Source organism: Tamandua tetradactyla, chromosome 6 (genome assembly GCF_023851605.1).
Source record: "Tamandua tetradactyla isolate mTamTet1 chromosome 6, mTamTet1.pri, whole genome shotgun sequence".
Lineage (NCBI taxonomy): Eukaryota > Metazoa > Chordata > Mammalia > Pilosa > Myrmecophagidae > Tamandua > Tamandua tetradactyla.
The window spans coordinates 17,412,580-17,554,825 of NC_135332.1; the positions used below are offsets into that span (position 1 = coordinate 17,412,580).

Sequence of the window (142,246 nt, forward strand, 5' to 3'; positions counted from 1 at the left end):
AAGCACTGCCTTGAAGGAAGGTAGGCGAGTGCTCATCAGCTGGGAACCAGGAAAGACTGCACTCCAGTTCCCAGACACATCAGGATGACAGGCTTCCTTTCCTATCTGAGCAGTCCTGAGACACCTCTCCCCACTCCCTCCCAAGTGTCGCCTTGTGGTCAGAAGGTCTGAAAGGCCGCGTGGCATTCAGAGCAAGAGGAGACACTGTGACTCTTGGAATTAAGGGGCAAAGGGAACGTTTAAGTCATAAGTTAAACTAAAAAAGGCCCTGATAACATGTCTTTGAAGGACATCCCAGTATTTGTCTAGGGGAGTGAAATATTAAGGATCTCTTTGTTGGCTGAGGTCTTTTAATTTCTAGAACATGTGCATAAAGTTCTACTGAGTATGGGGATGCCGATTTCCTTCTCAAGGTTCAGAGAGGTTTAGGGATGAGCTCAAAGCTGCACAGCTGGTGGACAGCAGAGCTGGAAACGAGACCCAAGTTCCTTGCCCTTTCCAGTCAGCGTGATTGACCATACACATGTTTTGGAAGGATTATTCCAGCTGTGCTTAGAACAGACCGGGTTGGGTGCAGGTGGGACGGCCATCGAGGTGGTGAGTGCAAGAGGCCAGATGAGAGGGACAAGGGAGGGAGCCAGAGTAGAGATGAAGGAAGCAAAAGTCATCCCCTGTCTCCAGACAGGCCCCCAGTTTTCCTCTCCTTCTATGTTCCGGATTTACCCACCCCACCTGGGCCTCCAGGAGGCCAAGTCAGGAGGGAGTCAGTCCAGGTGGCTTGAAGTTGAGGGGTTTTCTGGGGGAAAACTGAGAGCTGGGTGGGCAGGTGCAGCTGAAATTGATGATACAGAGTCGCCACCTAGTGGTGATAGGTGATACTGAACCGAGGCACCTGCCGGGCAGCTCACGGGTGAGAGGAGTCTGCCGGGAGGTTAGGGCAGAAGCGGTGGATAGCACAATCCCAAAGCCATGCAGCTCTTCTGCCAGCCACCCCGCTTCCTCCCCGGACACCTGTGACCGTCTACCGGGAGGTTCATGAGCTATGAGACCACGGATGCCCTGAAAGCAGCTGCCACCCTTGGGAAACACTGGCGTGTCCCGAGGCCGATGCGGGGCGGACTCCCTGTGCCTGGGAAACTTTCCAGCTCCGTCTCCTTCTGGGGTAGCCCTGAAATCCCCACCTCCCCCCAGCAGCCTCCCCCTCCCACGTGGTGTGCTCACCCCTTATCAGCCCTGGGTCATCCTGGACTAGCCCAAGGCTTGTGCCTCCCACTGGCCTTCAGGAGTGAATGGAAAATGTGATCCAGAGTCCCCGACACCTCCCCGCTCTAGCTGGGCTCACCTGCAGATCACGGGGCAGTTCCCTGAGTCTCTGCGCTCGGCATCTTCAGAGTGGAGTCTCGGACGACTCCACCTTGGGGTCGCCCCAAGGCCGTTGCAGTGTGGAGGAAGGGCACCGGTTTGGGAGGTACACAAATGATCCAGCATTGCCAGCTCACCACTAAATACTGTGTGACGTAGGCAGCCTCCCTGACCTTGGGGCGCTGAGGCCTGCCTGAGAAGACACGCCGCCCAGAAGCCAGGAACAAAGAGATGGACTTGGTGCTATAAGAAAACAAACTTCTGTGCCAACAAAAGGCGCTACAAAGTTAAAAGTCAAGTAAATAGGGGAAAATTCTGGGTATGTATGTAACCAACTAAGGAGCAATATCTAGAAACTAAAAAAGATCTCCTAACATCAATTTCTAAAAATTACATATTCATCCAATAGAAAATTGGACCAAGGTGGAGAGCAGATAATGCACAGAAGAAATAAGCAAAAAGTGGCCTGTGAGCATATGAGACCATGCTCAACTTGCTAATAGTTAGAGAAATGCGAGTTCAGACTATGAATTCGGTCCTCAGGTTCTAACCAGCAGGCACTATGCAAGGAACTCGGGCTCCCTGGGGAAACGGCTGGCCCAGGTCTGGGTGGGAGAAGCGGAGCCCAGGACATCTTGTTGTAGGCAGAAAGCAAAGAGGCTTTTAAAGATTAATGGGGTCATGAGCAAAGGACAGAGGAAGCCGCTGGAAGGCACTCCCACTGGGTGAATTGTAAGAAACCCAGATTCCAAAAGAAAAATACTGAAATATTTTGTATTTATGAAAATCCATTTTGTTCCTAAGAAACTCAAAAAGGGAAATCCAGAGAAACTCTTGAAACCCTGAAACCCCCGGAGGCATTTTTTAACCTATGCCTTATTTTGCAAAATGACAAATAGAAAGAATCAAGCATTTCTCCTACCTTTCCAGTAGGATATTGGTCAGGGTAACCAAATAGTCCTAACTGAGGAAGGAAAGCTCTACAGAAAAATGCCAGCAATAGTTGGCATACAATAGTTACTTATGGCTGCGTAACAAGTTACTCCAAATCTTTACTGCTTACAACAGCATTTATTTATTTATCATCTCACAGTTTCTGTGGGTCAGGAATCCAGGCCCTCAGGTTCAGGGTCTCTCCCAAGGTTAAAGGCCAGGTGTTGGCCGAGGCCACGGATCCCAGGGCTCAGGTGGAGAAGGACCCCTTTCCCTTTCCAAGTCCAGATGCGTGGTTGGTGGCAGGGTTCCATGCCCACTGGCCAGGGGCAGGGACGGCTTCAGGGGTGGCGACCTGCCCTCACAGTGCCCCTGGCTCTGAAGGGTCCCATGCTGGTTTAATGCTCTCCTGTTGCTGTCTTAAAGGTCTTCATGATCTTGTCCTTGAACTTCCGTTTTGTCAGTGAAGTCCAGTGGAACGATGGGGGTTGCACATGGGCCGAGGAGACGATAGATGCACAAGTGTGCCAGACTCTTCACAAAAAGCTTTCAAGGTGCCCCCTAAGCACAGAATTCTGGGGGACCCACATTATATGGGAGCTCAGCAAGATTCACGTACAAAGTGAGCATGTTAAGGAATCCACGGCTTCATAGGATGTGGGCGTATCAAGAAGTAAAATAAAAACAGTTGAGTCAGTTTGCACAGCTACTGACCTGCTAAGGGTGAAAGCACCTGTGCCTGTAGCGCTGTGAAACACAGGTGTGTGATTTTTGGTGGTTCCGCATATGAGTTAAATGCTTTCACATTTGCATTTTTTAAATTGGCGTTGCATAATATAAAGGTGGGCAGTGAGCTGCTAGCTTTCCCTGCGAAAGCTCACAGTACAACAGCTGACTTCGATCTAAGAACCAAGTGACAGAGCCAGAGAAGACTTAATCCCAGACGTTTCATCATTTTGCCCGATTGTATTTGTTAGAAGCAAATGGCCAGAGCCATGTGCGAAGTGAAAGAAGCCAGACGCAAAAGGCCACACGTATCGTGTGATCCCATTTATATGAAATATCCAGAGTAGGGAAATCCATAGTGACAGAGAGGAAATTGGTAGTTGCCGGGGGTGGGGGTGGGGGCGGCGGAGGGGATGACAAGGAGAAAGACTTAAACGGATACAGGGTTTTGTTTGGGGGTCATGAAAATGTTTGGGAACTAGACAGAGGTGGTGGTTACACATTGTGAATGTACTAAATACCACTGAACCGCTCACCTTAAAACGTTGACTGGTTTGTTATGTGAACTTTATCTTAATAGAAAAGACAAAGAATCACTAGGGCCAGCCCAGGCTCAAGGGAAAGGGATTCCACCTGGGCAGGTTCACACCAGGATGGGGGGCTGAGTGGGGTCGTCTCAGAAGCTACTAGCAGTGGCGGGAATAATAAAATCAGAAAACTGTCATTGCATCACGGGGTCAGGTCTGTGTTGGGACCGCAGGTGAGTGGTAGATGGGGACATCGACATATGTTTGGTGCCAAAGCGACGCCATACGGATTCCTTCCTGGTTGCCCGCAGAGAATCGGGCTGCCGGCGTCCTAGCCTGGGTTGAGTACTCGCTAATCAGGGTCCGAGGGGATGTGCAGAAAGTAACTGCCACAACTCTGTGTGTGCACGCGTGTGTGTGAGTGTATAATTGCACATTCGGTTGCATGGAAAAAGGATCAGAAAAGCACACGCATAAATTCCTCTGTTTGCTTCTTGGGGGGGGTGAGATGGGGAGCTGGTGAACACCGCTGGCAGGCTGCACTGTACAGGCCACCCCACCACCCTGACCCCTTCTTGAGAGGCTGACCTATCACCTGTGGGGGCCGCGGTGCCCCTGTTCCCGGGCACTGCCCAGTCTGGCTCCTAGAGAGGGACCGTCCTGCTTCACTTGATATGCATTTATTTTACAAGAGTATACTAATATTTAATTACTATGTAATTAAGTTCATCCACATTAATATTAATTAAATTAATACATAATATTGTTTAAAAGGAAACCCTTGGTCTGTGTTCTCCCTGGGGGTCTGGACCTGAGCCTGCGCACCGCAGCCCAGCCGGCCTGGGGCCCTGACCCCCACGGGGCTCGCTGGGTGGGGGCTGGTCTCCACCAGGCTCTCGGGGAGGAGACTCTGGGTTCAGCAGAAGGAGGAAATGAGGCAGCCCAGGAGCCCGTGGAGCTCAGGGGTGGCCTGATGCCCTCCGTGGTAACGAGCTGAGGGACAGGGTGAGAGACGGTGAGTTGGAAGGATCTGGAAACGAAGCCTGGGTCTCCGGACTCCAGTCCGGGACTGCCTTGCCTCCGGCCCGGCCTGCACCCACCCACAGTCCCCGAAGGGAAACAGGATGGCCTCTTCCAAAGAGCTTTCCCTTCCCGAGGCTCCCGAAGGCCTCCCTAGGGTCCCTCCTGTGGCCGGACCCCACCCTGAGCCCCCCAAGCACTGGCCTCTCCTCCATCACCCGATCTTCTTCCAGGTGCTGGACCCCAGGACGTCAGTAAGTGTAGGGACAGGACCCCACTGGGCGGCTCGCCCGAGCTGCAGGGGCCTCCATCTTGCCTCAGCCTCAGGGCCACGTCCCCTTATTGCCCTCAGCCACCTCCCCATCTGCTCGTCCCTCTTTGGGCCTTGCAGGACGTGGAGGCTGTTGGAAGATTTGAGGAGGGGTGTCCGGAAGCTGCCTTGCTTGGCTGCCGTGGGGAGGCCCACCCCGGGGAGAGATGTGCAGTCCAGGGTCCGCGCAGCCCGTCTGCACATTCCTGCTCACCCTGGAGAAAGGCCTGGCCCCTGACCAGCTCCTGGGAGGTGACCACTCAGCCCTCGTAATGCCCACCTGGTAGGACAGTCTTGGTCTTCCTGGGCCCTGGGGGTCATTCCTGATGGCCTGTGCTACAGTGTCACTTATGGGGGCCCCTTGGGCCACACAGGACAAACTGGACCTCTGCAGGGGCTGGAGATTGAGTAAGGAAGGTCCCTATGGGGGACCCCCCAGTACAAACCCCGGACACCAAGCCCTGGGGGACTGTCCCCAATAGCAGCACTCTGATGCGTTGTCACACCTCGTGCTGGGAGAATTAAGCCCTGTCTGCACGACTCCACAGGGAGGGCAACTGGAAGCTTGTACCTGGTCTCTGCCTCGTGCCTGTGTGTGTGTGTGTGTGTGTGTGTGTGTGTCTGTGTGTCTGTGTGCGTGTGTGTGTTGATTTTAACCTTCTTCCTTTCGCCGTAATGAATCGTAATCCTGAGTCCAATGCTGTCTGGGCTCTGTGAGTCCTTTTAGTGAGTGGCTGACCAGGGTGAGCCTGGTGAGGCCAATGGCTTCCCTCCCAGCTCTATGTTCATTCAGCTTCTCTCTTCCAATGGCGGGGTGTCGGGGAGAGGGAGCTGGGACTTAGGGGCTAGCCTGGGGTTCTTGCATTGCCCGGAGGCCGTGGGTGAGCTGTTAGTGGAGCCCCAGCTTCTCAGTTGTGCCACGAGGTGCGTCTCTGAGTGGAGTCGGAGGAGAGAGAGCACACGGGGCGCTGTCTGCACCCTGGCCTTGCTCCACCTGAAACAACCCCACTGGCTGCACGTTTATTTCCTGGACTCTTCCTCCTTGGAGATGGAAGCTCCCAGGCTGGGCCGGCCTGTTGGCTTCAGCGCCCAGGTCAGCAGGGCCCAGCTCTTCTCGGGCTCAGTAAGAGGGAAGTACTCTAGGAGCCTGAGAAGCAGCAGGTCCCTTCTTCCTCCTTGTCCACGAGTGAGATGGGATGAAAAGCTGTGGCAACGGGAACTCTGAGTGTGACTGTCTTTGCAAATGTCATTAAGTGAAATCCCTCAGGATGAGACCATCCTGGATTATCCAGGTGGATCCTAAATCCAATATCAGGAGTCCCGAGAAAGGCAGAAGAGGAGGCGACCCCAGAGAAGAGGAAAGGGCCACATGAAGACAGGCAGAGGCTGGAGTGATGCAGCCACAAGCCAAGGGCACCTGGAGCCACCAGAAGCTGGAGGAGGCAGGAAAGGGGTCTGTCCTAGAGCCCCAAAGGGAGGACGGCCTTGCCCACACCTTGATTTTCGACTTCTAGTTTCTAGACAATGAAAGAATCCATTTCTGTTGTTTCAAGCCCCCCCCACCCCCACCCCGTGCATGGCACTTTCTTACTGAGCCCTGGAAACTAATACATTATTCAGGTTCCTCACGGATGGCAGCTGCAGCTGCTGCAGCGCGGCTCCCTCTAACAAGGGCTTCCCTTCTAACAAGCTCCAGCCCCTGCCTTCCGTCCTGCCCCATACAGCAGCCCCTGGTTTCAGTGCAATGGCCAGACCGGGCAGGAGTGTCCTGAAGAGCCCCAGCTCAGCCCCATGGGTGGGGCGCCTGCGCCCCCCTGTCCTTGGGGACCACTCCACTCGCTTCCAGTCTTTTGCCTCCACCCCAGTCAGTGTCAGTTTCTTTCCTTGCTCTTAATTCATTCAGTGACGGTTTCCCGCGCATCGTACATGGCCAGGTGGTTCTAGATGCTGAGGCTGGAGGAACAAGTGAGACAGGTTCCACTCTTCCTTTAAATGTTTGATATTTTGTGCATCCAGGATTTTTTGGCATTATTGCATGAAACTATTATTTCTCTGGATTCTCACATTTTGGGCGCCTCTTAAATGTTGCCCTCATCCCGCCCTGACAGCCGAGGCCCACATGGATCTCCTCGGGGGCTGACGTGCTGGTGGAGGCAGAGGGCAAACCAAAGTTGCAATGTGAGGTCATGGCCAGAGGCATGAGGAAAAATGAATCAGGACAAGGGAAGAAGGGCGAAGGTTCTCAGAGGAGGTGACCTTTGAGCCTAAGTGAGGGAGGGAGGGAGCCATGAGCCCATGTGGGGGGAAAGCATCTCAGGCAGAGGGAACAGCAAACGCAAAGGCACTGGGGCAGAGAGAAGGAGACAGCTGGAGGGGCAGGAGCTAGAGAGCATAGGGAGGCTTGGGGGAAATTGGTTGTGCTGGCCTAGTGGGACAAGATCTGATCACATGGTAAAAGCCTGTATAGTAAGGAAATTGGCTTCCAAAGAGAGGTCTGGCCTTCCTCCCAGCTCCCTGCAGGGCAACCTCTGGAATTTTCCAAGTGATGGGAGTGCCTTTGTTACTCATGGTGGGAGGGGGCCAGGGCCCAGACCACACTGAGAGTTTATGCAAACGAGGTGACTCAGAGGGGGGGGGTGGGGGTGGGGGGGGTGGGGGGGGCGGCCAGGCCTGAGAGACCAACCAGATGCGTCTGGGGTTGGGCTTTGAGCCCGGTCATATCAGCCCAGCCTCCGGCCAGCCTGGCTCTGACTTCATCATACGGCCAGTGAATCACCCCATTGCACCCCGCCAGTGCAGCCCCCATAAATACACTGCCACCTCTGTGGCTGGCCCCACACATTGACGTGCCAGGAGATGGTCACATCCTGCCTTAAGCACTCTGCTTCTGGCTCCTTCTGATTTGCATCCCGTTTGCTATAATAGAACTGCAATCATAAGTGTAGCCCTTTCCTGAGTTCTGACTTGTGCTAGTGAATTACTGAACCTCAGGGTAAGGTGGGAACCCCGGATTTGCAGCCAGTTGGTAGAAGTTAGGATGCCGCCGGGGACCCCCACCTGCGGCAAGCATTCAAAGGCAGGCAGTCTTGTGGGGACTTCAAGTGCCCTTCACTTGGGAACTTGGCCCAGTGCCCGGTGGTTCGAGTCAGGATGGCACTGCCTGCCGGTGACCCAGGTCAGTGCCCTTCCCCTGGCCGCACACTGGAGACCAGAATGCAGGAGGGCCAGGGCGGAAGCCGGATGCAGCGAGGAGGCTCTGCAGTCACCCGCCCAGGGAGACTCAAACTGGGGACTGGCCAGAAATCCCTGGGAACGAGGCAAGCACACATGTGCCAGCACTGAATCACCCTTGTGTGACCTGAACATAAGCCATTTCCTTGTGCAAACTTGAGGAGGCTGCTTCTTGCAGCCAAAGGGAGCCCATTAAAACCAACATGCCTGTAGGCCCCCATCTTAATATAAACACAACATCACGTATACATACATGCCGTGGGTAACGTGCGTGCACAGGGAAAGACAAAGTATTTTACATCAAAATTCCAACAGCGACGGTCTCTGCTAGGAGGGGGAACACGGGCGATTTTATTTCTTCTTTGCGTTTTTCTTTCCCTCCAAATTCCCTGCGATGGTAATACGTTGTTTTTGTAATCATACAAGAGCCCCAGGAATGCTCTTTTTAAAGCTACGGATAAACATTTAAAGCATTACACGAAATTGTAATGTGTACTAAAAGCATCTGGAAGATTGTGTGAGGGTGATAGGTTATGGATGAGATCATTTTCCCCTCCTTTGTAAATTTTCTGAAATGCAATTAATATGTATTTTTTTCATAACAAACTGTTTTTTCCCTGACATTCACACACTCTGTTTTTGGAGTTAGATCAGGTTAAGGACTCACTCAGGTTAAGGAGCCCCTTCCTCTGCGGGGGGGGGCCCCCCACCCCCTCCCCACATCTGCATTCCTCACCGCTGGTGCAGTAAAGGTCTGGGGAGGCCTGGGGGGTGGGTTCCTCAGGCCCCCAGATGGGCCTTTCCCCACAGACAGACCAAATGCACGCTGCCCTTGAACCAGGAGGCAGGTCACGTAGACATTCTCACTGCGACAGCGCAGGCACCTGGGGGCTCTCTGGGCAACCTGTGTGTCCATTCACCCACGGGAAGATGCAGGCTGCGACCCCTCCACGCACCTGCCAGGGCTACCCCGCACACTTGTTCAGGATGCCTGGGCCTCAAGAAACCTGGAGACGGAAAGTGCTCGGCCAGGCTGGCTGCCCTCCCTTGGCGTTTTCAGGGCACAACTCAAGTGCCACCCCCTATGCATTCCATCACTTTCCATAGTAAACTCACTGCTCACTCGGAGACTTTTCTTAGCTTCCCTCTTTCCCCAAACCTCCCACCCACCCCACACCCTCGGACTTCTCAGGCAACGACCTTGACTCATTCTTCACTGAGAAGCCAGCCTTGACTCATACTCCATTGAGAAGCTGTCGGCCTGGGATGCCCTCATTTGCCCTCCTTCTGCCTCCCCAGCCTGCAATAGAGCCCGCCCCCCCCTCTTCTTCCTGGGCATGTCCTTTAAGGCATCTTCAAATTTTTCTTTCTCAAGGACTTCCATCCTGCATGCCCCCTCCACTCCCTGCACCTCGTCCCTCCAGCCATCCTCCTCTCCTGACTACATCCTCCACTCCCTCCTGTTTGCCCTGCCCACCCCAGCCAGGCTTCCATCCCCTGCGGGCTCTGGGCCGGCCTGTCCCCAGCCCGCGGCACCACCTTGCCATCTGTCCTCACCAGTCAGGACCATGCAGTGGGGCCGACAAAGCTGGACACAGCTTCCTGGACATGCTGTCCTTGCAGCTCCCTGTTATCCTCTCACTCCCTGGTCCTCCTCCTCCTTCGCTGATGCCCCCTTCTCTGACCTCAGGCACCAAGGTTCTGGGCTCATCCTCGTCTCTTCCCACACTCTCTCCTCGGGGATCTCACCCCGTCCCAGATTTCGAGCCCAATGCAAACACCTCTGCTACATGGAAGGTGGAATATCCAGCATCTGTGGGACATAGTCATACAGAATATAACAAAACAGAACTCTCAGTTTGCTTCCTATCCAAACCTGCTTTTTCCTGGTTACTTCCCCCTTGGAAATGGTGACTCCAACCCCCGAGGTAAGCATACCTCAAACCCTGCAGTCAGACTCACCTGTCCTTTCTTTCACCCTATCGCATTCAATCCAAGAAATCACGTTGGACCAACCTCAGAAATAAAACTTTTGTGCATCAAAGGACACCATCAAGAACTTGAAAAGACAGCCCACAGAATGGGAGAAAAGATGTGCAAATCATGTATTGGGTAAGGGTTCAATACCCAGAATATATAAAGAACTCCTACCACTCAACCACAAGCAAACAAACAACCGCAGTAGAGAATGGGGAGAGGACTTGAACAGATATTTCTCCAGAGAAGAGAGACAAATTGCCAAAAAGTACATGAAAAGATGTGTGTCATGGGTCAGCAAGTAAGTGCAAAAGTAAACCACAATGAGATACCATCTCACACCCACTAGAATGCAGATAAATTTCTTTAAAAAAGGAATATAACCACTGTTGGTAAGGATGTGGAGAAATTGGAAACCTCAAGCATTGCCAGTAGGAATGTAAAACGGCACAGCCACTATAAAAACAGTTTGGTGTTTCCTCAAAAAGTTAAACATAGAATTACCATATAAGCTGGCCATCCCACTCTTAGGTATATCCCCAAAAGAACTGAAAACAGGAACTCAAACAGATTCTTGGTCGTCAATGTTCATAGTAACATTATTCAGAATAGCCAAAAGGTGGAAACAACCACCTGTCCACCAACAGATAAATGGATAGATAAGGTGTGGTTTATACACACAATGGAATATTATTCAGCCAATTAAAAGGAAAGGTGTTCTGATCCATACTGCCACATGGACGAAATTTGAAAACATCATGTGGAATGAAATAGGCGAGATACAAAAAGACAAATATTTTATACCTCCACTTTCATGGAATATCCAGAATAGGCAAATTCATAGAGACAAAGTAAATTAGAGGTAACCAGGGACTGGGGGGAGGGGGGAGAATGGGGAGTTATTACTTCATGGGTTCAGAATATCTTTTTTTTCTTTTCCCAGTATATCTTTTTTGGGTGATGAAAAAGTTCTAGAAACAGTTGTGATAGTTGCTCAGTACTGTGAATGTAATTGATGCATTGCATAGTAAACTTAAAAATGGTTAAAATGACAATTTTTACATTACACGTATATATTTAACACAGTACTAAAATAAAAAATAAAGCATCTGAATCTGTCATCTCTTGCCACCTCTGCTGCCATCCCCTAGTCCAAGTTGCAGCCTCTCTCACCTGCGCTGATGGTGGGCCCCTGACGGTCTCCCCACTGCCACATGGGTCCCCTCCAGCAAGCATCCACGCAACCCTCAGTCCTTTTAAAGAGGATGTCAGAGCGTGTCACCCCTCCTCTCAAAACTCTCCGAGAGGGGAGAGAGATCATGCAAATACACGCACGGTGCACCCAGGGGCAGACGTGCAGGGCTCAGTCGAGGCAGCCCTCCCAGCACGCGTGGAGTGTAGCTCGTTCAGGCGGGCTCGGGGAGGAAGATCCGGGCAGGGCAGGACGCAGAGCGGCCTTGAGAAGGGGCTGCCATGTCAGCAGTGGGAACGCTGAGGGGGAAAAGCCTGCTCCGGACTAGGGGTGAGCGAGGGAAGACCAGAAGCTGGCAAAGGTCAAATCTGTGATGGGCCGTGACAAACAGCTGGATTTGCCAGAGAAGAGCAGGACAGTACGCTGGTGCCAGATTGTGGAGCCCCCAGCGGGGGGACGATCTTTGGGAGGTAACCCGGAGCCACTGGAGGTTACGGACCAGGCACCGCTGTCCCTAACAGACTGAACAGCCAGCCTTTGGGAGTGGGGAGGGGCAGGCAGCAGGGCTTGCTGGATGGCTGCTGTGGAGCGGGGACTCTCATGACCTGAGGCTGGAACTGACAGGAAGTTGTCTGGATATGGACTCTGTCCTTTGCTGGGAAATACTGACACTAACCCTGGCGCTCTGCAGGGACAGAAGCCATGTTCTGTACCACGTGACCTGCCGCTTTGGCCATAGCGGGTTGGACGACAGGTGAGCACCTGACCCCAGGCAGCCAAAGGCCTCGAGCAAGCACCGTGTCCACCACCCAAACGGAGACAGATGGGGCCGAGCCATCTGCCCCGGAGCCTGGCGAGCTGGTTTTCAGTGGAGGGAGGAAGCGGGAGGCACAGGAACCCAGGACTGTGCCACACCCCGGCCGGCGGCCAGCAGCTTCCCAACCCCGCCACAGCTCCTGGGCAGCTGCTGACAGGCAGGCAGGTCACCAGTCCCAGGGGCCCGATCCCCTAATGTCCATGCATGCCCTGACCTGCACAGCACCCCTCACTCTGGGAGCCGGAAAAGCCCTCTGTTCCTGCCACCAAAAGCTCCTGACCCAGGGACTCCAATCTTAAAGTCGAATTCCCATCCTGGGGTGCTAAGTGCTTTTACCCAAGGGTCAAATAAACAACTGTGAAAACTGTCATCCCTGTTGGGTGCAAAACGGGGAACTTTCCCATGAGGTCAGAATGAGTGTTTTCTGGGTGGGGTCCCCCACACGGGATGCACTAGGACAGGAAGGGAGTGGGGGCGAGTCGAGTGAGATGCTTGTCTGGGGTGCAAAATTTAAGGAGGCACCAAAAATCCCCAGTAATCCAGACCTGTAAACTCAACACAGGGGGTGCAAGGGCAGCTCAGTGGTGGAATTCTCGCCTGCCGTGTGAGAGTCCCAATTTGATTCCCGGCCCATGCACCTCCCACAAAACAAACAAAAATACCAAAACAAAAACATCCAACAAATGGTGCTGCAATAAGGGGATACTCACATGGAAAAAGAATGAAACGTGACCCTTGCCATACAGCATGCAAAAAAACAAAAAACTAAACACAATGTTTAAAGAAATTGGGACTAAGACAAACAAAAATCCATGATGAACCAAAGAGCAAAATTGCAGACTGCTGCTGTTGTTGGTTGTAATGCCCCATCCCAACACCCACCCATGGCTGCCGTGTCTCCTCTGGGAGTTTATAAGGGTTGACAATTACCTGGGAAATTTGAATCTTTATATATAATCTTTAAAAGCCTTACTTAGGACTTTTATTAACTTTTCCCACTTGGTTCAAAACACGGGAGGCTATGCCTAGGTGTGTATGGGGACACACATGCTTTCCTTTTTGCCTCGGGCTCCGATCTGGCTCTGCCTGGCAGTGCTGTCCTCTGACCTGGTCTAAGACCAAATCTTCTGGAAGGAAAGCTTCAAGATTAAATAGGAACATAGGATGGACAAGACCTGGCGTTACGATGCGTGTGTCTCAAACAAGCTGGTTTCAAACTGTAGACCAAAGAGCTTCCAGGCGAGGCTGCAGGGGCGGCAGAAGCCCTGGGCTCAGTTGCTGCTGAAGTTGGAGGGTGGGGTAGGATTGGGGAGCAAGGGGACAGTTCAGTTGAGCCATGTCGGCTCAAGGTGACGTGGGGACAACTGAGACGAGGGGTGGGAGTTGGAAGAGAAGCCCGCTGCAGGTGTAGTCCGGAAGCGGTGCTCAGGAAAGGGAGAGAGAAGCGTGACGCGGCCGGCTTCAAGGGAGGGGGAAGGTGGGGTCCTCGGAGAGAAAAGAAGGCAGGGAGATGGGGGCCCGGCAGCATCTGGGCCGCCACACAGGCCGGGCAGAGGCGCCTCTCGCCACCAGCAGGGGCCGCTGCGGGGCCACCGCCAGGAGCGTGTTGCCGAGGCGGGCGCCTCAGCCTCCCGGCACCCCTGTTCCCGACGCCCCGTCGCTCACAGCCCAAGCACGCCGCAGGGAGCCGACCCAGTTGCTCAGCTCCCCGGCGAGAAGGCCCCCTCTGAGGTAGACGCAAAACAAGCCCCAGACACTGCTCCCCGGCCCCAGGCCCTGCCCAGCGTCACCCCTGCACCCCCAGCTCCAGGCAGCAGCTGGGGCCCTGGTCGGGGTGAGCCGCCAACGCCCAGTGTGCTGTCTCTAGGGGGTGGGCGGTGGGGAGAACCGCTCGCAAGGGTGCATTCCAGAATGATCCCAGTTTTGGCTGGGTCACACGGGGTGGAGCGAAATGAGAAGGTGGGGGGCTTTTCTCCTCAGACTATCCCCCACTTCCCGGCCCCGGACAGCATTGGGCGCCCAGACCCTTCCCCTCCAGATTCCGCAGGCCCCATGGTCCGTGTCCAGTTCTGGCTCGGCCTGAGCTCCTGGGGCCGGTAAGCTGCAGGACTTTGCAGCTCCCCTAGGTTATGTCTGCCTCCCTTTTCCTTGGCCCACCGCTTCCTGAGGTCACCCGTGCTCACCCACCTACCTCCTCTTTCCATCTCTGCTCCTCCTCTTCAGGACCCCTGGCCTCAGCTCAGTCCACCCTTCCTCCTCCTTCCATCTGTGGCTTCCGGATGGCCTAACACTCACTCTGTCCTCAGCACTGTGTGTCCTCCTTCTCCCAGTACCTGCCAGGTAAGGCAGCTCTCCTGTTCACGCCTATTTTAAGTCAGAGGTGATGGAGGCTCAGAGAGGTCGAGTAACTTGCCCAAGGTCACACAGCTGCTAAGTGACTGAAGCTGACTCGAGCCTGCTGCTCCATCTTTCCACTGCTGCCTCCTAGGAAACTCCTTGCCCACGCTGACCTCTCCACTCTGCTTTACTCTTTCTGTTCACACAGCTCGCTCTTGGCCCTGGGTACTTGGCTGGCTTTCTACGAGCTGAATGTATTTATTCTTTGGACATCTGTAGAGCACCTTGCTGTGCCAGGCCTGGGAGATGAAGGCACAGCCTGCATTCGAGGAGTTGACGGTCCGCAGACTTCCCCTGTGTGTCAGCTGACTCTTCCCAGGCTGCGGGAACCCTCCCAAGGGGCAGAGACTGTTTCCTGCTTCTCCTGCAGCCCCCCCAAAGGCAGTCACCTCCTGATTCCCTCCTTGGGAAGTTGCTGTTGCTGCTTGCTGCCTCTATCATGGGCTGGGGGCTGGGCAGGCCTGCTCAGCTGTGATGTGCAGGATGGAGAGCCTGGGAAGGGGGCTGGGAGCTGAGAGGCCAGAGAAGATGTCAGAGCTTTATAACTGATGAGAGCTGGCTTCCTCTCCCAAATCCTGGGGGCTGCTCTGCCACATGGGACGCGAGCTGCGGGGCTAGGACCCGGCTCTCCCCGTGGGGAATGTCCAGTGCTTGGGTCTCAAAGGGTGAGGCCCAGTCCTGGGCTCTCGCTCTATCACTACAGCTTGTGGGCCAGCAGGACCCTCCTTCCTGAAGATTTCTCCTGATTCCTTCCTCATTTGCCCTCTCCTTGCCAGGGAAGAGATTTCCAGAATCAAAGATTTAAAAGCCCCTTGACTTTTTAATAAGCACATGCCCCTGCCCCGAACCCCCCACCAAAGCCTGGCTTCTGGCCTCTGGGCCTGTGCTTCTGATTAAACAGGGGAGGGGTCCAGCGGAGACACAGGGGATGGGGTGCCTTGGGTGGTGAACTATCCAAAAACAAGGCCCGAGCCCAGAGCTCAAGAGGGGAGACAGAGGCGAGGGGCTGGCGGCAGGAAACGGGCCACACGGTGTACACGGATACAGGAAGAACAGGTCTGTTTAATGACAGCCGGGTCTCATTACAAACGTCAGAAACTACAAAAGGAGGCCAGGCAATTACACAGATGGCAGCACGAGGAAGGGCGGGAAGGGACACGAGCACAGGAGCCACAGCAGAAAAAACACATCATTGAGGATGATGCATGTGACCAAGGGGCACACATGGGGGCAGTGGGAGCCCAGCAAGCCTGACCCACATGGACAGCTGGGACTGCCAGCCAGGAGGCGGGTGTGGAAGGCAGGCCCCCAGCCCCCTGCCCCCGGCTCCAGGACCAGATCCAAGCCTATGTTCCTGCCATCCTGCTGATGGGCAGAACCCACCCAACCACGCCACCCGGGGCTGGCTCTGGGGCAAGGGCAGGTGGCATTGGCATTCGAGGCTTCTTTACTGCAGTCTCAGCCCCAGCTCAACTGTCCTGCCCAGAACTTCTGGAACCTTCCATCTACCCTTGCCCACTTCTGGTGCTTCTGAGCTACCAGAAGCAAACCTGCTACCCCAAGTCAGCACGCCAAATCCTTCTGGGGGGGAAATAAATCCTTTTTGCCTGAAAGTAGAAAGCAGGAGTGTGGGGAGCTGGGGTCAGAGGGACCAGGCAAGACTCTGCCAGCAGGTTGGGCCACCCCAACCCTGCCCATACAAGCTCAGACGCCCTCTGTGTTGAGGTGGGACCCCCACCTCGGCCAGGACATTCTGTCTTCTGCTCAGAAACAGGACCAGGGCCCCTCCCTGCCTCCCACGCAGATGGGCGTAACTGAGGCTTACCCATCCCTCGGGCCTTTGCAGACAAACATTATAGATATGTACGTGTGTGTATATATATATATTTATATATATTTATATATAGGTTGTATATAGAATATATCTGTATATACGGTAGATATGTGTGCATGGTACGCTAATAGGTGACGTTGAGACCTGCATGCTGCCTGGGCAGATAGAAATGAGGCCGACTTACTCCTGCAGTGACTGAGGGACGGTCCCCGCTCCCTGCCCGTTGCTCAGCTCGGTCTCCCTCTAACAGTGAGTAGAAAAGCTAAGAAGAGCGGCCGGGCTCTGCGGGGAGGGGGGTGCCACCCCCACCGGCCGGCCGGCCGAGCTGGGCTCTGCCTCCTGGCCCCCAGCCAGCCCCTCCCGCAGCGCCTGGGGTCTGCGGCCACCGCGGAGTCTCCTTCCGGGAAGACGGGTGGGGGATTCCTCCAGCGCGCGCGGCACCCCCGAAACGGAAGGTCACGTTGGGTCTTCAGAGCTCGGCCTTCTGCTCCAGGTGCCATCGGGGAGGGGGACAGGAGGGAGGGGGAGTCCTACGGACCTGAAGAGGGCAGTGTGGCCGGTGGGCTGTGGGCGAGACAGAACATGGAGGTAATAGGTTAAAGGCAATGAGTCCAGGGAAGCCGGGGAGCAGGGGTGTGGGGTCGGGGGGTGGCAAGGCAGGATGGGGGTCCTCTGCGCCTGAAACCCAGCACCGTGCAGCTGACAGGGCACCCGTACACCCAAGTTTAAGCTCCCTTCTGCCACGGACTGACCTCAGGCACGTCACTTGACCCATCTGAACCCCCTGATTCTTCTCCTACATGCCCATGACATCAGAGTGACATCAACCGTTCAAGGGTTCCACAAACTGCAAGGCACCACACCAACGTGTGCTCTCGCCACGGGCTCTGGAAGGCGGTGTGTGCACGGTTCGGCCTATGTCCCCTTCGGGCCACCCACACTCTCCTGCACACGCAATCCCTCTGCACACATCACCACGTCCCCGACCCCAAACTCCCGACCCCTCCACCCACACAAATGCACACACGCCCTTAAGCAGAGAGTTCAGTAAACAGTGGCGTCTGGCACATCCCTGCTCCCACCCTGATTGCAGAAGCTGGACCGATGCCTTCCAAAACCCTGTTCTTTAGCACACGGAGCCCATTTGGGTCCTAGCAGCAGGTTGGGACTGGAGGGTGGCTCTGGGGCCCTAGCGTGTCACGCCTTCCTGGGGGCCGGCAGAGGTGCAGGAGGGGTTTGAGGGGGTGAGGAACACCCCAAGCCAATGTGGCAGGGCTTGGGGGTAACCTAGACACTCTCCCTTCCATCCGGAGGACACAAAAACAAGGGCTGACGTTTTGGCGGTTTCCTGATGTTTGGGGTTTGGCGAAATCAAAGTCCCTGGGGTTCCGCGGGGGCAGGGAGGGGAGGGAAGGAGGCGTCTGTCGGGAAGCATCAGCCATGTGTTTCTGATTCACTGGGGTTTGCGCCTGGCCGGCTCTTTCTGTGGTGTCCAAACTATCTCTCGGCCCCTATAAAAAAAGCCTTTTTCTCTGAAAGCAGGAAGTCTTGTCTCCTGGCTGTAAACAGATGCTCTGGTGGCAGAGCCTTCCCTGGGGAGGCAGAGGCAGGGCAAACCCCCTCCTATCCTGGGGACCACTCCTTGGGCCCCCTGGCTGCTTCCATCAGCTCTCCAGACCCGGCCAGGGCCCCCCACCCAGGACAGGTAAACTCCGTCCGCTTCCCGTCCACCCCGGAGCTGGGGCAGGCCAGGGCCCAGCTGTGCACATCTGGAGCTGGGACTGGTTCCCGAGAAGTGGGCTCCACTCGCCTGGGGTAGTGCTGACGCAGGGGAAGGGAGCAGGGGCCCACTGGGTCAGCGGGGAGGTCGGGGGCCTGGCCTCCTAAGGCTGCCCTCAGGGGACTTCCTCTGCGAGCAGGAGGTCCGCAGTCTACCGGGCCAGGGCAGCCGGGGGAGGAGACGCTGCCTTTTCCATGGGAAACTGCTGGCTGACCCCTGGGTCCCATTCCCGCCTCCGCTCCTCTTTGCCTTCCGACTCTAGCCCCCGCCTCCGCCCCTCCATTCAGCCCGCCCTTGGGGCCCCGGGGAGGCCGGAGTGTTCCCAGCCGGCCTGATCTGGGGCCGCCCTCCCCCCAGGCTCCGCATCAGCTGCAGCCCCCCTGAGGCCGGCCGCCCTCCTCCATCCCAGCTCCCGGGGCCACGCAAGCCCCAGAACTGGGAGTGCAGCCTCTGGGCACAGGCGTGCATGCATGTGTGTGTGTGTGTGCATATGCGTGCATGGCCTTGGGCACGTGCACGTGTGTATGTGACTCTCGCAAACGCTGTGACTTTTCCGGGCTCAGGCCTTTATGGAGGCAAATGCAAACAAGCCCCAGCTAGTGGCACCCTGGGAAGGACTGGCCAGAGCCGGCCTGGGCAGCCTCTGTCTCATTGGTACCTCTGCCGGGGTGGGCGGGCAGCTGCAGCCTGGGGGTGCTTAGGGAAAGGTGAGCTCTGCTGTTGGGGTCGGGGCCTCGAGAGGGAGGTCCTCTCCTGTCTTGCCTGTTCTCATATGCATGGGACCCCTGGATCCGACCCCGCCCTGGCCTTCCTGATGCATTCCTGGCCCAGCCCGGGTGAGGTGGGAGCGGCAGGGGACAGGAGAGGACCCGCCTGCTCACATGACTGCGTTGGGGACCTGCTGCCCCCAGCCCACTTCCTTGTAGGCGGCCGTCACGTGGCTGTAGAGGAGGCTGCGCAGCTTGGACCAGGCTCGCTGCGTCTCGGGTGGGAAGTCGTTGGCAAATTCCTCGGCGACCACCTCCAAAATGATCCCGGAGAGGATCTGGGGGGGGGAGGGGAGGAGGGCAGAGGGAGCAAATGTCTGGGTGTCCCGCAGCACCCAGAGCCCCCCGACATTCCACCTGGCCTGCCTCCGGCCACAGGGGTCTCTCAGGGTCAGCCTGGCGGCTTCAGGAGCCACACACTCTCTGGACACGGGCTGCCCAGGCACAGCCCCGCGAAGGGCGGCCAGGAAGAGGCTGGCTGGGCCGGGGGTCCCCTCTGCGGCCCGGGGGAGCCCTCCCTGAGCCTGTAGGCTGCTGGGGCGAGCGGGCCCCAGGGACCCTGGCCCAGGCAGCGCCTACCCCGGGGCGCACCTTGAAGTACACGGGCTCCACCTCGTGCTTGAGGGCGTGGGCCCTGCCCACGAGGGCCAGCACCGAGGCCACCTTGTCGGGGTCGTGCAGGTTCTCCACCACCGTGTTGAGGGCACCCATGACCCGGCCGGCGTGCTTCCGCAGCTGGGGGCTCCGCTCCATCTCCAGGGGGTCCTCCATGTGCTTGAACTGGCTGAAGTACTGCTTGGCCGACGGGAAGTTCACAAAGAACCTGGCCGGAGGGAGAGAGGCAGGCGCTGGAGCAGGGGCAGCCTCGGACCTCTACCCTCAGAGACCCTGACCTGGCCAGGGCGGGGCGAGGGGGACAGGGGCAGGAGAGGCCGGAGCCACTCCCACCCCAATAATCGCCTTCACCGCGGTGTCGCAGCCGGCCCTCAAACACAGGCCTGTCTCTGGCCGCCCTGGCTTACGTGCAGCCCCCGCCCAGGTCCTGGCCATTTCTATCCACCAGACTTGCTCAGGCTGGCAGCTTCCTCTCCCTAAGCCTCTCCTGCCTTGCTCCTTGCCTCCTTTCCAAACCCTGCACACCCTTTAAAGGCCTGCTCCAGTCGCGGTCAGAGCGTGGGTTCTGCAATCACCAGCCAGGGTCACCCTGGACAAGTTAGTTTTCCTGGGTCTCAGTTTCCTCATCCGTAAAATGGGAATCATTGTCCTATCTTATGGGCTGAGGATTCAGTGAGACCCACGTGCAAAGTCCTCAGCACAGGCTCGAGACCTGGGGGTCTTATGATGAAGTTAGAGCCCTCCCTATGAGCCAAGGAAAGCCCAACTTGGGTGAAGGTCACTCGGCAGGAGGCAAGAAGTGAGACTCAGCCCTCCTTCTGCTTTCTCTGTGCTCTTTTCACTTTCACCCCCGTGTAAGAAATGTTGATTGGTTGACTTAAAGACTATAACTGATTTTTACCTGCCTTGTCTGGTTCCCTAAAAACTCTGTGTCCTTAAGTTCCTACCTCTCCAATGAGATCGCAAACTCCTTGGAGCAGGCACCACTTCTTCCTAGCTCTAGCCACTCCCTTCTCCAGTTAATCTTAACGTTATTTCCTTAAAATACCAAACATTTCAAGATTAGGTCACGCTCATGCTCAAAAACATTCAACAGCTCCCCAGCGTCTACCAGACAGAATTGAATCTTAACCTGAAATTCCAGGGTTCTTCTAAATTGTCCCATACCCACTTCTCAAACTTGTGCCACACCTCACGTCAGCTCTGCTCCAGCTCAAACAGCCTCACTTACTGCTACATACACATTCCTCGCGTGTGCCAGCTGTCCTTTCCACACGGTGGAATGCTTTCCCTACCCTGTCCCCAGTCAAAGACTCGCCTCTCCTGGAGTGCCAGGTGGGCCTAGGGCTACTGCTCTCCCCGGCAGCACACCAGTGCCACTCCGGAGCCTGCCATGCCACCTCTGACAGCTGCTTCTGTCGGTCTGCTGCCCATGCCCCGCTCTATCCTGCCACCTGGCCCAGGGCCTGCAGACTGAGGGGTAACATCGATGACACCAGCACCCCTCTCCTGTGACCAGAGAGAATCGACGATTTACCAAAGCAGCCCTTTCTTTGTTCAAGGACGGAGTCACAGATCTGAGAGTGGAGCAGATGCAGAGGGAGCATTGGCCCAGGCCACCCTGCCAGGAGACGAAGCTGCTACTGGCTGGGGAGTTTCGACAGTGTCCGGGGCACGGGCCACGAGGGACCCTGGGCAAACCACTTCCCAGCCTCCCCGTCTGCAAACGAGTGAGAGCAGTCCCTCTCACCTGCTACCTCACAGATGTGCCAGTGAGGAAACACAAGGCAGTGAACCTGAAAAGACATCGGATTTTTCTGGGGAAACATTGCAATGAGGGACAAACGTGAAAAACTCTATCTGGACTTCAGACTTTGGGGGTTTACAGTTGCTATAAAAAAAGATGGATTATATGTGTCTGCTGCATTACAATTTTTTGTAAAGCACCTCCACGTGTTACTTCATTTAATTGCCACAGTTTAGCAGGTATTAGATCTATTTTACTGTTGAGAAAAAAAGAGGGAACATTTCTTGCACACTTCCTATTTGATCTCATTGTTCCTTGCAGTCTTCTGCTGCAAGGTTGGTGCTTTGTCCCCACTTTATGGATTAGGAAATTGATGTCCAAGGTTTCTGGAGGAAATAGGTGGCAGGAAGGAGCCCAGGTGGCCCCTGCTTTGACAGCCTCCCTATAACTGCCTTAGGAGACTGGTGCACCTGGTTCCATGCCCAGGAGACCCAGGCCAGCCCCCTGCCTCCATCCCCAGAGCCAGCTACAGGGGCCTCTTCTGGGCCAGGACCTGGTGGCCACCTGCCCTGCTCTCCTTCACCCTGGTTTCTCTCCCCAGTGCCCCCATGTTTACTTCTGACCCTTCCAGCGGGGCTGTGCCAAGGGTAGGAGAGAAGCCTCAGCAGCCAGCCTTGGGGGAGTTCTCAGCTCCCAGAGGCATCTGGGCTTCCAAGAGAGCTTGAAATAGGCTTGTCTGAGAGTGAGGGGGAAGGTGCCAGAGTTACAACCGGGAGGGGGGGAGCCTTCGTAAAGCACAGGGGTTCCCGCGGTCTCCTCCCCACAGAGTGGAGGTGCGGGGTGGGCTGGGACCCAGGCTCCTCCACCACCACCCCCAACGGGCTGCTCAGCTCTGGAGGGTGGGGTGTGGAGGGGCGCTGGCCTGCCCCTTGCCCCAATGGCTGAGGGCAGAGGCACTGGCCCAGGTCAGCGAGGAGGGAGGGGGTGCGAGGGAAGGCCAGAGGCCAGCGTCTCAGGCGCAAAGAGGCCTCTTCCTGTGGATACCTGCTTTGGGCGGCAGGACCGACGGGCAGGGTATCTGCGCGGGGACCTTTGGGAGACCCCTTAATGCCGCCTGTCCCAACTGCCTGGGCAGAGCCAGGAGGGCAGCAGGAGGAAAGGGCGGCTGGTATAGGGCCTGGGCTGGCGGGAGGTGCCGAGAGGGACGGTTCTGGGCTGAGTTGTCCCGTGGGGCAGGGCTCTAATCAGCAGAGAACTATGGCCAAGTGAGGTGGGGTTGGGTGGTGGGCTTATCAGCGGGCCGGAGGTAATGATTTAAGAAACCCCGGCTATCTCAGCCTTCTCAGATTAACGGGGGGCTGTCTCTGAGCTCACTAGCAAACACCTCCCCCAGCCCAGGCCCGGCCCCCTCTCCGAGAGTCAGGACCAGGGAACTAGAAGGGGGTCTAGAGAGAGAAAGACAATCTTGCCAAGAGCCCCAACTGCCCAGAGCAAGCCCTGCCCTCAGTGTCTGGTTCCCTCATCGGCTCCCCTCAGGCCCCCCTGTCCCGCTCCTGGGGAGGTTCTGGGGAGCCCCGGGAGACGGTCCTGGCCACGCTGCTACACTGGAAATGACAGGGGTTGGGACTAATGCTCTCCAAGGTTCTTCTGATCTGTTGTTCTGTGGACCCTGCCTCGTTTCCAGCTCCAGGTGCACCCCGGGGCCTGGTGGGCCTCAGGTGCCTACACCCACCACTGGGGCTGCCGTCCTACTGGGTGCTGCATGGGTGCTGGCACCACAGATTGGCTGCTCTGAGTGTCGGATATGCTGCTCTGAGTGTCAGAAGACTCCAGGGTCTGAATCCCCCTTGCACCCTCCCCCAGCCCCTGGCTGCATTTCCGGGAGTCTGGCATGAGCTCCCTAAATAGCGGCCCCTTCCTTAGGGACCCTCCTCTAACTCATCAGAAGTGCTTCCTGCTCTTTTTCCTCCAAAATCAGCTCCCAAGTTTGGATCAGGGGAAGGCAGAGGGGAGAGAGAGTAGGGGGTCGGGGGACATACAGAGGGGCCAGACTGGCCAGGTCGGGGAAACAGGCATGCATGTGAGCTGTCTCTTCCTTAAGCAAGCAGTTGCCCATTTCTTTAAATAATAAGTCTGCCCTGCTCTGTCCCAGATTTGACAGCTTCTCTCTGCCAAGGACAAGGGCTCGAGGGCAGGCTGGGTCGGGGTCTCTCCCCCTGCACCCCCGGGGACTGGCGCATGTGGGAACAGGACATAGATTTGTACCTACAGTCATTCACTGTGAGGCTCAGTGACATTCAACCTAGGAATGGCGTGTGCGCCGGAGTGAAAGCGGGTGAGTGATGGAGTCACTCCGTGTTTGGGGGTCTTTGTGGGGAGTGACCCCTGAGTCCAAGACACAGCACTTCCACAGCCCCCAGGGAGGGTGTTTCCAGGTGGGGCCCTGTCTCCTGAAGCTTCTCCCTTTCCCTCCACCAAACTCTGCAGGGGCTGGGTCTAGGGCACTGGTTGCTCCTTCTCTGCCCTGCAGGGCCTGGGAGCTCCTTGCTGGCCCACTCCCTTTGGGCAGAAAGGGAACAGTTGGGAGAACTGGTCCTCATCCGTGTACTTCTCCTGGCCTCTGTTCCGGATCTTTGCCTTCCCTAAGGCTTTGAAGAGGGAAAGGGGCTGAGCTGGAGAGAGGCAGTTGCCCCTCTTTGCTGCCTCCCTGGCTGAGCCTCAGTCTTCCCATCTCTAGAATGGGGCGATTGAGGTGGAAGGGATGATAAAATGTGTGTCTGTAACAGCTTGGCGGGCGCGGGCTGAGTGTGGGTGGGAGAGGGGTCTCGGGCCCAGGGAGGAGTTTGGGGCCCGGGCGAGAAGGGGGTCGGCGGCTGCCTCGCCTCTGCGGCTGGTCCCCGCGCCCCGGCTCCGGGAAGGGCTCCAGGGCTTCACCGTCCGCCCTCGGCCGGCGCCCCCCGCTGCCTGCACCCCGGCCGGCCCTGGCCCGGCCCCCGTCCGAGCTGGGGAGGCGGCGCCGGAGCTCGGACCCGGGCCGAGCCCGCCCCTGCCCGGAGCCGCTGCCGCCCTCCCTCCCCCGGGCCCGGCCGGGGCGACACCTACCTCACCAGGATGGCCACCCCTACGTCCTCGCAGTTGGCATAGAGCCGGGCCCACGTCGCCTGCACCGCCTTCCTCTCCGCCTCGGACAGCTCCTCGCTGCGCTCCCTGCGCTCCGGCTCCATCTCGCCCGGCACTTTCTCCATGAGAAGCTCCGAGCCCGGCCCGGCTTCGCTCGGCGGCGGCGGGGCGCGAGGAGCCGGGGCCGGCTGCTTGCGCGGCGGGCGGGCGGGCCGGGGGAGAGCGCGCCGGAGGGAGGGAGCGTGTGTCCGTGCCTCTGCGCGCCGGGCGTGTGTGCGCGCGTGTGTGTGTGTATGTGTGTGTGTGCGCGCGCGTGTGTGTGTGTGTGTGCAGGGTATATGTGCGGGGGGCGGGGGACGCGGACGGGGGGCGGGGATGTGGTCTGCTGGAAAAATGTTTGAAAAAACAAATACGCCCCAAACCCCAGCCCCGCGTCGGTGAGCCAGTTCCGGCAAGGTGACGGCTGGGCGGGGTGGGGGCGCCGGGCGGGGCCGGGCCGGGTGGGTGTGGCCGGCCCGCCGTGGGGGGGGGGGGGGGGGTGTCTCGGCGAGCAGCCGGCGGTCACGCGGCGCGGGGCGGCGCTGTCGGCGGGTCTGGGGGCGATCGGCGCGGGCCCCCGCTGCGTGCGCCTCGGGGCGTGTGCGTGTGTGCCCCCTTCCCCCCTCGGGGAACCGATTCAAAGTCAGACGCTCCCGGGCGACTGCGGCCCGAGGGGGCGAACGCAAGCCCCAGCCGCCGCGGTCCCAGCTGGGGTCCCGCTAGCTCGCGGCCTCTCCCGGCACCTCCCGGAATTCCAGACCCCGGGATCTGCAGGATCTAGAACTTGGTGCTTCTCCCTGCCCGCCTCCCGCTGCGGGAATGGGGTGCGTCGGTCCGAACGTCGGCACACCTCCAACCTCGGGCGCCAGAGACCCGCGGCCTCGGGGCGCACACGCTGGGAAGAAGCCTCTGGGTGTCTTATTGATGACACAAGCAGGCCAGATAGAGGCGCTACCTCGAATTCTGGCCCCGACGCGGGAAAAGTCCAGAGAGGCGGCTGGTGCGGTACAGAGGAGGAGCCCGGGGTCAAGGAACCTGGGGGAAGGCCCAGGGTGCCGGAGGCTTCTCAGCTACCACGAAGCAAGACGGCTGAGGTGTGGTTGAGACCCGGCTAGAGGTGCGCATGGACCTCTGAGAGCCAGGGGGACCCCACTACTGGCCAGAGTCCAGACACCCCTGCGGTGTCAAACTGATGACACAGCACATATGGGATGTTTCTACTACTCTCTCCCTAAGGATCCCTGGTGACCTTTGTTCTCAAGGCTTTGTGTTCCGCTGCCTAACCACTGCAAATGGGGCTCTCCTCTGCAGCTTGCTTTATGTTTTTATTTTGAAAAATCGTAGTTCAAGGTAGAGAGCTGACAGAAGCAGCAGGGGCCTGCCTAGCCCTGCCCTGGCTCAGGCCCTTCCTGGAGCTCAGGGTTCCAGTAACTTGGTGGGAATCCTGGCTGGTTGGCCTCTGCCACAGCCTCCCCAAATGCCTTCTTCCGAGGAGCCCTGGAGGTGGGTGCAGGAGAGGGTGTGCTCGGCTTCTAACATCACTCTCAAATTCGCCACTTGCAAACCCTTGCCCTGTCCTCTGTGCCCTGCCAGCCTTCTGTCCCTTTGAGGCCTAATCTCCACGTTATGCCCAGATGCCAGCTGAGCTCCTTTGAGGGTTTCCTAAAGCAGGTGTACTGGTCTCTAAACTGGCTGCCCAAGAAGTTCCACTGGGATGTGGAAAGAAAGTAGAAGTCTTTCCCTCTATTTTTATCTCATCCGTTACAAACTGTGTGTATATTTTATGATGCAATGATGTATTTGCAGACTGGTAGAGTATATATTATTTAAAAAATTTATTATGGTAACATCTATACAACATAACATTTCCTGTTATACCCAGTTTCAAGTGTACATTTTAATGGTGTTAATTACATTCATGATGTTGTGTTACTGTCACCGCCACCCATTAACTTTTCCCTCACCCCAAACATCCATTAAGTAAAAACTTCTCCTGCCCTCTCCCCTGGCCCTTGGTAATTGCTAATCTTTCTGTTTCTATGAATTTGCTTATTCTAGATATTTCATATAAATGAAATCATGATATTTGTCCTCTTGTGTGTATGTGGCTTATTTCACTCAAAATGACATATTCAAGGTTCACCCATGTGGTGGCGTGGATCAGAACTTCACTAGATTATCTGATTTATAAGTGTCACGTTATGGGTGCACAGTTACGTTCTGCCTTTGAATGAGAAGTATATGATCAGAAAAGCTTTGAAATGGACTATCCAGAGGTTAAAATGGATGCCCCCCAAGCCAGACATCGTGGGCCCTTCGCTCTTTGCTTTCTCCTCTTCTGACTTCAGGTTCTCATTGTGCTCCTCTGTTCTCCGGCCCTCCTGGCGCCCCACACTGCGACATTACCACTCCCCCGCCACCCAACGCCCAGCGGCTGGAACACGGCGAGCTCGTGCCCATCTCTGGCTCTTGCAGATTCTTTGATCGCTCTCTCAGGACCATCCTTCCGTGCTCACCTGCAAATTCAGGGGCCTCTAGTTCTTCTTCAAATCTTTTCCTGATGCTTGCAAATCCCAACATGCTCTCCAGCTAAGCCACCCTATTGCAGGCATTTGTTTCATTTGTCTAGACTCTAAGGCCCAGGTCTTATTCATATTTGCATTCAGAATCGGTGCTCAGTGCCGAGGTTGATTTACCTGGCCTTGGACGAGACAGCCTGGGCCTGGTGAGGTTAATCAGTCTTCACAAGGGCGGGTCTGCTGTGACCCCACTAATCAGCTTGAGCCTCCTAATCCGTCACCAGCAGGAACCTCAGGACAGAATGCTGGTGAGAGGTGGCGGGGGCCATTTGGGCCCCTAGCCCTCGCCTTCTTCTCCAGACGAGGTTCTGGGCAGGGGGTGGGGCGAAGGGCCATGTGCACCACCCTCTTTCTGCTCAGCACCTTGGCCATGCTCTGGCGTCGCTGGTCTGCCAACCGGGTCCAACCGTGAGAGCCTGGCAGGGGCCCTGGGCTGGGGCAGGGGAGGAGCTTCTGGGCCTCTGGGGGGAGGTCGGGAGGGCATGTGTACCAAGTCCCCAAGAGGCTCACTCTCGGAGCAGGGGCATTTGGGGCTCTTCCAGGGTACGAAGCTGTGGTCTCCATGTGGCCAGGCCCCGAGGAGCAGGAGGACGGTCTGGACACCGCCTACAGCTCTTCCTTCATGTTCTCCCCTCCCACAGGGAGCCCAGCGGAGTGGACGGGGCAGCTAGGGGCAGCGGCTCGGAAAGAGACCTGCAGGCTTCGGGCAGGTGAGGCAGTGGAGAGTCAGGTGGGGGAGGGAGGTTCTGCCAAAGAAGCTGTTGCTGTCTGTGTCTGGGGGGTGCAACGCGTATGCACGTGTGTGCGTGTGCCCACACTACATGGTGGCCAGCAGGCATGTGTCCCCGTGCCCCAGGCACCTTGCTCCCTGTGTGCCTGCTTGGATGTCTGTTTTCTCAGATTGGGAGCTGGGAGCTCCCAGACCCCTCCCTTGGACCAAAGCTGCTCTGCCTGGCTAGTCTGAGTGCAGGACGGTCCCCAGGGGTACCTTTTGCTGGAAGGCGCAGGGGGAGTGGAGAGAGGGATGAGCAGAAGCAGCTCTGCATTGCTCTGCTTTCCTTTCCTTTCCCTTTCCTCCCCTCCTCCCCCTGCCCCCACCCAGCCTCAGCTCCTCTGCCTGAACCTCGGCAGGATTCGCTGTCCAGTCCCCAATAGAAGGCTCTGGAAGAGCATGACATCATCAGCATCGAGTGTCATTGGCTGGACAGCCCCTGCGGGCAGGATTCCGGCTCCCATGGCCGAAAGTTAACTCTTCCTTAGGCTGAGGGCATGTGGCCTTTCAGGGGTGAAGTTGGGGATCTCCCGGCTTATTTCTTCCCTGAGTAACCAGTGTCCTTTGATCAGAGGACACTGAAAAATCAACGGAAAGTTATGAAGTCCCTACTGTGCTCTGGGTGCTTGGGGACCCACCTAGTTTGGAAGACCTCTCACTGGGGTGACACTATCTCATGGGGAAGTGTCTGCTAGACCACTGACGCTGCCTGTCTTTTAATAAAATAAAAAGCAAAAGAATCCCAAGACCTTTGGGCTTAGGTGCCCATGGAAGGAGAGTCTCCCCATGGGAGTTCAGGCAGCTGGTCCAGCCGGCTTGACCTGCAAACACCTCAGGTCTCTTTCCGGGTGGGGGATGTGTCCTTTAGATGTGCGGAAACTAGTGAGCCTTTTGCTGTCTCGGCCATTTTCTGCCTCATCCTGGGACTCTTCCGGGTTCCACTCAATGGTCAGAAGGCCCAGTGGAAGCTACTGGGCACGTACAGGAAACTGAGAGGCATTTCTGGGATACCCTTTCTGTATTGAATGCAGCCTGAGAGTGTCTCGGTGTGACTCCTAATCAAATGGCTGACCCACGTGAAATGACTGCCACAGGGGGTCACAGAGAGGGGCACTGGAAGGCTGGCTGGTCCTCACTGGCTGAGTTTGGGCCTGGAGTTGGCCAACTGGCTCCCCTTTTACTAAGTGATGTTGGGCAAACTATGTAACCCTATTATTTATAGGTAAGATGGAGTTAGTAACAGAGTGGTCATGAGGACTTAATGGGCTCATCTTTGTAAGGCCTTGGCATGGAGTAACTGCTGAATGCATGTTTGCTGGTTATTTTATACTCAATACAGTGCTTTATTCATTCTCAGAGGTTGCTCATGTGTTAACTCACCCAGAAATCTGTGATCCTAGAAGTGGCAGGACATGTGCTCTGTCTCTTGTTAATGGCCGAGGAAACTGAGGGACAGGGAAATTTCAGTGACTTGCTCAAGGTCGTCCGTCATCTCCTTTGTGGCAGATGCGAGACTATGAATCGGGTCCCCAGCTTCCTGGTAGTGGGTCTCTACTACATGAAGTGGGTCTGGACTTCCTGCTGGGAGGATGGCCAGGACAAATCTGGGGGCCACCCAGCCAGGCCTGACCTCACGTGGTCTGGCCAGAAGGCAGGAGGCCACCTCTACCTGGAACACTTGGGCCCACGCCAAGGGGCCTCCTGCCAACGGTGGCTGCCACAGAGGAAGGGCTGGAGGCAGAGCTGGGAGGGAGATTTCTGTCCTCTGATTTTTGTCAGAAGCTCCAGCTGGTGGTTTTGGTGTCCCTGTCCCCTGCAGGCACAGAGGAAGAGGAGAGCCGGAAGACCGGGAGGTGCATACCCTTTGCTCCCCTGACTTTGTGCTTTTCTCTGTTCAGGGAGAAGGAGCCTGTGAAGTGAGCCTTCGCCTGATCAGGCAGAGCTCAGCCCCCTGGGACCAGGGTCAGCCGGCAGAGGCAGGTAGGCAGACCCGGGAGCCCTGGAGGGTAGTGAGCAGGGCTGAGGACCAGGAAGGAAGAAGCACTGGAGGGCTGGCAAGCCGGGAGCCGAGCAGGTCGTCTCCAGCTCTGCGGTCACTGGTGGGGGCTGAGTGCTGGTGGCTCCTGCTGTCAACACACACCTTGTGCCGTGAAGTTCCAAGCCAAGGGCAATGGTGTCCTGCCCAATCAGTTGCAGCCCTGGATGCATTCGTGGTCTTGCTGGAGGACCGAGGGCAGTGCTAGGGGACTTCTGGGAAGGCAGTTGTGCTCGGGGCTGGCCTCTGAAATACAAGCTCCGGTCTTGCAGCCTGGGAGCAAGTGCTGATCTGTTTTGGTTTTGTTTTCAGCTCAAGTCCTGGCTTGCCCCCTTCCCGGGAAGGATGCTGTGGTGGCAGAAGCAGTAGCAAGAGGGAGGATGCGGGAAAGTAGCCATGGAGAAAGTAGATGCCTCTCCGTCATCCCCAGGACCTGCCGTCTTCACGTCCCCCGGGGCCCTGGCTGCAGGGCTTCTGAGGCAAAGCCTGGCTGGGGCTGGCAAGAAAGAGATGCTCATTTCAGGAGGACCAACTCCTTCCCTCTCGGTTCCTGGAGGCCAGGAGAGAGGAGCTCACGGGTCCCCAGGACCGACTCTGGGGCAGCTCCAGCAGCCCAGGCTAGAGGCTCCAGCAAGTGGGGAGTGGGGAGCCTCCAGGACCAACTGATTGCTGACAGCCCACACTTCCTAATTTAGGGCTTCCCATTCATCCTCTAACTAAATCTGCACAATAACCCAAGGAGACTGGTAATAAATATCATTATCCACATTTTATAAACGAGGAAGCACAGAGAGAGGTTAAATAAGTGGCCAGCATGGCCTAGCGATGTTCACTCCTGGGCCCCAGAGCCCCTGCGCTCGGCTGCTGTAGCACGTGGGCCTCCCGCAACCGCCCGGAAAGGTGGCAGGGGCCCGGTGAGAGGCAGGGCTTGGGCCTGGCCCACTGCCTCTGCCAGCTCGAGAGCTCTTCTATTAAACCCCAGCCTGCCATCCAAGGCTGTGTGGTCTTCCGTTTGCCAGGGTGGCCTGTACCTCTCCCTGGTCCCCAGGGCTCTTCCCGTTGTGGGTTGCTTCACTGAAATGATCAATAAGACATGCCAGTTGGATCTGTGACATGTCTGGCTGCAGCTGGATAGAAGCAACCAACAGCTTGTCCTTGGAGCAGTTTTTCTGCGTGTGAGTGTGTATGTGTGTGCGTGTGTATGTGTGCCCACATTCCAAATGGGCAGCAGCATGCGGGAAGGGAAAAAACACGACACTTGTTTTTTGTCAATTTGCTGACTGCTCAGTACAGGCGGCTGCCTCCTCTGCCCCCGGCTGCTCTGCCGACTCCCTCTGGGCGCAGCCTGCCCCATCCTGAGCAGGGATCCAGGCAGGTTTCCGCTTCTGCTCCCTGGGATCTCGCAGCGCAGACCCTTCAGACAGCTGCTCCAGCCTGTCCCAGTCGTTCATCTTCCAAAGCGCAACCCCCCCCCCCATCTTCCGCACACGACTCTCTCTTCCCTCATTGCCTCTCTTTCCTAATCGTGTCCCCATCGCCCGCCCCGAGGATATGTCTCCTCCTGGCTGTCCCCTGCCCCTGCATTTGCAGGCAGCAGGAGACAGGAGTTCTCCAGACAGCAGCACCACAGCCGCCACTCCTGATCTGCAGGGCAGGAAGGAGAGTGAGCGAGTGGGGTGGCAGCAGAGGGAGCCCGCTCGGAAGCAAAGGGGGAGGAGGTGCTGACACTGGAGAGTGCTGGGTGGGGTGTGGGCAAGGGAGCCTGGGGGAGTCTCTGCCTGCAGAAGTAGGGCAGGCAGGAGGCAGGCGGAAGGGTCGCCTGAGGGCGGGGGCAGGAGTCCTGTGCTAGGAACGCACCCCTGACGCAGGGCCGGAGGCCATGGCCACCTGTCTCGGCTCTTGTCAGCCTGTCTTTCTCCTGGGAGGCATCAGATTTCCTGGTGACAGGACTGTCCGGCCGAGGGCCAGAAGGCACTGTTCCCGGACTGGAGTCTGTGTTCCCTGATTCTATCTTTGCATTTGGGCTCTGATCTACTTGCCATGTTCCTGTCACCTCATCTTTGCCTCTGTGCTCTGCCATTTCCAAGTTGCCCGTTTCCTGCCAGTTGGAGGAACTGGCAGGCCAAGGTCACTTAGCTGTAGCAGGGCTGGCCTACAGCCTTACACATCCACAAGGCTGCACCCCTTTTGGGTGCTGTTCTAAGAACCTGTTCGGAAGATGGCAGCTCCTCCAGAGACTTGTTTCAGATGGAGGGAGGGAGAGAGAGAGGAAGGGGATGCTGGAGCTGGGGGGATGCGGTTGCCTCGGAAGTGGCCTGGGACCTGGCAGCTGGGATGCCATGTGGGCTGGGAGGGAGGGGCTCTCTCCCCCAGGGAGCAGGCTGGCTTTGGTAGGAGCAGATTGTGTTTACACCTTCCCCACACACCCAGCCCACGCTCGCCTCTTATTCCCAGGGCCTCTCCCACCCCTGGGCTCTCAGCACGATCTGCACATTTGCAGATCCTCCTGCAAAAAGTTGCCTCCCTCATCCCAGAACTCCACTGCAGAAGGGCTGCCAGGGACCCAGGTGCCCCTGACTGGGCCCACTCTCCCAGCATGCGGCGATGGCGGGACCTGTAGGAGTTATTTAAATCCTGACAAGGACAATGTCCCCAGAGAGGCCTAGCCCTTCTCCCCTCCTCCCATTTCCTTGGAAAGGGCTCCTGCTTGGAAATGGGAGTAGGGATATTCAGGGGGTTAGCAGAGAAAGAGTTAAGGGCAACCAGAGAGCCAGAACTGAAGCCTCCTGGCTCCTGGTGGGAGATGCTGCTGCCATGAAATACCGGGGAAGGCTCTAGGAACAAGGAGTCCAGGCTCAGAGTGCCTGGGTTTGAAGCTCACTGCCTACCTTCATGGCCTCAGGAGGGCTACTGAACATCTGTGTGCCTTAGTTGCCTCACCTGTAAAACAGAGGCAGCAGCAGCTCGTATTTCACTGCGCGGTTGTCAGGGTTAGTGTAGAGAACACCGGGAAGGGGCTCAGCTTGTTCAGAGGGTTCACTCCACGTGCATGCGTCTGGCTAGCTACAAACAGTAAATTACTGGACAATGGTGATTTAGAAGTGCTGAAGAGCCCCCCATCCGCCCCCCATGGCCCTTCCTGCCTCCTGTCTCCACATCCACAACAGCTAAGAAAACAGAGGGTGGACTGCTTGTGGGGAGAAAGGAAGAAGGCAAGGGGCTCCCTCCTTGGACCCAACACCTAGAAAGGTTATACTAGAGCCCCCGCCATGGCCCCGCTCTGTGCCTAGAACGCTGTCCCAACCTCCACTGGGGCTCTGGGCCTGGACACTCCCGCCCCCACTGGCTCTGCTTCCCCCGTGACTCTCAGCTCATATGGGAGACAGAGGTGAATGCCCTTCTGCTTTTCCACCCTTCACCTGCATGCTAATCTCTCTGCTGGCGGGAGCCTGAGTGAAAAGGAAAAGGCTGCTCTGAGTGGCAAGGTGGCTGAGGGCAGTGACCAGGAGAGCAAGGTGCCAATGTCTGTTCTTCGGCATCTAAGAGCCAGGGTTGCTGCCAGTCTCTCGCAGAGATTGGAACATGACCAGAGAGCTAATGATGGGGCATGGAGATGGGGAGTGGGGAACAGGGGAGCAGCCAGAAACAGCTGCAGCAGCTGCTGCTGTCCTGCATCACCCGGGGTGCAGAGTAACCTCAGGGATCCCCACCCATCACAAACGTGTGGTGGTGAGAATGTGCGCACAGGTCGGCCCTGGGCAAGGGCATGGCAGGGGCCCCATCTAAGATGAGGAGGGCACAGCAGGGCACCCGATCTGAGAGGCGCGCAATGACACAAGGCTGGTGACCCCATGGGCTCCCAAGACCCCTCTAGGAGGGAGAAGCCCCAGACCTTGAGCTAGTGGGAAGTAATAATTTTTTGTGAGTTTGAAAAGAGAAGAACGGCAAAGTGGCTTACGCTGAGGTTTACATTAATATAGTGACAATGAGACTAATGAGGCTATTAATAAAGGCTAACATGCATCAAACACTTATAATGTGTAGGCACTGTGCCCAGCACTTTATTTACAAGCATTGTCTTACTTATGAGGCAGGAATGGTTGCTGCCCTCCTTCACACAGGAAAGGGTGCTTGCCAGAAGTGGGGTCACTTGCTCAAGGCTACTCACAGCTTGCACCCGGGAAACGGGCTGTTCTTGCAGGGAGGGCCTGGCTCTGAGAGGTGGGGGCAGTAGAGAAATCCCGGGGGCAACCCATCCTCAAAGAGCACATGGAATGAGAGCCAGTGCAGCTCAGGCCAAAGGAGCTCCTTTGCAGGGGCGCAGGTGACTGCCAGGGTGATTTTCCCCCTTCCCTTAGAAATATCTCGTTCAAGCAGACCCTGGGTCCCCAAAGGCCTGTCCCTGCCTGCCAGCTGAGGGGACATGGAGAGCTGCCTCTCAGGATGTGTCAGGCCCCTTCCAGGAGGGATCAGAAGCCACTGGCAGGGAGGCTGTGCTCCGTAGCAGCTGCCAGGCAGAGGCCGGAGAGGAAAGAGCTTGGGGAGGGAGGCTTCTTTGTATGTTTGTTCGCTTGTTTTTGTGGGGAGGTGGTGTGGGGCAGGGGGACCGAGGAGGTGGCTTGGAGAGGAATGCAGTGGCTTAAATTGGAAAGTAGTCCTTGTACCTAAGGGCTACAGACCCCCTCTATGGGGTGCCTGCGCCCCCTAGGGGGGATGAAGGCTGGGGGTGTCTGAGAAAATAAAGATTTGCTGACAGACTTGTAACTAGGAGCCCCAGAGGGATGGCCAGTCCTGACATGTGAACACACACACAACCGTTTAGTGTCATACTCAGAGGTAGAAGCCGTTTGAACTAAGCATTCAAAGAATTGAATTTACTCATTTGTTGTTTATTTAATGAGCACATCTTGAGAGCTCACAGTGCAGTCCCTGCCCTCAGTATAACAGAAACAGCCCAGTCCAGGCATCCCAGTCCTTTCAGCCCATCCACTGCAGGTCGATGACCTTCTTACCCTGTACCTCAGTTTCCCCATTGAACAAACATATGTTGATCCCACATGGGCTGACACTGAGGGTGTAGAGGACCAATGGCCATCTTCAGGAAGATGACTGTCTAGTAAAATGTAGGGGACAGACCAGATGAGCTCTCAGGGCCCCACAGATTCTCCCAATCAAAAGAGACCATCAACCTTCACACCTGTGGTCAACTGATTTTTGACAAGGCTGCCAAGTCCATTAATAGGAAAGAACAGTCTCTATAACAAATATGTGGGGAAAACTGTATATCCACATGCAGAAGAATGAAGATGGATCCCTACCTCACACCATATACAAAAAAACAACTCAAAATGAATCAAAAGACCTAAACCTATAAAGAACCAAAAGTCTAAAACCCCTAGAAGAAAACACAGGGAAACATCTTTAGGACCTTGTGTTAGGAAATGGTTTCTTAGACTTTAAACCAAAAGCATGAGCAAGTAAAGAAAAAACAAGTAAATGGGACTTCATCAAAATTTAAAACTTTTGTACATCAAAAGACTTTCTCATAAAAGTAAAAAGACACCCAATAGAATGGGAGAAAATATTTGGAAACCACATATCTGATAAGGGTTTACTATCCAAAAAATATAAAGAACAAGTCAACAGTAAAAAGACAACAATCCAGTTAGGAAATAGGCAAAAGATCTAAATAATCATTTCCCCAAAAAAGATATAGGAATGGCCAATAGGTACCTGAAAAGATGATCAACATCATTAGCCATTAGGAAAATGTAAATCACACCACTTCACACCCATTATAATGGCCTCTATTAAAAACCAGACATTACAATGTTGGAGAGGATGTGGTGAAATAGGAATACTTGTCCCTTGTAGGTGGGAATTTAAAGATGGTACAGCTACTGTGGAAAACATTTTGGTGATTCCTCAGAAAATACAGAATTACGATATGATTTGGCAACCCCTAGTCATATATCTCAAAGAATTTAAAGTAGGGACTTGAACAGATCTTTGCACACTGATGTTCACAGTGGTGTTATTCACAATTGTCAAAAGACGGAGCAACCAAAGTGTCTGTCAAACAGATGAATGCTTAAGCACAATGTGGTATACACATATACAGTGGAATATTATTTAACCATAAGAAGGAATGAAGTTCTGATACATGCAACAACATGTATGAACCTTGAAGACATCATGTTAAGTGAAATAAACCAGACACAAAAAAACAGCTATTGTATGATCTCACTGATATGAAATAATTAGAATATGCAAATTCATAGTCAGAAACTAGAATATAGGTTACCAGGGGCCAGGGGAGGGGGGTGGGTAGGGAATGGAGGGAATTAATGCATAATTGAGTTAAACAGACTTTCTGTTTGGGGTGATGGAAAAGTTCTGGTGTGGATGGTAGTAATGGTAGCACAACACTGTGAATGCAACACCACAGAATTATATACTTGATAGTGGTCAAAATGGGAAATTTTAGATTGTATATGCATTGTCAGAATAAAAATCTTTAAAACCATAGAACTGTTCAACACAAAGAGTGAATCCTAAAGTAACCTATGGAGTATGGCTAATAGTATAATTATAATAATACTGTCTTATTAATTGTAACAAAGGTACCACACTAATACAAAGTATTAATTATAGGGAAAACTGTGGTGAGGGGGAAGGTATATGGGAACTCGGTATTATCTGCATAAATTTTCTTGTAAACTTACAATTCTCTAATAAAAAAAATTAAAAATGCAAAAGACAAAAAAAGATAATAATGGACTGTATCTGGAGCTGCACAAAAATTCACCCACACAAGAAGCATTTAAGGAGCGGCTGTGTGCCAGGTGTTGTGGATACAAATACTGATTAAAACCCTCCTGACAACAAAGAACTAGAAAATTGGGCAAAATATAAGAAACAGACACTTGACAACAGGCAACACACCCGACAGCGACCCCTATGATGCCCCAGCTTCAGCCTGAGGCAAGTTCCCAGGTCTAGAGCAGGAACGGGGAAAGCCAGGCAGAGCACAGCGAGCCCGCTGAGCTACGGGCACAAGAACAGGGTTTAAGGCATGTGGTGGTTGTAAGGATGTGGACGCACAGATCAACGGAATCCAGAACAGATGCCACAAAGGTAATTCTATGGAGAAAGAACAGTCTTTTAAACAGGATGCAAATGTGCTAACTATAAAGGAAAAATGAATAAATTGGACTTAATCAAAATTAAACTTTGGCTCTTGGAAAGACTGGGAGAAAATATTTTCCGATATTTGTACTGGAAAATAAAAACAACTTTTACAATTCAATAAGGCAACCCAATTAAAAAGGGGGAAACATACACATAAACACACGGAAAGATCCTAAACATCCTACATTCCCGACGTCATCAGGGAAATGCAAACTAAAACCACAGTGAGATACCATTACATACTCACAAGAACGGTTAAAATTTAAAAGACTGACCATAAGAATTGAAGACAAGGACATGGACCAATTACAAGGACATACATTGCTGCTGGGAGTGGAAAGTATGACAACCATTTGGGAAACTAGGCAGTTTCTTAGAAAGTTAACCAAGAATAAGGGAAACATGTCCACAATAAACATTTGCACAAAAATATTCACAACTGCTTTGATAATAACATCTTCAAATTGGAAACTACCCAAATATCTGTCAACATATGAATGGATAAACAAATTGTGGCATATTCATACAACAGAATAATCCTCAGCAATGAAAAGGAATGAACTACTGATACAAGCAGCAACATGGGTTAATTGAGAAAAGCCAGACATAAAAGAGGAGCTACTGTATGAGTCCATTTATATGAAATTCTAGAGCAGGAAAACTAATCTATAGTGACAGGAAGCAGACGAGTGGTTGCCTAGGGCCAGGGCTGGCTATGGGAACTGACTGTAAAAGCGTCTGAAGGTGTTCTTTGGGGTGATGAAAATGTTCTGAATCTCCAATGGAGGTATGGTTACAGGGGTATGTGCATTTACTGAACAAATGAACTATACATTTAAAACGAATACATTTTATTGCATGTAAATTATACTGCAAATAAAGTTGGCTTAAAAATAAAAACACAAAACTAAGAATGAAGACCTGATCCTTGCCTCATCACCATCTAGTGGGGATGCCAAAGTACATCATCATGAAGCGGTGGGATGAGTACTAAAGAATTATGTTCAGAACAACAAGTGCTCCGATTTATCAAGTGCTCACCTCCTGGCAGGCAATATGCTGAGTGCTTTGCAGGCACCGTCTTAAAATCGGCCTATGAGGTTCAGATGGCCATCCTCCTCCTCACCTTACTGAGAAGAAAGTGAGACTTAGGGGTGGAGTGATTTGCCCAAGATTACTCAGCTAGAACCAGCACTGGCTGGGGCTTTAATCCAGTCAGTAGGACTGCAAAGCCTGTACTTAGCCGCCATTCCAGAAGGACACAGAGGAAAGAGCTCCAGGGATTTTCTTCAGCATTTCAGGTAAGACTTTGCAGAGCAAGTATATAAATGAGTTGGAATGCGCTAAGCAGAGAAGAGGCTGAGGGAAAGGCAGGTTCTGCAAAGGGAGTAACAACAGAGCACAGACTGTGCAAAGGCTATAAAATCGCAGTGGTTTCTGGGCATGGAGATGTGTCCAGGAAACCATACAAATCAACAGAATATTACATAGTCTTCATACTCATTTATTGTTATTTTTAAAAAAAATCCACTATTAATAATTTTACTAGCAGTATGCTCTGCAGAGCAGGTGTTGCTTTTCCTCCTGGACACACCAGTAAGCACACGGAAGTAATCCCCTACGAGCCCAAGGCCATCTATTCCATCCAAGTAGGGGACATGTTATCATCCTTCTCCTCCTTCAGAACATTAAAGTCATGTTCAATGACCCCAGATTTCTGCTGAACAGGAATTCACAATATTGAGAAATCTCAGGGAAATAAAAAATCCACTATACTTACATGATTTTTTTTTTAGCTGGGTAATTAAAATCACTGCAGTTAAGCAAAAACACATTCCATTCAGTGTATCTTTTCAGAAAATATAACACAGCGGTTAAGACCAGAGATTGGTAAACTGGATTGTCTTGAGTTCAGACCTTAAGGCTTCCTCTTACTAATTAATCTAACCTCTCTGTTCTTTGGGTTGCTCAGCTACAAAATGGGGGATAATGGCAGGGCTGGTGTGAGAATCAACTGCAGTAGTATATAAAAGGTGCTTAAAGCAGTCCCTGGTACCAAGTAAACACGTATATGTGTCAGGTGTTATTCTTTCAGAAACTGGGCCACATTGGTTCATTTTCTTTATTTTGCTGTGGTCTCGCACATACTTCCATGGAATTATTATTATTTTTTAAAAATTAAAAATACTTTTAAAAGGATTTAGAAAATGTCAATCATATCATTTAGGGTGATTTTGACTCTAAAATCGCTTAAATAAGGAGATTTCGTTTTAAAATCTCACTTTATTTCACTGAAACTAAGATCCCTTTGTTTATAAGATGCATCCCCAAATCAAGAAATGTTAAAATGTAAAATAATTGTCTTGAAATCCAAAGAAGTGGTCTGAAGGTAGGGGGTTTCTAGACTAGTTATTTTAGCAGCTCAACACCATGGTCAAGGACTCAAGTTCTTTCTTCTTCCCACTTCGCCATCAGACTTTTGGCTCTTGTTTTGAAGCAAGCCTCACAGATGTAAGATGGCTACAGCAGTCTCAAGCATCACATCTTCACCATGTCCCAAAGCCAGAAGAAAGGCCGTTCCTTTCTTGGCCTCTTTTTAAAACTAACAATTTTTTCCCAAAGTTCTCTAGCCAGAATTGCATCACAGTCCCTTTCATTAAATAACAGCAAAAGATTTGCCATGTTTGGTACAGACTAATCAAGATTCAGCCCTTGGGGCTGGAGAGGGGCTTATCTCCCCTGAAGTCCGCAGCTGCTCAGTAGTGAAAAAGAATTTAGGTTTTCTTTGTGAGATGCAGGAAGATGGGCTGCTGATCAGCAACTAACAGTGCCTGCCATGCAGATGAACTTCCTGTGACATCCCGAAGAAGTGTCCCAAATGCAAGCAGCCAAGTACTTGGGATGTTACCCAGCCTCCTTCACGTTCTTATTAACAAACGAAACATTCCTGTCCTGGTTAAAAATAAGCCTCAATGTTCTGAGTTTTCTATTACTGTGGGTTTCAAGTACCATGTCTTAGATCCAATCACTGAATGAAATTGCACAAGCAGACTGCCCTAACACAGCAGGCCTAGCTCACTAGATTTTCCCTTTGCCCTCAAAGGCTGAGTCTCTGAGGTGTAGTGGGACTTCTAGCCCGCTTGGCTTGTGATGTACTTCTGTCACTCTGCAGTAGGTTGTGTGACTTTTTCCATGCCAATAAATATAGATCTGTCCTAGCCTGGTATAATGACTAAATAATAATTCCACCATCTGTAAAACTCAGATGTACTGGACCCCACCAGCAATGAGTACAAACGAGGTCACAAAATATTCACACTTCAGTTTCAACAGCTCAGAGTCCCTGCCTGCTCATTTGGGAATTCTGATGCCTTCTTTGACGTCTCCCCCATTTATTTCTGGATTGCCTAAGTAGCCTACCTCACACGTGCTCAGCCAGGCATAACGGCTCTCTGGGTATCTTGCTCCAGCATCTTGGCCACTGCCTGCCCACGGTACCTCCATCCACCAGGAGCTGCTGTTTCACTGAGCTTCACTGCGCTCTGCAGGTGAAGCATACCCTCTCAGGTGCTACAGCCACCCCACCACCTCTGGGAAAATGACCCTCACTGCACACTGGGGAGCAACTAGTCTGGGGCCCAGGGCAGCCCTGCTGGAGCCCGGAGCTTGATGGTTTTTCAGAAAGCAGTTCCTGCAGCCTCATTTCCTCTTCTTCCTTAGAGATTGGCTCAAAATAGTGGAACAGATAGATGCCCACCACTGCGACCCCCTACCTTTAAATTTATTTCTCATTTTGCTCTTAACTACCCCTGCAAATGCAAAACTCTCTCCTATCCCCCTCTGCTTCCCAAAACCAGCCTGGAAACACATCCTGACTCCACCAGTTATTGGTTGTGTGGACTGTAACAAATTACCTCATCTCTCCATGCTGTAAAATGGGGATAGTCACGGTAGTTCATAGCGCAGTTGCGAGAATCAAATGAATTCATATATGAAAAGCACACTTAGTGTGAAGAATGGGACACAGCCAGTGCCTTGACGCGTTAGCTCCCGTTATCATTTTGCAGGAGTGGGTCACCTGCTCACCAGTTACATAAAAAGTATTTGTCAAGTCCCACATCTACAATTCCCTCTACAAGTCTCAAATGAAAGAAACAGTTTGCAAGGAGAAAACTCATTCTTTCTTTCAGTATTATACAAAATAATTTCTCAGATAGGAAAACCTAAGGATCAGCTTCCCAAAGTAGAAGTTACTACTAAGTAAAATAATAAATTAAGTAATAGTTATTTGCTGAGCACTTACTGAGAACAGAGACAGTACAACACCCAAATGGCCACTGTGAAGAAATTCAGAAGAAAAATAAAAGATATGTGTCCTGGCCAAAGAGCTTACGAAGGAAAGGAGGCAAACATAAACCAATGTGGTAACCTAAAAATAAATACCTGCAACACATTATCATACACAGAAAAATATAAGGCAGACTAAATGCCACAGAGATCACTGCTAAAGAGGTGATGAGAATGGAGAGACAGTAATGCAGAAAAGGGCTGGGGGATTTGCAAAGTTATACTAATTTCCGAATATGTGTGAATTCTGGCCCTGACTTTAGTTGATTTGCCTTGTTCTTATCTAAAAAATAAAGCCAGGATGATCGCCTGGAAAATGACACACAAAAGCGGCAGTGGGTGTTACATTATTCTTTGTTCTTTTCACAATTAATTTTGTTATTACCTTTTATTTTTTCTTCCTGATTTAAAAGACACCTTGGCAGAGAGCTTCGGGTTCATCCAGACCCGCCTTGGGGCAAAGGCACGGAGGTGTCCCGACCCGGGACCCGACGCCGCTCTCGGGCGCCCTCTGCTGTCCGGGCCGCGGCCTCACTTGTTTTTGCCCCAATTTTACAAGCAGCGGAGGGGAACGTTGAACAATTCTCTGGGAATCTAAATATCCCTCACCAACCCAATCAACGACCCCAAACGCCCCCTCCGAGACTCAAATAAAATTCGCAAAGCAATTAAGAACGAAATACATCCGGGCCTCCGTTTTCTTATCGGCCATTTTCCCCTCGGATTTCAGCACCTCCCCAAACTCGACCTGGGACTATGTGCAATCAACAGCTTAATTATTTTCGGGGTTGCAGCGACCTTTTATCTTCGTTCTCTACGGCCGTGGCTCTCCACAGCTCAGGTTTCCTACCCCGGGCACCCGGCTGTCCCCGCTGGCGGCCACCATCTTGCCCACGCGTCGAGAGCGAGGTCACCGCGACCACCAAATTGTTTTGAACAGCGTTTCCCATCAGCCCCTTCTCAATATCGCGAGAGCTCCCACGCGACTGCCGGAAAGACACGCGCGCAGGCGCGGACTCGTCCTTTCGGAATTCGGCCTCGTGGCTGGGAGTCATGGTGGAAGTTGTTGCTGCTGAATGCTGCGGGCAGGCCCTGGGTAAGTTTGTGGAGAATGGAAATCGGGATGTTCCTTGCCAGGGCGCTAATAGACTTGGCTTGATTCTTATTCTCAGGGGTCCTCTTTCTCCGAGAAAATTGTAAGCCCGGTCTCCCCCCTCATAGCACGAAGACTACATGAGATACTGGTTGAGAAAACGCTTTCCAGACGGCAAGTTTTTTATTTTGCTAAGGTGGAGAAGCCAAGCCTTTATTTGTCGTTGAAGGGGCTCTTCCAAAGAGGGTTTCTCTTGGGAGACCGGGATCGCTCCAATCTGCCATATCCCTTGCGCTGTACAACCTCCGGGTGCTGTCCAGGCAAACCCGGCGGCCTCGGGAGTCTGCCGTGTCCGCCCTTAGGAGCTCTGGCAGCGGCACCTTTACATTCAGCATCAAGAGTGTTAACATCTAAATACACGACTTCCACTTGGCGGTGCCTTGAGCACAGACCCTAATTTTTATTTAACTTTGTAGAGAGTAATCCATGGATAGTAGACGTTGCCTTGAACTCCATGGCTTTACAATGAATCTTATATGCTCATTTCACCCCCTCTCAGTAGACCTTTCTTTGGGTACCTGAAGAAAGTAAGAGAATAGCTGCAGTTGGAAGCTAAAAATGATGAATGGAGCCCCAAAGTTGAGTAAGAATGAGTCAGGCAGGACTGGTGGTCACCAGAAATGAGGAAGCAGAGATGGTGCAAAGGTCCATCCCATTCATCCGCCTCATACATTATTCTGAATTTAAGTTCAATTCTGTGAATACATGCTGACACAGAAGTCTCCCTAGGGATACGTTAGAAATCTACCCAGAATTGTAGCGTTTACAGAATGCTAATTCTTTTTATGGTAAAAGTGAAGTCCTGTGCCAGTGTAATTTGGGGCCACTAGGTGTCACTGAAACCAAAATGGATGTCACTGCATAGAAGGATGCAAGGGAGGGACACTTGGAAAACAAGTTTTTGCTGAGCTGAGGATGATTTAAAGTTATCCCTGTCTGAAACGACACCTTTTGTGCGGAGGTCTGACTTGCTGAGGCTCAGCTATTCACTACCAGTCTCTAGAATAAATACCTTAAGGTGGTTTCTGTTTAGATTAAGTTGTTACCCTTATTTCTCTTTCAGATGAAAGGTGTCAAATGTGGACTTTGGACACACATGAAAACCAGCATCCTGTGTGTAAGGATGTTCATGATGAAATTTCTGTAAATGGTAAGCTGATTTGTAGCTCTTTCATAGAATTGCACAAGTCCTGGTCTCTTTAAGTATTGGTCTGTTAGATTTGGGGATGGGTGGGTCTCCCAGCATTTTGGTTGCCCAGATAAGGGCAACAGACATCAAGGATCCTTGGCTGGGCCCCTTTCCAGGTTCTCCACCCACGCACTCTCATAAACATTCACCACAGCCCTGTGGTTGATAGATAATATTTTCTCCACTTTGTTCCTGAGAAAACTCAGGCTTGGTTCACTTGCCAGTTATGCAGCTAGTAACAAAGGCAGGGTTTGAACCCAGGTCTCTCTAAAGTCTGGTCCTTATGACTGTTTATGTAAAAACAGCTACTGACATCTAATGGGTGGAGTCCACCGAGGTTGCAAAATATCCCTGCAGTGCTAAGGAGAACCTTCTGCAACAAAAGAATCACCTGCCCAAAATGTCAACAGAGCCAACGTTTGAGAACCCCTCATTTGGATTAATTTGAGATTTGGGTTTTAATTTCAGATGTCACCAGGTAGCTGCACCAAAGCTTCAGTTTATTTGTTAAAAAAAAGGTAAAAAGAAAGCTAATGAATTGGATTACTGTTTTTCACAACTGGGTACATATCAGAATCACCTCCAGAGTATTCAAATGCATTCTTCTGCCATGAATGCGAATTCTGGAGTGGCACCTAGTAATCAAGTGTGGCCAGTTCAAGAACGGGCATAAGAACAGTTAGATGACATCATCTGCTTTTAGCACTAGGATTTTATTACAGCAAGGGTACAGTGCTGGCTATTTTTAAGTAGCTCTCAAGGCAGGTTTATAATCCTCTATCTTAAAAACTAAGCCACATGCATGATCTGCTCTGCAGGGTGTTTTGCACACAGGTAAGTGAAGAAGTGATCTTGTGTGATATTGCTGCCTCTTGGCAGCAGGTACTGTTTGTGCAGCTGGCTGAAATAGATGTGTGACTGCACTGTTTCAGGCATTTTACTGACACTGTACACTAAATAACCTGTGCTGAGAGTGATTGTGTCATGACAAGGGCAGGGAACTGTTGCTGGATTCAGTTTTCCAGGTTCTTGGCCATGCCATAAGAGAATTCGAGGGCACAGCCCAGAGAGTAAGAAGGCAAAAAATTTAAGAATGCATGTGAGAGGACTTGTGGACACTCTCACAAAGAGGTTAGAGGGAGAAGCCCTGACAGTGTGGGATAATCTGCTTTTATAGATTTTTGTTCCTGTTGTAATTTTTATTAACTATTTTACTATCCTTTCTTTTTCCCTTCCTTGATGCTTGAGCATAGATGATTCACTCAGGCCCAGTGGGTTGGCTTCTCCTTTCTCCCTCTGAGATGCTTGAGTGTAGATGACTGACTCTAGGTGGGCGTCATTTGGCCTCCTGGTGTTCATTGCTGTTCTCGGGTCTGTTTATCCTTGAGGCCTGACTGCTCCTTGGAATTTGCCCTTGTCCATCAGCCAGCCACTGCCCTAATTCTAACCCTGCCTCACAACCTTATGTACCAGGTCTGGGACACTAGGTACTTCTAGTAAGCACTGAATGGGAGAAGGTGAAAAAAACCTGTTTTACCCTTGAGGGAATGTATACTCTGATAAATTGGGTAAGATTGAGAGGTTTCGTGAGGGTGGTAAACATTTGGTAAGGAAATGTGCCAGTGCTCTGGGTTGGCAGGTTGTTTGTAGCTGAGTTGATGATGATGTAAAGTTATCCCTGTCTGAAGGCAGAGAAAGGCCTTCCTGTGTGGAAAATGGATGTCTGAAACTCAGTTTCACCAGTTGGCTTCATAGGAGATTCAGACCTGATTGTAAAGAGAACTCTTGAGAGTTATGTGTATATCTTTTGAATATAATTTTCTTAATTCCTCCTCATCAGGTGTGCCCTCAGCCTCAGTTTTTGAGGTGAAAGGATCCAACTAGCACCTGTGCCATCAGCTGCCCACAAGCTGGACCAGAATGCTTCTCACGCCTGTAAGCAGAGGCCTTCCTCACAGGCTTGAGTGGAGTGGTATTGTCTTCCCTCGCCCTGGATTTAATGTTATGCTGAGTTGGTGGTGCCTGTGGTGTGCGAGACAGAACTGTGAGCTTTTGTAGACTTTTTATTTACATTCTATCCCTAAGAAGCCCCACAAGCCTATGATGTTTAGTTATCCCTGTCTGAAAATCTTGACTGAGGGATCAAGTAATCTGTTCTGAGGCTTGCTATGGGTTTTGTCCCATGCTCTTAAAAAGACGTTCAAGCTTTTTAAGGGATCAAATTGAATGGACTCCAGAGAATTGTGACTAGCCTGTCAAATTCTTGGTCTACTGCATTGTCCTCTAAAATTTGAAAATCAGTGGTGGGGTTGCCCTTTTGTGTTGTTTAAAACCCTTTGTTTGACAGCTCTGATGGAACATGCTCTGTGAGGCACCCCATGGGGAACTCAGGGGCAGCAGAAATGGCAAGTAACCAGGATTTGGTTTATGCTCTTACTGTGGAATGAAAGGGTGCTTGTCACATATTTCAGGAAAATGAATGAGCTCTTTGACACGGAGGCAGGAATGTAACGTGCATGCCAGTTTGTGCGGAGGGAATGCTTATGCCTCTGACCTTTTTGCACTGTGGGCCGGTATCCTGACATTCAGAAGGGGTCCCGTGGCATTGGTGGAGCTGTTTGGTTTCCTGCACTTGGGCACTCTCAAGTTCAGCTCATGTCCTGACTGAATTGGGGGGGGGGGGGGCTGTTCTTTGTGCAGCAGAGGGCTGGGCTGGCTGGAGTGCGAGAGAAGAGTTAAGTGGCACTTGGAGAGGGTTTGGCTTTGTTTTCGTTTAGAGGCCAGCCTGGAAATGGGCACAGAGTGATTGGCTTTCTTTTCTGCTGAAATGGGGAGATGTGTGTGGATTCTTCATAGCTAAAGCCACATTTTGCTTGGTCGCCAAGGAAGCTGTATTTGGGGTGAGATTTAATAAGCATGAAAACTGGTCCCAGCAGCTTATAGCCAGTCAATAAAACAGAGTGAAAGGGCATGTTAGCAAGTGGAGAAAGTCTTCCTTAGTTATAGTCTACCTCTGAGGACACTTGACTGCTCTGCAGAGAACTCAAGCAAATTTTATATCCAGAGGGGGATTGAGTATAAATATCCCATATACTTTTTGGAAGCTTTGTTCTGTCCACTTATCGAGAGAATGCACCATCTCCTTTAAACAAGCTACCATGTGAAATTATCTTAGAACCTCACCAGCCTCCCTTGAAATTGTTTGATATGATAATGCATGAACTGGGCCCCCACAGCCCACCCTAACACAGACATGACATCTAAAAACTGTTGGTTAGAATGAGGGTTCCTAGGCAGCCTTTTTTTCCCCCCTAAATTCTTTTAAGTTTAGCTTTTAATTTTGAACCGCTTAGTTGGCTGTTATTTCAAGTTATTCTCCTTTGGTTTTTACAGGTTGTCTCCCAGTGATGCCATTTGAGACCCACACGGCGCTCCCTCTACTGCCAAATCGCTTGTAACTTAGAACTCAAAAGGGAGAAGCATTTAATAACTCTTTTGTGCTTCATTTTCAGAAGTAGCCAAGGAATTTAATGAGATTATTCCAGAAAACCTTTGCAGTTAGTGAATAAGGGCATTCCGAGCTAGGCAGTCTGGTCTGGCTGTAATCCCTGGGACAGGCAGGGCTGAGTGTAAATGGAGATTAATTAACATGTGTATACCCTGTTGGGGAAAGTCTAAGGAGGAACAGATACACACCCAGAAAAACATTTCTGGGATTACCTATGATGTTCTCAGTGTGTCTTGGATTTTAATTTTGAAGTATGAATAAAGTTTGTTTAACCTAACTTACTCTAGCAGAGTGTTTTTCAGACTTTGAGATCCACAGTAAGGATATTTTTCTTGTGACTCAGTCCACATTCTTGTAAATGAAAAGCTTCATGAAACACTTAGCCCCAGCTGCACAGAATGCAAGCTGACACTTCTAATTTAGGTATCCACTAAATTGATTTTGTACACCAGTAATGGGTTGTCATCCACAAATTTGATGGTGGAGAAACTATTGTGCATAAAGGGGAGGGGTCAGGTGTCCTGAGTTTGGGCGATGCTGGGTTGCTAGGGCCCACAGGATTCTTTACTACAACAGCCAGCTGAGGTCCCAGAACGCACTGTGACTGCAGGGCAGCTGTATGCCTTTGTCCAGAGGAACACACCTGGGACCCCTGCCAGCCTCGAGCTTGAGGGGCAGGTTGGTGCTGTCTGGATCTGAGGACCTAGCCTGGAGTCTGGTTCTCTCTAGGCTGGTGGCTCCTGCAGAGTGCTGTGCTTTCCCAAACAGCTTGTTTAGTGAGGTTTCTCGATGCAGAAGTAGTCTTGATTCTGGTGACAGTTCATTCCTCAGGTTAAGTGTGTTGGTGACATCAGCCTTCTAAAACCACAGAACCAAAGGCCAGATCCCAGGCCTCAGTGAACTGCCCAAGATGGTGTCCTGTGCACCAGCCCTGCAGCTAGTACTCTGCTGCGTATGGGGTGGCACCTCACCCTGTCCAAAACAACTTAGTTGCCCAGACAGGAAACCCCAAGGCTTGGCTATGAGGGCTGGAAGGTGATGGGACTTCCTTCAGGCCAGTTCCAATAAAGGTCCTTATCAGTTAAGTAAACTGCTTATTAACTAAGTTCACTCAAATGCACTCAAGTTTGAGGGTTCGCTGCCCAGTAATGTCATACTTTTGGTGATAAGGTGATATATTACCACCTCGTGGGATTTCCCTCAGTGGCTGGCAAGCTTCCCTGCAGTTGACCCTCACTGGATACCCAGAATTTTACCATGGTTCTTGAATTCTAAGGGTAATCTCTGTTTAAGCGCCCTGCATTTTGCGTGCTTCCTCTACCTCCCCCAACACAAACAAGACACAATGGTTCATCGTTTATGCAATTATCTAGTCTCAAATTACATTCTGCCTTTTGTGCTCCGAAGTTGTCATGGGGGGTGCCTTCCCCCCCTCCATAGGGTAGAAGTAAGTCGATCATGTTAAGACTTCCTGAGTTGAATTGGTTTGGCGTTTTCTGTGTAGGACCTGGTGTTAACTTGGCTAGTGGGAGGATCTTGGGCTGGCGTTTGCCTGTACTGCTGCTGGGTCTTGGTTAACTGATAGGCCCTGAATTGCTCCAGTGATGTTCTTCAAATAACCGAGTACCAGCTGCTGGTTTCAAGGTGCTCAGCTCGGAAGTACTCCTGCCCCTTGCTGATCTAGGTCACATCTTGGGAGTGTTGTCTCCAATTTAAATGAATCCAGCCAAGGAGTCTGTTTTTTGTTGACTAAGGTTGGCATGTCTTAGACCCAGAGAGGACTTTTCTTGGATGAGACCAGGACAATGTGGGGTGTCCCACAGTGAATGGCTTTGATGACACCTTTTATGGCCCCTGTTGGGAAGGAGGGGTAGGGAGTTGGAGCCCCTCTCTTAGGTTGAAAAGATGAAAAAGGCTTTGGCTATTGGAGGGGGAGAGAGCCATAGTTCTGCAAGGAAGACAGGGAGCTTGGGGGCTGCGGGGTCAGCGCTGGTACAACCACATGATGCCAGCCTTGTGGAGGTCTCTCCACAGGGCGCCTTCCAGAAGCAGGTCGTGGTTCACATAGAATATCAGCGGTCTCTTTTTTTGGTCATAATAGTGTTCAGAAAATTCCTGGTAGTTGCTTGTGATGAATCCGTAGGCACTAACCTGTTCAAGGACAGTCACTGAGTTAGCATTTATTGAGCACCCCCCAGTGTCATAGATATGAATTTAGAAAAGGCATGGTCCTCCACCATCCTCAGCACCTCGTGTGAAGATGCAGAAAAATAGTGATAGCTCTTTAAAATTTTAAAAGAGCATAAAAAAATGTGCTCTTTATTCACATTTTCCCACCCTAATCTTCCAACTGTCTTAAGTAGGTATTGTTCCCATTTTCCAAATGATCAGGCTCAGAGAGGTAAACAAATGTGTCCCCAGTAACATAGCTAGTCAGTTGGCAGGACTGGTAGCCATGGTCTTTGGTAGGCTATGAAAGGATGGAGGCAAAAGCCCCTATTCTAGTGGTGACAAGTCAAGAGACTCCTGCTTTCAAATTGGGCCAAAGTCGTGGGGTGGCATTTTGCTTCCAGCACTTGTGCTGGTTTTGGCATGGGCCACTGCCTTGCCTTGGAACCTGCTGCTCGGCCTCTTTGTCTCCACACGGGCAGCATTCCCGTAAGTAGTGTCTCCTACAGTGAATTCAAAGTTTTGTGTATGTTTGTGTGTGGAAGCTAAACCCGAGGCCCCACCCCAATTCCGGAATGCCCCCATAAAAGGATGCCTCTAAGAGTAATCTGAATGATGGATCATTTGCACCTTAAATACGACCTAAAGTGGCTGCTTTGGGGAAGAGGAAGTGAGAGACAGAAGCACTGGGGCAGGTGGGTGCAGGAAGGAGGGCAGTGCTGGCCAAGGAGCTGTCCCTACGGGACCCTGGGAGCAGAACAGTGACACTCTTGGGCACCTTCTCTAGACCCGTGGCTCCTGCGGCTAGGGAATCCTTCCCTGGCAGATGGAGGCCGAGTCTCAGGTCTGGGGGTGACAGACTGTACTGAAAGGACATGAAGGATCAAATCATATCCCATTCATACCTGGGTTCTGGGAAAGGGGTGACCCTTTACCTGGTCACAGGTGTGCAAAGCTGTTAGCAGCATGAGGGCCCCAGTACTAGGCATATATAGGTCTCCAAAACTTGAGTTTATCAACTTTGATTTCAAAAACCTGGAAGTAGAGAGAAGCATTAAAACTCCAGTGCCAGGTTTAGGACACACACACAGCTTGATGCTTGTGCTGTGGCACTTTACAGCCACCAGAACAAGTCAGCGGGAAAACTGAAAAATCTGGCACTGCTGCTCCAGTCAATTTTCTATTTTGGGAAAAAAACTCCTGAATCCAAAACCTTCGGTTGTAATGAAACGCCCAGAACCACAGTAAGATCCTTCCCCCTTTTTCCCCACCCAGCCTGCTCCTCTCTCGGACCCCTAGGGCAGAAGTGGCCCCCTTCTTTCTAGCCTGTCACTTAAGTTCTCTCTCTCCCCAGACTTGGCCAAGTGGGACCGTGTAGGATGGGAGGGAGCACGGCTACAGCTGGGGAGCCACAGGTCCTGCCCTGGAAGCTGGGCTCCCAGCTCAGCCTTGCGAGGCAAACCTCTCCCTCCTCCAACCCGGGCCCCAGCCAGTGTGATGGGGAGATAGCTGTGCTGTCCCGCTGAGGTGTGCCCTCCTGGCCCCCTCGCAGCCCTTCCCCATCTGCTCTGTCTCCGGAGTCTAGTCCCAGCGGGCCACAGCAGGGGTCTTCAACCTCGGCATCATGACCCGGTGGGTGGAATGGCTCATTCTCTGCGGCGGCGGGGGCTGTCCTGAGCACTGCAGGACCCCAAGGGGCTCCCTTGCTGGCTTCTGGTAGAGCCCGTGTGAAGCCAGGGCAGGACTGAGGTCAGGCTGTGGGCCCCCTCGGGCTGGTGTGTTTGACCTAAAAGTGATGACAACTCTGCCCCTAGTAACTCTGATACTGCCTGCCCTACCCTTATGCTTCCCCCATACCCCGCCTTGAATTATCCTGATTTGAATTTCCTGCCCCTTTCCTGTTGACCGTGACTGCTATAACAGGGCTTCAAGGCATGAACGAAAGTAAATGGACTGTTCTGAAGGGCCGCAGGTGACTACTGCTACTGGTCACAGCATAAGGGGCTCATGGAAAGGGACCCCGGTGATGGGGAACATGTAAATGAGAGGGAATGATCTCCGCTGTAAGAGGGGCGCTGTGCCTCCAGGGCCCCCCTTCCCCCTGCCATACCTCTCTGTCAGGTAGCGGATGAAGTCTGGGTGGAGCAGCTTGAATTTGCTGGCAGAGGCTTCTGGTCCAAAATAGGTCTCAGGCCTAGGACCCACGAAAGAAGTGGACAGAGCGAGTCGCCCCATCGTACTGCCCGCTGGAGAGCGAGGCGAGCGGCAGGACGGAGCGCCGGCGGTAGGCCGACCGGTAGGGCCGGGGTTGGGCATAGTAGCGGGAAAAGGGGGTGTAGAAGGTGGCCGGCAACACAGTGGGAACCACGTGGGGTTTCGTGCCCAGCAGGACTTCGGAAGGCGGGGAGTAGGAGAGAGAGGAAGGGGGTGTGAACAGGGCTGGAGGGGTCGGGTAAGAACAGTTCACACTGGGGAGGTGGGGAGGTGGGGGGAGGAGGGGTAAATAAAGGGAGTCGGGGGGCGGTGGGGGTGGAGGGCGAGGGCAGGGGAAGGAGCACGGGAAGCAGTGGTTTTGGGGAAGCGGTGCTGTAGGGGGCTCGAAGAAGGGGGGCTCCTTCAGGAAGCGGGGCACGTAGGGGGCAATGAAGGATGGAATGCCCCGAATTGGCCCTATGAAGGAGGCAGAGCCAGAAGGGCTTTGGGATGGGGACCTGGCAGTGGGCACAGGGGGGTTCTGGGAGGGGTTTCGGGAGAGAGATTTCAGACCTGATTGGGAGGGAGATTTGGAGGCAGGTGGAGTGGAGGCTTGGGTGCCCCCTCGGGGCACATGTTGGATGTGAGGACTGGGGGACAGGGAGGAGGCACGGGATGAGGGCTGCGAGGCATTGGGGGTGGTGGGGTGAGAGGGTGGGCGGGAGGAGGCCCCCCGGCTGGGGGAGGGGGAGGGTGCTGAACCACCCGAGTAGGGCTGCTGGTTGGGGGTGGTGGTAAAGTGGTTGGACCGGGACTGGGAGGGGGACTGGGTAGGGGATGGATTAGGGGTATGGGAGGGGGAGCTCATTGGTGATGGGAAGGCTTACTCTCCACCCAGTGTCTTGGAGCCAGCCCCCCCCCAAAGGCCCAGTGCCCCCCACGTCACAAAGCCCACCCCACCATCATGTCATCACAGCTGAGCAATTGTTGGGTCATGGCCAGGCTGGGGTGGGGCTGGGGCCTGGTTCTGGAGGACTTAACCCTAAGGACCCCTTCAAAAGCTGCTCTTTGTTGGGGGGGGTGAGATATCTCAAGAACACTGAGACTAGGGGAAGGGAAGCTTCTGAGCACTGGTCAGCCTGGCCGCAGGGGCAACCTAGATTTCTCAGAACCTGACCTCGGGGGCAGGAAATTGTGCCAGAACTACAGGGAGAATGTTCAGACGAGGGCCATGACATGTTTCAAAAGAGCTGGACAGAGGCTGGCTGGACAGGAAGGTGGGAGAAAAAAGACAAAGCACCCTTTGTCCCCACTTCGCAGGACACTGGGCCTAGAGCCTGCTCTCTTGTTTCACCGGAACAGTCTGGGAAGGGAGCCTACCAGGCTAAGTGGCCTGGACACTAGACCCTGCTCTTCATTTCCAGAAACAAGGTGCTCAGCAGGACCGCAGACTCTGCCATGGCCAGGGCCCTATAAGGGCCATCTGTCTCCTTGCAGCAGGGCTGGTGATCGAGAAGGCCGTCCAAAGCAGGCAGGCCTGGCCTACTTAACTCCACTTGGCAAGGCTGCCCCTTGAGCACCAGGAGGGTTCCTGGGAGCCAGGAGGGTTGCCTGGAAGTACTGAGGATATGGAATAAAAGCATAACCCCCCAACACTCTGTTGAGTTCTTGGGGATTTTCTCACCTGCTTCAAGAAGCCCCATGGACTGTTAACCTAGTTCCTCTGCTGCCCTTCACTGATCGGCATCCCTCAGAGGCCCCAGAAGTCAGGGGCTATGGGCCAGAGCCTTACCCCCCACTGCACAGCGTCACACCCCCCCACCTAGCAGCTCACCGACCCTAACCCCATCCACAGCATCACATACACCTGCACCTGGCAGCTCACCTGACTTTAAGCACCCCCCCACAGCATCACAGCCCTACCACCTGGCAGTTCACCTGTCCTTACCTTCACCCCCACCACACAGCATCACCCCCCCACCTGTCCTTAATCCCCCCCCCACACCACACAGCATCACACCACCACACAGCATCACACCACCACCACCACCTGGCAGCTCACCTGTCCCCTTCATCACGGCCCTCAGGGACAGGTATGCCCAGAATGGCTGACCTCAGCATCACATAGTCACGGATGTCAGAGGGTATGAAGATATAGCGCAGGTCCTGTCAAGGCAAGAGGCATGCTGAGCCCAGGACAGCAAAACCATGCTCACCTCCTGCTAAGGAGGATGACCCCATACCCAGGCCTACCACCTGACCTGATGCAACAACCCCCCATATATGCTTTTAATTACCACCCTCAGCTGCTGTGTTCATAAGTTAACACAGTAACATAAGTTAATGTTAAGACATGTTCATAAATTACTTGCTGCTCCTCCAAGAGGTGAAGCCTCATTACCATCCCCTTGAGTGTGGGCTGGACCAAGTGATTCGTTTTTAATAAAAAGTGGGAGTCACGTGTGGCTTTGAAGTTTCATCATTAAAGGCACTGCAGCCTCCTTGCCCCCTCTGGAGTCACTTGCCCAGGGGAAACTGGTGGCCATGTGGTGAGGACACTCTAGGAAACTACAGAGTGGCCTGTTAGGCAAGACCCCATCTCCCATGATGTGGCTAGTCCTTAACAGGCATTCCCATGCAGCAGTTCCATAACTGATCCAACACCTGCCGTCTGACAGCTGCATCTGCACTCCGGCAGTTACAGCTCTGTGTGACTGGCAGCATTCTTTAAGTTTTTACCCGACCCAGACCCTCAGGTATAAAGATCCTCTAATTACTTCCCTGGTGGGCTGAAGTCTGACTTCAGACCCCCACCATGCTGGTGCCTGAATAAATTTTTTTGCCTATGATCAGTTTGCCTCTGGGCCTTTTTCTTTTCTTTTTTTTTTTTGCACGGGGCAGGCACCGGGAATTGAACCTAGGTCTCCAGCATGACAGGCAAGAACTCTGCTTGTTGAACCACCATGGCCTACCCGCCTCTGAGCCTTTTTCAAACCTAACATTTTGGTGCCGAAACCCAGGAAGGCTTCACTGGGACAAACTGATCAGTGGGAGCCTCCACCTCACCACTGCCAACGAAGCAAACAACACTGGACACGGATTCCATGGCCAGGGGGGTCTTGGAACCTCTCCGGAGGCTTGTTTAGTAGGAAACTGTCCCCAGCCATTCCATTTCCAAAGGGGAACTATCCTCTTCCCATCCAAAAATCTTAGTGCTAGGTCTATGATTCTCTCCTGCAGCAGGGAACTGTCCCCCGGCTCTGGGGACGCCTGTTCCCAGACTGGTCACCTGTTTTCCTTGAGTTGAGGATTTGGAGGGACATCTGTTCACGGATTGGTCACCTGTTTTTCTTGAGTTGAGGATTTGGAGGGACGCCTGCCCCCCTCACCCCATCTGAGGTTCCTAGACTCGCCCATTTCTCAAAGGAGTCTCAGTCCCTCTCCAGAGGATCCAGCCACCACTTCACGCCTGTCTCTTTCTCTTTTCTCACTCCCCAGGTCTCTAGGACTCATCCCGCTGTCCACCATGGGCAGCACTCATTCCATTCTTCCCAAGGACACCCTTTTAGGGTGCCTCTGCTGTAATACTGAAACTATATGGGGGACAATATCCGACCAAAAGAAAACCTCATTTTATCCTCCACATCAATTTGGTCACAATATAAATGAAACAATAACAGCTGATGGCCTGCACATCCCAGCCCTCCGAAACTTCGTGGAGTTTATACAGTGCAATGGCAAATGGTCGGAGGTTCCTTATATTCAGGCTTTCTTTTTCCTCCATAACCATCCTTCCCTCTACCAATCCTGTACCACCTACCAAATTTTGCTCCTCCGTGAAAACCCTCCCCTCACTTCCCCTTCTCCCAAGAAATCAGAGAAATCCTCTACAGAGTCCTCTACCGACTTTGGCCCTGCTGCTTATGCATTGCCCCTCCCCCTTATGCCCCTTTAGCACCCTCTGAACCTCCTTTCATTTGCGCAGGGGCCCCGTCTCACTCTTCCAAACTTGTTGCACTTATCAAATCCTTCTCACCCCCCCACAACTCTTCCTTTGATCCCGCCAAAGACGGTCTCCTTAACTCCCCCACCCCCCCCCACCCCCCCCCCCACCCCCCCACCCCCCCCACCCCCCCCACCCCCCCCACCCCGCCTCCTTCCTATGAAGCGCCTCTAGGCCGAGCTGCAGCTGTGGCTAAAACAGTCAGATGATAACACACCCCTTCTCCTCCTCCCTCCCCATCTCCAGATTCCACCGTGGAATCTCAGCCTCCTCTGACCCTTCCCCTCTTCCTCTTCCTATACAGCCCCTCCTAGCAGAGCCCAAGCCACTGCCAGGTTCCCTTTTCCCTTTCTAACCTTTCTCAGGTCAAACAGCATCTAAGTTAATACTCTACTAACCCCACCTAATTTATTAAGAATATCAGTACCTTACTGTGTCCTGTAACCTCTTCTGAGACATCTAAGTGTTTAATACCTGTTGGTAAGTTTGTGTGTCCAGTCAAGTTATTGTTTTGTTACTTAAATATATTAAGTGCTTAATGTCTATTTCGATTTGTTATTTAATATGTTTCTGCATCTGAATTAGTCAAATTTTCCTAATTGGTTCCCTCTCAAAAGTATTTCAGTGTTTCTGTTTCTTGTATAATTAAGTTTCTATTTGCATTCATCTATCTGTTCAATGTATAGTCTCACACCTCCGAATGGTAATAGCAAATAAAAAAATTCTTTAAAAGAATCAAAAGAGAAAAAACTCTCTGAGAGACAAAATTCAGAAACCTTAATTTCAGCAACGGTATAGTGTTGTTAGTCATAGTTTTAATTATTCTTAAAAAGCTACAGATCATAGAAACAGCCAAATTATCAGTTGTACTGTTTTGCTGTAATGCTTCTTTAAAAGTACATGTAGTCAGAACTCAGAGCTCCATCTGTGACGAGGAAAAACTTTGAAAGAAAGGCAGGACAAATATATATAATCTGTTAATTAATATAACTGATAAATGTGTAAAAGTGAAACAGAACAAATGCTCTGCCATGGTTTGTTAGTATAAAACAACTCTGTTTTTATTTCTAAAAATAGCTTCATTTCAAATGCTTATAAAACTTAAAGTTCAGATTATAAACTTTAACTGTTATCTTTAAATTCTAAAATGCTTTACTCTTTGTATAAGGTAGTAGTTCCCTGGAACTTTAGTGTCTATGTGACACCTGAAACTCAGATTTAGGTCTTCAACTCTGAAGGTCAGCACAGGCCCATACAGCAACTGTTTAAAGTTGCAACTGAAAAAGATCAAATTCTGATTAAAGATGTAATGAATCTGGTTAAAACTAAGGTAAATCAGTATACAAGGTGTGCCAATTTGAAGCTATTATGTACCTCAGAAAAGCCATGTCCTTTAATCCTCATTCAATATTGCTGGGTGGGACTTTTCTGGATTGTTTCCATGGAGATGTGTCTCTACCCATTTAAAGTGGGTTTGCTTACTGGAGCCCTTTAAGAGGGAACCATTTTGGGAAAAGCTTTAGAACAACCAGAACCAACAGAGCCCACACAGACAGAGACCTTTGGAGATGAAGAAGAAAAATGCCCCCAGGGGAGCCTCATGAAATAAGCTGGGAGAGAAAGCTAGCAGATATCACCGTGTGCCCTCCCAGCTGAGAGAGAAACCCCGAACTTCATCAACCTTTCCTGAGTGAAGAAGATAACCTCTTGTGGGTCCCTTAATTTGGACATTTTCACAGCCTTAGAATTGTAAACTTGCAACTTAATAAATTCCCCTTTTTTAGAAGTGTTCTATTTCTGGTATATCGCATTTTGGCAGCTTCTAAACTAGAACACAGGGTAAAGAATAATATTGTCTGTATTTTAAAGCTTTAACTTTTGTGTGGGATAAAAAGGGAAATCTTAATTTTGTCCAAAAATTAAACATTTGTTGCTCAAATGTGATCTCTCTCTAAACCAAACTTTGAACTTCTCCCCAACATGGGACATCATCTCCAGGGGTATAAGCCTGGCCCTGGCATCATGGGACATAACTAGCCCTGGCATCATGAGATGTAAATTCCAAGGAAGAGCCTGGCCCTGGTATCATGGATTAACTTACCAAAAGTGGGAGAAGAAATAGAGTTTCAATGGCTAAGAAATTTCAAACAGAGTCTAGAGGTCATTCTGGAGGTTACTCTTATGAAGTTTCAGCTAGATATTGCAAATTGCCACAATATAGCAAACCCCAACCAACAGTGTACCTGGAAATCGAGGAAAATATCCTGTGGTCTATCAAATTTTACTTAAGTTTATTTTTCAGAGACTTAAAACCTCCAGATTGTTCCAACACCAGAAAAGCTCTGAAGCCCAAGAACAACCACCAGTTTCATCATATCCTCCCTTTACCCTTTTAATGACAACACCCCTTTTCAGCTTTGACACAGTTAAAAAGTCATTGCCCAAATATCCCCCATTTCAAAGCCCTGTCTCTTAAAACTTTTAACTGGCTTTGGGCGGGCCGCGGTGGCTCAGCGGGCAAAGTGCTTGCCTGCTATGCCGGAGGACCTCGGTTCGATTCCCGGCCCCAGCCCATGTAACAAAAACGGAGAAACAAAATACAATAAAAAACAAGAAAATGTTTAAAAGATGTTTCCCTTTCTTCCTCCTTTCCTTCCTTCTATCCTTCCTTCCTTCTCTCTGTCTTTCCTTTAAAAAAAAAAAAAAAAAAAAACTTTTAACTGGCTTTATTCACAGAACTGTTCAAACAACAACAAATCAGGCTATCAGCAACATTTCACTGCTGGTTCAGGGCAGTACCAGCCACTGCTCTGTAACAAAATGTGTGAACAGCTCTATGTCCCTCCACCCTTCGCTAGCTAGAAGCAGATACAGAAAACAGACCTTCACCCTTCAGCATCCCAAAAATTAAAAGGAGGAAAACCTCATGGTTCTCCTGGCTTATCCTGATCCCCACCCCACTAATAACTTCTAATATCGGCAGGTCTCAACATCATGTGACTCTAGCACATTTTATTCAGTCTACAGTCCATAATGTTACTCAAAGCCACATGGAAAGCATTCTTCTGTTGTGAGAAGTTCAGTACCAGCCTCTCCCTCCAAAAATCCACCCCCCTTTACCTCAGCACCAGGGAGGAAGTAAACCAACCCCCCCATGTCGACCCCTAACAGCAAGAGCAGCTAGAATGAACAACTTTACCTCCTTTCCTTGCCCTCCCTCCTTGGCCTGACCCAATAGTCCCACCCTATGATGTGGCTAGCCCTTATCAGACATTCCCACACAGCAGTTCCACAACGCCTAGCCCTTAACCGACACTCCCACGCAGCAGTTCCATATCTGATCCTATACCCACCATCCAGCAGCTGCCTCTGCCCTCCAGCAATTACAGCCCTGCATGACTGCAGCATTGTTTAACTTTTCACCCCACCCAGACCCTCAAGTATAAAGATCCTCTAATGGCTTCCCTAGTGGGCTGAAGTCTCACTTCAGATCCCCACCATACCAGTGCCAATTTCCTTTGCCTGTGATCAGTTTGCCTCTGAGACTTCTCAAACCTAACACGGCCCATGCAGCAAGAAAGGGCCTGTGAGTGAGCCATCTGGAGTGGGGGACTGTAGCCCCCTAATCTAGCCTTCAGATAACCGTATCCTCAGCCAATCCTGACTTCAGCCACCCTAGAAACCCAGGGCCAGTATCCCTCCCTTAAGGGGCTCCTTAATTCCTGATCCATAGAAACCATGCTGCGATCTCAATGTCTGTTATTTAAAGTATTGAGGCTTAGGGTAATTTGTTATGCAGCAGTAGATAACTCATACAGAGAGGAAGCTGCCCTGTTTTGTTCTGTCATGAGCCAAGAGAGTTTCTAGAGTGAGGATTCAGTGGCATAAACACAATGAATGGACACCCTTAAACTCCCTGATCAGAGGAGGAAGTTTCTAGAACACCCAACCCAGCCCTTCCAGTGCCATAGAACTTATCCTGGGCAATCCCTACATTTATAGGTAACTGGAGAGTGGAAGCGGTGTGATGGCAACTGGGGGTGGTTGAAAGGACCTGGAGGCCAGCAAAGTGGCTCAAATTCTGGCTGCTCCGCTGGCTCCCATGGCTGCAGGTATGCTCTTTGGCCTCTCTGAACTGCAGTGTCCAGACACTAACATTTCCTGCACAGAGCTGTTGTGAGAATTCAAAAGGTCACACGTTTGAGCGGAGCTGCTGCCCCAGCTGCGGGATGCTTCCTAATTTCTGGCTGCCTGGCATGCTGATTGCCACCTTGGCATCTTACACTCCTCTTGAGGCTTTTAGAACTTCAACTGTAAAAATGGGCAGAATTTTCCTTGATCGTACTGATGGTCCCCGATTGTTCTCTCGTGCAAACTGCGCTATGATCCTGACCAACTGCTCAGAACTGATTTCCACTCGTTTCACAGGTACCACTGGCAGAGCATTTCTTTTCAACGAGGTGGTTAATCTGCAGTACAGTGAAGCTCAAGACTGGGTCACACTCGCTGGCTGCCATGCGGTTTGAGATGTGAGCTGTGAAAACTGCAATAGCAAACTGGGTTGGGTCTACGAGTTTGCCCTCAGAGACAGCCAGCTTTATAAGGAAGGTCGTGAGATTCTAGAACAAGCTCTAGTTCGGAGAGCTTTACGGAGCACATGCCACCTGATAACTCTGGAAGAAAAAGATAAATAACATCTTTTCCCAGGTTTCCTTAACAGAAAATAAGTATCTACTTATGTACACTGTCACCTTAGCATCAGAGTCGGGTTCCTGAACTGTGGGACAAGAAATTGGTGAGAATCTAAGATGGAATCTTTCTTTTGTCTCCTGTTTGTTTGTTTTTTAATTTTCTATTTTCCATTCAATGGCTGTGTGTAGAGAGATTCTGCTGATGCTGTTATTTTTTTCTCCCTATGTTTACATCTTGAGGCAGAAAAGTCTTCAGCCACATCATGTGCTATGTGAGGAAAAGATCTGACGTTGGAGTGAAAAAATAGTGTAATCCATGCAAATTTTGAGAGGAAAATATGTCAAGAGAATGTTTGTAAAACTTATTCGGGCTTCACTTTAAAACTTAAAAAAAAAAAGCATAACAGAGAAGATAGGATTTAACAAATGAGTATGAACTGCTGAATCAGTATATTGCTATTTCTTTTAGTCTCCCATGTCTTGGAGCAGCTAGAAGGAAAAATCTGAAATTGTGGAACTGTAACCCATACCAAACTTTAAAATCTGTTCTATAACTACTAGTTAAAATGTCCTTGGAAATTTATTGCTTTTTGCATGTATGTTCTATTTCACAATTTAAAAAAAGTATAAAAAGAAAAAACGTGACCTTTTCTGGGGTATATAACAACTTCAGACCATCACAGAGAGCACTGGGTAATCCTGGCACTGAATAACTTATATGGTAAGTTGAAAAAGATTAATATATATATTAATTATGTATGTAAGTGTGTATGTATGTATATGCATCGTGTATAACAATAAATGAAAGAATGAATAAAAAGAAAAAAACCTAGTTATTTCACCTGATTTGCTAGCTTTAGTGAAGAGATGAGAATTTGTAACCAGCACTAAAGCTTCAGTGTTACGGTGGCTTGTGCCAGCCACTCTGCCATACTCTTCTTGGAGATGAACCAAAGCCCCAGAGCCCATTCTTCTTGTTAGTTTTGACTCAAAGATGTCACCATTCCTATTTATTTGTCACCACATAATTAGTGTTGATTGGAAAGTTTTTCTGTAGTGGGGCAGAACTGGTGGTTATCTTTTCTTCCCCCATGTAACTTTAGCATAGTAATATAAATAAAGTAATAGTTGGATGTTTTTGGTCCTGTGTTACTTATAAAACCACTTTTTAAAAGAGAGGAGTATTTGATAAGTAATTTTCATAGTAGTAAGTATTTCTAAGCTAAATTGATGATGTATAAGATATTATTGTCTTTAAATTAAAGCACACTGGATGCACAGGTGGTTCAGTGGTAGAATGCTTGCCTTTCATGCAGGAGACCTGGGTTCAATTCCTGGACCATGCATCCCCAAAATAAATAAATAAATTAATTAATTAAAGCATACTGTCTAAACCCCATGGTGTTGCATTTAGAAAACAGGTGAAGGGAATGTCAATGTGTACTCATGCAGGAAGCGTTGAACCTGCATCTGTTTTTTGTTTGTTTGTTTTTTTTGCCTGGGCAGGCACCAGGAATCGAATCCCGGTCTCCAGCATGGCAGGCTGCATCTGTTTTTTTAAAAAAGGGGGAAAATGAAGCAGTCCATCTAAAAATACAACTTTAAAAGCATTTAATCCTTTCCCCCTCAGTTTCGTTTTGATTTTGAGCCTGTAGGGCTAGTAGTTTCATGAAAGACCAGATCTTGCTTATTAGCATTATTTTTTAAGATCTCCCCTTCCAGATACTGAAATTGAAATTGTGCCTGGTCCCCTCCGTGGAAAAGGATTAAATTTGACTCAAGATGTTATTTTAGCCCAAAATTTATGACATTAAGAAGTTTTAAAATGTAAATGTTTCTTTACCCAAGTACTTTTAGATTATTCTAGTATTTGCTTCTGGCGGAATAAACAGCATTAAGATTGGCTAATAATTTAAATGAGTGAATGAGATTTTGAGTGTTCATTTTCTAGGTCTTTGTTTAGAAAGGAAATTTGCCTCAATTTAATTAGTGAAATCTTCCTGCCTTTGAGATTAGAACTGACTTCTGAGTACAGTTAAAGTTACGTTCCTCTTATTTGCCTTTGGGTTCTTTTGGTTAGAGGCATAGGTCTCTGCTTAAGTAAGTATACTACCGCATTTGAGATAAGTGGACACAGATTCGTCTTATCCTCCTTTTACCAATGATTAAATCTTCAAGCATTAAGAAACTGCGGTTTATTTCCATTCGTCTGCTTATCTGGACTTCAACTGGATGCAGATTCCTAGTAGCAGGCCTTACCTACAGCACTGCGTGCATATGCTCTAGCAATAAAGTATATTTTGTCTTGTGGGGGAAGCAAATGTCCACACATTTATTCTTCTGGTGGGTGGTGTGGGGACATGGGACAGCCCTAACAGTGTGGCCACGGGGCCTGGATTCTAATTCTAGGCATGTGGCCTTAGCCATTCACCGAACCTCTCAGAGCCTCAGTTTTGCCCTCTGCAAATGAGCACAAAGATCCCACTCTGGGCTGCTGGGACGACTCAGCACGCGCCCTGCACCAGGCAGGGGACCGAGTGAGCCATGGCAGGCTGATCTCCCTAGTGGGTAGGAGTGGTGGCATGGGCCATCTGGACGGGACGCTGGCCCTGCTGCTCCTTGCGGAATAAAACAGGACACTGGGCTTTAGTGTCCATACCAGGAAAATGGACTTGACATGAGAGATGCAGGTGCTTGGCGCACATCAACCTTGGGTAAACATTGGCTATTCACATTCCATGCTCCAGACCAGTCCTGAACCCCTAACCCAATGGGGGGACCCGGACTAGATCCTCTTTCAGCCTCTTTCAGGCTCTACCGGGTGCAGCCAGGATCCTGGGGCCACCTGGCCACCCACAGGGCAGGACTTGTGACCCTTGTGACCCACTCCCCGAAGGGGCCTCCAGAAGCAGCAGCGAGGAGGCCCCTCGGAGGCCTCACCTGCCCCTGAGGAACCGAGGTGAAACCGAACTTCTGGTAGGAGATGAGGGAGTTCTTCATGGTGTTCACCGTGAAACCGTAGAAGGAGGTCTTGGTGCCCACGTCGCGTTCAAAGCCTTTGATCACAGCGCCATTGAGTCTGGGCCGAGACAGGGGCCCATCAGGCTCTTGGCGGTGACACCATGCCGTCTGTTCCCGCGGCCCTCCCCTGAGCCCCTCGGGCCCGCCCCGGCCCCTGTCCCGACGCTCCCTCTGCGCGCCCGCTGCTCCCTGCCACGTGGGTGGTCCGACCCCGGCGGCTGCTGGCGTCCGGGTCCCCCGGGCACGCGGACGGCGACGTGCTGGGTCCAGGGCCTGCTGCATTGGCCTTCGCCCGTGCCCGCCCGCCCCTGCGGCTGCCGAGCCGCGAAGGTCCGGCTGATGTCAGTCCCTGGCCCCGCCCCGGCCCCGGCCCGCCCCAGCCCCGCCCCCGCGGCCCCGCCCCCGGTCCCCGGCCCGCCCCCGCGCCCCTACCTGAACACGTAGTCGTGGGCGTCGATGCTCTGGCCCTGGCGGGAGCCGTTGAGGATGCCTCCGTTCCCCACCACCGCGCAGCGCGCGCAGCCCCGGCGGGAGGCGGCCAGCAGCCCCGCGTTCTCCGAGCTGTTCAGCAGCGCCAGGGTGGAGGCCAGGACTGGGGTCCGGGCGGGGCGACGCCTGAGCGGGTGGGCTCCGCCTCTGGGCGCCCCCCCCCCCCCGTCCCCCCGCCCCGCCCGAGCAGCTGAGAGGGTGGGAGGACAGGGAGCCGTCGGTGGGGAGGGAAAGGGGGCGGGGGGCTCCCAGAGGCCTCCATCTCCGCAGAGACGCAGAGCAGCCATCGTCTGGGGCAGTGTATATTCCCACAGGAAACGATGCGGGGCGGGGCCGGACCTCCCGCAAGGGGCGCCGGGCCGCGACGTGTGTCCCCTCGGCCGCAGGGAGGGCGGGGGGAGCTGGGGGAGGGGCGGCTCACCTTGGTGGGAGAGCCCCTGCCAGCCGTAGGGGGCCTTGCGCTGGCTCAGGTGGTCCCAGAGCTCCCGGGTGAAGAGACCCCCCCACAGCAGCACGGGAATGGAGAGATCAAACACACCCCGAAAGCGGGGATCCCGCTGGATGGCGAGGGAGAGGGGCTGGTGGCAGCGCTGCCTCTGTGGGGAGAAGTTAACCGGGCTGGGTCCACGTAGGGTCAGGCCAGAGCTGGTGAGGAGCCCAGAGACTGCATGGGAGGGCTGGGAGGGAGACAAGAGCTGCCTGCCCCCCACCCCAAGGGCTGTGAGCTGAGCGGGCCTGTTGTGCAGAGCCCAGTGGGGGGGGCGGTCAGAGAGCTTTCCGAGTTCTCCCTCCCAGTATCCCCCCCCCCCCACTGTGGCCTGATGGCTCTGGCCTGTCACAACACTTTACCTCTGGGCTGGTTTGAATCTATTGTGTATCCCAGAAAAGCCTTGTCCTTCAATCCTCATTCAGTATTGCTGGGTGGAAGATTTTTGATTGTTTCCATGGCGATGTGATTAGATGGTTTCCATAGAAATGTGTGCCCCCCAGCCCCATTCAAGGTGGGGTTGTTTACTGGAGCCCATTAAGAGGGAACCATTTTAGAAAAAGTTTGAGAGCCACCAGAACCAACAGAGCCAACAGAATGGACAGAGCCCTGGGGAAGCCACTGAAGCTTCCTAGAGAGAAAGCTAGCAGAAGTCACCATGTACCTTTCCAGCTGAGAGAGAGACCCTGAATGTCACGGGCCTTCTTGAACCAAGGTGTCTTTTCCTGAATGCCTTAGATTGGACATTTTTATAGCCCTGCTTTAATTTGGACATTTTCAGGCCTTAGAACTGTAAACTTGCAACTTAATAAAGTCCCCTTTTTAAAAACCATTCTGTTTCTGGTATATTCCGTCCCACAGCTTACTAATTACAACCTCCCACTTGGGGAAACTGGGGTGTCTGCCTATGAATGAGTAGAACACGCCCGGTCCTTCAGGGGAGGGGTCCAGATCTGGGCTTGGACTCTGTTGGCCTGATTCCAAACCCTGCCCGGCTGTCTCCCATGCGGAAGGGCTGCTGGGAGGATCAATGGTGGTCTCTCTCCCCATTGGCGCCTGCACTGGTTTGAATAGTGTCCCCCATTCCACGCCTCAACTCATGGCCACTCAGAAACCCACATGTGGCCTTCTTTGGAAACAAGGGCTTTGCAGATGTAATGAGTTAAGAAGCAGTCATCCTGCTTTAGGCTGGGCCCTAAATTCAATGCCTGGTGAATTGTGAAGGGCTGGTGAAGACAGGCAGAAATGGAGTGAAGCTGCCAAGGGGCACCAAGGACCGCCAGGGCCACAAGCAGCTGGAAGAGGCCAGGCAGGGGCCACTCCCAGAGCCTCAGAGGGAGCAGGAGCCTGCACAAACCTTGGTTTCAGACTTCCAGGCTCCAGAACTAGGAGAGAATAAATATCATGTTTTTTAAGCCCCTGGCTTGTGTTTCTTTATTACAGCAGCCCTGGGAAATAGAGACAGTGCCTCGGCATGCAGGGACCTCGAGGGAGCAACACCCCAGCCCTGACTGCCTGCCATGGGGACAGAATCCACATAGCCCATGGAGACAGGATCCCAACAGCCTGCTCTAGGACTGGCTCTTTGTTAAGCTGTTCATTGACTTGATCAAAAGATGATGCAGGAAATGATGAGCAGTCATTCCTGCTATGCTGTGACATAAAATTATCGTGCAATCACATGCAATCCATGCTAAACACATGCAACTGAAACTTCAGGGTTTAGGGGAAAAATGGACTAGTGACTGTGCTGGTTTGAAAGTATTATGTACCCCAGAAAAGCCATGTTTTAATCCTGATTCAATTTTGTGGAGGCAGCTGTTTCTTTTAATCCTAATCCAATACTGTAGGGCAGTAACTTTTGTTCAGGTTATCTCCATGGAGATGTGACACGCCCAATTGTGGGTGTGCCCTTCAGGTAACACGGAGATGTGACTCCACCCATTCCAGATGGATCTTGATTAGTTTACTGGAATCCTTTAAAAGAGGAAACATTTTGGAGACAGTCAGAAATGACAGAGCTGAAGGAGAGAGAGCCAACAGAAGCTTCAAAGCTGACAGAGAGACCAGAGACACAGATGTTTGGAGATGCTTGGAGTCCAGCAGATGTTACCGTGTGCCTTCCCAAGAGATGTTAAGTAAACCAGAACCTGGAGAGAGCCAAGGGAAGCCAAGAGATGAAAGCCAACCCCAGAGAAGCAAAGTGAGGGACCCCCACTGGAACAGGAGGCTGAAAGCAACGGGGACCAGGAGCAAGGGACGAGCAGGTGCCAGCCACATGACTTGCCAGCTGACACAGCTGTTCTGGACAGTATCAGCCTTTTTTGAGTGAAGGTAACCTCCTGTTGGTGCCTTAATTTGAACAGTTTCCCTTCCTTAGAATTGTAAACTTGTAACTTATTAAATTCCCCCTTTTTAAAAGCAGTTTCAGTTCTGGTTTATCACATTCCTGCTGCGTGCAGACTAACACAGGGTCTCGACATTCAAGCACTTTGTCAGTGACACATAAAACAAAAGAAAGCCTAATTGAGATGGTGGCACAGTTTTATCTGTGCTAAATGGTTAAGGAATACATACATATTACCAAAAACGATGGCACTTTACCTGGGAAAAGGCTTGACGTTTGCTTGTGGAAGTGGGTGGCGGAAGGATGGCAGCTTGTGCATTAGGGTGAAGTGGTGCAAGGAGGGCCATCTGGAAAGGGACGGAAAGCTGTAACACCAGGTATAGGTGGGTGAGCTCATAACACACGTGAACTGAGTCCTGATGGCTATTTGAGGTGCGGGCATGCGCATTTTGTACCCCTATGTGACTCAGTTCAGCAGCGTGTATTTCTTCCAACAAGGTCACATATAAGCAAATGTGAAATTTGTGTTATGCTCAAGTTGTTTCCTAATCTATTTATCTTTCTGGGACAAATGCATGGCTTCAAAACAAGCCCTGGGGGCGGGGGGGGACACACAAGCCTCAGGGCAGAACTGACTGCATTTATTTACTATTCTATTTATTATAGGGATGCTACCAGGGCCTTCTTTATGAAACTCCAGGAAAGAAATCTTCAGGTCTTGACCTCAGGAAAAGCTGCTGACTGGCTTTTACCTCATGGACCTGGAAGCAAGAGTTTCCTTCTTAGCCCTGACCACCAGGAAGCTCAGAGCCAGATATGTAACCCATGAGTGCACACTGGTCATGTGCTCATCTGACACTGTCTTATTTTCCTTTACTTGTTTCCTTGTTTTTTGCTTTTGCCTTCTTGCATGGGTTCCAAAGCCACCTCGACTCCTTTTTCTAAACTGGGTGGGCTTATCTGTCAATCAGCATCAAGCAGCTCAAGGTGGAAAAGACTTTAGGAAACTTAATGATACCCTGTCCCAAGCACTCATAAGATTCTAAAGAACTCTCTTCAGTCTCCCAGCCAGGTGTCCATGCAGCCTCTGCTTTCCAGATGGGTGTCCCTTCCACCTGCCCATGGCTGCAGAATCCGTCTCTAAACAGCTCAGCTGTCACTAAGCTTTTGCATGGAGCAAAGTCTTTCTCCCTAAGGCCTCTGTCAATACGCCCTAGTTCAGTCTCTCAGGCAATGAAAACAACTCGTAATCTCCTGCTAATCTAGAACCATGCACTCATCTCTCTGCTTGACGTGGCACACAGAGCAGGGTGTCCAGAGCCAGGCTCCGGGGCGAGATCAGAGGCTCAAATTTATGACCTGGGTGAATCCTCACCAAGAACCTGGCCTCTTTGTGCCTCGGTTTGCTCCGAGGGCTGCTGTGCAGTTTATGTGGGAATGCTTGTGCTGTGCTGTTGCTGCCTATGGACCGGAGCTCGAAGGATATTAAGGAATGAGGAGAAAGAGACAGGATCAGGGGGTTTGAAGATCAGCGATAACAGACAACTTTATTCTTAACCAGCTCCCGCTTATATACTGCAGGGTGACAAAAGGCATGCATGCATTTCCTGAGGGAACAGAGTGCTTATCTTTCAGTGCTTTTCCTTCATACTGACCATAACCCTTTGGGGTAAACATACATTCTGTTTCTCCCAAACTGTTCTACATAAAGCAGATAAAATAAAGCAGATAACAGTCTCCACAGTGATGCCATCTGCTCCCAACTAATTCCACAGGTCTTGTTTTAACCCTTGCTCCTACACTGTGCTGTGCCAGTGCCTGGAATGCCCGTTTCCACATTGACTGTTTAGTTAAGGAGCCCCTGAGGGTTCTCAGTGTGTTAGGAAAGACAGAGCATCCTCAGAACTTGGAGTTCGCTGCATGGTGAGTAGTTTAAATGTGACTTTTATAGTAAATAGATACTTTCTAAGGAGTAGGATGTAAAATTCACAAAACTTTTGAAGATAAATTCTGACTCCCCCAGATGCCCTCCCCCAGAGTAAGTATTTATTCACTCTTTTCTGTGATTAGGGTTTAGGAAACCTCAGTGGCCAGGTCTGAGCAGTGGGATGCGAATCTTCTCTGTGCCTAATGCTTGAGGATTTCCAAAGAGCTCACACCCAGCACTCTCATGGAAATGTCCTCCTTTGCCCTGCTCCTTTCCCCTCCTCCCCTCTAACACAAGGATGCTCAAAACAGCCAGAGTAGATGACCACTGTACCTTTCTTGGGCCAGCTTTCGATGCCGTAGGTCCAAAGAAGGCTTGAGATGATGCGGCGTCCCTGGGGGAGGAGGCAGAAGGAAAGCAAGGGTCTGGCTGGGTTTTGCCCATCAAGGGGTCCAACCTGCTCCTTCAAGTCTCCAGGACCGACCCCCTGAGCTCACAGGTGGACAGAGTCCATCCATCAGGTGCAAAGATATCTGTTGCTAGGATATTTCCACTTGTATGCTCTGATTCTTGCCCCTGCCTCTCATTTTTGGCATGCAAAATCCTGCCACTTTATGATGTTCTGCCCATCTATAAAAACCTAGAATTCAAGACACCCCGCAGCGAGTGGCAGAAATGCAGTTTATAGGAGGGGTAGAATGGTGGTTAAAGTATGACCACCCCCAAGAAAAGATGGCCAGCTCCCTGGACTCGTGACCGTCTGAGGGGTCTCCTGCCAAGGTCACAGGGCAGGCTTCAGGTCCGGTGTGACTAAGGCGCCTGTCCCCTTGGGTGGGTTGTGCCCTGCAATCCCGACTCCCTGGTTTGTATCCCAGCTCTACCACTTGCCAGTGGTGTGATCTCGGGCAAGTTCCTTAACTTCTTGGAACCTTCATCTCTGCACCAGCACAGCCAAAATGACCAGATTGAACTCTTCAGATTGTTGAAGGGTTCAAAGGGAGAATCTCTGTTCTCACCTGTACGTGGTACCCTCTGGATGTCAGCTATGGTTACTTAAAGGAAGAAAAAAAAGTATCTTGAACCTTTCTCTGTTATTAGTGACTCTTTTGGAGGGGATAAGGGGCTACCGTTAATGACCCCCTTCCCTAACCCCTAGGTGCCAGGTGCCCCCTGCATTAGGGCATAGAGAAAACAGAAAGGAAAGAATTGGGACCCTTGCCTATTCAAAAGAATGGTGAGGCTTCTCCCAGATCACCCCCTCTGCACAGCTGGGCTTAGAGAGAGAGAGGCCATATTTGTCAGCTGCATCACCCCCTCTCCCCAGCACCCATAAAGAACAGGTGGAAGCAGATTCGTGGAATGGAGCATTCGATGGCTATTTTCAAGGGAAACAAAAAAGGCCACTTATCACTTGCTGCTAGGTGCTAAGAGAGGCTGAGTTACCAGGAAGCCTGTTATCTGCCTCATTTCCAGCAAGACCTAGAGGGGTGGGTCAGAGAGCAGGCACCAGCCCTTCTCCCATCCCTCCCTTTCTCCCTCATCTACCCACATAATCCCAGCCCTTTGGGACCCCTTTGATCCCCAATAAGACCCCTTTGGGAGAAGAACTAGCGTAGCTTGCCCAGAAGTATGTCTTTCCAGGAGCACTTGAAAATCACCGATGTCCGGGCCCCAGCCCTGAGAATCTGATCAGGGTGACCTGCAGTGGGAGCTGGGCAGAGGGTGTTTTACAACCCCCCCAAGGGGATCTAAGGTGCAGGAAGGCTTGAAAACCTCTGGTTGAGGAACTACTAAGGCAGGCAGAATTGAGACCCTGGCACAAGGGACCTTCTGGCTTCCTTGTTTCTAGACTCAGCAGTGTGGCCAGGAAAGTTCACCTGCAGTCCCTGCTTGGGTCTGTCACACAGCCTGCTCCCCCTGGCCGGAGCCTGCCTGGAATGTCATCCTGCCTCCCACCCAGCCTCTTTCCCCAAGTAAGTATCCACCTCCTCCAGCGAAGTTCCAGTCCTGACCTGCCCACCCTGGAATTTAAGCTATAGCTTAAGATATCACCCAGAAGCAACAAGGAAGCGGGCAGATTCTCGGGTTGTGCTAAATTTTTAAAAGATGAAGGATCTTAAAAATAATAAAATAGAGTTTTGTTGAGCGTAATGAGTATACAATAAACTTCGCATTTAAAGTTGTATTAGATTCTTTTAAAGGATGTTGAATTTGTGTTTTTAAACATCTTTACATAAATTTGACAAGTATCTACTTCCTTTATACACTATACCCTTTTCAGTCCTTCTCATTATATACTTTCTGACTGTATGGATATTTAGTAACCCAAGAGTGCTCTTTGTTCCAAGAGGCCTCAACTCGAAATCATTTGCATCTTGGCTTCATACTGCTTTGCAAGTTTGGATGTGTCCTTCTCTCTCCTCTCCTGAGAGCAGACACTAATTTTATTGTTACACCATTGAGACTAGAACAAGTCTGGGTGAGACATCAAGAGTCATGCAGCTGACAGATGTGGCCTCTCTCTCTCTCTCTCTCTTAGCCCACTGAGTGAAATCATTGCCTTTCCTTCTATGTGTGACATGACATGTGGAGGTGTAAGTCTCCCAGGCAGTGTGGGAGATGACTCCCAGGGATGAGCCTGGCCCTGGCACTGTGGAATCAACAATGCCATCCTACCAAAAGGGGGAAAAGTGTAACAAAAAAGGTATCAGTGGCTGAGAGAGTTTAATTAGAGCCGAGAGGCTACTCTTGAGGTCACTCTTACACATGCTTCAGTTAGACATTGCTACCTATCATAACTTCCCAACCCCCAACCAAAACCATTCCTGCCAATCCTAAAGAACCCCTAGGGCATTATATAAGATTCTACAACCGTTCCATGCACTAGGGTAACTTTCCAGAAACCTACAACCTCCAGATGTATTCCTAGGCCAGATAAGTCCTGAAATGCAGAAAGCCCAGCCTCTCCAGAACATCAACTAGTTCCATCCCCCTTTCCCATATTATCAACAGCCCCTTCCAACATGAAAAAACTAGACTGGCATAACCCAAATACCCCTAAAGAGTGGGAGAAAATCTGAACAGTGAATAAAAAAGTATTTGCAAAGTCCCCTTGGGGGAATGGTGAGAAAGGGGGAAAATTCAACTTCCCCAAGTGGAGAATTCTTGATATTCTCACAAGCAGTGCAGACAACCAAAGCAATAGGCTGAGCCCCCAATCTTGGGGTTTGTTTATATGAAACTTAACCCTGCAAAGGATAGGCTAAGCCTAGTTAAAATTAGGCCTAAGAGTCACCCCCAAGAGAACATCTTTTGTTGCTCATATGTTGGCTTCCAGCCAACACAACAAGCAAACTCACCACCCTCCCCCTCTCTACATGGGACATGACTCCCAGGGGTGTGGACCTTCCTGGCAACGTGGGACAGAAATCCTAGAATGAGGTGGGACTCAGCATTAAGGAATTGAGAAAACCTTCTTGACCAAAAGGGGGAAGAGTGAAATGAGACAAAATAAAGTGTCAATGGCTGAGAGATTCCAAAGTTTAGAGGTTATTCTGGAGGTTATTCTTATGCATAATATAGATATCACCTTTTTCATTAAGGTGTGAAGGAGAGGCTGGAGGGAACTGCCTGAAAATGGGGAGCTGTGTTCCAGTAGCCATGTTTCTTGAAGATGATTGTATAATGAAATAGCTTTCGCAATGTGACTGTGTGATTGTGAAAACCTTGTGTCTGATGCTCCTTTTTTCCACCTTATCAACAGACCAGTAAAACATATGGATTAAAAATAAATAAATAATAGAGGGAACAAATGTTAAAATAAATTTAGTAGAATGAAATGCTAGTGATCAATGAAAGGGAGGGGTAAAGGGTATGGTATGTATGAATTTTTTTCTGTTTTCTTTTTATTTCTTTTTCTGAATTGATGCAAATGTTCTAAGAAATGATCAAGATGAATATACAACTATGTTTTGATATTGTGAGTCACTGATTACATATGTAGAATGGAATGATCATATGGTAAGAAAGTTTGTGTTTGTATAATGGTATGTTTAATAAATAAAATAAAATTAAAAAAAAAAGAGTGGGAGAAAGACCAAAGGTGATGGTGGAGTTATACAGAGAAAGTTGGGTTTAACAAATGAGTATGATTGCTGACCATTATATTGATATTTCTTTTAGTCTCCAGTATCTTGGAGCACTTAGAAGTAAAAACCTAAAATTGTGGAACTGTACCCATACCAAACTCTGAAATCCGTTCTACAAATTGTTGTGATGTGCTTTGAAATTTATTGCTTTTTTGTATATATGTTATTTTTCACAAAAAGAAAAAAAGTTTATTGTGATGATAAAAAATAATTGTAATAAAAAATGATTAAAAAAAGAAAAAAGCTGGGAAAATGCTATAACTGTTGCTGCGGGAAAGTCTGGGCCCAGAGGCACCTCCACAGTGCGCCCTGTGAGTGACCTAAAGAACCTCCCAAACCCAGATCCTGGGCTGGGTCCACCTCCCAGAAGTAAATTTAAATCCTCTAGAGGCTGCCAAAGGCAGAGTTCAGGTTTCTCCTCTTAGGGCACAAATGAAAGGAAGGCGCCCGCCCGGGGCCAATGGGAGGGAGGTGCACAGAGGGGCCTCGGGTTGAGCCCGGAATCAGGCCCTGCCTCCAGTGCAGTCCGCCTCTTCGCCCTCATTGAGCTCAGACCATACTTACCAAAGTAAACGGCTGAGCAAACAGAGCACCCAGAGAGAAAGAATCGGGAGTGTGGTGGGAGCGCGGGACCGAGGGAGGCAGGTCGGAAACCAGAGCGTGCGCCAGGGGTGAGACTGGCTGCAGCCAGGCTGACGATCCCTGCGAAGCTGGAGGCTGGGGGACCGGCCCCTGCCCTAAAAAGTAGAATCTGCAAAAGCTGACGTGACCCCAGGAGAGCTCCCGACAAAAGCCGGTCTGACGCTTTCCTGACTCACGAGATGCAGCCAAAAGTCGATAATAAAAAGTGCTTCCAATCAGGGCAGGAGAGAATGAACCCCACCGGGCTGTCAAGGGCGGTTCGCCGGTGCGCAAGGGGCGAGGTCCTTTTGGGATCCGCGCGGAGGTGGTGGCGTCCGGGCAGCGCGAATTTGACCCAGGGGTGCAACCTCTGGGAACAAAGGGCCGCGTCGCCCGAGCGCCCGCGGGGAGCCACCCCCAAGGGGTCGACAAGGAGGGCGGATCGAAGGCTACGGGCGGCCGGAAAGCCCTGGGCGCTGCGCCCTCCCCACGCGCTGCTCGTCCCTGCGCCCGCCCCGTCCGGCGAGCGGCAGCGCTTACCTGGCTCCGGCGCGGGACCCCGGGTGCGGCTTCGCGGCCGAGAACAGGGCGAACAGGATTCCGGAGCAGGCAGCCGCGAGCAGGAGCAGCAGCCAGCAGAGCGGGCCGCGCGGGCGTCTCATTCAGCCCCAGCCGGTGGGCGCCCCGTCCGAGCGCCCGGGCGGAAAGGGAGAGATGTGGACGGACACAGCCGGACTCCCTCGGAGGCGGCCCCTGACCTGCCGGGCTCTGCCCAGCCCCGCCCGCTCCCTCCCCTCGCGGCACCTCCCAGCCCCGCAGCTTTGGGCGTGCTGGGGAGCCCGACGCCGCTCACCCTCGTACACAGCGCCGCAGGGTCCCGCAGGTGGGAGAGTTGCTCCGACGCCGGGAGCCCCTGGCGCTGTCGCAGGAGGGACTTCGACAGCTGGGACCCACGCCTCTGCGCGCCCTGCAGGCGCCCGGCCCCGGGACCCTCGCGAGCCCGGGTTGGGCCGGGTGCTTTCTCCGCATGGTCCAGGCCGGGCGCTCTCCCCACCCCGGGAGGTCCGGCGGGCGCGGCGGGGCGCTGGGCGACGCCGCCACCTGCTGCGGAGACCGCGTACTGCCGCCTGGCGGCCCCTGCCTGGCGCCTCCCGTTGCCCGAGTCTGGTGGGGCGCCGCGGGGAAGCGACCCGCCCGGCTCCCCTCGGAACAACCTTAAAGACCTAGGGGTTTGGCCCTGGCACTTTGGGCCATTCCAGAATTGCGGGCGGAACGAGGGCCCGTTTCGCTAGGAGAGCCAGGGAGGGGAGGGGCAGGAGAGAGGAGAAAAGCCCGACGGCTCAGACTCTGGGCTGGAGGTGGAGGGGGTGAGGAAGGAAGCCTGCGGGATGGGGGCGTGGGGACACTGGTCACCCGCTCCTCTGGTGACTATCCTGGACGGCCTGGAGCCTCAACAGAACTGTGGTTTTTTCAAACCGAGGCCAACCTGGTTTCCGGCAGAGAAGCCACCTGAATGGTCTAGCTGGGGCGGGAGGGGGAGCATCCCTGGGAAGGACTGAGGAAGTGGGAGCACCTGTGCGCCCGCAGGCAGACCTCTCCCGGGCACAGAATGTAAGAGCACTGAAGCAGCGGGAAGGCACAGTGATGGCCTGGTATATTCTCCAGTGGGCAGGGCCCAGGGTCTTAGACCTCAAAAACGTCACCCCCCAACTCTCAGGGGTCTGCAAGGGTGAGGGAGGTCTGACCCCCTTCCATGCTTTCTGCTCTCGCCTGTGCATGCGTTAGAGCAAGACTAGGTGTAGCAACTCTCCAGTTGCAAGGCTTCCCGAAAAGCTTTCTGGGGTCTGGGTCTATGGCCAGGAATGGGTGGTTCAGGTTCAGTTCTGCCACCTCCTCTAGCGGTAACCGGGTCAGGCAGGGTCACACACAAGCCTTCCTTTCCGTTTACCCCAGGACTGCTAGGCAGGGTGAGCACAGCTTGTCACCCTGCTGATGGACACTGCGTCGAGTTTATGGAATAAAGTCTTCCATTCCCACCTTTATGGTTTTCAGTTGCCGGAATCCCTGTGCAGGTTACTTATTCCTTGGTCAGCACCTCCTCTCAGTTCCTCAGTGGTTAATAAAACCTCGGTCAGCACCTTCTAAGCCCCAAAACCTCACTCCCATCCCCCACTCTCAGTAAATGCTCCACTTTTTTCTTCTTGGAGAAAAAGAAAATGACTAGCCATTAATTTCTTCAACTTTCCATGTTCTACCTTCCTGGGCTCCAGCCCCGGGGGTGGGGGCGGTTTGCGCTCCTCCTGGGAGGGCCTGAGCCCTGTCTGCGTTGACCATCCTGTCCGCTCCGAGAATGGCCATACCTCCCCTCGGATCAAAGCTTATGGTCTACCCATCTGGAGTCCTCATTCCTCTTGTCTTCAGCTTCCTGGGCCTCCAGCCTCTCTACTCCTCTACTTGCTCTCTCCTGGAAGCTGTCTTTCCTACCCAGGCTGGACCCCGTGGGTAATAACCTGAGTTCCTCTCTCATCAGTCACCCATGAGCTCCTCTGTCCCTGGCTTCCTGTACAGTGAACTCCGACCTTGATCCGTGCTCTGATCTGCATGTACAGTGCCCTGTCCCCATGCTGTCTGCTCCCGACACAGCTGAATGGTGCTGGTGGGTATCTCACTCCAGAGCAGTCTGGTGCCACGACAATTCAGCCCTGCTGGGTGCTCCATGCTGACCATTTCCTTGACCTTAGTCAGCTTCAGCTTCCATGCCATTCAAAGTGATTCCCAAATGTTGCCCCCTTCCCAAAACCTCCTCTTCTCCCTGCCATACCTCTGAGGAAACAGACACTGTAAGCATCCTAGGTAGATGCTGTGTGTGTGGTAGGTTTGAATACGCTGGGAAACCCTAGAGGAGGGAATCAGAACCTGCTTTTTGCCCTGGAGGGAAACATTATCTTTTGTATGCCAGACAGTAATCAAACCTGACAAATATTCCCGAAAAGATAGTTTGGAACAAAAGGGCAGTTAGAGCCTTTGCTCATAAAATGTGCGGAAGTCCAGCAAACCCACTGAAAACTGTCTCCTAAAGTATTCATGCACATTCACCCTCACTTCCATTCCTCCAGGCTCCCTCCTTCCAGTCAAAACCAGCTTCCCTCCCTGGTGTGCCCTCCTACCTCCTCCCTCCTTTGGCTCTGCTCCAGCGGTCATCCCTTCTCCCTCTTCTGGTTCCTTATCTCAGGTTATAAGCATGCCACCCACCCCAATTTCTTATTCTAAAAGCAAAGCAGAAAACTATGGAACTATTAAGCTTACCACTGGGAAAACCCCAATACTGTCTCAAATATTAGGAACTCAAGCCAATAGGCCAAGCTCTTGATCTTGAGGTTTGCTCTTGTGAAGCTTATTTATGTAGCAGAGAAGCTAAGCCTACCTATAGCTATGCCTAAGAGTTAATTCCAGAGGACCTCTTTTATTGCTCAGATGCGGATTCTCTCTCTCTGAGTCCGACCCTGCAAATAAAATCATCACCCTCCCCCCTACATGGGATATGACATCCAAGGGTGAAAGTCTCTCTGGCAATATGGGATGGGAATCCCAGGGATGAGCATGGCCCTGGCACCGTGGGATTTATAATGACTGCCTGACCAAATGGGGGAAAAGAAATGTCACAAAATAAGGTGTCATTGGCTGAGAGAGTCTAAATAGAGTTGAGAGGCTATTCTGCAGGCTATTCCTTTTTTTTTTCACCATCACACAGTCACATTGTGAAAGCTATATCATTATACAATCATCTGCAAGAAACATGGCTACTGGAACACAGCTCCACATTTTCAGATAGTTCCCTCCAGCCTCTATGTTATTCCTTAACTAAAAAGGTGATATCTATTTAATGCATAAGAATAACCTCCATAATAACCTCTCAACTTTGTTCGGAATCTCTCAGCCATTGACACTTTATTTTGTCTCATTTCTCTCTTCCCCATTTCGGTCAAGAAGGTGTTCTCATTCCCTTGGTGCTGAGTCCCAGCTCATTCTAAGATTTCTGTCCCACATTGCCAGGAAGTTCCATGCCCCTGGGAGTCATGTCCTACGTAGAAAGGGAGAGGGCAGTGAGTTTGCTTGTTGTGTTGGCTGGAGAGAGAGAGAGGTCACATCTGAGCAACAAAAGAGGTTCTGTTGGAGGTGACTGTTAGGCCTAATTTAAGTAGGCTTAGACTATCCTTTGCGGGGTTAATTTTCATATGAACAGACCCCAAGATTGGGGGCTCAGCCTATTGCTTTGGTTGTTCCCACTGCTTTTGATAATATCAAGAATTCTCCACTTGGGGAAGTTGAATTTTCCCCCTTTCTCACCATTCCCCCAAGGGGACTTTCTGCAGGCTATTCTTATGCTAGATATTGCTTCAGCTAGATGTTGCTATTTACCATATGTGCTGGGTTGAAAGTATTTATGTACCCTCGAAAAGCCACGTTTTAACTCTAACTAATCTTGTGGAAGCAATGTTTTCTTCTAATCCCTATTCTGTACTGTAGGTTGGGAACTTGATTAGGTTGTCTCCACGGAGATGTGACTCAATCAATTGTGGACATTAAACTTGATTAGATGGAGAACGTGTTTCCACCTATTCTACGTGGGTCTTGATCAGTTTACTGGAATCCTATAAAAGAGGACACATTTTGGAGAGAGGTCCTTTTGAGAACGAGGAGAGCGCTGCAGAACCACGGCAGAAGGATGAGAGAACCACAGAATCCACCAGCCAGTGACCTGTGGAGATGAAGAAGGAAAATGCCTCCTGGGGAGAGTCAAGAAATAAAAGGTCTGGAGAGGAAGGTAGCAGACGTCGCCATGTTCACCATGGGCCTTTCCAGTTGAGAGAGAACCGCTCAATGTCATCAGCCTTCTGGAACCAAGATGTCTTTCCCTGGATGCCTTAGATTGATCATTTCTATAGACTTGTTTTAATTGGGACATTTTCTCAGCCTTGGAATTGTAAACTAACAGCTTATTAAATTCTCCATTTTAAAATCCATTCCGTTTTTGCTATATCACATTCTGGCAGCTAGCAAACTAGAACACCATGGTTTGCCAACCCCAGTCAAAACAATTCCTGCCAACTAAAGAACACCTAAGGCTCTATCTGAGATTCTTTAAAAGTTCCATACTAAGATTACTTTCCAGAAACTTACAACCTTCAGATGGGTTCCTAGGTGTGTTAGTTAGATTCAGTTGTCAACTTGTCCAGGTGAGCATACCTAGTTCTGTTGCTGCGGACACTAGCCAATGGTACGTGAACCTCATCTGTTGCTAATTACATCTGCAGTCGGCTAGGAGGCGTGTCTGCTGCAATGAGTGACGTTTGAGTTAATTGGCTGGTGCTTAAATGAGAGAGCTCAACGTAGCACAGCCCAAGCAGCTAGGCATTCCTCATCTCAGCACTCGCAGCTCAGCCCAGGCCTTTGGAGATGCAGAAAGAAGTCACCCAGGGGAAAGTTGTTGGAACCCAGGGGCCTGGAGAGAAGACCAGCAGAGACCATCCTGTGCCTTCCACGTAAGAAAGAACCTCAGTGGAAAGTTAGCTGCCTTTCCTCTGAAGAACCAACAAAATAAATCCCCTTTTATTAAAAGCCAGTCCGTCTCTGGTGTGTTGCATTCCGGCAGCTAGCCAACTAGAACACTAGGCCAGATACATTCTGAAACCCAGGGGGGCCAGCCTCTCCAGAACATCAACTAGTTCCATCCCCCTATCCCACATTATTGACAGCCCTCTCCAACATGAAAAGTTAGAATGGGCATAGCTCTAATGATTGGGAGAAGGATCAAAGGAGTAGGAGAGGTTATTACAGAGAAGATAGGACTTAACAAATGAGTTATGACTGCTGAATTATTATTTTGGTATTTCTTTTAATCTCCAGTGTCCTGGAGTAGCTAGAAGGAAAAAACTAAAATTGTGGAATTGTAACACATATCAAACTCTGAAATCTGTTCTATAACTACTTGCTACAATGTACTTTGAAATTTATTGCTTTTTAATATATATTTCACAATAAAAATGTAAAAAGAAAAAAAAGCGAGCACAGCAGAGCAAAACAAAATAAAATAAAAATCAAGCAAACAAACGAATATTGTCTTGTGCTGGCACCCTCCCCAACAACTTTCATTTATCTTCATCCACATTCTTGATGGGAGATGTCTCTTCACTGCGTCTGGCTTCATTGCCTACTATAGCACTGAAACTGCACCTGCTGAGGTCACTAGGGGCCTCATCATCCCAAACAGAACACATATTATCCAGTTTAATGCTGCAGTTTTTTTTTTAACATTGTTATTGACAAACCTTCACACACATACATTCCATACATAGTGTACAATCAGTGGCTCACAATATCATTACATAGTGTGTATTCATCACCATGATCATTTTTAGAACATTTGCATCACTCCAGGAAAATCAATAAAAAGAAAAATTCATACATCCCATACCCCTTACCCCTCCCTCTCATTGACCACTAGTATTTCCATCTACCCAATTCATTTTACCCCTCATCCCCCTATAATTTATTCATTTTTTTATATCTATATATTTTTACTCCATACCCCGAATGAAAGGAACATCAGATACAAGGTTTCCACAATCATACAGTCACATTGTAAAAGTTATATCTTTATATAATCATCTTCAAGAATCTAGGCTACTGGAACACAGCTCAACAGCTTCAGGTACTTCCCTCCACCCACTCCGATCACCATAAACTAAAAAGGGTTATCTACATAACGTGTAAGGATGACCTCTAGGATAACCTCTACATTCTGTTTGAAATCTCTCAGCCACTGAAACTTTATTTTGTCTAATTTTCCTCTTCCTCCTTTGCTTAAGAAGGCTTTCTCAATCCCATGATGCTGGGTCCTGGCTCATCCTTGGATTTCTGTCCCACGTTCCAGGGAGATTCATACCCCTGGGAGTCATGTCCCACGTAGTGGGGAGGACAGTGAGTTCACCTGCCGAGTTGGTTTAGACAGAAAGACCACATCTGAGCAACAAAAGAGGTTCTCCAAGGGTGACTCTTAGGCATACTGTTTAGTAGGCTTAGCCTGTCCTTTGCAGGAATAAATTTCATAGGGGTGAACCCCAAGATCAAGGGCTTGGCCTATTGATTTGATTGTTCCTACTACTTGCAAGAATATCAGAAATTCTTCAAATGGAGAAGTCGAATATTTCCTCCTTTCTTCCCTGTCCTCCAAGGGGACTTTGCAAATGCTTCTTTATTCACTGCCCAAATTACTCTGGGATATTTTGGGGCATCACATTAACCTGGACAAACCAACAAATTCTCCCTGTTCAAGATTCCGTGTTCAACTAAACTGACCATACAAGTGAAAGTAGATAATGCATTACCCAAAATATAAATTTTGCACCAACTAAACATCCTTTCCTTTGATGTTACTCAGAAGTTGAAATTTTGAAATAGGGACCATATCATTCTTTACCCGGTACTGTGGCTTACTTTACTATTATCTAAACCAGCTTCATTCATATCTCTAATTGACGACTGATCATTCTTTCAACTTTTTAAACAGTTGCTCTATGGGGTAATGCTGACTTTCATAGCTTCAGAGCTCTAACTCTGTGTCTCAGATGTCATGTAAATATCTGAAATTTCTGGGAACGTTCAGGTTATATAGAAACAGCTCAGTATCTCAGAGTTTAGAAATAACAGTTATAACTCCTCAGCATATGTGACTGCTGTGAGAGCTTACAATCTGGGACTCTTCACAACAGGTCCCAGCCTGATGACCCATGCTCTGGACTTCTGCTGCAACTGTTTTTTTGGTTTTTTTTTAAAATTAATTAAAGAAAAAAAAAGAAATTAACCCAACATTTAGAAATCATTCCATTCTACATATGCAATCAGTAATTCTTAACATCATCACAAAAATGCATGATCATCATTTCTTAGTACATTTGCATCGATTTAGAAAAAGAACTAGCAAAACAACAGAAAAAGATATAGAATGTTAATATAGAGAAAAAATAAAAATAATAATAATAGTAAAAAAAAGAAAAGGAAAAAGAAAAAAAAAAGACAAACAAACAAACAGACAGACAAAAAAAATGCTGCAACTGTTCTGATTATTGTAACTTTATATCAAGCTCTCATCTCAGCCAGGGTGAGTCCTCTAACTTCATTCTTTTACAAGATTATTTTGCTCTTTGGGGCCCTGTTAAAATTCCACATTAATTTGAGGATAGGCTTTTCCATTCCTGCAAAAAAGCCTTTGGAATCTTCATAGTGACTGCATTGAATGCATAGATCACTTTGGGTAGTATTGCCATCTTATTTATATTAAGTCTCCCAATCCATGAACAGAGACTGTTTTTCCATTTATTTGAATTTAATTTTCTTCAGCAGTGTTTTGTAGTTTTCTGTGTATAAATCTCTTATTTTATTGGTCAAATTTATTCCTAGTTATTTTATTCTTTTGGATGTTATTGTAAATGGAATTGTTTTCTTAATTTCTATTTCAGATTGTTCATTGCTGGTATATAGACATTTATGTGTTGATTTTTTTTTTGGATGCATTGTCTAAGAATCGAACCCAGGTCTTCACATGTAAGGCGAGGATTCTACCACTGAACCGAGCGTGCACCCTTATGTGTTGAGTTTGTACCCTGCAACTTTGCTGAATGTTTGTTATCTGTAGCAATTTTAGTGTGAATTATTTGGCATTTCTATATGTGGATTGTATCATCTGCAAATCCTGCTTTCTTCTGGTTAATATTTGCTATTTATACATGATCTCCATCCTTTTACTTATAACCTACCTATCTAATTATATTGTGAGTTTCTTGGAGACAGATAACATATAGTTTGGTCTTTTTTATAAACCGTTTTGTATTCTGCTGTTTTAAAAAATATGTTTTTATATAAACATATATACAAAGAAAAGAAAGAAAAAGCGATAATTTTCAAAGTACATTTCAACAAGTAGTTACAGAACAGATTCCAAAGTTTGTAATGGGTTATCATTCCAGTATTTCAGATTTTTCCTTTTAGTTGTTCCAAGACATTGGAGGCTAGAAGAAAAATCAGTACAGTGATTCCGCAGTCATACTCATCTGTTAAATCCTATCTTCTCTGTTATAACTCCTCCTTCTCCTTTGATCATTCTCTCAATTTATAGGGATCTTTTGGCAATGCCTTTCTGACTTTTCCATGTTGAAAAGGGCCATCAATACTAAAAGATAGGGGAATGTAATTAATTGATAATCTTGGAGAGGCTAGTCCCTCTGTATTTCAGGATTTATCTGGTCTAGGAACCCTCTAGAAATTATAGGTTTCAGGAAAGCAAACTAAGTGCATGAAACTTTTATAGAGTCTCAGTTCAAATCCTAGATGATCTTAAGAGTCAACAGGAGTGATGTTGGTTGGGGTTTAGCAATCCAGGGCAATTAGCACTATCTAACTGAAGCTTGCCTAAGAGTAGCCTTCAGAATAGCCCCTCAATTCTATTTGGGCTCTCTCAGCCGCTGATATCTTATTTTGTTACAATTCTTTCCCCGCATTTGGTCAGGTAGGCATTATCAATCCCATGGTGCCAGGACCAGACTCATTCCCGGGTATATGCCCCATGTTGTCAGGGAAATTTTCCCTGAATGTCATGCCCCATGTAGGAGAGAGGCCAATGATTTTCCTTGCAAAGCTGGGCTTAGAGAGAGAAAGAGGCCACATCTGAGCAACAAAAGAGGTTTCCTAGGAACAACTCTAAGGCCTCATTATAGGTAGCCTTAGCTTCTCCACTATAGAAATAATTTTCATAAGGTCAAGCCTCAAAATCAAGGGCTTGGCCTATTTCTTGGAGTCCCCGGTTGTTGAGAGGGTACCCAGGGTTTCCCAGATGGGAAAGTTGAATAGTTCCATATATTTAATAGTTCCATATATATATATCTCCCCTTGAGACCCTCAAGGGACTCTCCCAATAACTTTTTAGTTATCAGCCCACCATAGTCTGAGATGTATCCTGTTACTACGTTAACCTATACAGAACTACAAGGTTTCATTTCTGTTCTGGACTCCAGGAGTTTGGTTATTTAAATGAGCTATACACACAGGTTGAGTAGATTATGTGTTATAGAAAGTTTAAGTTCTAGACATAATAAACCTCTCTGCCTTTGGTCTCATATAGTACATACACTACCATCTTTTATCCTGTATTCTGATTTATCTTTAGGTCTCTAATTCATTTTGCATTATTTTTTTTAACGTTTAAAATTATATAATATAACATATATACAAATCAAAGAAAGAAAAAAAGCAATAGTTTCCAAAGCACTCTTCGACAAGTAGTTACTGGACAGATCCTGGACCATCACCTCAGATTTCTTCTTTTTGCTGCTCCAGTGCATAGGAGGCTAGAAGGAATAAATATTTTTTTATTATCACAATAGACTTTTTTCCTTTTTTTGTGAAAAATAACATATTTGCAAAAAAGTTATAAATTTCAAAGCACAGCACAACAATTAATTATAGAACAGATCTCAGAGTTTTTTTTTTTTTTTTACTTCTAGCTGCTCTAAGATACTAGAGACTAAAAGAGATATCAATATAATGATTCAGCAATCATACTTGTATTTAGGCTATGGCCATTCTAACTTCTTCATATTGGAAGGGGCTGTCAATAATATGAAGTAAGGAGAAGGAAGTAGCTGATGTTCTGGAGTGGCTGGGCCCTCTAGGTTTCAGGACTTTTCAGTTTGCATTAATTTTTATATAGGATGTCAGGTAGGGGCCCTCTTTCATTCTTTTGGCTATTGTTGTTAGTTTGTAGGCTAATCTGTTTTAGTTTGTAGGCTACTGGAATGCAATATACCAGAAACAGAATAGTTTTTAAAAGGGGAATTTATTAAGTTGCAAGTTTATAGTTCTCAGGCTATGAAAATGTCCAAATTAAGGCAAGGCTACAAAAATGTCAAAAGTAAGGCATCCACGGAAAGATTCTTTGGCTCAAGAAGGCTGATGAAGTTCGTGGTTTCTCTCTCAGCTGGAAAGGCACATGGTTATGTCCACTAACTTCCTCTCAAGACTTCTTCAGTGACTTCCTTGGGGCCATTTTCCTTCTCCATCTCCAGAAGTCTCTGACTTTGTGCAGTCTGTTGACTCTTAGCTTTTTCTAAAATGGCTTCCTCTTAAAGGGCTCCAGTAAGCAACCCCCACCTTGGGTGGGTGGAGACACATCTTCATGCAAACAATTCAATCAAAAGTTAATACCCACAATTGGGTGAGTCACATCTCCATGGAAACAATAAAAAAGATCTCACCCAGCAATACTGAATGAGGATTAGAGGACATGGCTTTTCTGGGTTACACAACAGATTCAAACAAGCACAATATCCAATTCCTTCATGCCTATTTATTGAAAAAACTATTCTGTCCCAGTGCAGTGGATTTGGGGGCCTTATCAAAGATTCACTGTTCTATATCTGCACTCTTGATTTGATTCCATTGGTTGATACTTCTATCTTTGTGCCAGTTCCATGCTGTTTGACCATTGCGGCTTTATAGTAAGCTTTAAAGTCAGGAAGTGATGGTCCTCCACTTCGCTCTTCTTCTTAAGGTATCTTTAGCTATTTGGGTCTCTTTCCCTTCCAAATAAATTTGGTAACTAGCTCTTCCAAGTCTCTAAAATAGGTTGTTGGGATATTTATTGGTATTGCATTAAATCCTATTGATCTACCAAATAGATCAATTTGGGTAGAAATGACATCTTAACGACATTCAACCTTCCTGTCCATGAGCATGGAATGTTTTCCCATCTGTTTAGGTCATTTGAAATTTCTTTTAGCAACATTTTGTAGTTTTCTGTGTACGAGTCCTTCACATCCCTGGTTAGGCTTATTCCTAGATGTCTGATTCTTTTGGTCGCTATTTTTCCTTGTCTCCTCAGAGAGGTCATTGCTTGTGTTTAGAAACATTATGATTTTTGTACGTTAATCTTGTACCTCGCCACTTTGCTGAATTTGTTTATTAATTCAAGGAGCTTTGTCACAGGTTTCTCAGGATTTTCTAAGTACAGGATAAAGTCATCTGCAAATAATGAAAGTTTTGCTTCTTCCTTTCCTATATGGATGCTTTTTATTTCTCTCTCCTGTCTAATAGTTCCAACTAAACCTTCTAGTACAGTGTTGAATAATAGTGGTGACAATGGGCATCCTTGCCTCATTCTGAAACTTAGGGGGAAAGTTTTTAATCTCTCACTATATACTGTATGATGCTGGCTATGGGTTTTTCATATAGGCCCTTTATGTTATTGATGTAATTTCCTTCAATTCCTACTTTTTGAGGTGTTTTTATCAGGAAAGGATGTTGAATTTTGTCAAATGCTTTTTCAGTAGTTTTTTTATATGATCATGTGATTTTCCCCTTTCAATTTCTTAATGTGCTGTATTACATTGATTGATTTTCTTGTATTGAATCACTCTTGCATTCCTGGTATAAATCCCTCCTGGTTGTGATGTGTAATTCTTTTAACGTGTCATTGGGTTTGATTTGCTAGCATTTCGTTGAGAATTTTTGCATCTATGTTCATTAAGGAGATTAGTCTGTAGTTTTCCTCTCTTGCAGCGTCTTTATCTGGATTAAAGTGATGTTGGCTTCATAAAATGAGTTAAGTAGCATTCCTTTTTCCTCAAAAATTTGGAAGAGTTTGAACAGGATTGGTGTAACTTCTTTTTGGAATGTTTGATAAAATTCTCCCGTGAAGACATCTGGTCCTAGGCTTTTCTTTGTGGGATAATTTTTTTTATGACTGATTGAATCTCTTTACTTGTAATTGGTTTGTTGAAATCTATTTCTTCTCAAGTCAGTATAGATAGGTTTGTGTGTTTCTAGGAATTTGTCCTTTTCATCCAAGTTGTCTAGTTTGTTGGCATATAATTGTTCATAGTATTCTGTTGTGAGTCTTAAAATTTCTTCAGGATCCATAGTAACAACCTCCCTCTCATTCCTGATTCTATTTGCATCCTCTCTTTTTGTCCATCAATTTTATTGATTTTCTCAAAGAACTAACCTTTGGTTTTGTTGAGTCCTTCTATTGTTCTCCAGTTCGTTTATTTCTGCTTTAATCTTTGTTACTTCTCTTCTTTTATTTAGCTTTGGGGTTAGTTTGCTGGTTTTTTTCTAAATTCTTCAGGTGAGCAGTTAAGTTTTTGGTTTATGCTCATTCTTTTTTCTGTTGTTGTTGTGGGGGGGAGGTACATGATCTGGGAATCGAACCCACATTTCTAGCATGGAAGCCGAGCATCTTACTCTTGTTTTTTAATATAGACATTTAGGGCAATAAATTTCCCTCTCTGCACTACCTTTGCCATATCTCATAAGCTCTGACATGTTGTATTCTCATTTTCATTCATCTCCAGATATTTACCAATTTCTCTAGCAATTTCTTCTTTGACCCACTGATTAAGAGTGTGTTGTTCAATCTCCATATATTTGTGAAAGCTCTAGTTCTTTGGTGATTTTTAATTTCCAGCTTCATTTCATTGTGGTCAAAGAAAGTGCTTTAGATAATTTCTTTTTTTTTATTAATTAACGAGAAAAAAGAAATTAACCCAACATTTAGAAATCATACCATTCTACATATGCAATCAGCAATTCTCAACATCATCACACAGATGCATGATCATCGTTTCTTAGTACATTTGCATCAGTTTAGAAGAACTAGCAACACAATAGAAAAAGATATAGAATGTTAATATAGAGAAAAAATATAAAAGTGATAATAATAGTAAAAAAAAAAAACAAGCTATAGCTCAGTTGCAGTTTCATTCAGTGTTTTAACATGATTACTTTACAATTAGGTATTATTGTGCTGTCCATTTTTGAGTTTTGTATCTAGTCCTGCTGCACAGTCTGTATCCCTTCAGCTCCAATTACCCATTATCTTACCCTGTTTCTAACTCCTGCTGGACTCTGTTACCAATGACATATTCCAAGTTTATTCTCGAATGTCGGTTCACATCAGTGGGACCAGACAGTATTTGTCCTTTAGTTTTTGGCTAGACTCACTCAGCATAATGTTCTCTAGGTCCATCCATGTTATTACATGCTTCATAAGTTTATCCTGTCTTAAAGCTGCATAATATTCCATCGTAGGTATATGCCACAGTTTGTTTAGCCACTCGTCTGTTGATGGAGATTTAGGCTGTTTCCATCTCTTTGCAATTGTAAATAACGCTGCTATAAACATTGGTGTGCAAATGCCCGTTTGTGTCTTTGCCCTTAAGTCCTTTGAGTAGATACCCAGCAATGGTATTGCTGGGTCGTATGGCAATTCTATATTCAGCTTTTTGAGGAACCGCCAAACTGCCTTCCACAGTGGTTGCACCATTTGACATTCCCACCAACAGTGGATAAGTGTGCCTCTTTCTCCGCATCCTCTCCAGCACTTGTCATTTTCTGTTTTGTTGATAATGGCCATTCTGGTGGGTGTGAGATGATATCTCATTGTGGTTTTGATTTGCATTTCTCTAATGGCCAGGGACATTGAGTATCTCTTCATGTGCCTTTTGGCCATTTGTATTTCCTCTTCTGGTAGGTGTCTGTTCAAGTCTTTTTCCCATTTTGTAATTGGATTGGCTGCCTTTTTGTTGTTGAGTTGAACAATCTCTTTATAAATTCTGGATACTAGACCTTTATCTGATATGTCATTTCCAAATATTGTCTCCCATTGTGGAGGCTGTCTTTCTACTTTCTTGATGAAGTTCTTTGATGCACAAAAGTGTTTAATTTTGAGGAGCTCCCATTTGTTTATTTCCTTCTTCAGTGCTCTTGCTTTAGGTTTAAGGTCCATAAAACCACCTCCAATTGTAAGTTTCATAAGATATCTCCCTACATTTTCCTCTAACTGTTTTATGGTCTTAGACCTAATGTTTAGATCTTTGATCCATTTTGAGTTAACTTTTGTATATAGATAATTTCAATCTTATTAAATTTATAAAGACTTTTTTTGTGTTCCAGCATATGATCTGTCCTGGAGAACATTCTTTATGCACCAGAGAAGAATGTGTATCCTGGTATTTTGGGGTGTAATGATCTATATGTGTCTATTAGGTCTAATTCACTTATTGCATTATTTAGGTTCTCTATTTCCTTGTTGATCCTCTGCTAGTTTTTCTATCTGTAGTGTAGAGTGGTGTAGTGAAGTGTCCCATTGTTATTGTTGAAACATCTATAGCTCCCTTCATTTTTGTCAAGTTTGCTTCATGTACTTTGGAGTTCCTTGATTGGGGCATAAACATGCATGATTATTATTTTCCTTTTGGTGAATTGTCCCTTCTATTAATATGCAGCATTCTTCTTTGTCTCTTATGATGTCTTTACATTTAAAGTCTATTTTACCTGATGTTAGTATAGCTACTCTTGCTTACTTTTGGTAACAGCTTGCATAGAAGTTCTTTTTCCATCTTTTCACTTTCAATCTATTTGTGTCCTTGGGTGTAAGGTGTGTCTCTTGTTAACAGCATATATATGGATTATATTTTTAAATCCATTCTGCCAATCTGTATCTTTTAATTGGTGAGTTTAGTCCATTAACATTCAAATTTATTACTATAAAAGCAGTATTTGAATCAACCATCTTATTACTTAGTTTTCATTTGTTAGGTCTATATATTTATTTCCTCCTTTCTCTTTTTACCCTTTGAATTACCCTTACTGATACTCTTCAACTCTGTGTCCTCTTCTAGACCTCCCTCTCCTATCTTTTTTTTTTCTTTTTTCAGCTGACAGGACTCCATTTAGTATTTCTTGTAGGGCAGGTCTCTTGTTGACCAGTTCTCTCAGTCATTGTTTGTCTTTGAAGATTTTAATCTCTCCCTCAGTTTTGAAGGACAAATAATTGGATAAAGAATTCTTGGCTGGAAGGCTTTCTCATTTAGGATAGTAAATATATCATACCACTGCCTTCTTGCTTCCACAGTGCCTGTTGAGTAGTCCAAACACAGTGTTGGGTGTTTTTCCTTGTAGGTAGTAGTTGGCTTCTCTTGTGTTGCTTTCAGGACTTTCTCTTCTCTTCAATATTTGTCACTTTGATTAATATGTGTCTTGGAGCAAGCCTATCTGGATTTATTCTATTTGAATTTCATTGAGCGTCTTTGATTTGTGTATTTATGTCTTATGTAATATAAGCTTATATAATATAAGCACTGGGAAGTTTTCCCTGATTATCTCTTTAATTGACCTTCCCAGCCTTTTACTTTTCTCTTCTCCTTATGGGACACCAATGATTCTTATATTTCTGCACCTTTTGTTATCAATAATTTCCCTAAAATCCAGTTTCATTATTTTTACCTTTCTTGCATTTGTTCTTTTGTGCACTCTAATTCAATTGTACTGTCTTCTAGCTCCCTTGTTCCTACTTCTACTTCTTTGAATCTGCTATTGTGTGTCTCTAGTATATTTCTAATTTGGTCTACTGTTTCTTTCACCTCTGTGAGATCTTCTATTTTTCCATTTAATCTTTTGAATTCTTCTTCATGCTCTTCTAGTGTCTTCCTGATATCCTTTGTTTCTTTATAAATACCCTTGAGTAATTTTTTCATATTATGTGTTCCCTCCAGAGTTTTGATTTGATTGTTTGGATGGGCCATTTCTCTTTGGGTCTTCATGTGCTTTGCAGTTTGAATTTGGGGCATTTGATTATCTTAATAAGGTCATTTTGTAACTTGTTTTCCATCACTCATCTGAAGCTTTGTATTTACTTGGTTTTGTGTTGAAATTTCCCTTTTGCACTTGGTTTGTCAGTAATTTCCTGCCAAACCAAGGTCTGGATCTCATGTAGGGGGTACAATTCTACTTGAGGTTTAATTAAAAGCTAGGCAGGCTACCTAAAATTAGAGTCATCCCCAGAGAACCTCTTTTGTTGCTCAGATGTGGCCTCTCTCTCTAAGCCAATATAGCAAGTAAACTCACTACCTCCCCCACCAACGATGTGGGACTTGATTCCCAGGCGTGTAAATCTCCCTGGCAACATGGGACAGAAATCTTGGGATGAACTGGGACCCAGCATCAAGGGATTGAGAAAGACTTCTTGACCAAAAGGGGGAAGAGAAATGAGGCAAAATAAGGTTTCAGTGGCTGAAAGGTTTCAAACAGAGTTGAGAGGTTATCCTGGAGATTATTCTTATACATTATATAGATATCTTTTTTTAGTTTATGCTGTATTGGAGGGGCTAGAGGGAAGTACCTGAAACTGTTGAGCTGTGTTCCAATAGCCTTGATTCTTGAAGATGATTGTATAATGATACAGCTTTTACAATGTGACTTGTGATTGTGAAAACCTTGCGGTGTCTGATGCTCTTTTTATCTAAAGTATAAACAGATGAATAAAAAATATGGATAAAAAGTAAAGAAATAATGGGGGGCAAAGGATAAAATAAAGTGGGTAGATGGAAATACTAGTGGTCAATGAGAGGGAAGGGTAAGGGGTATGATATGTATGAGTTTTATCTTTTTTCTTTTTATCTCTTTTTCTGGAGAGATGCAGATGTTCTAAAAAATGATCACGGTGATGAATACACAACTGTGTGATGATATTGTGAGCCCCTGATTGTATACCATGTATGGAATGATTTTGTGTTAAGATTTATCAGTAAAAATATTTTTAAAAAGCTAGGTAGGGGTGCATGGGAGTTCAGCGGCAGAACACCCACCCACCATGTGGGAAACCTGGGTCAATTCCTGGCCTATGCATTCCTGCTCCCCACCAAAAGAGTAATACTAATAAAAATTAAATTAAATTAAAAAATATATGAATATGAAAGAAAATGCAATTCAACAGTAGTAGGCTCCAAATTCAGAAGGTATATTGGGAATGAACACAGACTGGTCCCCACAGAAGGCAGAAAGGGCTAAAAAAAAAAAAAAGTAAATAAAAACATAAACATATAAAATATATATAAATAAAATTAAAAATAGAAATAATAATAACACACACACACACACACGGAAAAATATATTAAAAGAAAAAAGAAAATGACGCAGATAAGGAGTTTGCCAGACTGAACTTACTGCTTCTTCTCAGAAAGTGGCACTCCTGAGGCACCTTCTCCCTTGAGGCATGCCCCTCCCCTACTGAATCGTCCGACTGGACAGATGATGTGTGCAGTGAGTTTGGTCTTGTTTTTACCCACTCTGAAATCTCTGTTTTATTTGGGGTATTTAGGTCATTTATATTTAATATAATTATTGATATGTTAGGACTTAAGTATGCAAGTGTGTTTTTTGTTTTGTGATTGTTCTTTCTTTCTTTCTTTTTTTTTTTTTTTTGCATGGGCAGGCACCAGGAGTCGAACCCAAGTCTCTGGCATGGCAGGCAAGAACTCTGCCTGCTGAGTCACCGTGGCCCGACCTGTTCTCTCTATTTTGTTTCACTATATTCCATTTTGATATCTTAGTGTCTTTTTTGAGAATAGTAAAAGGTTATTTAGCAAAAGCTCTGCAGCTTTTTTGAGTGTATATATTTTCTAGTTGTTCCTCTAGGTTTTACATTCTATTTGCATAACTTATCACAGTTTACTGATATTGACATTTTTTCAGTTTGAGTGTAGAGACTTACCTCCTTTTATGTTCCTTTACCGTTCCTATTTATAACGTAATTATCGTAAATATTTTTCTCTATATACATTTAGGACCACATCAGACAGTTTTATACTTTTTTCTCAACTGTCAAACATAATTTGGAAAATTAAGACAAAAAGCAAAGTGTATTTTATTTACCCATATTTTTACTGTTTCTATTTCTCTTCCTTCCTTCCTGATGTTAAGTTCCTTCCTTTATCATTCCCTTTCTGTTTAGAGAACTTCCCTTAGGAATTCTTTTAGGACAAGTCTGATGGCAACAAATTGTCTTGGTTTACCCTCATTGGAGAATGTCTCAATTTCTCCTTCATTCTTCAGGGACACTTTCACTGGATATAGAATTCTGGGTTGACAGTTCTTTACTTTCAGCACTTTAAAAATGTACCAGTTTAGAGGAGAAATTTTCTGCCACTAGATTGTTTTTCCCCTTCAGATAAATTGTTTCTTTCTCGCTGCTGTCAAGAGTTTTTCTTTGTCTTTAGTTTTAAGAAATTTGACTATGTAGTATCTTGGTGTGGATTTCATTGAGTTCGTTCTGTGGAGGTCCCAGCTTTGTGAATCTGTACCTTTATGTCTATGGTCACATTTGAGAAGTTGTCAGCCATTATTTCTTCAAGCACATTTTCAGCCCTGCATCTCCCTTCAGAAATCCAAGGACATGAGTATTAGATCTTTTGTTATAGTCCCACAGGTCTTTGAGACTCTTTTAATTTTTTTTGCAGTCTATTTTCTTTCTGTTGTTCATATTGGTAAATATTGTTTGATCTTCAAATTACTGATTCTTTCCTCTGTTCCTGTATTTTACTGTTAAGCCCATGTACTGAATGTTTTTTTCAGTTATGTATTTTACAGTTCTATAATGCTAATTTGTTTTTTCTTCATATCATGAATTTCTTTGCTGAGACTTTCTATTTTTTAACTTTTTCAAGCATGTTTTTAGTTACTTGTTGAGACTTCTTATGATGGCTACTTTATAATCTTTGTCACATAATTCTAACTACTCTATCATCTTGGTGTTAGCGTCTATTGATTGTCTTTTTTATCCAAGTTTATCCAAGATGTGAATTTCCTCGTCTTGGTGTGATGAATGATTTTAATAGAAACTTGGACATTTCAGGTATAATAATATGAGACTCTGCATGTTATTTAAACCTTCTGTTTTAGCTGACTTCCTCTGCCACTGCTCTAGAGGGGCAGGGGGAGGCATTATCTTCTTGCTGCCAAGATTCCTCATTACTGCTGAGTAGGGGTGGAAATCCAGGTTCCACTGACACCAGGGAGTGGGGGGGGGCAGGTCCTTCATGGATCTCTACTTGGCCTTTTCTGACACCACCCTGTAGGTGGTGTTGACATGCCTTGTTTCAGCTTCACAAGGGTGGAAGTCTAGGCTTCCCACTTAGCCTTTGCTGATATCTTATTTTGCCAGCTGCTATGACAAATATCACATAACAGGTTGGTTTAAACCATAAGCACTTATTAGCTCACAACACCAAGAGGCTAGAATCTTTGCCTTCTATCCCGTGGTGATATCTTTCTCCTTGTGCCTGCTCTCCCACTTTCCACTGACTGCTTGCTTCTCCCTGTAGCCTTCTCTGACTTATTGCTTCATGTGTCTTCTCTTTATAAGGTCTCCAGCAATATGGACTAAGATCCACCCTGACCCACTGGCCACACCTTAACTGATAATAACGTCCTCAAAAATCTGAACCCACAGGAGTGCAGATAAAGATTAAGAACATGTATTTTGACGGGGTGCATCAATCAACTTGCTAAATTAATATGAGTGAGGATAGGACCACAGGATTTTTTGTGTGTGGTGTTTAATAGGGTGATTATTGTCTAAAAGGTTTTTGTCATTGTAGGCCACGCTCTTCCTGTTCCTTTGGCTAGAGACAACAAGCTATTTCTTTTTTATTTTAATGTTTTTTTCTGTCTGTACCCATTGTCTTCAGTTCCAACTCTGGGCTATATAGGGCAAAAAGAAAATCCAAGTAACTTACCTCCCTGTTGTTCTTTGGGTCCCAAGGCTTTTTAGCTGATCTGCTTTCTTCTCTTCAAATTCAGGGTCTTATGCTTATTTTAGATATAATGTCCATGGTTTTTGGTTGTGCTCTGTGGGAGGAATATGGAAAAGTATGTCTACTCCATCTTACTAGAAGTGAACATTTATAATGATTTTTATACTAGCTTAATCCCAGTGCATTATAAATAATTTCTCTTATATAGCTCTGTTCTCTTTAAACATTCCTTAAAAGCTCTATTCCCTTTTGTGGTATTATTATTGTCATACATATTACATCTATTAAAGTTACAAACCCAAATACCATTGTTACAATCATGACTTTATATAATTGAAACTCTTTTTCTTTAAAAGCTGAGCAAAGAAAAGAGAGTAAGTATATATTTATAACTTTTCTTTTATTACCCTTCTTAATTATCATTTCTGGTTCCCTTTGTTGTTTTTGTTTACTAGGGAGTAATTTCCATAGCAAAATACAGCTTTGCTTTTATTTACCTCCTTTGTGCTGAAGCTGGCAAATATATTATGTTTCTATATATGTCCCAAAGTACATTGCATACATATTATTTTAAATCAGTTAGGAGAAGAGTGGAGAAAAACATGCAATTATACTGTACTTTATAATTGCATAATTATTTTTATGAGTGCGCTATGTTTTTTAATGTGGACTTGACTTATCATCTATGTTCACTTGCTTTCAGCCTGAAGAAATTCCTTCAGTATTTCTTGCTTGGGGTCTAGATCTGCAAGTAACAAATTTCTCTCAGCTTCTGTTTATCTTGGAATGTCTTTATTTTGCTTTAATTTTTGAAAGATAGCATATTTGGTTTCTACCATAACAAGTCACCACAAATAGGGTGATAAGGATAAACACAAAAAGATCCACAAACAGACACATCATAGTAAAAATGTTCTAAGTCAAAGACAGGGAGAAAATCTTGAAAGTGGCAAGAGCAAAAACAACTAGCCACTTATTATGAAAACCCGGTGAGAGTAAAAGCTGACTTTCAGCAGAAACAATGAAGGCTAGAAATCTGATATTGAGGTGTTGAAAGGGCTGTGCCACTCGGGAGGTCATAGGAAAAATCCTTCCTTGTCTCTTTCAGCATTTGGCGGCCCCAGGTGTGATAGCATAAGTCCAACATTTACCTTTGTTTTCACATGACCATCTCCTCCCTGTGTCTCCATCTCTGTGTCCATGTTTCCCTCTTCTTATAAGGACACAAGTCTTATTGGATTTAGGGCCCACCCTAACCTAGTATGACCTCATCCTAACTTGATGACACCTGAACAACCCAGTTTCCAAATAGGGTCACATTCACAGGTACTGAGGGTGAGGACATGACCATATATTTCTGGGGGGCATAATTTGACTCGTCACTGATAGCTTTGGGAATCAGTTACCCAAAGTATGCAAAACAGGGTAAGATTTTTGGGTAGCATTTTTTTTTCCTTTGAACACTTTGAGAAATCCTATCTCACTGGCTTCTCGCTTTCATTGTTTCTGCTGAAAGTCAGCATTCCTCTCATTGGGTTTTCATAATAAATGGCTGGTTCTTTTTGCTCTTGCCACTTTTAAGATTTTCTCCCTATTTTTGACTTTCAACATTTTTACTATGATGTGTCTGTTTGTGGATCTTTTTGTGTTTATTCCATTTAGAGTTAATTGCGCTTCCTGGATGTGTAGGTTAGGTTTTGTTTTTGTGTTTTTTTTTCTCAATAAATTTGGGAATTTTTTGGCCATTATTTCTTCGAATATTTTATTCTGATTTTTATTTCTCTCTCTATTCCTTCTGGTACTCCCATTACAGGTATGTTGGTGAGTTTGTTGGTGTCCCACATTTCTCTAAAGCTCTGTTCCTTTTTCTTTATTCTTTTTCCGTTCTGTTCTTCATAATGCATAATCCCTATTAATCTATCTTCAGTTTCACTAGTTCTTTCTTCTGCCAGGTAAATCTACTGTTGGGTCCTAATGAAAATTCACACTTCAGTTATGGTACGTTAGACACCAGAATGTCCTTTTTTTTTTTTTTTTTTTAAATAATTTCTCTTTATTGCTGTTCTCCATTTGAAGCAACATGCCCTTCTTCACTTCTTCAATCATGATTTTCTTTAATTCTCTGGAAATATTTATATTGGCTAGTTTGAAGTCATGTTCTGTTAAATCCAACATCTGGTTGCTTTCTTAGGCAGTTTCTGTTGCCTACTGTCCCCAGCCCCCAAGGTGTGAGTTATACTTAACCTGTTTCTTTTCATGTCTCACATTTTTTTTGCTTGAAACTGGACATTTTAGATATTTAGCAATGGGTACACGTTGATCCCTGTCAGGGCTTGATGTAATTTACTTGTTTATTTGTTTTTTTGACTGGCTAGATGGTTTTAGGGACGTCTATTTCCCACCCAGAGTCTTAAATCTGTGAAGTTTCTCTGCAGGGAGGTGCAGCTTTGGGTATGCTCACAGTCCCCTGGGGTGGTGGTCATTTGGCTTGGCTCTCCTTGTCTCTTTCCCTGACTACACCCAGCTCCATGAATTGATGGTTTATTGGTCTATCTTCAACAGTGGCCTGGGACATTGATTGCTCTGCAAGATAATACAATAAAACTCAGGCTCCTTTGAAGGAACAGTTTCTGAGGTTAATGTTTTAGATTTATGTGACCCTGGAGGGCTCCTCCCAGCTATGTCTTTCTCTGCTTCTTGCCTGCAAACTAGCTGGCCTACATTTAGGCTATGTTGTCATTGAACCTATCAATTTTCTCCCCAAATGTCTTTTATCACAATGTCCGCTATTTAAATTTTTTACTTTTGCTTTTTATTTTGAAATAACTTCAAACTTACAAGGCAGTTGAAAAATAATACAAAGCCCATACCGATAACGCCAATATACCTGCCCCTAGATACTCATATCTGCCAGCTTATAACATTTTGCCACGTTTGTCATATCATTCTATCCATCTATCTAATTTAATTTATCTCTTCAGTATTTCTGAGAGCACCCTTAGGCTTGAAGTTCTAAATTCTCTGTTACAAATGAAGTCCATTCCTTTGAGAAGATATTAGGAAGTATCTGTCTTGTGGCCTGCTTCTCCACCTCTCTCTACTTTCTCCAGGAAAAATCTTTGAGCCAGGGCTCTGGACCTGGGCGTGGGGACAATGGCACATTGCTGTCTGAGTAACCTCCTTGCTTTTGGAATTGGGTGCTTAGAGGAGGAGGGTGGAGTAGCCTCAGATCTTTCTAGCTTGCCTCTTCTGGCGTAGAATCATCCATTTATGAGCTGGATCATGGATTATGGGGCCTCCAGTATCTCACTGTACCACTTCCAAGGTAGAGCCACTGTCTCATGAACTTCCCCGCCTCTCAGCTGCATTTGCCTGGAAATCTGCTTCAGCAACAGGTAGCTGGGGTCAGGATGGGAAACAGTGATACCTGGTGAGAAAGGCCTCCAGCTGGGAGCTAGGAAAGGAGGTAGAGGGGAATCCTGTGTTCTTGGCTGTCCAGTCCGGAGTGGAATTTCTGTCTTGCTGAGCCTGGGTGAGGGAGGGACTTGGTTCGAGTACCATAGACTCACTCTTTTTTACTGAATTTCAGTAGATGTTCTTGAATAGATGTTTCTTCATTTCTGTAGGCTTTTATGGACATTTCCAGTGACTTAAATGTTTTGCTTTTTTCATAATTTTCACCATTTTCAATGGGGAGTGGGTTTGTGGAGCACCACATGCTGTCAGACCAAAAGTCAGTGTCTTGCAATGGTTCTTTTTTTTCCCAATTTTAAAAATTTATTTATGAAAATTAACCACACACAAACACAAACATTCTTATCATATGACCATTCCATTCTTGATACATAATCAATAACTCACAATATTATCACATAGTTGTATATTCATCATCATGATTATTTGCATCAGTTCAGAAAAAGAAAGAAAAAGAAAACAGAAAAAAAATTCATACATACCATTCCCCTTACCCCTCCCTTTCATTGATCACTAGCATTTCAATCTACTAAATTTATTTTAACATTTGTTCCCCCTATTATTTATTTATTTTTAATCCATATGTTGTACTCGTCTGTCAATAAGGTAGATAAGAGGAGCATCAGATGCAAGGTTTTCACAACCACACAGTCACACTGCAAAAACTATATCATTATACAATCATTAAGAAACATGGCTACAGGAGCACAGCTCTACATTTTCAGGCAGTTCCCTCCAGCCCCTCTGTTATACCTTAACTAAAAAGATGATATCTATTTAATGTGTAAGAATAACCTCCAGGATAACCTCTCAACTCTGTTTGGAATCTCACAGCCATTGACACTTTATTTTGTCTCATTTCTCTCTTCCCCCTTTCGGTTGAGAAGGTTTTCTCAATCCCTTGATGCTGAGTCTCAGCTCATTCCGGGATCTTTGTCCCACGTTGACAGGAAGGTCCACACCCCTGGGAGCCATGTTCATGTAGACAGGGGGAAGGCAGTGAGTTTGCTTGTCGTGTTGGCTGAGAGAGAGAGGCCACATCTGAGCAACAAAAGAGGTTCTCTTTGGGGTGACTCTTAGGCCCAATTTTAAGTAGGCTTAGCTGAACCTTTGCGAGGTTAAGTTTCATATGCACAAACCCCAAGATTGGGCAGCTCAGCCTATTGCTTTGATTGTCCCACTGCTTGTGAGAATATCAAGAATTCTCCATTTAGGGAAATTGAATTTTCCCTCTTTCTCACCATTCCCCCAAGGGGACTTTGCAAAAACTTTTTTATTCCCTGTTGAAATCACTCTGGGATTTATCAGGTTATCACCCTGGACAAACCTACAAAATCTCATGCCCTACTCAAGGTTCCTTGTACTTATGGTGTTCTATTAAGCTGTCCACATAAGTTATATTAGGAAATGCACTAGTCAAAATATAAATTTTGTACCAGATAAATGTTTTTTCTTGCAATGGATCTTTTTTGTTTTTTTTTTTACATGGGCAGGCACCGGAAATTGAACCAGGGTCCTCTGGCATGGCAGGCAAGCATTCTTGCCTGCTGAGACACCGTGGCCCACCCTCTTGCAGTGGTTCTTAATTTAATGTTGGCTTCATTGCCAATTTGTTATCTTAAATTTCTACTGTTCGAATGGGGGAATTTGAATATGAATGTGATATTTGGTGAATCTAAGGAATTGTTAATTTTTTTTAGGTGGGATAGCACTATTGTAGTTACTTTTCAAAGGGTTAGTAATACATACTAAAATATTTAGTTAGTATATACATACTAAAATATTTACAGATGAAATCATATGATATATGGGATTTAATTTAAAATAATGAAGTCCAGGCTACAGGTGGGAGGTGAGTTTGACAGAAAGGTGAAACAAGACCAGCTATAAGTTGATAATTTTTGGAGTACCATGATGGACACCTGAGAGTTCATTGCACTCTCCTCTCTAATTTTGTATATTTTGCAATTTTCCATTATAAAAGCAATTTGCACTCTCCTCTCTAATTTTGTATATTTTGCAATTTTCCATTATATTTTTCTTTCATCTATATTTGGAATATACTTCATTAGGTTTTAAAAAATATATAGTGTCATAATTAAAATATTTAAAAGTATATATGTGTGTGTACTTTGCACTGAAAATGGACCGTGGACTATGGCTTTATGAAACTGAGCGATCAGAACTCGAAGCACACTTTGTTCTGAAACTGTCAAGTGTAAGCATCTTTGTAAAAATACATTTTTAGAAAAATCAATATTTGTTCAGTATCTGAAATGGCACGGATGTCAAGCAAGTTCCTAATCAAAATTTACTAGATGGCCTAATTATGTATCAGAGACTGGTTTTGTCATTTCAATCAAAACCATCTTTAGATGACTGATTCATTTAATGAAAAATCCATGATGAAGATTGTTCCAATTTTATTTCAAGAATTTTAAAGGAGACTAATTTATGCACTGAATTGGAGTTGAGTAGAAACTGAGTTTGCAAAAAAAATACAATTGATGACTAGATTTTGAGCATGAGCTTGGATGTTGTGGACCAGTCAGAATATGGGTTAGCACTTGTGAGTCACACAATTAGAGCTTTTCAAGATTTAGAAACTTTTTTTTTCATATTGTTTCTATAGACTATTAACGGGAAGATTTTTCTCAACTATAAATGCTATTTTGTCAGAAATGAGAAGCTAGTTTTGACAATAGATCATTTGCCTAGTCATGTTGCAATGCAGTTGATGAAATTTTGTACAATGATAATTGGTCTTGGTACCAGAAGGGAACAAAAACGCTGAATTTATGAAGCAAAGTGACATCATTAATCTCAATTGTATTGCCATGCTATTGTATTTCTTGTAATCCATTAACAATTTCAAAATAGTTCATAATGATTTGTTATCTTTTCTGCCCATGATGCTTAAAACTGCTCACAGGGATTTAAAAAAAATGTTTGCTTTCCAAATTGAACCTATCTTCCACACTGATCCTAAATACTTCTGTGCCCATCTCTCCATCTCCCTACCAGTGCCCCACATCCACTTGGGTTATGATCCTTCTATCTCACCTCCTGACCTCCTATACATCCTTCAAAACCCATCTGCCGCTGAACTACCTGCCAATGTGATTTATCTAAAATGAGGATCTGACCATATCTCTCTTCTGCTTAAAATTTTTCATCGGGTCCATATCACTGACAGCATTTTATCCAATGTGAGAATGCATATATAGGGAAGCCCTACCCCTCAGTTTGAGAAATACCAATTAAATGTTAGGTAAAGTATTACAGTTTAGGAGACTGCTAAATAATCATAAATGCAAAGGTAGGCACTGAGGCCACATGCAGTTCTTGATTATGAAGATTCTAGATGAATGAATAGGCTTTTTATTAAGCTTTTAAAACAACAGCATTGAAATAAAGCCTTATACATTCCTCATAGGCTTCTGATTAAAGATTGCAGCCTGAACACATGCATCTAATTTTGCTTCCTTCTGAGATGCTAAATGATACTAAAATGATAATATAAGTATATATTTAAAGCATAAACCTACAAAGTTTGGGAGCAGAGGATTGGGGACCATAGAAACACAGTTTTGGAAACTGAAAGCATAAGGATAAGAGGGTAACTGATTTAGCATACTTAAGACAGTTGACCACTAATCTATTGGTGCGGAAAACTCAAGAACTGAACCAGTTTATATGACTGAAACTTCAAAACCTTTAGGAAATTTTGGTATTTTATACCTCTTGAAATAAGGTAAAGCGGTGAACTATAATAAAGATTGGTAGAAATCTGCTTAGTAAGATTCCCTTCCACACATATTTAGCCACATGATTGCTGTGTTAGTTTTCCTGGGCTGCTATGACAAATACCAAACAAAGGGTTGGCTTAAACAGTGGAATTTATTGTCTCATGGTTTCAGAGACTAGAAGATTTGCTTCCCCTGGGCCTTGTAATGTTCTGGTGTTGGCTTGTCAGCAATCCTTGGGGTTCCTTGGTGTTCTATCACGTGGTGATGTCTTCTCCTTTCTTTTCTCTTCCATATTCCCACTGACTTCCTGTATCTGGCTTGTCCTTGTTATTTTCTCTTACTAAATCTGGATTTCTTCTGCTATAAAGGAACCATAGTAATCTGGATTAAAACCACCTTCATTCATTTGGGCCGCACTCTCTTCAGAAGATCTTATTTACCATGGGCTCACACCCACAGGAATGCAGATAAAGAGTAAGAATCTGTCTAAATTGGGATACGTAAGTCAACCTACTGCAATTGCCCCTCCAACTCTGGTAAAAGACCAGAGAGAGTTTGTTTAGAGAGTTAAGTAGAGAGTTGGTCTGGAAGATACCAGGCACAGTTGGAGATGGGGTATGTTAATGCAGCTAGATGTTTTAAGGTAATGAATGCATACTGAATGCTTCTAGAAAGGGGGGCAAAGAAGATAAATGGATAAAAAAAAAATAGGAGAGAGAGAAAAAAAGAAAAATCAGACGAGTAGGAGGCCCAATGATCAAATCACAGAAGTTTCAGAAAGAGAGAGAAAATAGAAGGGTGCAAATCACCAGTGAAAATAATTCCATAAAATTTCCAAGAATTACAAAGTATGAGTTTCGAGAGTGAAAGGGCCCATGATTCCACAGAAAAAAGTCTACAACATTCTAGAGAGGGAACAACAGGGCACATGAAAAAGATCAAGAAGGGCTTAAAGTTTCTCAAAACCCAAACTAGAGGCTAGAAAGCAAAGGAGCAATGCCCTCAAAACCATGAATGAAAACCATTTCGAGCCTAGACTTCTATACCTAGCCCAACTATCAATGCAATGGAAGAAAAAGACTTTTTTCAGAGTCAAGGTCTTTTCCTCTCCATAGTTCTTTTCAAAAGGAAGCTACCAGAATCCTTACTCTACCAAAATGAGAGTATAAACCAGAAATGGGAAGATGTGGAGTATAGAAAAGAGACTCAGCACAGAAGCGAGCTGCCAGGATGACAGTGAATACGTGCAGGGCGAGGAGGAAAACTAAGCCAGATTATCAGAGGTCAGAAGGACATGGAAAGATTTGTTTCTCAAGATAATGAAACTGATAGAATCCCTGGTGTGATAAACATCTCAAATGTATATTGAGACAACTGGGCAAAAAAACTGGAGTAGAATTCCTGATAGCTACTTAGAAAATAAAGCAACCTCCCAAATACATAACAGGTATCAATGCTGGGGGTGGAGGTGGGAAAATTGGGTGAGAAAGGAAAAGCAATTATAGTGTGCTACATGGACCAGCTGTGGATAGTGTTTCTATAATGGTAATAATATGAACACTAAGTTTTGAACTAAGTAACGTAACTAAAACTATGATGTGATTAACTTGGGAGGTAGGAAATATGTGTGGGGGTGGGAGGCAGTGGTAGGATGGGAAAACAAATCCTCATCTTCCATTGTAGGAATTTGATAGATAATGCCTAAAGTTGAAAAAATAAGTATTTATGTAGGCATAAAATTTAGAAATATGGAGGAAGTGCCAAAAGACTCAGCTGAAAGATTTGAAAGTGGTTGATTCTGGGGAAGAGAAAGTTGGGGACCACTGATTTGGAAAATCAAAATCCTCCGGAGGTAGCACAGGTTGAATTTTGTTCTCAAGCCCAGTGCCCGTGGAACAAGCCCAAACACTAATGCCTCTCATTCCAGGTCACGATCTTGCCTACTGTTCTAGAACATTCCTGTCTTACATTTTCTGTGACAGCATCACCTACTCACATATGTTTGTTGTTCTCTTGCTTCTGTACTCTTTCCAGCCTGGCTTCCTGCTCCCTCCCACCCCCACCTCCACTCCACCTGCTTTTCCGTGGGTTCTTTTATTTTAGAATTTCATGTTGATTTACCTACAGTGATTCCGAGTGTATAGTTTTTTAGTGGTTGCTCTAGATATTACATTTATACATACACATAACTCATCACAGTTTACTGTTTTTCACAATTTACCAGTTTAAGCAAACTGTTCAGACTTTAAGTGTATTTTTACAGGTCTTTTTAGCCTCCATCTTGATATTATTACTGCTTTAAACATTTCCTCTACATACAGCATTTTAATTATGGATATTTGCATTCAACTTTTTTATTTGGTTTCTTTTTATCTATCCTTGTCTTTATGTTTAATGTGCATTTTTTTTTAATTGCTGTATGGCAGGGGTCACATTTCATTCTTTTTTCCATGTGAGTATCCCATTATTGCAGCACACATTTGTTGAATTTTTGTTTGTTTGTTTTTTAGGGAAAGTGCATGGGTCAGGAATCGAACCCAGGTCTCCCGCATGGCAGGTGAGAAAATTCTACCACTGAATTACCCTTGTACCCCCGCTGTGCATTTCTTTTAATCACATATGGTTGATCTTGTTTTTTTGTCCAGTCTGACAATCTCTGTCTTTTAAAGTACATGGAATGTAGTTAATGATAAGGTTGGGTTAATATTTACCATCTCACTATACATTTCCTATTAGTCTCACCTATTCTTTGTTCTTTCTTTTCCTGTTCCTTTTTTATCTCCCCATTGGATTATTAGCTATTACTTGTTAATTTTTTTCAGTTACATTTCCCCCCTTTTTTTGACATTTAAAATTGAGATGAAATTCATGTTGCATAAATTAACCATTTTGGAACTCTCTAGCTCCAACTCTGTACCCATTAAGCAATCACTCCCCTCTGCCACCTACCCCTAGCCCGTAGCAACCACCAATCTGCTATTTGTGTTTATGGATCTATTCAGGGTATTTCATATAAATGGAGTCATACAATATGTGAACTTTTGTGCCTGGCTTCTTTCATTCAGCATGTTTTTGAGCTTCATCCATGATGTACTATGTACTTCTTTCCCTTTTATGGCAGAAACGCATTCTACTGTGTGTATATGCCATCATTTGTTTATCCATTCATCTGTTGATAGACATTTGGGCTGTTTGCACATTTTGGCCGTTGTGAATAGTGCTGCTATAAACATTCATGTGGAATCTTATTTTTAAATGACTGTTCTAAGGTTTACAATATGCACCTTTAGCTTATCATAATATACTTTCAAATAATGGCATACCATTTCACATGTAATGTAAAAACAGTATACTTTCCATCCTTTATGCTAATGTTATTGCATATTTTACTTCTGCAAGTGTTAAATACTCTGCAATACATTGTTTTTAAAAGTCAATTATCTTTTTAAAATATTGAGAAATGAGGGAAAATTATCTTCTATTTACTCATATATTTGTCATGTCCAACACTCTCCTTTCTTTTTGTAGAGGCACATTTCCATTTGGTTTAATTTTCCTTATGCCTTAAGAGCTTCCTTTGACATTTCTTATATTGCAGGTCTGCTGGCTATGAATTTTTTTCAGCTATGTGGGCTCTGGTAGATTTTTAGTGCACAGCTCCCTAGAAGTTGTTCTGTCTGGTAGTTTTTCTTACCAGAATGTGTGGCAATTGCCCTACGCTTGCAAAATCAGTGTTCAGATGGAGACTCGAGATTTCCGGCTCCTTCCTTGCACAGCTCCTTGTCTCCAATACCTTGGCCTGGTTTTTCTTCTTGGTTTCTCAAGTTCTTGCCCTATGAATGACAGCTTATGGGTCAGCCTGAAATCTTCATCACTCTGAGACACTGATTCCATGGAAATTCATCGTGTTAGCTAATACCTCTGCTAGCAAATCGTGGCTTAACGAATCCCTTTCAAGGTATATGTTTGTGGTGTGTGAGTATACACTAATCTGTGTATTAGTAAATATATACCATGAAAATACTTCCTTTTCCATTCTGTCTTACATCTATCTTTATTCCTTTCATCTATCAAAATTTATCTATAATCCCAAATGAAATATGTTCTTATGTATCTATATCTAAATATCACAAAATCTAATCAGAATTTTACTGATGGAGAATTATAGTAATAATTTATGTTCATAGTGAGGGGCACTGTGCAGTCCTAATTTGCAGCCTGAATTCTTGGAGAAACTTTAAATAGTGTCAGAGCTGTTTTAGCATGATGTAAACCTTCTGTATCCACATTTGTTAGCTTCATGTTCAATGTTTAGCATAAAGTAATACACTGGAAAATTCTCACTTTGGTGGTATGTGAACTTCAATTTTGTGTTTATCTTTCTGAGATGAAGAGGTAAAGTAACCTATTCCCATAGGAGGAGGGGTGGGGGCCTTGCATCTTCTCTTTGTTTTTCTTTTTAACACTAGCCAGACCTCAGTACAATTGCATTTAACTGAGTGTTACTGTGACATATACAACACATGGTTATATATCCAGATGCAGAAACTGGCCCTTTGTGAGTTCACAATTAAAATCTGCTCATCTATGGAAAATAAAGTCATTGTTTAAAATGCCCATCACATTGTAAACTAGCAAATCTGAAACCGATTTTCTTAACTTAAAAACAAACCTATTGGACAGTGACTCTGGAAGACAGTCTGGCAGTTCCTCAGAAAGCTAAGTATAGAACTTCCATATGGCCTGGTGGTCCACTTCTAGGAATATACCCTACTTAGCTGAAAACAGGGACAGGAACAGATATTAGCACACTGATGTTTACAACTGCCAAAAGATGGAAGCAACCCGTGTCCATCAACAGATTAATGTATGAACAAAATGTGGTCTATCCACCAATGGGATATGATTCAGCCATAAAAGACATGAAGCCCTGATGCACGCTACAACATAAATGAACCTTGAAGACATCATGGCGGGTGAAATGAACCAGACACAAAAGGTCAAATATTGTATAATCTTACTTACATGAAATAATTAGAACATGCAAATTCATAGAGCCAAAAACCAGAAGGCAGTTTACCAGGGGCCGAGGTAGGGGTAGGGAGCAGGAAATTAATACTTACTTGCTAAAGAGTTTCTGTTTGGGGTGATGGAAAAGTTTGGGAGATGGATATACAACATTGTGAATGTAATTACCAGCACCGAAATTTCTATCTGAACGTGGTTGAAAGGGGACATTTTAGATTGTATATATGTTAACAGAATATAGTTTAAAAAAACAAACAAACAACCTTAGAACTGTACACCACACATACAATCTATTGGGCCAACACTGAATGGAAAAAACAATAAAATGCCTATGTAATGGAAATTTACCATGCATTTAGCTCTCTAGAGTCCAAACACCTGATTATTTTGCAACTGTCAAATAAATAGCAGTTAGGGAATCCCTCCCACAATGGAGACTGAAGGGCAGATAGCCTTTGTCACCCTGCTTGCTGGCAGCCAGAACGCAGCCATGGGGCAAAGAGTTGCCACCTGGATCTTCACCTGGGAATTTGAACCTTGAGAGACTGACACAGGTGCAGGGGTACTGGACAGGGACTTCTTATAATTGGTGCCTGTGTGGATCAAATGTCCACCGGAGTAGGGGCAGATATCTGGTGGCAGTGGCATGGTGGTGGTATCTCCAAGGGACTGTGCCAGTGGCAGGCTCTTGGACATGTTCTCAGCTGCCTAGTCATGAAACCACCTGTTTAGATGTAGCTCTACCACGTGAGCGCAGAGGGTAAAACCTAGACTCAAAGAGAGAGGACATGATTGAAATTCTGTCTGTGCGTATACATGGGTCTGCGGTGGGAGAAGTGCTAACTGGTGACCTTCAGCTGGTTCCTGGAAACTGCACACGCCTGCCCCAGCTCTCTTCTGGTTGGGTCCTCTTGGGAAACAGCCGTATGCTATGCTTTCTCCCAGGATGCAAGACCAGACAAGCTTTTCTCTCTAGTGACAGCTCGCCACCTCAGCACCAAAGCAAATCAAGTCCTTACTTGCCTCTTTCTCCAATGAACGCTGGACTGAGATGTAGTTGCCAAGTTCTTCCTGCTTGGCTCCTGACTGCTATCTTACTTCAGAGAAATAATTGGGGAGGGCAAAAAAAAAAGGAAATTATAACAAACAAGAGACTTAGAGGATGGATCCAGAGGAAGAAATGGAGAAAATAGATGTATTTTCTATTTCATGAGTAGAAATAGATGAAAATGGAGAGAATAGATGTGTCAACAGGTTAGCTTTTCCTGATCTGACAAAAAGGGAGCTGGGTTTGCATATTGGATGGGTCCTCACTACCCAGATAGGATTAACTCTGGAAAGATATCCCTCTACACCCATTCCAGTGAAACTCCTGATTCCATGGAAAAAAGAGGAAATATGATAAACTTCCAATAGCAAGAGCAGGAAGGAGTATTAGTCTGATATTGGACTGGATGACAACAGGGTAAAGAAAAGGCTCCTGCGAGTTGCAGCTGCGTGGGTATGTTTATAAATTCATGCGTTCTTCCCTAAGAAGGGGGGTGACTCTCTCTGCCCAACCAGGAATCCTGATCAGTGACCCTGTTCCCTTATCCCTAGCACCTTTCTTGCCAAGCCTCTTCTCTGCTCCAAATCATATCACCTGACACGGTTCTTCTTCTAACTCTGAGATACAGATAATCATTGCCATTTTCGGACACTCCCCAAATAACAAGCAACAAATACAGTGCATTTGCGGGAGAGGAATCTCCCACCCTGACATGCGTCTGTGCCAGATGTCTCTCTTTCATTTATCTCTCCACGAGGAAGGAATGTGGTGACTGCACAAAGTTAAAAGGCAGGCAGGCCCATTTGTTCCTCTGCTCTCAAGCTCAGCTAACGGTGGAAATTTTATGCCACGCATCACCCCGCGCGTGCTATTTGCTTTGAGATTTGGAGGTGGCTGGATGTGGCATGACCTCAGGTGTTCTGAGCCCAGCTTCCCTGGTGCCTGCCCAGAATGCTGGAGAATGCCACGTTAAAAGCAAACAGATTTGCCAACAGTTTGTGGACAAGTCTAAATTCTCCCGCTTGGCGAGGTGTGCCTTTCTCCTGTGCGTTCAGACGTCTGATTTTGCCCTTTGCTCTATGTTTCCAGGCCCCGGCCACGCGTGGACGGCCACGGAGAGGGACTGAACACCCAGCACCCTCTCCTGAGTAAACGTCAGGCTTGCCCTTGTCAAGATAAACATCTATCCCACTTCTTAGCCCCTCCTGGTCCCTGCAATGCACTCTGAACTGCCGCAGGAATAGCCCATGCAGCCTGTTACCTCATTTTCACACACCTAGAAAACTTCAGCATAGTTCCTTACTAAAAAAAGAGCAGGAACAAAAATGGGCTGACTCAGAATCAATTGGGTGCAATGGTAGGTAGACGAAGTAGAAACTGTGAGCAGTGTTAGAGTTCTACTTTGATCTTTTACACCCTCCAAAGCTGCTGAATTAGTTACTTGAGCCCCGGGAATGTGAGAATAAGCAGGGATGTTAATTAATGACAAATCAGTTAATAACCCTGTACATATCAGTATCAGTGATTCCCACAAAGAGGGAAGAGAGGAGAGAGACTGGGTTAATTAAACGTAAGTGCAACCTCTGCAACCTCTAATGGCTCCACCCACTGGGGAAAGACTATTTCGGCCCAGGCTTTGAATCCTTACACAGTCACTCCTGATAGAAAGAAGCTGTAGTTGGAGGTTTTGGGTTTGGAAATGTGAATTTACACTTGGGGTTCTCCATCATAGCTGGAACGGGTCAAGGAAAAGGGAGGGAACTGTTTATTACAAAAGCTTCTGTATCAGTCAGGGTTTCTCCAAAGAAACAGAACCAACAGGCTGTATTTATGTATTTTGTGTGTATATACAGAGATAGATATTGATTGATAGATGATAAATATTTATTACAAGGAATTGGCTCACACAATTGTGAGGGCTGCCTTGTCTGGATTCCATAGGGCAGGATGCAGGCTGGAAATTAGAGTAAAGAGGATGTGAAGCCTTGAGTCTGAACTTCTTAGAAGTGGTCGGTAGGCTGAAAATTCTGAAAAAAGTTGATGCTAAGGTCTTAAAGCGACATTCTTCCGACCTCCAGAACCCTTGGTTCTTGCTGTTAAGATCTCCAACCGATTGGAAGATACTCACCCACATTATGGAAGGTATAGTGCTAATCCCGCCTACAAAATACCTCTGCGACAACAACCCAGCCAGCGTTTGGCCAAACAGCTTGACGCTGTGACCTAGACAAGCTGAACCATAAAATCAGCCATCATAGCTTCCCTCACTGAACTGATTGTGAGTTTCTGTCAAAAATTCATTTCAAGTTTGCAAGGGAGCTAAGCTTCCAAGAAAGCCCCTTCAAAATTTATTTCTGGTAGAGAGTTTTAATAGCAAGAAAGCGTGACTAGAGTATATTGTGGAAGCAGGTATAAGAAAGGAATGTCCAGTTAAAGGTTTTAGGCTTAGCCCCAGGATTACAGTCAGCTGTGTGGGTGAAAGATTGACCAGAAAGGGCTCTGTCTTAGGTTGGATTTCTCAGAAGCAGAGCCTGAGAGAAGGATTTGGAGGCACATGGTCTATTGAGGGAGGGCTCTTCATGAAGAACCTGTAAGGGAGAGAGGAAATCAAGACGTGGAAAGGAAAGGGCAGAGTAAGGTAAGGTATCAGGTGAAGGCTGGCTTTGGACTGCTCCCCCGGGGGCTCAAGCATCATTCACAAGGCAAGGGATTATGGCTTTTGCACCCCTCCAGCTAGGCACTGGCTCCTGAGTGTGGAGGTGGATGAACATCCCAGAGATGTCAGGGCAGGGGGCTCCCATCAGCCAAGGTCACGGGGGTCTGCAGTCACAGGGGTCCGCAGCCTCAACTCTAGCCCAGCCTGAGGACGGTTGCATGTTGCCCCTGCTGATCAAGGGAACTGGGGCGGGTCTCCTACAATTGTCTGGTATTACGGTCAAGTTCTGCTTCTGAGAGTCTGTCAGGAAGTGAGTCAACTATAATATCAGAAATCCTAGATAAAGAGACTACCTCTTTTTTCAGGCTTGAGATAATCTGAGAATTATTTTTCTCAGAAGCATGTGTCTTAATTGCTCCACATTTTACTGCAATTATGCCACTAGCTCTTCTTCTGCAATTAGTTTTGGTGAACCTCTGAAGCATCAGTCAATACAAATTAACTGTAGTTGATGAACGATAAATATTTTTTGCTTGCTTTTTTTCGGTTCCCACCTGAAATGTAGGATAGCCTTCTAGATGCGTGTAGTGCTTTTTGATGGAGTTGGGGGTTACATTTTTTGCATCTTCATTAGAGTGGATTTTCAGGGACTAAGGTATTTTTAAATGTTCTCCTTATTTTCCAGGAAGATGGACAACATTTAACTGCCTTTTTTAAAAGTATTTAATTTAGTGGCTTTTAGTATATCCATTAATTGTGCAACTATAATCATAAGTCCAGAATTTTTTCATCACCTCCAAAAGAAACCCTGTATTCATTAGCAGTCATTCCCTATTTACCTTACTCCCAGATTCTAGCAATCATAAATCTACTTTCTGTCTCTATGGATTTGCTTATTCAGAATATTTCATATAAATGGGCTCATAAAATACGTGTCCTTTGCGTATGGCTCCTCTCACTTAGTACAATATGTTCAAGGTTCGTCCATATTGTAGCATGAATCAATATTTCATTCCTTTCTATGGCTGAATAATAGTCCATTATATGGATATACTACATGTTATTCATCCATATCAATTGATGGATGTTAGTTTGTTTTACATTTTTTGGCTACTGTGAATAATGCTTCTATGAACATCTGCATATGTATGGACATATGTTTTTAATTCTTTGGGGTATGAACATAAGAGTGAAATTGCTGGATCAAATGGTAATTCTATGTTTAATTTTCTGAGGAACTGCCAAGATATTTTCTAAAACAGCTTACATTCCCACCAGCAAAGTATCTTCACCAACACTTGTTATTGTCAGTTGTTTTGACTATAGCCATCCTAGTGGTATTGAAGTGGTATTCCCTTATGATTTATGATTTAGATTTGCATTTCCCTAATAACTAATCACAGGAAGAAAGAAGCTGGGACAGTATGTTATAGGAGTGTTCATCTTTCCTCCTGGGGATTTTTTTTCTTTCTAAAAGGATTCAGTGTCCCTAGGAAGAGAAAAAAGGCGAAAGTGATTGTTGATAGGTTTATATATCACTTAGTAAATTTTAGCAGACTATTTAATTTGTTAAAACATCACAGCATTATATCCTGCTTGCTTTCTTGTTGTGTAAATCTCCTAATTCAGAGAAAGAGTCTATCAGTTATAGAGAATTACTCTGATCTGAATAGTACCTCTTGGGGGGAAAATGTCCTCAAGCTTAGAAATAATTGCTGACACTTCAAAATTAGCTTTCGAATACTTTCTTTTGTGGATTTGTTTACTAGGAGAATAAGTCTACAAAAGAAACTGGCCTAAACTTGAAACAAAAATGTTGAATTTTATGTGCCATTTTATTTTGTGCTTATTTCTTAAAAATGAATCATTCTCATTGGTTTGTGTTTCCTCTCTAGGAGCCTGTGCCAATTTGAATCTGTTGTGGACCCCAGAAAAGCCAAGTTCTTTAATCCTCATTCAATATTGCTGACGGAGGATCCTTTTGATTGTTTCTGTGGAGATGTGACCCGAACAACTGTGGGTGGTAGCTTTTGACTAGATGGTTTCCATGGGGAGGTGTCTCCACCCATTCAAGATGGGGTTGCTTACTGGAGCCCTTTAAGAAAAAGAGCCCCTTTTTCCACTTTGGAAAAAGCTTTAGAGCTGACAGAACCAACAGAGTCAATAGAGCAGACAGAACCCTGGGGAAGCTGCTGAAGATTCCTGGAGAGAAGTTAGAAGACATTGCAATGTACCTTTCCAGCTGAGGGAGAAAACCCTGAACTCATCGGCCTTCTTGAACCAAGGTATCTTTCCCTGGGTGCCTTAATTTGGACGTTTTCATAGACTTGCCTTAATTTGGACATATTCACAGTCGTAGAACTGTAAACTCACAACTTAATCAATTGCCTTTTTTAACAACCAGCTTGCAAACTACAGCAGAGCCTGTGAGGAGTAAGTGGCTACACAGTGCATCATGGGAACACAAGCTCAGGTACAACAGAAAATTCAGGCAAATGATCCCTTATTATTACTTATGCAGCACAAAGAGTCCAAAAGTAAAGGAAGAGATCCCATCATGGCCGTTATCCTCGGGAGGCCAAGAGCTCAGGTCAGGGTCAGTGGTGGCAGCCCTGCACACCCCACTTTGCATCAGAGAGGAGAGAACCTGTGCTGTTTGAGCGCTGAGTATTTATATAACCCCAGGAGGAGGGGCCCTGCCACTGAGAGCTCCTGCCCTGATAAGTATCTGGGGCTGCTTGTTCCCGATTTTCAGGTTCAAGGTATGGTTGGCCCTTTTCATTAGCCCTAACCTCTCAGCTGGGCTGCAGAATAGAAACGGAGTGAAATATTTGCACACAATAGAAAAGGAGGTGGTGGTGAGTGGGTAGGTGAGGGCTGAAGATGCGGGGAGCATGTCTGTGACTTTCCAAGGAACCTTTCTCTTTTTGTTGTATTGAAGATGTGCGTGGATTTCTTTCAGCTCCATGGTTATAATGTGACAGCACAGGGAACTTCTGCTTCCAATCGAGATGGAGTAAAGGGAACTGGATTTACCCTCGCACCTGAAACAAGTAAAAAACTGGACAAATACATGAAATTGTTGTTTTCAAGACATTGGATAACAGGCAACAAAGGACAGTTATGCATGAGAGATGGGAAAAACATGAAGTGAGTCTTACAATTGTCTCAACTTACTGCCTTGAGAGAGTTTCCAAGCCAGGCCACTAGGAGGGGAACCCAGCAGAGCCCAGTGGACTTCCTGGGAGTGTGAGCTGAAAATCTGGAAGCCAAGGGAGTTAGAGTTTGCAAAACAGAGTACCAGAGAGAAGAGAGCTGCACAGAGAGAACTCTAGAAATCTGCAAAAGCACCCCTTGAGTCTTCACAGAAATATTGATCATATATGTGATCAAAGTACCCACAACTGGGAAAAGTTTTGCCGGGAGAAATGATTAGAGGGAACAGTACCTGTTCTTATCAGCTGTTCTAGTTTGCTAGCTGCTGGAATGCAACATAACAGAGACAGATTGGGTTTTAATAAAAGGGGATTTATTTCGTTAGTTCTTTAGATGAAAGGCAGCTAACTTTTGACTGAGGTTCTTTCTTACATGGGAAGGCACAGAATTGTCTCTGCTGGCCTTCTCTCCAGGCCTCTGGGTTCCAACAACTTTCCCTGGGGTGATTTCTTTCTGCATCTCCAAAGGCCTGGGCTGAGCTGCGAGTGCTGAGATGAGGTATGCTGAGCTGCTTGGGCTGTGCTACGTTGAGCTCTCTCATTTAAACACCAGCCAATTAAGTCAAACATCATTCATTGCAGCAGGCAAGACTCCTAGCCAACTGCAGATGTAATCAGCAACAGATGAGGTTCACGTACCATTGGCTTATGTCCACAGCAATGGAACTAGGTGCCTTCATCTGGCCAAGTTGACAACTGAATCTAACTACCACACCAGCCAACCTAGAAAATCTCATAATTCACAGGACATTAGGTAGAATACTCAGAAGAGTTTTGCCTCAATAATGGAGGGCACGTACCCCTAGACTAAACACAGCTCTGGTCCCACTTAACAAGATTAAAAGGAAGCACTGAAAAATCAAACTGTTTCCAAGTAAGTTAACTATGTTCTAGAACAAAGCTCAAGATTAATAGGAATATAAAAATATCCATCACCCAATGAGATAAAATTCACAAGGTCTGGCATTCAATAAATAAATATTAGGTTGTTGTACAAAAGGCAACATGATATTTGTGGCCATTTAATTCAGAGGCTTGGATTTATGGACAACACAGACTTCAGTGATATAAAAACACAATCTATTAGGAAAGTAATTAAGAGTTTTAAAAATAAGGCATAGTTATATCACCAGGTAAGATAGCACCAACACCTGAAGAGAAGGGTTGGGAAATCTCGGAGACAGCATTCAGGGTCTAATCAGTAAAAATCTACAGCACAGCATCCTTTTCCCAGATAAGATTCTGATGAGGCTCTCTCTCTCTTTCTCATTAGATTCTCCTTCTTCTTCCTCTCTCACTGCTTGCATACAATTTATATAATATCTTTACACAATAGTGGCCAAATTCCAATTAGCTTATGTGACTGGGCCCAAGAGGTCCTCTGGGAACTGGCTACGGACCAAGAGAAGCTTCCTGGGACCTAGATAACTCTATCAAAGCACATCTCCTTCTGGGAGAATAGCCAGTCCTCCCAGCTGGTGTGCACATTTCAACAGTTTATTTCTAAGGCCATGCAATGGCAACATCAGTCGAACAGAACAGACTCTACCGATTTATCTTTCTCTTACACAGGTATAAAAGAAGCAGGAAAATATGATCCAAAAATAAGGAGCAAAATAAATCAATTATATTTGCACACCAAATATAATTCATAGCAGCATTATTCACATTTGCCAAAAGATAGAAGCAACCCAAGTATCCATCAACAGATAAACAGATAAACAAAATGTGCCTTACACATACAATTGAGCAACATCCAGTCATAAAAAGAATGACGTTCTGATAGCTGCTACAACATGGATGGACCTTGAAGATATTAGGTTGAGTGAAATAAACCAGGCACAAAAGGTCAAATACTATTGATCTCACTTATATGAAATAATTAGAATAAGTACATTTATAGAGTCAGAGGCTAGAGTACAGGTTAGCAGGGGCCAAGGTGGGGGTAGAAAATAGGAAGTTAATGCTTAATTGGTGTGGAATTTCTCTTTGGGAAGTTGGAAAAATTTTGGAAATGCATGGTGGTGATGGTAGTGCAACACTGTGAATGGAATTAATGTGTCTAAATGATATATTTGAATATCATTAAAAGGAGAAATATTAGGATATTCATATGTTACCAAAATAATAAACAACAAAACATAGGACTGTATAAAATGATGAACCCTAATGTACTAGGGACTATAATTAATAGTGCAACTATAATAATATTGCCTTATCAATTGTAACAAGGGTACCACACTAATGCAGAGGATTAATAATAAGGAAAACTGAGTATGTGAGGAGAGGTATATGGGAATTTTCTGTATTTTCTGCATAATTTTTCTGTAAAGCTATAACTTCTCTAATTTAAAAAACTGAAAAAAAATCAATTTGAACCGACCCAGAACTGACACAGATGTTAGAATTAGCAAATAAGGGCATAAAACTGTTATTATAACTGTATTCATATGTTCAAAAGTCTAGAAGAAAGATTGAATGTTGTATGAGAGACAAGAGCAAGTTTTACAAAGATCCAAACAAAACATTTAGAGATGAAAAGTACAATGTCTGAAATGAAAAATACACTAGATGTGATTAGTGGAAGATTAGAATATTTTAGAGAACTTAAAGGCATAACAATAAAAATACCCAAAATGGAACATGGAACAACAACAAAAAAAAAAAAGAGAGAGAGAGAGAAGAAAAATAAAAAAGAGGTAGAACAGAGTATCAATGAGCTATGGGATAACTTCACATTGCTTCATATGCACAGAATTAGGGTGCCTGAGGGAGAGGAGAGAAAAAATATTTGAAAAAATAATGACCAACAATTTTCCAAATTTGATGGAACTATAAATCCACAGATCCAAGACACTTAAACTCCAAACACAATAAACATAAAGAAAACTATACCAAGGCACATAATAATCAAATTACTTAAAATCAAAGATAAAAAGAAAATGTTAAATAGGGTCAGAGGGAAGAAAAAGACACATCATACAAAGAAGCAAAATGAAGGATGACAGAAGATTTCAGGTCAGAAACAATTTAAGCAAAAGTGGAGCGAATCTTTAAAGTTACTGAAAGAAAAAATAAACTCTCAACCTAGAATTCTATACAGAGCAAAAATTACTTCGAAAAATATAGATGATTTCAGACATGCAAGGCAGAACAAATTCAAGGCCAGCTAATCCACACCATTAAAAATTATTAGAGGAAGTCCCTTAGGGAGAAGGAAACTAATACTAGAAAGGAAAATGGATTTGCACAAAATAATGAAGAGCATTGGGAATGATACACATAAGTCAAATATTCAAGATTTTTTATTATTTAAATTGCTCTAAGGGATAATTGTTTTAAAAAATACAAAAATAGAAAATGTAAATAACTCCTGCTGTTGCATAATGGTTTCCATAGACACCCTCACCTTTGATGAATATGGATGCCCTTTCTTCTTCATCAAGGATCAGAACTACAAGTCTCATCTTGTAGGTCTTGAAACCCTCAAGTCTCACATAATGGCTGCAAAGTCTGAAGCAAATACATTGAGAACATCCCCTGGATCAAATGGGCTTGATAAAATGATGGCGAAAAAGATGGTGCTATGACTGTAACCAATGATGGGGCCACCATTTTAAGCATGATAGATGTGAATCATCAGATTGCCAAGTTGATGGTTGAACTCTCCCAGACTCAGGATGATGAAATTGGAGATGGAACCACAGGAATGGTCATCTTGACAGGAGCCTTGTTGGAAGAGGCTGAGCAGTTGCTAGACCATGACATTTACCCAGTCAGAGTAGCCAATGGCTGTGAGCAGACCATGTGAATCTCCACTGAGCAACTGGACAAGATCAGTGACAGCATTTTGTGGACATGAAGGACACAGAGCCCCTCATTCAAACTGTGAAGTCCACACTGGGCTCCAAAGTGGTTAACACTGACAAATAGCTGAGATTGCCGTGAATGCTGTCCTCATGGTGGCAGACATGCAGAGGAGGGAATGTTGACTTTGAGCTCATCAAAGTAGGAGGCAAAGAGGGAAGAAGACTGGAGGACACTAAACTTATTAAGGGTGTAATCATGGATAAAGATTTCAGTCACTCACAAATGCCAAAAGAAAGTGGAAAATGCAAACATTGCAATTCTCACGTCCATTTGAACCATTCAAACAAAAAATGAGGCATAAGCTTGATGTGGCCTCTGTAGAAGATTATAAAGCCCTTCAGAAATAAGCAAAGGAAAAGTTTTAAAAGATTATTCAACAAATTGCATATGTAGAATGGTATGATTTCTAAATGTTGTGTTAATTTCTTTTTTTTCTTTCCGTTAATAAAAATAAATAAATAAAAAAAAAAAAAAAAAAAAAAAAAAAGATTATTCAACAAATTAAAGAATCTGAGGCTAACCTAGCTATTTGTCAGTGGGGCTTTATGCTGGTTTGAAAGGGTTATGTACCCTAGAAAAGCCATGTTTTAATCCTGGTTCCATTTCATGGAATCAGCCATTTCTTTTAATCCCTATTCAGCACTGTATGTTGAGAACTTGATTAGATTATATTCACAGAGATGTGACTCACCCAATTGTGGGTATTAACTTTTGATTAGACAAAGATGTGACTCCATCCATTCCAGGTGGGTCTTGATTAGTTTACTGGAATCCTTTAAAAACAGAAATATTTTGGAGAGAGCCACCAGAAACATCAGAGCCATGAGAACCACGAGGGCCCATGCAGCAAAAGACCTTTGGAGATGAAGAAGGAATATGCCCCTGGTGGAGCTTCATGAAGCAAGAAGCCTGGAGCAAAAGCTAGCAGAAATTGCCATGTTCACCATGCGCCTTTCCAGTTGACAAAGAAACCCTGAACATCATTGGCCTTTGTGGACCAAGATGTCTTTCCCTGGATGCCTTAGGTTGAACATTTCTCTATCCTTGCTTTAATTGGGACATTCTCATGGCCTTAGAACTGTAAACTTTTAACTTATTAAATTCCCCTTTTTAAAAGCTGTTTCATTTCTGCTATATCACATTCCAGCAGCCAGCGAACCAGAGCAGGTTTTGATGAGGAAACAAATAATCTACTTTTCACAATAACTTACCTGCAGTTCTTTGAGTTGGAGAACCTGAAATTGAGTTAATTGCTATTGCAACTGGAGGATGGATTATTCCATGGTTTTCTGAACTCACAGCTGAGAAACTGGGTTTTGCTGGTCTTGCAAAAGAAATCCCATTTGTGACAACTAAAGACAAAATGCTGGTCATCAAGCAGTGTAAGCACTCCAGGGCTGTGACCATTTTCAATCAAGGAGCAAACAAGATAATCATCGAAGAAGCAAAGTGATCCCTCCATGATGCCCTCTGTGTCCTCCAGAACCTCATTTGTGACAACTGGGTCATCTATGGAGGTGGTGCTGCTGAGATCTCATGTGCTTTGGCAGTTGGCCAAGAGGAAGGCAAGTACCCGTCCCTGGAGCAGTATGCCATGAGAGCCTTTTTCAATGCATTGGAAGCTATCCCATGGCTTTATCTGAAAACAGTGACATGAATCCCACCCATCTGATGGTCAAAGTCTGACCCAGATAAGTGATGGAGGGGAACCCGGCTCTTGGCATTGACTGTTTGCATAAAGGCACAAAAGACATGAAGCAACAGCATGTCATAGAAACTTTTATTGGCAAAACAGATATCTCTTGCAACACAAATGGTTAGAATGATTTTGAAGATTGATGACATCCATAAACCTGGAGAATCTGAAGAATAAAGAAAAAATTTAGAATAAAGTGTAGTCATAAGTTCCACTTAAAAAAAGGGATGTTTTGTGATGCAAAAAATACATATATAGTGTGAGTTTTATATCATATGTAAGTGTAAAATGTATAACAATAGTACAAAGGTAGGAAGAAATGGCAGTATACTATTTTAAGCTCCTTACACTATATGGGAAGTGGTATAAAATCACTTGAAGGTAGACTGTGATAAGTTAAAGATGGATGGTTAAAGTCCTACAGCAATAACTATAATAGATAAACAAATATTTATAGCTATTAAGCCAACAAAAGAGATAAAATAGAATCATAAAATTTCTCAATCAAAAAAAAGTATGAAAGGCCATGGTGACTCAGCAGGCAAGAATGCTTGCCTGCCATGCCAGAGGACCCAGGTTCAATTCCCGGTACCTGCACATGTAAAAAATAAAATAAAATAAAAAATAAAAGAAAGTATGAAAAAGAGGAAACAGAGAAGAAAAGATGGTACAGAAGTATAACAAGTAGTAAGATGATAGATTCAAACTTAAGCATATGCATAAACACATTAAATGTTAAATGGTCTAAACACCCCAGTTAAGAAGCAACAATCAATCAGATTGAATTTAAAAAGCAATGCTGAACTATATGTTGCATTCAAGAAATTAACTTTATAAACGTGCAGAATTACATCAGCAAAATGGCAGAATAGGCAGCTACAAATACCTGTTACTCCACAAAAACATCAAAAAACAAGCAAAGTGATGTCATCAGCATGGTGACATAAACAGCTACTGAAAACCACTCCCCAGAGATTCAGCAATAAAAAGGACAATTCTCAATTGTTCAGAACTCTGGAGGAAGGTATAGATTGGAAAAGATCTCGCAAACACTGAAATGAAGAAAGGGAAAAATATCATGTTGGAAACTTCTGTCCCAGCCTGCCTGGTCCTCCACCCTCCCCATCACTCAGGCTCATGTGGCTTGGGAAGTTCCCAGACACAACAGCCAGGATCCCTCCCCACTCCCACCAGGGACACAGACTATAAAATCTCTTACAGCAATGAGACAGGCCCCTGCCTATATTCAGACACAGAGACTCAAGCCCACAGGGGCCCCAGGCAGGACTTAAGCCATGGGGGAGGGCAGAAAACAAAAGGGCAGGAAAGAGGAGTTTCCAAAATGGAGGAATAGGGAGGGAACCACAAAATCTTCCCCCAAAGCAGCCAAGTAGCTAGGCAGAAAATATCCAAATCAACTGTTTGGAGCACCTGGGGGACAGGGGAGGACACATGATCCCACTATAAATTGTTTACAGGAGATTCATCTTAAACCCAAATAAGCAAATAGGTTGAAAGTAAAAGGATGGAAAAAGGGTTTCCATGCAAGTAATAATAAAAAGAAAGCTGTGGTAGCTAAACTGATATCAGACAAAATAGACTTTAAATGCAAAGATGTTATGAGATAAAGAAGGACACTGTATAGTAAAAAAGGGACAATTCAACAAGAAGAAATAATGATCATAAATATCTATGCTCCTAAATAATGTATATAAGGCAAACACTGGCAAAACTGAAGGGAATAATAGATGACTCTACCATAATACTAGGAGACTTCAACACGCTATTCTCTCCAATAGATAGAACAACTAAACAGAGGATCAATAAAGAAACACAGAACTTAATATGATAAATGAACTAGACCTAACAGATGTATATAGAACACTGCATCCCAAAACAGCAGGATACGCAGTCTTCTCAAGTGCTCATGGAACATTCACAATGATGGATCATGTGCTGGGATACAAAACAGGTCTTAATAAATTTTAAAATATTGAAATTATACAAAGTACTTTCTCTGATCACAATGGAATGCAGTTGGAAATCAATAAGAAATGGAGAACTGGAAAATACACAAATATATGAAGGTTAAACAACACATTCTTAAACAATCAGTGGGCCAAAGAAGAAATTTCAAGAGAAATCAGTAAATATCTTGAGAGAAATGAAACAAGAACACAACATAACAGAACTTTGGGATGCAGCAAAGGCACTGCTGAGAGGGAAATTTATAGCCCTCAAAGCCTACTTTCAAAAGGAGGAAAGACCTAAAACCAACGACCTAACTGAGCAACTGGAGAAAGAACAGCAAACTAATCCCAAAGAAAGCAGAAGGAAAGAAATAACAAAGATTGGAGCAGGAATTAGTGAAATGGAGACTGAAAAACGAACAAACAAGAACAAAGCAAACAATAGAGAGACTTAATAAAACCAAAAGTTGAGTCATTGAGACAATCAATAAAGTCAATGAACCCTTAGCCAGACTGACAAAGACAAGAATAGAGAAGAAGCTGCAAATAAATAAAATCAGAAATGATTACTACAGATCCAGAATAAATAAAAAAGGTAACAACTAGTTACTATGAACAGCTGTATGTGAACAAGCTAGACAATTTAGACGAAAGGGAGAACTGCCTACAAACACATGAACAAACTACACTGACTCAAGAAGAAATAGAAGACCTCAACACACCAATCACAAGTAAAGAGATCAAACTAGTACCAAAAACCTACCAACAAAGAAGAGCTCAGGACCAAATGGCTTCATAGGCTAGTTTCACCGAGCATACCAAGAAGAATTAATACTATTCCTGCTCAAACTCTTCCAAAAAATTGAGGAAGAGGGAACACTACCTAATTCATTCTATGAAACCAGCATTACCCTTATAACAAAGCCAGATAAAGATACTACAAGAAAAGAAAACTTCAGACCAATCTCGCTAATGAATACAGATGCAAAAATCATCAACAAAATACTTGCAAATAGAATCTGAGAGCATATTAAAATGATTATACACCATGATCAAGTGGGTTTTATTCCAAATATGCAAGGGTATTTTAACACAAGAAATCAATTAATGTATTACACCACAGCAAATTAAAAAGGAAAACCACATGGGCATCTCAGTTGATCCAGAAAAAGCATTTGACAAAATTCAGCATCCTTTCATGATAAAGACACTTCAAAAGGTAGGAATTGAAGGAAACTTACTCAACATGATAAAAAGCATATATAAAAAACCCATGGCAAACATCATACTGAATGGTGAGAGATTGAAAACTTTCCCTCTAAGATCAGGAACAAGACAAGAATGCCCACTGTCACCACTGCTATTCAACACTGTGCTAGAGGTTCTAGAGCAACTGGGCAAGAAAAAGAAATAAAAGGCATCCAAACTGGAAAGGAAGAAGTAAAACTGTCGCTATTTGCAGATGACATGATCCTATATTTAGAAAATCCAGAAAAAACAACAACAACAACAGCAAAACTACTTGTGTTAACAAGCAAGTTCAGCAAAGTGGTGAGATATAAGATCAACACGCCAAAATCAATGGTGTTTCTATACACCAGCAATGAGCTATCTGAGGAGATAATCAAGAAAAAAAAATCCATTTATAATAGGAACTAAAAGAACTGAATATCTAGAAATAAATCTAACCCAGGATGTAAAGGACTTATACACAGAAAACTACAAAACATTGCTAAAAGAAATCAAAAGATTTGAATAAATGGAAAGACATTCCATGTTCATGGATTGGAAAGCTAAATGTCATTAAGATGAATTCTACCCAAATTGATCTACACTTTCAATAAAATATCAATCAAAATTCCAACAGACTACTTTGCAGAAATGGAGAAGTTAATTATCAGTTTTATTTGGAAGGGTAAGGGGCCTTGAATAGCCAAAAACAACCTGAAAAAGAAGACTGAAGTGGAAGGACTCACACTTCCTGACTTTAGAGATTATTATAAAGCCACAGTGGTCTAAACAGCATGGTACTGACATAAAGATAGGCATATGGATAAATGGAACAGATTTGAGGGCTCAGAAACAGACTTTTAGATCTATAATTTGAGGGATATAGATTTTTAAATTAACCTTTCAAGCCCATTCAACTGGAACAGAACATTTCTTCAATAAATGGTGTTTGGAGAACTGGATATCCATAACCAAAAGAATGAAAGAGGACCCCTATCTCATGCCCTATTCAAAGATTAACTCAAAATGGATCAAAGGCCTAAATATAAGAACCAGTACTATAAAATTCCTAGAAGAAAATGTAGGGAAACATCTTCAAAATCTAGTGATAGGCAGTAGTTTCTTAGACTTTACACACAAAGCACAGCAACAAAAGAAAAAAAAAAGGTAAATGTCAACTCCTCAAAATCAAATACTTCAGTGCTTCAAAGGACTTGTCAGAAGGGTGAAAAGGGAACTGACTCAACTGGAGAAAAGATTCAGAAATCACATAACAATTTTATATCAGGCATATATAAAGAAATCTTGCAACTCAACAATAAAAAGACAAACGACCCAATTTTAAAAAGGGCAAGGGGCATGAATAGACATTTCTCCAAAGAGGAAATACAGATGGCTAAGAGGCAAATGAAAAGGTGTTCAGCTTCACTAGCTATTAGGGAAATGCAAATCAAAACCACAATGAGATATCATGCCTATTAGGATGGTTGCTATTAAACAAACAGGGAACTAACTACAAATGTAAGACAGGTTGTATAGAAATTAGAACCCTTACTCATGGCTGGTGGGAATGTAAAATGGTACAGCTATGTGGAGGATGGTTTGGTGGTTCCTCAGGAAGTTAAATATAGAGTTGCCTTACAACCTGGCAATCCCACTACTTGGGATATACCCAGAAGATCTGAAAGCAGGGATGCAAACAGACATTTGCACATTGATGTTCATAGCAGCATTATACACAATTATCAAAAGATGGAAACAATCCAATTGTCCATCAACAGATGAATGGATAAACAAAATGTAGTATATACATATGATGGAATATTATTCATCAGTAAGAAGGAATGAAATCCTGAAATATGTAATTACATGGATGAACCTTGAGGACATTAAGTGAAATAAGTCAGACATGAAAGGACAAATATTTTGTCCATTAATTGATTTCTTGTGTTATGAACTAATTATAATATGCTAACTCATAGACATAAAATAAAAAATATAGTTTACCAGAATATAAAATTGGACTAAAGAAGGTGGAATAGTTGCTTAATACGTGCAGAATGTTTATCTAGGGTGAACTTAAATGTTTGGAAATGGACAGAGGTAATGGTAGCACATTATTGTGAGAATAAATAAAATTGTGGAAGAGTGTGTAAGTGCAGGGGAAAAAGGAAGTTTAGAGTTATGTATGTCACCAGAAAGAAATTTGAAGGTTAAAACATGGGGATGTATAAAATGGTAAATCTTGTGGTGGACAATGTCCATGATTAACTGTACAAATACAAAAAAGTTATTTCACAAACTAGAGCAGATGTATGACACTGTTATAAGGAGTTAATAATAGAGGGGTGTATGGAGAAAATGTACCTATTGTAAAGTGTGGACTATAGTAAATAGTAGTATTTTTTTTAGCATTTCAAGCTAAATTTATTTTAACATTTGTTCCCATTATTTATTTATTTTTTTTTTATTTTTTTTTTATTTTTTTTAAGAGAGAGGGAGGAAGGGAAGGAAAGACAGAGAGAAGGAAGGAAGGATGGAAGGAAGGAAGGGAGGAAGAAAGGGAAACATCTTTAAACATTTTCTTGTTTTATTGTATTTTGTTTGTTTGTTTGTTTTTTACATGGGCTGGGGCCGGGAATCGAACCGAGGTCCTCCGGCATGGCAGGCAAGCACTTTGCCCGCTGAGCCACCGCGGCCCGCCCCCATTATTTATTTTTATTCCATATGTTCTACTTGTCTGTTGATAAGGTAGATAAAAGGAGCATCAGACACAAGGTTTTCACAATCACACAGTCACATTGTGAAAGCTATATCATTATACAATCATCATCAAGAAACATGGCTACTGGAACACAGTACATTTTCAGGCAGTTCCCTCCAGCCTCTCCATTACATCTTGACTAACAAGGTGATATCTACTTAATGTGTAAGAATAACCTCCAGGATTACCTCTCCACTCTGTTTGGAATCTCTCAGCCATTGACACTTTGTCTCATTTCACTCTTCCCCCTTTTGGTCGAGAAGGTTTTCTCAATCCCTTGATGCTGGGTCTCAGTTCATTCTAGGATTTCTGTCCCACATTGCCAGGAAGGTCCACACCCCTGGGAGTCACATAGACAGGGGGGAGGGCAGTGAGTTTGCTTGTTGTATTGGCTGGAGACAGAGGCCACAGCTGAGCAACAAAAGAGGTTCTCTTGGGGGTGACTCTTAGGCCTAATTTTAAGTAGGCTTGACCTATCCTTTGTGGGGTTAAGTTCCATATGAACAAACCCCAAGACTGGTGCCTCAGCCTATAGCTTTGGTTGTCCACACTGCTTGTAAGAATATCAAGAATTCAACTTGGGGAGTAAACAGTAGTATTTTAATACTCTTTCATTAACAGTAACAAATGTACCAACACAACACCATGGATCAGTAACAGGGGAGATAAGGAGTATGGGAGGGTTAGGGTTTTATTTTTTTATTTTTATTTATTTTCTGGAATAATGAAAATGTTCTCAATTTGATCATGGGCCTGTATGCACAACTATGTGATGATACTGTGAAACTGTGCAGAAACTGTCAGAACCAACTTTGCCAGAACTCTGTAAAACAGTCAAAGGCTTACAGCAACCAAGCAAATGGTTATTCAAGAGAAGGGTGACTTGAAAACTTTCCTGACTTTCAAGGAAGACTCTCAAAACATAAGCTACAGGGCAGTGCAACAGAGGCTCAGCAGGCAGAATTCTCACTTGCCATGTCAGAGACCCAGGTTCTATTCCCAGAGCCTGCCCATGCCAAAAAACCCCACAAAGAAACATAAGCTACAGAAACAGAGACTTCAGTGACCACACATGAGAAGGCATATAGTCTTTGGGGGGAAATTGGTTGGAAAAATCACTGAGCAAATGGTTGGCTGAACCTTCAAGAATCAAGAACAGCAAACCCTGGGAAAAGGGGTGTTCTAGTTTGCTAGCTGCCAGAATGCAATACACCAGAAACAGAATGGCTTTTAAAAAGGGGGAATTTAGTAAGTTGCTAGTTTACAGTTCTAAGGCCTAGAAAATGTCCCAATTAAAACGAGTCTATAGAAATGTCAATTTAAGGCATCCAGGGAAAGATGCCTGTTCAAGAAGACCAGTGAAGTTCAGGGTTTCTCTCTCAAGTGGAAGGGCACATGGTGAACACAGTCAGGCTTCCTCTCTCATCTGGAAGGGCACGTGGCAAACACAGCATCATCTGCCAGCTTCCTCTCTGGCTTCCTGTTTCATGAAACTCCCTGGGAGGCATTTTCCTTCTTCATCTCCAAAGGTCACTGACTGGTGGACTCTGCTTCTCATGGCTATGTCGTTCTGCTCTGCTCTCTCTGAATCTCCCATTTTCCAAAATGTTTACTCTCTTATAGGACTCCAGTAAACCAATCAAGACCCATCCAAATAGGTGGAGACATGCCGTCACCTAATCCAGTTTACAACCACTCTTGATTAAACCACATCTCCAGGGAGATTATCTAAGTAGAGTTTCAAACATACAGCATTAAATAGGGGTTAGAAGAAACGGCTACCTTTACAAAATGAGATTAGGATTAAAACATCATTTTTAGGGTACATACATCCTTTCAAACTAGCACAGGGGGAAATCTGATTAGCAGAGTTCCCACCTTATAATATTTGAGGGTCCAGCTTTAAACCAAAAAAATCACAAAGCATATAAAAAAAAAATCAGGAAATATGGCTCAGGAAAATAAAAAATTAAATAGACAGAGCTGTCCTTGACGAACCCTATCTAGACATTAAATCAACTGATTTATTCTCAAAGAGCTAAAGGAAACTATGGACAAAGAACTAAAGGAAACCAGGAAAATGATGTATGAGAAAATGAGAATACTAATAAAGAGATAGAAAGTATAAAAAGAAAACAAAAAGAAATTCTGGAGATGAAAAGAGCAATAACTGAAATGAAAATTTCACCAAAGAGGTACAATAGCAGATTTAAACAGGCAGAAGAAAGAACCAGCAAACCTGAAGATGAGATTGTTGAAATTAACCAGTCTGAGCAGCAGAGGAAAAAAAAATGAAGAAAAGTGTGCATAACCTGAGGGACCTGTGGGACATCATCTAAGTTCCTTATCCACTGTCCCATGAATTTTGAGATTTTTTTCAGCCCAGCTTGTGGGAACAGGCATCATTTCCAGGCTCTGTGTGAACACTGAGTTCTATTCCTTCTAATCCTTCTGTCTCTCTGTCTCTCTGTCTCTCTGTCTCTCTGTCTCTCTCTCTCTCTCTTTCTGTGTGTGTGTGTGTGTGTTTTACCCCATTTCACATTCATGCACAAATCAGTACTTTGCTGAGTACCTGAGTGGCACCCTCCCAGATCTCCAGATTTCTCTCTCTGTGTAGCTCTCTTCTCTCTGGTACTCAGTCCTTCAAATTCTAGCCATCTTGCCCTGCCAGGACTTTCAGAACAAAGTTCTTAACCAAGGGACTTTTGCCTGGGTTTCCTCTCACAGGACTTCAGCTTGGAAACTCAGGAAGTAATCTGGGGCAATCAAAGGGCTCACCCCCTTTGTTTCTTTCTCACGCATCTATGTCTTTGTTGTGTCATGCCCAGTATCTTGAAAACTCTTGTTTCATACAGTTTTCTGTATGAAAACTTGTCTAAGCTATTTGCTGTCACATATAACAAACTGGTTTATCTTAAACAGGAATTTATTAACTCATGGTTTTGAGGCTAGAAGTCCAAAATCAAGATATTGGCCAAGCTTGTTTTCTCCCCCAAGACTGCAATGTTCTAGTGGTGGCTGCCAGCAATTTTGAGTTTCTTGGCTTGTATTTCTGCTTCCCATCATATATAAATGCTCACTTCTTACTCACTTCGGTGATTTTTGATACTTTTTATAAGGCCTCCAGTAATCTGGATTAAGGCTCACCTACCTTTGGGCCACACCCTAACTTAATCTTCAAGAGGTTCCATTTACACCTGGTTCACGCCCACAGGGATGTGGGTTAAGATTAAGTACATGTCTAAATTGGGGTACATAATTCAACCTACAACAAGGAGGGAGGGTTAATTTGGTCCCTGTTATTACCACTTTGCCAGAACAGATTCAATTTAAAAATGACTAGAATTTCCATCTCTGTGTTGGTAAGAATGGAAATGAGCCATAAATAATTTGTTTTTACTCTAAATTATAAGAAGTTTACATAATATTTTTGTAAGATAGTGTTTTCAGCTGTCACCAAAAGAGGACAATGTACTGTTAATTTTCTCTGTTTCCTTCAAAAGCAAACAATCAACAAAACCAATGAACAAGCAATCCATTTAAATTCATATTTCTGTTTAAAAAATAGTTGTTAATTTTTATGTTGGTCTATTAAAACCTCACTTTAATTTTACAGGGACAATAAATTAATTCCATTCATCCAATAGACATTTTTTCTCAAGGCATTTGTGTATGTGTTGGGGGTTGGGTGTGAATGTGGGGTGGGTAGAAAGTGTGTTTTTGTTTTTTGGCCTCTTACCAAAGCAGTAACTCTTGGTAAACATGTGCAACTTTTGCATGCAATCAAAAGCACCCTCCCTTTTATTTCATTAAATTCAAAAGAAAATTCTGACTTGGTTGAATTCTATACAATAAACTTTAATCCAATGCTGATGTGATGGATAAGGATTAAAGATTTTTTACAGGAAATACTCCTTTATTTTTGTGTGCAGAGCTCTCAGATTTCAGTGTAAATCATAGTGGGTCAAGTGTGTCTCCAAAACCGCAAAAACAGTTGTCTTTACAGCTCGCATTGTTTTGCTTGGGTCAATAGTTTCTGAGCTTGTTTTTAAAGTCAGTGTAGTAGTCAGGTTTAGGCGTCAATTTAGCCAGGTGATGGTGCCCAGTTTTTCTCTTGCTGTGGACTTAAATCATCAGCATATCAATTTCATCTATGGCTAATTACATTTGTGATCAGCTAAGAGTAGTGCTTTCCATAATGAGTGAGGCTTAAAAGGAGGAGTCAGAAGAGAGAGCAACAGTTCAGTACAACTCAGCACAACCCAGCATGGCTCAGCTCAAAAACATCAGAGCTGGCTCAGGCCCAGATGTTTAGAGATGCAGAGAGGAAATGCCCTGGAGAAAGCCATTCGAACCCAGAAGCCAGAAGAGAGGGTCAGCAGACGTTGCCATGTGCCTTCCCATATGACAGAGAAAGCCAGAGGAAAGGCAGCTCTACAACTGCAAATTTGTAGCTAAATAAATACCCTTTATAAAAGCCATTCCATTTATGCTGTATTGCATTCCAGCAAAACAGTCACTAATTCTTGCCAGGAAGTCCAATAACGGTGAGGAGGGGAAAGGAAACTGAGGTTCACCAAGATCATCTTCAGGGTCATTGATAAGTTTTGTTCATTTATAATTTTGTAATTTCTGCATTGTTTACAATACTTTAACCACAATTTCTCTATAGTTATGATAAATTAAAACCTGATAACTTCAAAGGCATCGGTTTGTTGGCAGAAGTCAGTGAGGCAGTGTATTAGTTAGGGTTCTCTAGAGAAACAGAACCAACAGGAAATATTTGTAAATATAAAATTTATAAAAGTGTCTCACGTAAAACCTTGTGTCTGATGCTCCTTTTATCTACCTTATCAACAGATGAGTAAAAGATATGGAAGAAAAATAAATAATAGGGAAACAAATGTTAAAATAAACTTAGATTGAAATGCTAGTGATCATTGAAAGGAAGGGGTAAGGGGTATGGTATGTATGAATTTTTTTCTGTTTTCTTTTTATTTCTTTTTCTGAATTGATGCAAATGTTCTAAGAAATGACCATGATGATGAATATGCAACTATGTGATGATATTGTGAATTACTGATTATATATGTAGAACAGAATGATCATATGTTAAGAATGTGTTTCTTGTCATATTTTTATTTATTCAAAAGTTAATAAAAAAAAAAAGTGGCCCACATAACTGTGGGAATGTAGAGTCCACAATCTGTAGGGCAGGCTGTGAAGCTGATGATTCCAATGGAGGGTCTGGATGAACTCCACAAGAGAGTCTCACCAGCCAAAGCAGGAAGAGAACCTGTCTTTTCTGAATCCTCCTTAAAAGGCTTCCAGTGATTAGATTAAGCATCACTCATTGCAGAAGATACTCTCCTTGGCTGATTTCAAATGGAATCAGTTGTAGATGCAGCTGACGTGATCATGATTTAATTCTATGAAATGTCCTCATAGCAACAGTCAGGCCAGCACTTGTCCAACAGGACAAACAGGTACCACCACTTGGCCAAGTTGACACATGAACCTGGCCATGACAGGCACTGATACACAAATGTGTCTCAGCTTCAGATTAAGGAGAAGAGCCTACTGAGGAACAGACAGGAACCCAAAGAAGAAGCCAAAGGCACCCAAAGTCTGGGGCCAACAGCAGGAAAAGATTAATTGTGCGTTGGTCAATGTTGACAGAGAATTCAATCCTGGATTATAGGCTGGATCATCACTAGAGTTTTATTAAATTTTAAAAGTTTAAATTGTAGTCTAAAAAGCTATTTAGTTTAAATAGTAGCTGATTTTGGACCACTCTAATGATAGTGTTAATTGTGTACAATCAGGTAAGAGAAAATAACAGCAATGGGGTATTTCTCTGCTTGGTTTTTGGATGTGTGCCCTTTCTGTTCCCAGGCCACACTTCAGTAATAATGGATATCAAGTGATCTGGACTTTTGAAATGATAACCATTTGATTTTCATTTTTGAGAAGAAGACATTCTGAGTGACAGTAACACAGAAAATGATATGACAGCTGGCTGGTCCTCAAATCTTACTTGTATTTAATTCCAATACTCCAGGACTTGCAGCTGTACTGACAAGTTAAAGTCCATTTGAGTTTGAATTTTTGCTCTCATCTTTGACATAAAATCAGTACTTCCCTTTGTTGATGAAATCCATTTTCAATTCATCACTTAACAATTATCATCAGTTATAACAATCCAGGCCTATTTATGCCATTTCAGGGAATTGAAACATTTCAAGTCATAATCATGACATATGAGAAGAATAACACTTGCCCAATTGTAGGGCTTTCACTTGTACTCCAAGACCATGAAAAAAATGATGAAATAAAATAAAAAATAAACAAACAAACAAAAACAGATTTAAAAAAGGGTGGGCCATGGTGGCTCAGCAGGCAGAGTTCTCGCCTGCCATGCTGGAGACCCGGGTTCGATTCCCAGTACCTGCCCATGCAGAAAAAAAAAAAAACAGATTTAAAAAATGTTTAAACATATGAGATTTGTTTTTAGCCTTCCTCTGGGTCCAATCCTCTTTGTCACAAATCCACTGGATAATTAGAACTGTGCGGTTATCTTTCTATTATACCCCAGTTGATCTCTCAACAATTCCCCATGTTTCATGTTCTTGCATATTGTGCCAGTTTGAAACTGTTGTGTACCCCAGAAAAGCCATGTTATTTAATCCTGATTCAATATTGTTGGGTGTGACCTTTTTGATTAAGTTTTTCCCATGGAGATGTGACCCACCCAATTGTGGGTGAGACCTTTTGATTAGGTGGTCTCCACCCATTCAAGGTGTGTTGTTTACTGGAGTCCTTTTAGAGGGAACCATTTTGGAAAAAGCTTTAGAGCCTACACAGCCAGAGACGTTTGGAGATGTGTAAGGAAAATGCCCCCAGAAAAATAAGAAGCGAGGAGAGAAAGCTAGCAGATGTCACCATGTGCCTTCCAAGCTGACAGAGGTGTCCAGAAGCCAGAGACCCCAGCAGATGCCAGCCATGTGTCTTCTCAGCTAACAGAGGTGTTCTAGATGGCATCAGCCTTTCTTGAGTGAAGGTAATCTCTTGTTGGTGCCCTAATTTGGACATTTTCACAGCCTTAGAACTTTAAACTTGTAATGCAATAAATTCCCCCTTTTAAAAGTTATAATCTGTAATCTGGTATATTGCATTCCAGCAGCTTTAGCAAGCTAAAACAGATTTTGTTACCAAGAGCAGGTTGCTGCGGCAGTTTGCAAGTACCAAACATGCTGGAACAGCTTTTTAAATGGATAAGGGGAGGATTCTGGAAGAGTTGTAAGAAGCTTGATAGAGAAAGCTTTAAAAGAATGCTTTGAAGTGACTGCTGGTAGAAATGTGAACTCTAAAGATACCTCTGATAAGGCCTTAGACAGAAATGATGCATGTGTTATTGCATACTGGATGAAGGTCATCCTTGTTTTAAAGTGGCAAAGAATCTGGCAAAATTGACTACTGGTTTTAGGTGGACGGCAGATTTTAAAAGCCACAAGCTGGGATACTTAGCTAAAGAGATTTCCAAATTAAATGTGGAAAGTGTAACCTGGTTTCTCCTTGCAGCTTATAGTGAAATGCAACAGGAAAGAGATAAGCTGAGAACTGAACTCTTGAATACAAAGAGATCAGAAATTGATGGTCTGGAAAATTCTGGGCTTCTAGAAAGGGAGACCTCAGAGAATAGTGCCCCATGTGAGGATTTAACCAAACATGGGAGCAGTCAGCCATTACAGGACAAGCAAGGATTTGAGATGGAGTTATCCAGAAAGGATCTGTGGAAAGTCCTATTGTCTGATGGTTATGATCCCTGCATACTACATAGAAAACCAACAAGAATGTTGTGGAATCCTTATAAATGGAACCACTGACTGTCTAGATGAAAAGGGACAGATTTAAGGAACAATAACTCCAAAGGCAGAGCCATGGAATATAAGGTCTGAAGCCAAGAAATCTCTGCCAGGAGAGCTGACCCATCCATGCAATTGGAGAGAGTGAATTTGACCCAAAGTCAGAGGGTGGGCCTTCTGCATGGATGGTCAAACAGAGTTTTGGTGCCCCAGGTCTTGGAGAGGGTGGGGGACATAAGCCTGACAACCACCCCATTGTTCTGGAGAGGCTGAGCATGTGTCCTGGAGATGGTAGAGAGCCAGGTGCTGCCCCAATGTTTGGAGAGGGTGGAGCCAAGAGAAGGTGGTTCCTCCAGTGAGCCCCAGGTTTGTAAAACTCACCCCAGCATTTGGAGAGAGCAGGGCCGCTGTGTAGGCCTTTGCCACTTTCTAAAACCCCAAAGAGAAATGACCCTCAGACTTTGAAATCCAATGGAGTTTGCCCTGAAGGATTTTGGAACTGTTTGGGTCCAGCAACCCCTATTTTCCTTCAACTATTACCCTAAGGAAATGGGAATATGCATCCTATGACTATCCCTCCTTCGGATATTGGCAGCAGATACCTTGTTCTGAGATTCTCAGGTCAACAACCAGAGGAGAATTTTTGCCTTAGGATAGACCATGCTTGTAGCTGACATTGATGAGATTTTGTACTTTTTCTGACTTTGCATTGTATTTGTATTTTTACTGAAATGGTTTAAGTCTTTCTGATACTGTAATAGAATGTATGTATTTTGTATATAGAAAGAACCTGTCTGTTGGGGGTCCAGAAGGTGGAATGTACTGGTTTGAAACTACCATGTACCCCAGAAAAGCCATGTTCTTTAACCGTGATTCAGTATTGCTGGGAAGGATCACTTCATTAAGTTGTTTCCATGGAGATGTGTGTCCACCCATTCAAGGTGGGTCGCTTACTGGAGTCCTTTATAAAGGAACCATTCTAGTAAAAGCTTCAGAGACCACACAGCCAGAGACCTTTGGAGAGGCAAGAAGAAAAATGCCCCCAGGGAAGCCTTATGAAACAGGAAGCCTTATGAAATGAGGAGCTGGGAGAGAAAGCTAGCGGACATCGCCATGTGCATTCCCAGCTGACAAAGAAACCCTAGACATCACTGGCTCTTTCTTGAGTCAAGGTACCTTTCTCTGGATGCTTTAGTTTGGGCATTTTTATGGCTTTAGAACTGTAAACTTGTAATTTAGTAAATTCCCTTTATAAAAGCTAACCTGATTTGCATTACTGGCAGCATTAACAAACTAAAACACAAATAAAGCAAGATTCACTCAAGCTGGCTGAAATAAAGATGTAAGGACACAAATCTCACAGGATCCAAGGTGAGGAACTTAGTTCAGCTGGTTCTCATGATCATCAAAAATCCTTCAGAAATTTGGCTTATTCTCTGTATCTCACCCTCTACCTTTCTTCTGTCTGCTCAATACTGCTTGTCTCTGGAGATGAGCTACCTCTGCTTGCCCACCAGGTAACTAGTAGCCTCAAAAGGTAGCCTGAGCCACCTAGTCTACAGGACCTCTTAGTGAACACCAATTTCTGCGTCTTATTTCAAAATCTAAAAGAAATAGGCTCTGATTGGCTGATGTCCAACCACTGGGTTGCTTTGAGTCTGATATTCATTCTCTGGCAATTCACTGGGTATCATCTAATAAATAGGGTATTCTCACATATTATAGGGAGAAGTAACTTATCTGGTAAGGCTTTGGATAATGAATATTGTCTAGCACATGCTGGTCAGAGACAACTGATGAATGCTGTTTTGTTTTTTTCCAGTTGGACTTCTCAGATCCTTTAAGACATCAATGTGCAATGTGAAATGAAAGAAATACAGAATGCAATGTTTCTCCAGTTTATTTGTCCTTGCTGTGGGTTGAATGGTGTCCCCCAAAAGATATGTTGAAATCCTAATCCCTGGTAATTTAGACACAGGGTCTTTGCAGACATAATTTGTTAAGATAAGGTCATTTAGGATGAGCCCTAAATCCAGTATGATTGGTGTCTTTATAAAATGAGACACAGACATATATGGAATGAACAGGTAATGATGGAAGAGATCGAGTGAGGCGTCTACTAGCTAAGGGGTGCCAAGTGTTGCTGGCAATCATCAGAAGTTAGGAGAGAGGCATGGAACAGATTCTCCTTCAGACCTACAGAAAGAACCAGCCTTGCTGACAGCTTGATTTTGAACTTCTAGCCTGCAGAACTGTGAGAGAAATTTCTGTCATGCTAAACCACCCAGTTGTCGTAATTTGTTAAAGTAGCTGTTCTGGTTTGTTAGCTGCCAGAATGGCAAATACCAGAAATGGAATGGCTTTAAAAGGGAAATTTAATAAGTTGCTAGTTTACACTTCTAAGGCCAAGAAAATATCCCAATTAAAACAAGTCTATAGAAATGACCAATTAAAGGCATCCAGAGAAAGATATCTTGGTCCAAGAAGGCCAATGAAGTTCAGGGTTTCTCTCTCAGCAGGAAGGGCACATGGCAAACATGGTGGTGTCTGCTGGCTTTCTCGTGGCTCTACAAAAAAAGGGACTGTCTTCAAAATGTTTCCTCTTTTAAAGGATTCCAGTAAGCAACTCCACCGTCAATGGGTGGAGACACACCTCCATGGAAATCATCTAATCAAAAGTTACCACCCACAGTTGGGTGGGTCACATCTCCATGGAAACAATCAAAATGCTCCCACCCAGCAATATTGTATGAGGATTAAAGGATAGGGCTTTTCTAGGGTCCACCATAGATTCAAAGTGGCACAGTAGCCCTAGGATACTAAGCCAGTCCTAATTGTGTAACTCATATCTGGATCTAGACTTGGGGTCTATTTTATCAAGTTCTCTTTTGAATAATCTTTTTAAAATTCCAAAGGCAAAGCTTAATTGTCTAGAGAAAGGCAAATATCAATTCTTTTTCACCAAATCATTCTTCACTTAGTCACTAATCAAACACTTACTAAGACATTCCTAGGACAGTTTATGTAGAGAAAAAAATTATACATAAATGTAACCATTCGTGATTAATGAAGAGTCATACTTCTCACACACTAGTCTTGAACTATATAATGGGCCCACATGTAGAGAAGTATTCTTAAAGAAGAACATTTCCTGAGCCTACCTTAAACTTTTTTGAAGAAACACTGACCCTAGACTAAACGAGCTCTTCTTGCTATATATTCTTATAATTCCTTGTACTTCTCTTCACGCTAGTTTGAATTATCTTTCATTAGATTGTAAATTCTGTGAGGAAGGGATTATATCTGTCTAGTTTATCATCGTTTCCCAACACCTATCCCAGCCTTGCATGCAGTAGGCACCAAGTAAATGTTTGCTGAATGATAAGTAAATTAAAAGAATAGAAGGTAGGTCTTCAAGTTCTCTTAAACTAGGAAACAATTTCATTTTGGATGGAAATATTATCTAGGTTCTTCGACTGAGAATTAACTGGAGGGAGCAGGATACATGACCACAAAGCTAAGAAGTAATAAAGAGGTCTCCTCTCTAACACTCAGAGTGGGCTAAGAAAAATGCCCCCAGAAGATTGGTCTGGAAGAAAAGGATAATGAAAAAAGGGGCATCATTAAGAAGATAGCAGTCCCATATTCCACTTGTGAAGAACAGTGGATGCAAATTCCAAGGCAAAAAAGATCTATGGAGTAGAGAGGAGGGTAGATCAGCAGCGAGGGCTCTTAGGAATAACTCACTCCCTATTTGAACCAACTGGGACTCTGTGGGATTCTTAGGCGCCATATCAATATAAAGATATAACGTTCTTTGACGTTCTTTGTTACTTATATCTTTTAAAATAACAATTGGGGAGTTCCAAGCTGTCCAGAAGCTGGGTTGAAGCAGGATGGATTTAAACAACCAATACACGCCATCTTTAGAGATGACCAGGTGTTTTGAAGTTCAGAAGAGGGAGAGATGACACCTTGGCAGATGAGGATTTAACCAAGGATGTGGCATTTGAAGGATGAATATGGAAGGCTTTGCTCGAGGATGAGATATGAAGACAGAAATGTGGAAAGTACAATAAATGTCTGTAGAAGGAGCGAATGAATAGGATGAGCTGCTCCCCGCTACCCACCCAGTTTCTTTAAGAGTCTCTGAGCGCAGGAGTGAATCCTGAATCACTGCCTGCTTTTAAATCAAACTACTGAGTGCCTTGTGCCAGCCCCGGGTACGGAGCACCAGGCGGAACATCCGTCTTTGACGAGCCCACAGGGTACTGGGAAAAGCCACTTCCTGACCAAGTACTCGGGGTGGGGGTGGGTCTTCAGGACAGGTAAAAAGAGGTCAGCTCGGGTATGCGGGGCCGCGACGTGGTTCTTTCTCATTCTTTCCTCTAGACCTCCCGCCTTCACTGGCCCCATCAAGGAAGTTCGATGACTGAGGCCGAAATTAAGACGTTTGTGGGGGGCCGCAGCGCACGCCTTCTGGGGACTGCGCGGCTTGAACCCCGACCGTGAGACGCCCACGCTACCGCGGGGCCGAGCCCGAGCGCGTTCGCGCGGGAAGGAAGCTGCCAGGCGACGACCAAACTGACCCCGCAGTTCATCGGAGAAGACTTCCCGCCAATCACCGGGAGGCCTGGGAACAAGGCACCGACTGCGACATCCCGGACCTTCGCCTTTGGCACCACCCCCGAAAAGGGGCGGGACCCAATGGCTGTGCCTTTTGATTATTGGTTGTGCGTTTGAGCGACAGTTCCGTCTCCCTATAATCTGAAGGAAGATTGCAGTAGGCTAATCTCTCTCGCTGAGGAACTCCTGGTTCTCCACGGGTTCTCTGCGGGAGCTCTACGGTAGGAGTTTCTTGGATTAGAATTCTAGACGTTTCCTCCACCCGAACCTAGGGCAAATCACCCAAGTCTCTTCCCTGATTTCCTTTTCAGTGTAACTCTTGTGATGATCTCAAGTTTTGTTTTGAGGTCTTGTCAGGACTTTTGGACCTGGCCAGATTCTTCTGGAATCTCCCAGATGCTGGGTGCTCTCAGCTACCCACAGTTCTGGTCAAGTAGAGAAACAGCGAATTTGTAAAGCCTTTTGCATCCTATCACGCCAGTACAGGGAGAAATACATGACGGGGATGTATGGAGAACTGTGGGTTTTGGCAACGCACAGAATCCCTCTCTCTGTATCTGACGCAGGCAGAATTTTCATTTTTCTCTGGCTCATGACTTTATTGTCTGATAGATTGGTGGCTGTCAAGTCGTGGTCCAAGACGCTGAGATAAAGACTTTGCACAAAAAAAAAAAAAAAAATCAGTGGCATCAGACCCAGGGAGGGGCCACCGCAGGGCAGAGGGTAGGGGCTGCAGGATGCCAGGCAGAGACCTGGAGGGTGTTTCAGGGCAGTGTGGGATGCCAGGGGTCACCAGGCAGCGGTGAGCAGGCCTGAGAAGGGGTAGATTAGTGCCTATACTTTTTTCAATTTTATGTATTTCCTCTGATATAAAGTCTTGAGCCTTGCTGTCATGAGACACTTGAGCCAGGGCAGCCCGAAGACCGAAGGACATGTCAGGTAGGGAGTTAGACGTGAATTTTATTAGAACTCAGGACAGGAGAAAATCTTCCACGGTGGCAGCCGCGTGTTCACAAACGGGGCAGGGGAGTGCTAGAGCTTATAAGGGTTTAGGACAAGGGGGTGAGAACAGAGTTTCAGCAGGGTCTCCTGACACAGGGAGTTGGAGGTATTATCAATAGTGATCAGGGAAAGGAATTTCAGTGCCTTGTTTGCCATATTATTTGCACATCCCCCCTGCCCTGGGGAGCTGTGATCACCTTTGCTGTCTGTCCTGGTCATGTAGGTGGCTCCATATAGACCTACTCTCAATATAGAAGGGATTGCTTTCAAAATCGTGGGAATTCCCGGCCCTAGATCCTGATAAAAGAATATTAATTTAAAATGTGACTTAATTCTAGGTCTTTTTCAGTAGAAAATTCTAGGAAAATAATTTTCTTATAAAGAGGAAAATATGTTCTGTTGCTTCCAATTCAAGTGAAAGGTTATAGTGTTCTTAACGTAATTCTTTTGGCTTGTTTGTATCTTTTCTCATGCTAAAGTCTTGTTCCTTAACAACGTAAGGGTTGTTTACACACCCTGTTTCTGCTTCCTCAACACCCCTTTATCATCAGGGCTTAGGTTCTGCTGAAACGTTCTTTTAAAAGTCTATCAGTAGCCTTTATTTAGCCAAATTCAGTGGTTAGTTCCCAATCTTTATCTTGTTTCAACCATCAGCAGCATTTGACTGAATAGGTCATTTCCTTTTTCTTTATTTTACTTTCAGGACATGGCCTTTTGCCTTTCTTCCTGTTCTCATTGACAGTGTTTGTTTAAATGTTCCTACATGTTTACCAACTGACATGTTCAAATCTTTGTTGTTCCTCCTCACATTTGACACCTTTTTAGGATAATTTCTTCTGGAAATACACTGTTTAGGAGTTCTTATAGTGAATTACATTGGTGGTAAGTTCAGGTTTTGGATATCTGAAAACTGTTTTTATCTCAACCTATTCTTAAAAGATAGCTTTGCTGGGTATACAAGCCTAGGCTGTGATAGCTGGATAGGAAAAAAAACCCAATATAATCCTTTAGCTGGAAAATGCTTAGTATGGTCTCCAGTAACTAAAAAAAACTGTTTAGTATAATCACTCCACTCAAGCAGCCTTGACTTATTTTAGATGTAAAAAGCCCTTGTTGAAATAATTTGCTTCTGGTCTAATCTCAGCAACCAAAAAACCTTACTGTTCTCAGAAACCTCCTTTGCTCTGTTTGCAGGAATGAAACATCATATGAGCTAATATCAGCACCTTTCTCCCTTTGAAAGACAAGATCAAAAAGGCCAAATAGTCAACAACAAGAAAGGAACATGCTGACCAAGCAGTTTTTCCTCTTCTGTTTTTTTCCCTTCAGCTTTCTTCTGGATCCTAGCCATTTCTTTCTCAGTTTGGATTATAAAAGCCTAAACCACCCTTCCCACTCCAAGCTGATCTTGAAAATTTTTTTTCCTCCAGTTCCTTGTTGATGCGTCTTCAGCAAACTCACATTCTCACCTAAGCAAAGAGAGTTGTTTCTCTGATGCAGAATCAGATGAGCCTGATATATAAAACCATGTTTTTTTTTTGGTAATGCTTGACAATTCTCCTCAGCCCTTTGAAGATGTAATTCTACTAACTTTCTGGCTTCTATTATTGCTGTTGAGAAGTCTGCTATCAATGCAGTGATACCCTTTGTATGAGTGATTTGTACTTTTCTCTCTGGTTGCTTTGAAGATCTCCCCCTTATCTTTGATGTGCATTTCACCACATTGGGCATATGGGTTTCTTTTTATTTATCCTGCTTAGAATATGTTGTGCTTCCTATACTGTAGACTCATGTTTTTTACACTTGTTGAGAATTGTTATTGTTTATCTCTTTTAATATTATCCTTCCTCCGTTCTTTTACTTTGTTTTTTTTTTCAGTATTGGTTGGACTTCTATTAGGTCTTTTCATTCCATCTTCTATATCTTTTAACTTCCATTATTTTCAATATCCTGTTTCTCTTAATTTATTTTGGGAAATTTCTTCCAATCTGTTTCTTGGTTTACTAATTCTCTCTTCTCTTCAACTGTATATAACCTGCCATTTAACCCATTCACTGAGTTTACTTGCTTGGAAAGCAGACTTTATTTCTAGAAATTCCATTTAGTTCTTAATAAAATTAACCTGATCATTTTTATAGTCTCTTACTCATTTTAGGAAATGCATTTGTATTTCTTTAGATATTTCATACAGAGTCACACACACATACACTTGCAGATACTTTACATTCTGTTGCCTGATTACTCCATTATTTGAAATCCTTGGGGTGGGAGGAGACTGCATTGATCTTAATATAAGGGAATCTTGGGCATCTAAATCTTCCTTCTAGAGAGGATTTATATATGCTGCTGCTTGGGACCAGGGGCTTCTACAGAATTTAATTACCTTCAAGTGTCTCAGATTAATGCACCGTGTGGATGTAGAGCTCACACTCTCTACCCTGCCCCCACCCTCTACCTTCCCTGCCACCCCTAATGGACCAAAGTTTAGTCTTTTCCTGTTTCTGTAGATTATAGTCCTGATATTGGCATTTGCCCTCAAATCTATCGTCTATTCCAATTAGAACAAATTGCTGCCCATTCCGTGATGGAAGTGGTCCAATATAATCAACTTGTCACCATGTAGCTGGCTGATCCCCTCGGAGAATGGTGCCATATCAGGGGCTGAGTGTGGGTCTCTGCTGCTGACAGAGTGGGCACTCAACAGTGGCTATAGCCAAGTCAGCCTTGGTGAGTGGAAGTCCATTTTGCTGAGCCCATGCATAACCTCCATCCCTACCACCATGATCACTTTGTTCATGAGCCCATCGGGCAATGACAAGAGTTGCTGGGGAAGGAGGCTGACTGGTATCCACAGAATGGGTCACCTTATCCACTTGATTATTAAAACCTTCCTCTACTGAAGTCACCCTCGGTGCACATTCACATGGGACACAAATATCTTCATGTTTTTAGCCCACTCAGAAAGGTCTACCCACATACCTTTTCCCCATACCTCTTTGTTACCAATTTTCAAATCTTGCTCTTTCCTAGTCCCTAACCATACAGCCAAATCATTAGCCCTTGAGTCAGTTTACAAACACACCACTGGCTAGTTCTCCTTCCAAGCAAAATGAACAACCAAGTGCACTGCTCGAAGTTCTGCCCACTGGGAGGATTTCCTCTCACCACTGTCTTTCAGGGACATCCCAGAAAAGGGTTGTAGAGCTGTAGATGTCCACTCTAGGGTGGTACCTGCATATCATGCAGAACCATCTGTAAACCAGGCCTGAGTTTTTTCTTCCTCAGTCAATTCACTGTAAGGAACTCCCCAAGAGGCCATAGCTCTTGTCAGGGAAGGAGAAGGTAATGTGGCAGGAGTGGAGACCACAGGCATTTGGGCCACTTCCTCATGTAACTTAGTTGTGCCTTCAGGACCTGGTCTGGCCCTATGTCATATATAGCATTTCCATTTTATGATGGAGTGCTGCTGCACATGCCCAACTTTATGGCTTGGTAGGTCAGACAACACCCAGCTCATGATAGGCAACTCAGGTCTCGTGGTAACTTGGTGGCCCAGGTTCAAGCATTCAGTCTCTACTAAGGCCCAGTAGCAGGCCAAAAGCTGTTTCTAAGAGGGAGAGTAATTATCTGCAGCAGATGGTAAGGCTTTGCTCCAAAATCTTAAGGGTCTGTGTTGTGATTCTCCTATAGGGGCCTGCCAAAGGGCCCAGACAGCATCTCTATTCTTGCCACTGATCATATGCTCCAAGTGGCAGAACAGCTTGCACAGCAGCCTGGACTTGTTGCAGAGCCTCCTCTTGTTCAGGTCCCCACTCAAAATTAACTGCTTTTCTGGTCACTTGGTAAATGGGCTGGAGTAGCACAATCAAATGAGAAATATCTTGTTGCCAAAATCCAGAAACCAAATAGGCATTCTGCCTCTTCTTTGGTCATAGGAGGGGCCAGATGCAGCAACTTATCCTTCACCTTAGATGGGATGTCTCAACATGCCCCACACCACTGGACACTTAGAAATTTCACTGAGGTGGAAGTCCCCTGTGTTTTGTTGGATTTATCTGCCATTATCTGACACACAAATGCCTTATCAATAAGTCTAGAGTACTTGCTACTTCTTGCTCACCAGGTCCAATTGACATGATAGCAT

The 142,246-nt window shown here is 45.8% G+C and overlaps 4 protein-coding genes, 3 long non-coding RNA genes, 2 other non-coding genes and 2 pseudogenes across 9 annotated transcripts; 8 read left to right on the plus strand and 3 right to left on the minus strand.

The window, feature by feature from the left end:
- Nucleotides 1-15,536: 15,536 nt before the first annotated feature.
- CYGB (cytoglobin) lies at nt 15,537-24,557 on the minus strand. Its single transcript, XM_077162995.1, has 4 exons — nt 24,338-24,557; nt 19,465-19,696; nt 18,988-19,151; nt 15,537-16,890 (listed from the first exon to the last, which is right to left on the minus strand). The coding sequence occupies exons 1-4, from the start codon at nt 24,478-24,480 to the stop codon at nt 16,857-16,859; spliced, it is 573 nt and encodes a 190-aa protein (XP_077019110.1). The 5' UTR covers nt 24,481-24,557; the 3' UTR covers nt 15,537-16,856.
- A 2,750-nt stretch (nt 24,558-27,307) lies between these two features.
- Nucleotides 27,308-30,511, plus strand: PRCD (photoreceptor disc component). The gene is made up of 4 exons (XM_077162996.1): nt 27,308-27,381; nt 27,615-27,683; nt 29,644-29,725; nt 30,093-30,511. Exons 1-3 carry the CDS (start codon nt 27,308-27,310, stop codon nt 29,663-29,665), a joined length of 165 nt encoding a protein of 54 aa, XP_077019111.1. The 3' UTR covers nt 29,666-29,725; nt 30,093-30,511.
- An 11,770-nt stretch (nt 30,512-42,281) lies between these two features.
- LOC143687197 (uncharacterized) lies at nt 42,282-47,445 on the plus strand. Its single transcript, XR_013177448.1, has 4 exons — nt 42,282-42,414; nt 43,535-43,621; nt 45,501-45,595; nt 47,054-47,445. It is a non-coding gene; the product is annotated as an uncharacterized LOC143687197 (long non-coding RNA).
- On the plus strand, nt 43,376-43,453 carry LOC143689268 (small nucleolar RNA R38). The gene has a single exon (XR_013178713.1). It is a non-coding gene; the product is annotated as a small nucleolar RNA R38 (small nucleolar RNA).
- Nucleotides 45,311-45,394, plus strand: LOC143689269 (small nucleolar RNA R38). Its single transcript, XR_013178714.1, has one exon. It is a non-coding gene; the product is annotated as a small nucleolar RNA R38 (small nucleolar RNA).
- A 1,072-nt stretch (nt 47,446-48,517) lies between the features above and the next one.
- Nucleotides 48,518-74,021, minus strand: ST6GALNAC2 (ST6 N-acetylgalactosaminide alpha-2,6-sialyltransferase 2). The gene is made up of 10 exons (XM_077163931.1): nt 73,805-74,021; nt 68,829-68,889; nt 66,826-66,915; nt 64,156-64,330; nt 63,678-63,837; nt 63,165-63,303; nt 53,593-53,696; nt 51,448-51,531; nt 50,273-50,372; nt 48,518-49,319 (listed from the first exon to the last, which is right to left on the minus strand). Exons 1-10 carry the CDS (start codon nt 73,924-73,926, stop codon nt 49,152-49,154), a joined length of 1,203 nt encoding a protein of 400 aa, XP_077020046.1. The 5' UTR covers nt 73,927-74,021; the 3' UTR covers nt 48,518-49,151.
- Nucleotides 51,532-53,535, minus strand: LOC143687194 (testis-specific serine/proline-rich protein). Its single transcript, XM_077163932.1, has one exon. It carries the CDS (start codon nt 52,396-52,398, stop codon nt 51,532-51,534), a length of 867 nt encoding a protein of 288 aa, XP_077020047.1. The 5' UTR covers nt 52,399-53,535.
- On the plus strand, nt 58,249-61,558 carry LOC143687195 (protein yippee-like 5 pseudogene; annotated as a pseudogene).
- Nucleotides 65,787-72,729, plus strand: LOC143687198 (uncharacterized). Its single transcript, XR_013177449.1, has 3 exons — nt 65,787-66,555; nt 67,235-68,491; nt 71,833-72,729. It is a non-coding gene; the product is annotated as an uncharacterized LOC143687198 (long non-coding RNA).
- Nucleotides 74,022-109,154: 35,133 nt separating the features above from the next.
- On the plus strand, nt 109,155-114,371 carry LOC143685837 (uncharacterized). Its single transcript, XR_013176766.1, has 3 exons — nt 109,155-109,350; nt 111,760-112,337; nt 112,827-114,371. It is a non-coding gene; the product is annotated as an uncharacterized LOC143685837 (long non-coding RNA).
- Nucleotides 114,372-115,553: 1,182 nt separating this feature from the next.
- On the plus strand, nt 115,554-118,822 carry LOC143685835 (T-complex protein 1 subunit epsilon-like; annotated as a pseudogene).
- The last annotated feature ends 23,424 nt before the right edge of the window (nt 118,823-142,246 follow it).

Excerpts from the sequence above, each read along its gene's own strand:
- ST6GALNAC2 (XM_077163931.1), bottom strand. The coding sequence starts at position 73,926 with ATGAGACGCCCGCGCGGCCCGCTCTGCTGGCTGCTGCTCCTGCTCGCG. Across the intron at positions 66,916-68,828 it reads CGAAAGCTGGCCCAAGAAAG|ATGGCCCTCCTTGCACCACT; the intron begins GTACAGTGGTCA and ends GTCCCTTTCCAG. Across the intron at positions 63,838-64,155 it reads GCAGGGGCTCTCCCACCAAG|TCCTGGCCTCCACCCTGGCG; the intron begins GTGAGCCGCCCC and ends CCCGGACCCCAG.
- LOC143687194 (XM_077163932.1), bottom strand. The coding sequence starts at position 52,398 with ATGAGCTCCCCCTCCCATACCCCTAATCCATCCCCTACCCAGTCCCCC.
- CYGB (XM_077162995.1), bottom strand. The coding sequence starts at position 24,480 with ATGGAGAAAGTGCCGGGCGAGATGGAGCCGGAGCGCAGGGAGCGCAGC. Across the intron at positions 19,152-19,464 it reads TGGAGCCCGTGTACTTCAAG|ATCCTCTCCGGGATCATTTT; the intron begins GTGCGCCCCGGG and ends TCCCCCCCCCAG. Across the intron at positions 16,891-18,987 it reads CAGGTCCCCAACGCAGTCAT|CCCACCGGCCACACTGCCCT; the intron begins GTGAGCAGGCGG and ends TCTCGCCCACAG.
- PRCD (XM_077162996.1), top strand. The coding sequence starts at position 27,308 with ATGTGCACCACCCTCTTTCTGCTCAGCACCTTGGCCATGCTCTGGCGT. Across the intron at positions 27,382-27,614 it reads TCTGCCAACCGGGTCCAACC|GGAGCCCAGCGGAGTGGACG; the intron begins GTGAGAGCCTGG and ends CCCCTCCCACAG. Across the intron at positions 27,684-29,643 it reads GACCTGCAGGCTTCGGGCAG|GGAGAAGGAGCCTGTGAAGT; the intron begins GTGAGGCAGTGG and ends TTCTCTGTTCAG.